The sequence below is a fragment of the Thalassophryne amazonica genome, chromosome 8 (assembly GCF_902500255.1).
Source record: "Thalassophryne amazonica chromosome 8, fThaAma1.1, whole genome shotgun sequence".
NCBI lineage: Eukaryota > Metazoa > Chordata > Actinopteri > Batrachoidiformes > Batrachoididae > Thalassophryne > Thalassophryne amazonica.
In genome coordinates, this window is record NC_047110.1 from 17,013,009 (window position 1) to 17,157,187 (window position 144,179).

The 144,179-nt window shown below is 43.4% G+C and overlaps 2 protein-coding genes across 2 annotated transcripts; one reads left to right on the plus strand and one right to left on the minus strand.

Moving 5' to 3' along the window:
- Positions 1 to 7,153: 7,153 nt before the first annotated feature.
- On the minus strand, positions 7,154 to 96,848 carry nox5 (NADPH oxidase, EF-hand calcium binding domain 5). Its single transcript, XM_034175785.1, has 17 exons — positions 96,723 to 96,848; positions 76,388 to 76,624; positions 76,122 to 76,272; positions 70,844 to 71,054; positions 70,429 to 70,666; positions 68,675 to 68,828; positions 57,735 to 57,907; positions 56,605 to 56,787; positions 50,636 to 50,768; positions 44,025 to 44,167; positions 43,717 to 43,917; positions 43,581 to 43,625; positions 35,753 to 35,877; positions 34,474 to 34,558; positions 34,233 to 34,332; positions 31,189 to 31,355; positions 7,154 to 8,145 (listed from the first exon to the last, which is right to left on the minus strand). Exons 2-17 carry the CDS (start codon positions 76,505 to 76,507, stop codon positions 8,014 to 8,016), a joined length of 2,361 nt encoding a protein of 786 aa, XP_034031676.1. The 5' UTR covers positions 76,508 to 76,624; positions 96,723 to 96,848; the 3' UTR covers positions 7,154 to 8,013.
- A 32,034-nt stretch (positions 96,849 to 128,882) lies between these two features.
- Positions 128,883 to 139,197, plus strand: isg20 (interferon stimulated exonuclease gene). Its single transcript, XM_034175786.1, has 4 exons — positions 128,883 to 129,000; positions 131,678 to 132,316; positions 136,300 to 136,500; positions 138,838 to 139,197. Exons 2-4 carry the CDS (start codon positions 131,702 to 131,704, stop codon positions 139,030 to 139,032), a joined length of 1,011 nt encoding a protein of 336 aa, XP_034031677.1. The 5' UTR covers positions 128,883 to 129,000; positions 131,678 to 131,701; the 3' UTR covers positions 139,033 to 139,197.
- The last annotated feature ends 4,982 nt before the right edge of the window (positions 139,198 to 144,179 follow it).

Here is a 144,179-nt window from a genome sequence, read left to right on the forward strand (position 1 = left end):
GCGCCGTCGTCAGCCTGTTTCAAGCTGAAAACCTCCACATTTCAGGCTCTATTGATCCAGGACGTCGTGAGAGAACAGAGAAGTTTCAGAAGAAGTCGGTTTCAGCATTTTATCCGGATATTCCACTGTTAAAGGAGATTTTTTTAATGAAAGACGTGCGGACGGGTCCACGCGTCGGTACGCAGCCGGCGTGGTGCGGTGGCACAGGAAAAACACCTCCGTGTTGATAACCATTTGTAAAATCCAGGCGGCTTTTGATGGCTTTCAGTGGAGTGAGTATCTGAGAAATTGTTTAACAGCTGGACATGTTCCAACTTGTCCTTAAGGCTTCCAACAGAGGTGTTTTTCCTGTGGCGGAGCGTCGCAGCAGCTGCGAGCCGACGCTGCAATCCATCCGCACGTCTTTCATTAAAAAAAATCTCCTTTAACAGTGGAATATCCGGATAAAATGCTGAAACCGACTTCTTCTGAAACTTCTCTGTTCTCTCACGACATCCTGGATCAATAGAGCCTGAAATGTGGAGGTTTTCAGCTTGAAACAGGCTGACGACGGCGCCTGGGAGCACTGCGCAGATCAATCGTTTCCATCTCACCCTGTCCTCTGTATATTCCTCTGTCACACCAACCACCTGCATGTCCTCTCTCAGCACATCCATGAACCTCTTCTTTGGCCTCCCTCTTCTCCTCCTGCCCGGTGGATCCATCCTCAGCATCCTTCTCCCTATATACCCAGGGTCCCTCCTCTGCACATGTCCAAACCATCTCAATCTCGCCTCTCTGACTTTGTCTCCAAACCGTCCCACTTGAGCTGTCCCTCTGATATGTTCATTCCTAATCTTGTCCATTCTTGTCACTCCCAAAGAGAATCTCAACATCTTCAGCTCTGCCACCTCCAGCTCTGCCTCCTGTCTTTTTGTTAGTGCTACCATCTCTAAACCATACAACATAGCTGGTCTCACTACTGTTTTGTAAACTTTCCCCTTCACTCTTGCTGATATTCTTCGGTCACAAATCACTCCTGCCACCTTTCTCCACCCACTCCACCCTGCCTGCACTCTCTTCTTCACCTCTCTACCACACTCTCCATTACTTTGAACAGTTGACCCCAAATATTTAAACTCATCTACTTTCACCACTTCTACTCCTTGTAACTGCACTATTCCACTGGGCTCCCTCTCGTTCACACACATGTACTCAGTCTTGCTTCTACTGACTTTCATTCCCCTTCTCTCCAGAGCATATCTCCACTTCTCCAGACTAGACTCAACTTGCTCTCTACTCTCACTACAGATCACAATGTCATCTGCAAACATCATAGTCCATGGGGACTCCTGTCTGATCTCATCCGTCAACCTGTCCATCACCACTGCAAACAAGAAAGGACTCAGAGCTGATCCTCCACCTTGAATGGGTCTGTCATTCCGACTGCGCATCTCACCGCTGTAACACTATTCTTGTACATGTCCTGCACTACCCTAACATACTTCTCTGCCTTTCCAGACTTCCTCATACAATACCACAACTCTTCTCTTGGCACCCTATCATAAGCTTTTTCTAAGTCCACAAACACACAATGTAACTCTTACTGTCCTTCTCTGTACGTTTCCAACAAGCACAAACTAAACTAATTTTTTCTATTGTATCAAATACTTATTTTATGCAAGAAAATGCAAATTACTTATTTAGAAACCATACAATGTGATTTTCTGAATTTTTTGTTTTGATTCTGTCTCTCACAGTTGAAGTGTACCTACGATAAAAATGACAGACTTCTCCATTCTTTGTAGGTGGGAAAACTTGCAAAATCGACAATGGATCAAATGCTTATTTGCCTCACTGTACAGCAGACACTCAGTGCAATATTCTATATTCTTTCATTCATTCTTTATTTGAAACAGACAAATGAAGTCCATGTAGAATTAAAAGAAAAAGACAACAAGTAAAACGTTAATTTAAACAGACATTTAAAACATTCATTTAAACAGTCTGCCCATCCAATGATTCCAATGATTCTATATACGAGGTCTATCAGAAAAGTATCCGACCTTATTATTTTTTTAAAAAAACCATATGGATTTGAATCACGTGTGATTACATCAACCAAGCTTGAACTCTCGTGGGCATGCAAGAGTTTTTTCACGCCTGTCGGTGACGTCATTCGCCTGTGAGCACACCTTGTGGGAGGAGTGGTCCAGCCCCCTCGTCGGAATTCCGTTGTCTGAGAAGTTGCAGAGAGACTGGTGCTGTGCTTCATCAAAATTTTTTCCAAAACTGTGAGGCACATCCGAGTGGACACCATTCGACAAATTAAGATGGTTTTCGGTGAAAATTTTAACGGCTAATGAGAGATTTTGGATTGTTTCTATCATTGTAAGGACTTCCCATGGAGCGGGACGTCGCGCAGCGCTCCGAGGCGACGTCGTCATCCTGTTTCAAGCTGAAAACCTCCAAATTTAAGCCTCTGTTGACCCAGGACATCGTGAGAGAACAGAGAACTTTCAGAAGAGGTCGGGATCAGCAGTTTATCCCGACATTCCACTGTTAAAGGAGATTTTTTGTTGTGAAAGTGACGTGACACGGACCCACAACAGGGGGCGTTAATGAACGGACAATGGATAAGCCAAAAGTAACAATTTAATGTTGTGAATCGCACAACGACGTACAGACAATAACAATATGGTGGACTGTCAATCATACACCAGGTGACGTGTGGGCAGGCTCGACGATAGAAGACGCCTGGCGAGAGAAGAGCTGGATCCCCACACAGCTTCCACCACCAACGGAGCTGAAGAACACCGGAGCCGCCAAGCCCTGCGCACCAGGTGGCCGCTGTCTTCAGCAGTCAGACCCGGTACTGCTGGCAGAAAACAGAGACAGTCCTGATGAGTGTGAGTTCGCACACTCAGTAATCCCACAGTCAGTGTTTAGTAAAGGAGGGAGAACCTCAACCTCCAATCACACACTCGTGCAGCTCCTGGTCAACCACTTATCTGGTTTGGAGTGTGAGGCGAAGCCGTCGCTGTCACACCAAACGCCAATTCCCCAGACAAGGCAACACTCCAGGAAAACGGCTGCAACAGAAGTTCAGGTTATCACACACAAAGTGTCAGTCAGCAGAGAAATTACCTGAATGGTAGCTGATTTCTCGGCGGGGAGGTGGAGTTGCAGTCCGGCCTTTATGGTGGTGGTGATGAGTAGTGGATGAGTGACAGCTGGTACGGATGATGAGTGACAGCTGTCACTCCTGGTTGCTCCGACGCCCTCTCGTGCTTGAAGCCTGCACTTCAAGCAGGGCCCCATCTCTTTAATGAAAGACATGCGGACGGATTGGTGCGTCGGCTTGCAGCCGGCGCAGCACACCCGCCACAGGAAAAACACCTCCGTTGGAAGCCTTAAGTTCAAGTTGGAACATGTCCAGCTGTTAAACAATTTCTCAGATACTCACTCAACTGAAAGCCATCAAAAGCCGCCTGGATTTTACAAATGGTTATCAACACGGAGGTGTTTTTCCTGTGGCGGGCACGCCGCGCCAGCTGCGAGCCGACGCACCAATCCGTCCGCACGTCTTTCATTAAAAAAATCTCCTTTAACAGTGGAATGTCCGGATAAACTGCTGATCCCGACCTCTTCTGAAAGTTCTCTGTTCTCTCACGACGTCCTGGGTCAACAGAGGCTTAAATTTGGAGGTTTTCAGCTTGAAACAGGATGACGACGTCGCCTCGGAGCGCTGCACGACGTCCTGCTCCGTGGGAAGTCCTTACAGCGATAGAAACAATCCAAAATCTCTCATCAGCCGTTAAAATTTTCACCGAAAACCAGCTTAATTTGTCGAATGGTGTCCACTCGGACGTGCCTCACAGTTTTGGAAAAAATTTTGATGAAGCACAGCGCCAGTCTCTCAGCAACGTCTCAGACAATGAAAATCCGACGAGGGGGCTGGACCACTCCTCCCACAAGGCGTGCTCACAGGCGAATGACGTCACCGACAGGCGTGGAAAAACTCACGCATGCGCGCACGAAGGTTCAAGCTTGGGTGACGTAAAAACATATGAATCAAATCCATATAGTTTTTAAAAAAAATAAAAAGGTAGGATACTTTTCTAATAGACCTCGTATATACTTATACTCACTATATTCTATTTTTCACATAATCTGTTCAACATCAGTATTTATGCACCTACCAGCAAACATCACAATATACTTTAGTCAGCTTTCTTTAATGTACAGTGAGGAAAATAAGTATTTGAACACCCTGCGATTTTGCAAGTTCTCCCACTTAGAAATCATGGAGGGGTCTGAAATTTTCATCTTAGGTGCATGTCCACTGTGAGAGACATAATCTAAAAAAAAAAAATCTGGAAATCACAATGTATGATTTTTTTTAATAATTTATTTGTATGTTACTGCTGCAAATATGTATTTCAACACCTGTGAAAATCAATGTTAATATTTGGTACAGTAGCCTTCGTTTGCAATTACAGAGGTCAAACATTTCCTGTAGTTTCTCACCAGGTTTGCACACACTGCAGCAGGGATTTTGGCCCATTCCTCCACACAGATCTTCTCTAGATCAGCCAGGTTACTGGGCTGTCGCTGAGAAATACGGAGTTTGAGCTCCCTCCAAAGATTTTCTATTGGGTTTAGGTCTGGAAACTGGCTAGGCCACTCCAGAACCTTGATATGCTTCTTACGGAGCCACTCCTTGGTTATCCTGGCTGTGTGCTTCGGGTCATTGTCATGTTGGAAGACCCATCCACGACCCATCTTCAATGCTCTAACTGAGGGAAGGAGGTTGTTCCCCAAATTTTCGCAATACATGGCCCGGTCATCCTCTCCTTAATACAGTGTCCTGTCCCATCCTGTCCCATGTGCAGAAAAACACCCCCAAAGCGTGATGCTTCCACCCCCATGCTTCACAGTAGGGACGGTGTTTTTGGGATGGTACTCGGCATTCTTCTTCCTCCAAACACGGCGATTGGACTTAAGACCAAAAAGTTCTATTTTGGTCTCTCCCATGACTCCTCTGGATCATCCAAATGGTCATGGGCAAACTTAAGACGGACCTGGACGTGTGCTGATTTAAGCAGGGGAACCTTCTGTGCCACGCATGATTTTAACCCATGATGTCTTAGTGTATTACCCACAGTAACCTTGGAAACAGTGGTGCCAGCTCTCTTCAGGTCATTGACCAGCTCCTCCCGTGCAGTTCTGGGCTGATTCCTCACCTTTATTAGGATCAATAATACGCCACGAGGTGGGATCTTGCATGGAGCCCCAGTCTGAGGGAGATTGACAGTCATGTTTAGCTTCTTCCATTTTCTAATAATTGCTCCAACAGTTGATCTTTTTTCACCAAGCTGCTTGGCAATTGCCCCGTAGCCCTTTCCAGCCATGTGGAGGTCTACAATTTTGTCTCTGATGTCTTTGGCCATGTTAGTAGTTGGAGTCTTCCTGATTGTGTGGGGTGGACACGTGTCTTTATGCAGCTAACAACCTCAAATAGGTGCTTCTAATTTGGAATAATAAGTGGAGTGGGGGTCTTTGAGGGCCAGATTTTTTGCTGATTGGCAGGTGTTCAAATACTTATTTGCAGCAGTAACATGCAAATAAATTATTAAAAAAATCATACATTGTGATTTCCGGATTTTTTTTTTTTTTTTGGATTATGTCTCTGACAGTGGACGTGCACCTAAGATGAAAATTTCTGACCCCTCCATGATTTCTAAGTGGGAGAACTTGCAAAATCGCAGGGTGTTCAAATACTTATTTTCCTCACTGTAAATACTTTTCTTTTTCTTTGCTACTGTACGACTCTTGCTGCTGCAACAACTGATTTTCCCTGCTGTGGGATCAATAAAGTTTATCTTATGTTATCTTATCGAAAAGCTTTGATAAAAGGAGAAGGATCTGTGCTACTGTAAGAACTATTGTCTGATTTTTCTTATTCCATTATATGCAAAAATTTTGTCCAAAGTACTTGCAAACAGACTGGAAAAGGTAGTGCACAAAGGTCAGGTGGGTTTCATTTGGGGATGCAGCTCTGCAGACAACAATAGATGTTTCATTAATATTACGTATGTGGGCAGTCCCAGATTCTGTTTCGCCAAGTGCTCTTGTATTGCTTGACGCTGAAAAGGCGTTTGATAGGGTCGAATAAGGATTTCTGTTCAGAACTTTAGAAATTTTTGGAGAAAGTTTTACAAACCTGTTGTATAGTGGGCCAGACGCAGCAGTACAGACTAATGGACACATCTCTTCACACTTTGGGTTGTGGAGAGGTACACACCAGGGTTCACCTCTTAGTCCTCTACTGTTTTGCTTGGTGATAGAGCCTCTGGCAGCTGCAATTAGGGGTGATGATCATTTTTCCTGTGTGATGGTGCCCCCCACCCCCTCCAATCAAAATATTAAAATAGCACTGGTGTTTGTTTGTGCTGGTTTGTGCTGTTAAAGCTTTTGAGTAATTCAAAAATACACTTTTTGACCAGAGGAAGCTGCAGCCTCACACAGGCTGACTTCACACATATAAAAATTAGGCCTAAGCTGTGGACAGGTGACACCATAAAAGCACAAATGTTTAACAGCACAAACCAGTACATGATAGAGACCAGATGGCAGAGGTGGGACGAAGTCACTGTCAAGTCATTCTCAACTCTCAAGTCATCAATCTGCAAGTCCCAAGTCAAGTCTCAAGTCAGCTTGCAAACATTTGGTGGTCATTATGACTTGGGACTTGCTGATTCATGATTTGGCCAATTTGATTTGCATGATTCTTATGTTGCTATACCTACACAAACTGTTACGGACAGTATGAACTGCTTGCAGTAGTAAAAGAATGTCTCACTCTGCTATTGACTGCGCTGCTGTGCACTTATGTACTGAATGTATGCCTGCACATGCTTGACAAATCGTGGAGTTCACCAGAAAATAGAATTCCCTTGAAAGTCATTGTGTAATTCTAACCCTGCTTCCAATTTATTGGCCCTGCAGATTATAGGAGCCGCTAAGGTCACAGTCCTCAACTTTGTGGAAATTCTCTCAGCATTATATTGATACTGTCATTCTATAACAATATAATGTCTAAGATAAAATGCGGTGCTTTGTAAAATATTAAAAACTATACTTGAAGCAGGAAAGGAGATTTGAGATAACTCTGTTTTACATAAAATAAATGAAGAATCAAATTTGTGTTTCCAACATTTATTCCATTACATCTTTTGTTTTCTAGCATAAACCTATTGGGTAACTATTAGATAGCATGGGTTGTGCAAATTTAAGGACATAAAGCACTGGATACCATAAAAATAAGCACTGCTGTAGCATAAAAATGATCTATGGATGGTCCCAAAGGATGATATAACAAATAGTATCAATATATCATTGAGCCTTCTTTTGGCACATGGTCACAAATTATTTATGTAAAACAATGTTTCCTGAATGATCAAACAAAGATGGATGAGGAAAAGAAGAGCAAACAACGTACAGTAGCTATTAAAAAAAACCTACATAAAATTGGTGAATATGAGACATACACTGATCAGCCATAACGCACTGTGACCGCTGAGAGGTGAACAGAACAACACTGATTATGGTGCTATAATGGAGCCTGTCAGTGGGCGTGAGCAAGTTAACATTTTGTCCACAAAGTTGATCTGTTGGAAGCAGGAAAAACAAGGATGATTAGATCAGTCGCTCTAAAGAATAGAGCGACTGTGACAAGGTCACAATGTTATGGCTGACCGGTGTATTATCGGAATCAAACAGTATACTGTATGTAGAATTATTAAGAAGCTTATTCATGCCACAAAACCACAACTGAACCACCACAAACTCCACACGGATGTGTGTGCATATCCACTTTAACAGGACATAACCCCCCACTGTCCAGAAAACCACGGCAGAAACAGACTGTTCTCCATAGAACAGCGAAGAGAGCAGCAACCATTTTTCAGTCATTTACATGCACAGCAGTGCAAGGTAGCAGAGCAAGGCAGCAGTGGGGTTTGAACCTCTTCAGAAGTTCTCCTTGTAGAAGTTGAAGCCATAGTGCTCACACTGGGCTTTGATGACTTTAGCGAGAGCAGCAGCGCCGCAGTAAAATACGTGGACCTTCCCTTTTTTCTCCTCAGACATCTTCTGGAACACCTGACACAGAAGATACTTTACTGTACAAACAGAATATCAGTATTCAATCATGCAACACAGTTTCACTTCATCAATTATGTCAACTCTGACTTCGTTGGTGAAACTTACAGTTGGACCAAAATACAACCCTAAATCAGAAAACGATGGAAAGGAATGTAAAATGCAAACCCTCAACTGTGATTTTCACATCTACGTTGAGGAGGTGATGGTCTAGTGGTTAAAATGGCAAAGGCCAGGAGATTGTTATGTGTCGGACGCAGCCCGGAGAACCGACCAGCGTTTGAAGGACCCAGTATAAAATAAGCAGAGCACGGTACAAAGGATAACAGAGTTTAATGAACATAACAGTGCTGTGAAAAATATAAAAGTGCGCGGTCTGGCGTGGTGGATTGCGGTGCGCTCCCAGCAGCGCTAACGGTCCGGAGCCAGAACTGGTTCGGACCCAAGGACCCCGCCGACACCCCCCAGGTGGCTGCGACAAACCGAGTCTGTGAAAGAAGGAATCATTATGTGAGTCCACACTCAACACACAGAGAGACCGCTCAAAGGTGCACAAACAGCAAACACTTCCTGGCTTAATTACTAATCAGCTTCCCACCCTGCAGGCATAGAACATCCAGTTCACAAACTCACTGCAGCGGAAGCTGATTTAAACGACCAACATACAGCTCAATATAATAAGGTGTGAGGGACACCACATTTACTGACTGTATAAATGTTAGTCACAAAATCTAACGTACCTCAGGAAGTGTGCTGACGAGCGTGAGACCTCACCCTCTCCTCTTTCACAGACCATGCATCAAACCTGGACGTTCTCTGCATCCACTGATGATGAGATGGCTCCCGAGACGACGATCTCACCCGTCTGGTCACAAGGTTGAGTCTCTGGCAAATACACACTGTGTACTCCAGTCTTAAATGCCACCATGTTCCAATCCATGTAGATGCACCACAGCTGTGAGTCCTGATGAGCCGCAGGTGATCAGCCTCAGGTGATCAGGGTGAGGTCCTGATAAACTCAGCTACACAGCCACTCAGTCCCAAATGCAAGCCACCTGGAAGGAAAAACAAAAGACAGAAACAAAAAGGCAGCCAAGCCCCCCAGCCATACAACAGAGATCTTCAGTTTGAATCTCTGTCAGACTGGAAAATCACTAATGGCCCCTTGGCCAAGGTCTTTAATCCCCCACCTTGCTGCAGGTGTGCAGTTGAGCATGTTGCACAGCAGCAAACTCACATCGGTGTGTGAATATGGAGCATCAGTGTAAAACACTTGGAGCTTCTGATTTTGATGGAAATGCAGTCTATTTACTAGGACCTCTATTTCAATGCAGACAGTATTTTCCCCAAGATATTTCATGTTTTGTGTGGTCAACTTTATTTAATTTGTTAATATACGTCATTCCTACATTTTATTAAAAACAGAAAAGAAAACAAAAGTTGGGATGGGGCAAGTGTGAGGAGGTGATGGTCAAGTGGTTATAGTGGTGGGCTTGTGGTTAGAGGGTCATCTGTTCAAATCACTCAGGGCTCTCGGGTAAAGTCCTTAATCAAGTCGCTCTCTGTGTATAGTAAACTGTTCTTCTGAACAATGTCTGGAACGACCCATTTTACACAGATTTTCAGAGTGAAATGACTACAACCAGCATCTACAACATTTGCTGCCTTCGTCCTTAAATAAGGGTCACACAAAGAAAAATGCAGACACTGCTATTTTTTTCTGAACAGCCTTATATTCCTTTTTCTTCACTTTCTGTGAAGTAATAACAAATTTGATAAATTTTTCTTCATGATTTGGAAGAGAATGTGCAGTGTTCTCAATATATTTGCATGTATCGAAATAAAAGCTATAATAAGGATTTTGAGATTTACTCACTTTTTGAAACACAGTGCTATTATTTTGAACACAACTGTACATGGAGATTGGGGTACAGGTGGTGTTGAACCAGGGTCCTTGTTGTTCAGAGTGACCGTAATGAATCTGTTAATTCTACCTGCTTCTTATTGTAATCCTGTCCCTTACAAAGTACAAAGTCAAACTATTCCTCAAATTGAATTAATTTAAAGTCACATTGAAAAGCAGGCCTGGGTGAGACCCCGAACAAAGACAAGTGGTTTTTATAAAAGACAATGTAGGCGGTACAGTGGGTGGGTTTTATTCCTACAACCCCTTGTTGTGAAAGTGTAGTGACACGGACCCACAACAGGGGGCGCAAATGAACGGTCAATAGATGAGCCAAAAGGTAACAATTTAATGTTGTGAAACGTGCACAACGAACATACAGACAATCTCAGAATATAATTACAGTCAAATTACAAAGGTGACGTGTGGGCAGGCTCGAGGATAGAAGACGTCTGTCCTGAGAAGAGCCGGAACCACACAATTTCCGCCCCCACAGAACCTGGTGAATACTGGAGCCGCCAAGTCCCGAATTCCCAGGTGATCACCGTCCCCGACTGTCGGATCTGGTACTGCTGGCGAAGAACAAAGACAGTCAAGTGTGGGTGTGTGTACACCCACTAACAACAGCGGTGGGAATGCCACCTCCACCTCTCACTCAATATGTTGCAGCGGTCTCAGATGAAAAGGAGCGCCATCTTGCACAGCCTCCGCAAAAACGACCGGTTCTCCTGCAAACACTCACAATAACAGATTTATAAATCTCACAAACGGCTGAGGATATTACCTCCAATGAAGTATGATATCTCGGCGATGAGGTGGAGATGACGTCTGGTCTTTATGGAGTGCGATGATGAAGAATGTGTGACAGCTGTCAGGAATTAATGAGTGACAGCTGTCACTCCTGGCTGTGTCCGTGGCGGCAGCGCCCTCTCGTGCCTGAAGCCCGCACTTCAGGCAGGGCGCCCTTTGGTGGTGGGCCAGCAGTACATCCTCTTCTGGCGGCCCACACAACAGGACCCCCCCCTCAACGGGCGCCTCCTGGCGCCCGACCAGGCTTGTCCGGGTGTCTGCGGTAGAAATCGGCCAGGAGGGCCGGGTCCAGGATGAAGCTCCTCTTCACCCAGGAGCGTTCTTCGGGTCCATACCCTTCCCAGTCCACCAAGTACTGGAACCCCCGGCCCATTCGACGGACGTCCAGGAGCCGGCGCACTGTCCAAGCAGGCTCCCCGTCAATGATCCGGGCAGGAGGCGGCGCCGGACCGGGAGCACAGAGGGGTGAGGTGTGGTGAGGCTTGAGTCTGGACACATGAAAAACCGCGTGGATCCGCAGTGAAGCTCCGACTCCCAGCTTCACTGCGGACTGAGGATTTTGAGGATCTTGAAAGGTCCAATGTACCGGTCCTTCAACTTGGGGGAGTCCACTTGGAGGGGGATGTCCTTCATGGACAGCCACACCTCCTGCCCGGGCTGGTAAGCAGGGGCCGGGGATCGCCGGCGGTCTGCATGGGTCTTCGCCCTCGTCCGGGCCTTCAACAAGGCAGAACGGGCGGAGCGCCACACCCAACGGCACTTCCGCAGGTGGGCCTGGACCGAGGGCACACCGACCTCTCCCTCCACCACGGGGAACAACGGGGGATGATACCCCAAACACACCTCAAATGGGGAGAGGCCAGTGGCGGACGACACCTGGCTGTTATGTGCATACTCGATCCAGGCCAGATGGTTACTCCAGGCCGTCGGGTGCGCGGACGTGACGCAGCGGAGGGTCTGTTCCAGTTCCTGGTTGGCCCGCTCTGCCTGTCCGTTCGTCTGTGGATGGTACCCGGACGAGAGGCTCACGGTGGCCCCCAGTTCCCTGCAGAAGCTCCTCCAGACGTGTGAGGAGAACTGGGGACCACGATCTGAGACGATGTCGGTGGGTATCCCATGCAGACGGACAACATGGTGGACCAGGAGGTCTGCTGTCTCCTGGGCTGTTGGGAGCTTCGGGAGGGCCACGAAGTGGGCCGCCTTGGAGAATCGGTCCACTATCGTGAAGATGGTGGTGTTGCCCTGGGACGGCGGGAGGCCCGTGACGAAATGCAGGCCGATGTGGGACCAGGGGCGATGAGGCACAGGAAGCGGTTGGAGTAGTCCTTGGGCCTTCCTGTGGTCAGCCTTGCCCCTGGCACAGGTGGTGCAGGCCTGGATATACTCCCGGACGTCGGCCTCCATAGACGCCCACCAGAAACGCTGCCGGACAACTGCCACGGTCCTTCGCACCCCTGGATGACAGGAGAGCTTGGAACCGTGACAGAAGTCCAAGACTGCAGCTCTGGCCTCTGGTGGGACGTATAAACGGTTCTTCGGACCTGTACCTGGGTCCGGGCTCCGTGCCAGGGCCTCCCGGACAATCTTCTCCACGTCCCAGGTGAGGGTGGCCACGATAGTGGACTCCGGCAGTATGGGCTCCGGTGGATCCGACAGTGCAGTTTTGACCTCCTCTTCGTGTACCCGGGACAAGGCATCCGACCTCTGGTTCTTGGTCCCGGGGCGATAGGTGATCCGGAAGTCAAAACGCCCGAAGAACAGTGACCAGCGGGCTTGCCTGGGGTTCAGCCGCTTGGCGGTCCTGATATACTCCAGGTTCCGATGGTCAGTGAAAACCGTGAACGGCACAGACGCTCCCTCCAACAGGTGTCTCCACTCCTCAAGAGCCTCTTTCACCGCAAGGAGTTCTCGATTGCAGACGTCATAGTTCCGTTCAGCCGGGGTCAACCTGCGTGAAAAGTAGGCACATGGGTGAAGAACCTTATCGGTCTCTCCGCTCTGAGACAGCACGGCTCCTATCCCTGAGTCAGAGGCGTCCACTTCAACCACGAACTGGCGGCTAGGGTCGGGCTGCACCAAAACTGGCGCAGTAGAGAACCGTCGTTTCAACTCCTTGAACGCGGCTTCGCACCGATCCGACCAGGTGAAGGGGACTTTTAGAGTGGTCAGGGCTGTCAGGGGGCTAACTACCTGACTGTAGCCCTTAATGAACCTCCTATAGAAATTAGCGAAGCCGAGGAACTGTTGCAGCTTCCTACGGCTTGTTGGTTGGGGCCAATCTCTCACCGCCGCAACCTTGGCCGGATCAGGGGCGACGGAGTTAGAGGAGATGATAAACCCCAGGAAGGACAAAGACGTGCGGTGAAACTCGCACTTCTCGCCCTTCACAAACAGTCGGTTCTCTAACAACCGCTGCAGGACCTGATGTACATGCTGGACATGGGTCTCAGGATCCAGAGAAAAGATGAGAATATCATCCAGATATACGAAGACGAATCGGTGCAGGAAGTCCCGCAAGACGTCGTTAACCAAGGCTTGGAATGTCGCGGGGGCGTTGGTGAGGCCGAACGGCATGACCAGGTACTCAAAGTGACCTAACGGGGTGTTAAATGCCGTCTTCCATTCGTCTCCCTTCCGGATCCGAACCAGGTGATACGCATTTCTAAGATCCAGCTTACTAAAGATTTTGGCTCCATGCAGGGGGGTGAACACGGAATCCAACAATGGCAACGGGTATCGATTGCGAACCGTAATCTCATTCAGCCCCCTGTAATCAATGCATGGACGGAGTCCGCCATCTTTCTTGCCCACAAAAAAGAAACCTGCCCCCATCGGGGAGGTGGAGTTCCGGATCAGCCCGGCAGCTAATGAGTCCCGGATGTAGGTCTCCATTGATTCGCGCTCAGGTCGTGAGAGGTTGTACAGCCTGCTGGATGGGAACTCAGCACCTGGAACCAAATCAATGGCACAATTGTATGGACGGTGCGGGGGAAGGGTGAGTGCCAGATCCTTGCTGAAGACGTCAGCAAGATCGTGGTACTCAACCGGCACTGCCGTCAGATTGGGAGGGACTTTGACCTCCTCCTTAGCCTGTAAACCGGGAGGAACCGAGGATCCTAAACACACCCGATGGCAGGTTTCGCTCCACTGAACCACCACCCCAGACGGCCAATCAATCCGGGGATTGTGCTTCAACATCCATGGGAAGCCCAAAATCACGCGGGAGGTAGAAGGAGTTACAAAAAACTCAATCTCCTCCCGATGGTTTCCAGACACCAACAGAGTTACTGGTTGTGTCTTGTGTGTGAGTAAAGGGAGGAGGGTGCCATCTAGTGCCCGAACCTGTAATGGCGAAGGAAGCGCCACCAGAGGGAGCCCTACCTCCCTTGCCCATCTGCTGTCTAGCAGATTCCCTTCTGACCCCGTGTCCACCAGTGCTGGGGCTTGAAGGGTTAAATCCCCGCTCAGGATTGTGATTTGGAGTCGTGTGGCAATCTGTGTGTGTCTCAATTGAATGTTTTGACCCCCCCTTAGCCCAGTCTCTAAGGGCGAGTGTTGTCGTTTTGGCCGTTTGGGGCAGTTTTTCTGTATGTGCTCCTTTGAGCTGCAGAGAAAACACTCCCCGCGGATCAGCCTCCTCATTTTGGCCCTGTGCGTTTCCCTAACAACGTCAGCAGGGGGAGCTGTTACCCCACGGAGCGCTGTGGTTGTGGAGCGTGGGGAGGGCGGTGCCTTTTCGAACCCAGAAGGGAGAGGGGCGGCGCGTATCCGGTCATGTCCTTCGCCTCGCTCCCGACGGCGTTCCTCCAACCGATTGTCTAACCGTATAACGAGATCGATAAGCCCATCTAAATCCCGCGGTTCCTCCTTAGCTACCAGCTGCTCCTTCAGAACCAACGACAGTCCGTTTATGAAGGCGGCGCGGAGCGCAACGTTATTCCAGCCGGACCTCGCAGCCGCGATGCGGAAGTTGACTGCATAAGCGGCTGCGCTCTCGCGTCCCTGTCTCATTGACAGCAGCACAGTTGAAGCGGTCTCTCCTCTGTTAGGGTGATCAAACACTGTTCTGAACTCCCCCACAAACCCAGTGTATGCTGATAACAACCGTGAGTTCTGTTCCCAGAGCGCCGTAGCCCAGGCGCGTGCTTTACCCCGAAGCAGAGCAATCACATAAGCTATTTTACTAGCATCTGACGCGTACATGACGGGACGTTGTGCGAAGACGAGCGAACATTGCATGAGAAAGTCCGCGCACGTCTCCACACAACCTCCGTACGGCTCAGGAGGGCTTATGTATGCTTCAGGGGATGGTGGGAGGGGTTGTTGAACCACCACTGGAACGTTTATATCCTGCACAGGGTCGGCAGGAGGACGAGCTGCAGCAGCGCCCTGAGCGCTCGCCGCCATCTGTGCGGAGAGAGCCTCCACCCTGTGGTTCAGGAGGATGTTTTGCTCAGTCATTTGGTCCAACCGAGCCGTAAAGGCGGTGAGAATGTGCTGCAGCTCACCAATCACGCCTCCTGCAGACGCCTGCGCTCCCTGCTCTCCCATTGGTCGTTCAACAGCCGGGTGACGCCCCTCGGAGTCCATGACGCTGGCCGAGATATCCTGTTGTGAAAGTGTAGTGACACGGACCCACAACAGGGGGCGCAAATGAACGGTCAATAGATGAGCCAAAAGGTAACAATTTAATGTTGTGAAACGTGCACAACGAACATACAGACAATCTCAGAATATAATTACAGTCAAATTACAAAGGTGACGTGTAGGCAGGCTCGAGGATAGAAGACGTCTGTCCTGAGAAGAGCCGGAAACACACGATTTCCGCCCCCACAGAACCTGGTGAATACTGGAGCCGCCAAGTCCCGAATTCCCAGGTGATCACCGTCCCCGACTGTCGGATCTGGTACTGCTGGCGAAGAACAAAGACAGTCAAGTGTGGGTGTGTGTACACCCAGTAACAACAGCGGTGGGAATGCCACCTCCACCTCTCACTCAATATGTTGCAGCGGTCTCAAATGAAAAGGAGCGCCGTCTTGCACAGCCTCCGCAAAAACGACTGGTTCTCCTGCAAACACTCACAATAACAGATTTATAAATCTCACAAAAAGGCTGAGAGTATTACCTCCAATGAAGTATGATATCTCGGCGATGAGGTGGAGATGACGTCTGGTCTTTATGGAGTGAGATGATGAAGAATGTGTGACAGCTGTCAGGAATTAATGAGTGACAGCTGTCACTCCCGGCTGTGTCCGTGGCGGCAGCGCCCTCTCGTGCCTGAAGCCCGCACTTCAGGCAGGGCGCCCTTTGGTGGTGGGCCAGCAGTACATCCTCTTCTGGCGGCCCACACAACAACCCCTAATCTTATTGGCTCGCGTAGACAGAGGGGAAACCCCACCCCTTGTCTTCAGCACACAGTTGTTCGGTACCTCGTGGAGCCTTTGTTTCTGATCAGATAAATCGAGTTCAGACAAGTTGACATGCATACTCAAACAGATACCTAAAAGTCACTAAAAAAATATTTTACCCGAGGTCATCAAATATGGCCATCCGGTATTGCGAAGACTTTGCGTCTTCTGTCTGTCTGTGCTAAGCATAAGTCCAGTCCTATTACTGCCAGAGTCTTCAAATTCACATTCTTGTGACAGATCTTGGACAAGTTCAGAGATGGCTAACCTTGACCTATTTTAAGAGGTTAAAAAGCCACATTCTGTTTCAATCTGTTCCATTTTTTATGAGTGGGGGGTGGGCCGGGGGGGGGAGCCAATCAGAGTAGAGCAGTACCGTGACGTCAGTGACTGATCTAGCTAGCTGCAAACTCTGTTTCGTTTGTGAAATATAACCTCTTCATCTGTCATATATTATGTAAAAGCTAGAGAGAACTAAAAACTTCTAAAACTGAAAATGCTGTTTTTGTAACCTGATAACACCTCTAGGGTGATTTACAAAACATTTCACAACTTCAGCATGCACACTGACTTCAGCTAACTCAAAGCTAACTTCCGCTCTTGTCAAAAGCTCATGGTATGCTCACATGCACGCCCTCCTGTAGATGCCGTTAAAACGTAAATATTGTTTATGATTGATTATTTATGATTGATTATGACTGTTTTATTGATTGATAGAGAGGCTTTATTGAACATGTACAAATTGCGCATACAGTAAATGAATTTTATATATATATATATATATATATATATATATATATATATATATATATATATATATATATATATATATATATATATATACACACACACACACATACAGAACACAATGCTCATGTGGCCGAGGGTATTTTAGCATTGCGTTATATTTCTCATTTAGTGTGCTATTTAAAAACAGCAAGCGGTTAGCAAGCTTGTCTCCCAAACAGAAGGTCCCATTGTAGATCAGCTGTGGTAACCCTGAGCAAAAACAGAAGCCAAAATAATATCAATGTAAGAAGAAAAGCACTGTGAGAGTAGGAGTTCATACAGAGACCTAGGAGGGCACAGAGAATGAACACACCTCATTAAGGAAAAGGAGCAGTGGTGGCCTCGGTGGCCACCAGACTCAGAATGTGGAAATAAAATAAACTGACAAACAAGCTCATCTCAAGCAAAATGTAAGTTCAACTCCACCGGCTCCTAATTTCCATTAGTGTGCAATGACAGGATTATTCCCTGCAAGAAGTCCAGACATGTCCAGTAAGTGGCAGACAAGCTACATGGAAGTTAAGCAACACCTTCTCTGACAGTAATATCCATCATTCTAGGATACATGCCTTGGCTTTTCCAAAGTAAAGAAGTTGTGCACTGTGATTACGTGTTACTGTATATTTTTATCATTGCCCCTGGAGCTTTTATTACTCCCGGTTCTTGTTTGTTTCTGTGGCTTTACTTCCTGTTATATTTTGACATTCCCTTTCAGTGCTGGTTTCTGTAGCTTGCTTCCTGTGTCTTTCTTCAGCTGTTCCTCTGTGTTCTTATTACTCTCCATCTTTGCTGTCTTTCCAGTATCAAATCAAATCAAATCAATTTCATTTATATAGCGTCAAATCACAACAAACAGTTGCCCCAAGGCGCTTCATACTCAATCAATCAATACATTTTATTTATATAGCACCAAATCACAACAAACAGTTGCCCCAAGGCGCTTTATATTGTAAGGCAAAGCCATACAATAATTACGTAAAAACCCCAATGGTCAAAACGACCCCCTGTGAGCAAGCACTTGGCGACAGTGGGAAGGAAAAACTCCCTTTTAACAGGAAGAAACCTCCAGCAGAACCAGGCTCAGGGAGGGGCAGTCTTCTGCTGGGACTGGTTGGGGCTGAGGGAGAGAACCAGGAAAAAGACATGCTGTGGAGGGGAGCAGAGATCAATCACTAATGATTAAATGCAGAGTGGTGCATACAGAGCAAAAAGAGAAAGAAACACTCAGTGCATCATGGGAACCCCCCAGCAGTCTAAGTCTATAGCAGCATAACTAAGGGATGGTTCAGGGTCACCTGATCCAGCCCTAACTATAAGCTTTAGCAAAAAGGAAAGTTTTAAGCCTAATCTTAAAAGTAGAGAGGGTGTCTGTCTCCCTGATCTGAATTGGGAGCTGGTTCCACAGGAGAGGAGCCTGAAAGCTGAAGGCTCTGCCTCCCATTCTACTCTTACAAACCCTAGGAACTACAAGTAAGCCTGCAGTCTGAGAGCGAAGCGCTCTATTGGGGTGATATGGTACTATGAGGTCCCTAAGATAAGATGGGACCTGATTATTCAAAACCTTATAAGTAAGAAGAAGAATTTTTAATTCTGTTCTAGAATTAACAGGAAGCCAATGAAGAGAGGCCAATATGGGTGAGATATGCTCTCTCCTTCTAGTCCCTGTCAGTACTCTCGCTGCAGCATTTTGAATTAACTGAAGACTTTTCAGGGAACTTTTAGGACAACCTGATACTAATGAATTACAATAGTCCAGCCTAGAGGAAATAAATGCATGAATTAGTTTTTCAGCATCACTCTGAGACAAGACCTTTCTAATTTTAGAGATATTGCGCAAATGCAAAAAAGCAGTCCTACATATTTGTTTAATATACGCATTGAATGACATATCCTGATGAAAAATGACTCCAAGATTTCTCACAGTATTACTAGAGGTCAGGGTAATGCCATCCAGAGTAAGGATCTGGTTAGACACCATGTTTCTAAGATTTGTGGGGCCAAGTACAATAACTTCAGTTTTATCTGAGTTTAAAAGCAGGAAATTAGAGGTCATCCATGTCTTTATGTCTGTAAGACAATCCTGCAGTTTAGCTAATTTGTGTGTGTCCTCTGGCTTCATGGATAGATAAAGCTGAGTATCATCTGCGTAACAATGAAAATTTAAGCAATGCTGTCTAATAATACTGCCTAAGGGAAGCATGTATAAAGTGAATAAAATTGGTCCTAGCACAGAACCTTGTGGAACTCCATAATTAACCTTAGTCTGTGAAGAAGATTCCCCATTTACATGAACAAATTGTAATCTATTAGATAAATATGATTCAAACCACTGCAGCGCAGTGCCTTTAATACCTATGGCATGCTCTAATCTCTGTAATAAAATTTTATGGTCAACAGTATCAAAAGCAGCACTGAGGTCAAACAGAACAAGCACAGAGATGAGTCCACTGTCTGAGGCCATAAGAAGATCATTTGTAATCTTCACTAATGCTGTTTCTGTACTATGATGAATTCTAAACCCTGACTGAAACTCTTCAAATAGATCATTCCTCTGCAGATGATCAGTTAGCTGTTTTACAACTACCCTTTCAAGAATTTTTGAGAGAAAAGGAAGGTTGGAGATTGGCCTATAATTAGCTAAGATAGCTGGGTCAAGTGATGGCTTTTTAAGTAATGGTTTAATTACTGCCACCTTAAAAGCCTGTGGTACATAGCCAACTAATAAAGACAGATTGATCCTATTTAAGATCGAAGCATTAATTAATGGTAGGGCTTCCTTGAGCAGCCTGGTAGGAATGGGGTCTAACAGACATGTTGATGGTTTGGAGGAAGTAACTAATGAAAATAACTCAGACAGAACAATCGGAGAGAAAGAGTCTAACCAAATACCGGCATCACTGAAAGCAGCCAAAGAGAACGATATGTCTTTGGGATGGTTATTGTTGTGTGGGCCGCTGAAGAGGAGGTACTGCTGGCCCACCACCACAAGATGGCGCCCTGCTTGAAGTGCGGGCTTCAAGCACGAGAGGGCGTCGGCTTTGCTGGAGGTGACAGCTGTCATTAATCAACACAAGCTGTCACCCATCACCACCACTACAAAGACCGGACTGCAACTCCACCTCCTCGCCGAGAAATCAACTACCATTCAGGTAATTTCTCTGCTGACTGACACTTTGTGTGTAATAACCTGAACTTCTGTTGCAGCCGTTTTCCTGGAGTGTGTCCTTATCTGAGGGATTGGCGTTTGGTGTGACAGCGACGGCTTCGCCTCACACCCCAACCCAGATAAGTGGTTGACCAGGAGCTGCACGAGTGTGTGTGATTGGAGGTGGAGGTTTTCCCTCCTTTACTTAATACAGACTGTGGGATTACTGAGTGTGCGAACTCACACTCATCTGGACTGTCTCTGTTCTCTGCCAGCAGTACTGGGTCTGACTGCTGAAGACAGCGGCCACCTGGGGCGCAGGGCTTGGCGGCTCCGGTGTTCTTCAGCTCCGTTGGTGTTGGAAGCTGTGTGGGGATCCAGCTCTTCTCTCTCCAGGCGTCTTCTATCGTCGAGCCTGCCCACACGTTACCTGGTGTATGATTGACAGTCCACCATATTGTTATTGTCTGTACGTTGTTGTGCGATTCACAACATTAAATTGTTACTTTTTGGCTTATCCATTGTCCGTTCATTAACGCCCCCTGTTGTGGGTCCGTGTCACGACACTTTCACCACAGTTATGAGTAATTTTTTCTCCAATAGTTAAAATTTTATTAGCAAAGAAAGTCATGAAGTCATTACTAGTTAAAGTTAAAGGAATACTTGGCTCAATAGAGCTCTGACTCTTTGTCAGCCTGGCTACAGTGCTGAAAAGAAACCTGGGGTTGTTCTTATTTTCTTCAATTAGTGATGAGTAGTAAGATGTCCTAGCTTTATGGAGGGCTTTTTTTTATAGAGCAACAGACTCTTTTTCCAGGCTAAGTGAAGATCTTCTAAATTAGTGAGACACCATTTCCTCTCCAACTTACGGGTTATCTGCTTTAAGCTGCGAGTTTGTGAGTTATACCACAGAGTCAGGCACTTCTGATTTAGGGCTCTCTTTTTCAGAGGAGCTACAGCATCCAAAGTTGTCCTCAATGAGGATATAAAACTATTGACGAGATAATCTATCTCACTCACAGAGTTTAGGTAGCTACTCTGCCCTGTGTTGGTATATGGCATTGGAGAACATAAAGAAGGAATCATATCCTTAAACCTAGTTACAGCGCTTTCTGAAAGACTTCTACTGTAATGAAACTTATTCCCCACTACTGGGTAGTCCATCAGAGTAAATGTAAATGTTATTAAGAAATGATCAGACAGAAGGGAGTTTTCAGGGAATACTGTTAAGTCTTCAATTTCCATACCATTAGTCAGAACAAGATCTAAGGTATGATTAAAGTGGTGGGTGGACTCATTTACATTTTGAGCAAAGCCAATCGAGTCTAACAATCGATTAAATGCAGTTGAGGCTGTCATTCTCAGCATCTGTGTGGATGTTAAAATCGCCCACTATAATTATCTTATCTGAGCTAAGCACTAAGTCAGATAAAAGGTCTGAAAATTCACAGAGAAACTCACAGTAACGACCAGGAGGACGATAGATAACTGTTGGGAAAGTGTAGTGACACGGACCCACAACAGGGGGCGTAAATGAACGGACAATGAAAGAGTCGAATATGAACACTTTACTGTTGTGAATGAGCACAACCACAATACAGAGGAATACAGAATTTTGCAAACAGTCAATCCACAACAGTGACGTGTGGGCAGGCTCGAGGATAGGAGACGTCCGTCCTGAGAAGAATTGGAACCACACGATTTCCTCCGCCACAGAACCTGGAGAATACTGGAGCCGCCAAGTCCCGAGTCCCCAGGTGGCCACCGTCTCCAAATGTCGGATCTGGTACTGCTGGCGAGGAGCAGAAACAATAAGAAGTGGGTGTGTGTACACCCAGTAACAACAATATTGGATATTCCACCTCCACCTCTCACACACACTCGTGCAGCTCCTGTCTCAACACTTATCTGGCTGGGGTGTGAAGCGAAGCCGTCGCTGATTACACCAACCTCACTGATAAGGCACTCCACAGGAAAGCAGCTGCAAAATGAATTCAGACTAAGACACAATTAGCTTCTGGCTGAGGATATTACCTTCACAGGTCGATGATATCTCGGCAACGAGGTGGAGATGATGTCCGGGTTTTATGGAGTAGTATGATGAAGTGTAGATGGGTGACAGCTGTCATGAGATAATGAGTGACAGCTGTCACCCCCGGCTGTGTCCGTGGCGGCAGCGCCCTCTCGTGCCTGAAGCCCGCACTTCAGGCAGGGCACCCTCTGGTGGTGGGCCAGCAGTACCTCCTTTTCTGGCGGCCCACACAACAGATAACAACAAATAAAACTGGTTTTTGGGACTTCCAATTTGGATGGACAAGACTAAGAGACAAGCTTTCAAATGAATTAAAGCTCTGTTTGGGTTTTTGATTAATTAATAAGCTGGAGTGGAAGATTGCTGCTAATCCTCCGCCTCGGCCGTGCTACGAGCATTCTGGCAGTTGGTGTGACTCGGGGGTGTTGACTCATTTAAACTAACATATTCATCCTGCTGTAACCAGGTTTCTGTAAGGCAGAATAAATCAATATGTTGATCCATTATTATATAATTTACTAACAGGGACTTAGAAAGAGATCTAATGTTTAATAGACCACATTTAACTGTTTTAGTCTGTGGTGCAGTTGAAGGTGCTATATTATTTTTTCTTTTTGAATTTTTATGCTTAAATAAATTTTTACTGGTTGTTGGTGGTCTGGGAGCAGGCACCGTCTCTACGGGGATGGGGTAATGAGGGGATGGCAGGGGGAGAGAAGCTGCAGAGAGGTGTGTAAGACTACAACTCTGCTTCCTGGTCCCAACCCTGGATAGTCACGGTTTGGAGGATTTAAGAAAATTGGCCAGATTTCTAGAAATGAGAGCTGCTCCATCCAAAGTGGGATGGATGCCGTCTCTCCTAACAAGACCAGGTTTTCCCCAGAAGCTTTGCCAATTATCTATGAAGCCCACCTCATTTTTTGGACACCACTCAGACAGCGAGCAATTCAAGGAGAACATGCGGCTAAACATGTCACTCCTGGTCCGATTGGGGAGGGGCCCAGAGAAAACTACAGAGTCCGACATTGTTTTTGCAAAATTACACACCGATTCAATGTTAATTTTAGTGACCTCCGATTGGCGTAACCGGGTGTCATTACTGCCGACGTGAATTACAATCTTACCAAATTTACGCTTAGCCTTAGCCAGCAGTTTCAAATTTCCTTCAATGTCGCCTGCTCTGGCCCCCGGAAGACAATTGACTATGGTTGCTGGTGTCGCTAACTTCACATTTCTCAAAACAGAGTCGCCAATAACCAGAGTTTGTTCCTCGGCGGGTGTGTCGCCGAGTGGGGAAAAATGGTTAGAGATGTGAATGGGTTGGCGGTGTACACGGGGCTTCTGTTTAGGACTACGCTTCCTCCTCACAGTCACCCAGTCGGCCTGCTTTCCCGGTTGCTCGGGATCTGCCGGGAGGGAACTAACGGCGGCTAAGCTACCTTGGTCCGCACCGAGTACAGGAGCCTGGCTAGCTGTAGGATTTTCCAAGGTGCGGAGCCGAGTCTCCAATTCGCCCAGCCTGGCCTCCAAAGCTACGAATAAGCTACACTTATTACAAGTACCATTAATGCTAAAGGAGGCTGAGGAATAACTAAATATTTCACACCCAGAGCAGAAAAGTGCAGGAGAGACAGGAGAAGCCGCCATGCTAAACCGGCTGTTGTGAAAGTGTAGGAACACGGACCCACAACAGGGGGCGAAAATGAACGGACAATGGAGGAATCAAATAACACTGTTTTTACTGTTGTGAAAAAAGGCACAACAAATACAACTGATAACAATAGGGAGATTGAGTCTAATTCAAAGGTGTCGTGTGGGCAGGCTCGACGATAGGAGACGTCTGTCCAAGTCGAACCGGAACCAACCCGATTTCCTCCGCCACCGGACCCCGGGGATACTGGAGCTGCCAAGTCCTGAATTCCCAGGTGGCCACTGCCTCCGCTCGCCGGATCCGATACTGCTGGCAGGAAACAGAAACAGTCAGGTGTGGATGCGGCTGCACCCAGCAACACGGAGGGTGGAGAGTCCACCTCCACCTCTCGTCAACAACAATCAAGAATGTGCAGAGTAAGCAGTTATCTCTCAGGGGGAAAAGGAGTGCAGTCCTAGCTCCCAGTCACCAGCTCCTGCTGTCTAGAGATTAAACAGGTACTCCTGCAAAAACACGTACAGAACAATACTTATGTATAAGCACACGAACGGCTGAGAGTCGTTACCTCTTTGGTATGGCGATATCTCGGCAAATGAGGTGGAGATGCCGTCCTGCTGATATACCTCCGTATTGATTGGGATCAGCTGTCTCCAGTGATGGATGACAGCTGTCGTCCTGGCTGCTCCTGTAAGACGGCAGCGCCCTCTGGTGCCTGGAGCCCGCACTCCAGGCAGGGCGCCCTCTAGTGGTGGTGGGCCAGCAGTACCTCCTCTTCAGCGGCCCACACAACAGGACCCCCCCCTCAACGGGCGCCTCCTGGCGCACGACCGGGTTTGTCAGGGTGGCGACGGTAGAAGTCGGCCAGGAGGGCCGGGTCCAGGATGAAGCCTTTCTTCACCCAGGAGTGTTCTTCGGGGCCGTACCCCTCCCAGTCCACCAAATACTGAAAACCCCGGCCCATTCGTCGAACGTCGAGGAGCCGGTGCACGGTCCAGGCCGGCTCTCCGTCGATGATCCGGGCAGGAGGTGGCGCCGGACCCGGAGTGCAGAGGGGTGAGGTGTGATGGGGTTTAATCCTGGAGACATGGAATACCGGATGAATCCGCAGTGAGGCCGGAAACTGGAGCCTCACTGCGGCGGGATTGATGACCTTGAGAATCTTGTAAGGGCCAATGTATCGTTCCTGCAGTTTCGGGGAGTCCACTTGAAGGGGAATGTCCTTGGTGGACAACCACACCTCCTGCCCAGGACGATACGTGGGAGCCGGGGCCCGCCGCCGGTCTGCATGGTTCTTCGCCCTCGTCCGGGCCTTCAACAAAGCAGAACGGGCGGCACGCCACACCCGACGGCACTTCCGTAGGTGGGCCTGGACCGAGGGCACACCGACCTCCCCCTCAACCACCGGAAACAGCGGGGGTTGATACCCCAAGCACACCTCAAAGGGGGAGAGGCCGGTGGCGGACGACACTTGACTGTTGTGGGCGTACTCGATCCAGGCCAGGTGGGTACTCCAGGCCGTCGGGTGCGCGGCTGTCACACAGCGTAGGGTCTGCTCCATCTCCTGGTTGGCCCGTTCTGCTTGTCCGTTGGTCTGGGGGTGATACCCGGACGAGAGACTGACCGTGGCCCCCAGTTCCCGGCAAAAGCTCCTCCAAACATGCGAGGAGAACTGGGGACCGCGATCGGAGACGATGTCTGATGGTATCCCATGCAGACGGACGACGTGGTGGACTAGGAGGTCCGCTGTCTCCTGGGCCGTTGGGAGCTTCGGGAGGGCCACGAAGTGGGCCGCCTTGGAGAATCGGTCCACTATCGTGAGGACGACGGTGTTTCCCTGGGACGGCGGGAGACCCGTGACAAAATCCAGGCCGATGTGAGACCAGGGGCGATGAGGCACGGGCAGCGGCTGTAGCAATCCCGGTGTCTTGCGGTGGTCTACCTTGCCCCTGGCACAGGTGGTACAGGCCTGGATGTAACCCCGGACGTCGGCCTCCAGGGACGCCCACCAGAAGCGCTGCCGGACGACTGCCACGGTTCTTCGCACCCCAGGGTGACAGGAGAGCTTAGAACCATGACAGAAGTCCAGAACTGCAGCCCTGGCTTCTGGTGGGACGTAGAGTTTGTTCTTCGGTCCGGTTCCGGGGTCCGGGTCTCGTGTCAGGGCCTCCCGGACGGTCTTCTCCACGTCCCAGGTGAGGGCGGCCACGATAGCGGACTCCGGGATGATGGGATCCGGGGGATCCGACGACTCCGTTTTGACCTCATCTTCATGTACCCGGGACAAAGCATCCGATCTTTGGTTTTTGGTCCCGGGACGGTAGGTGATCCGGAAGTCAAAACGGCCGAAGAACAGTGACCAGCGGGCTTGCCTGGGGTTCAGCCGCTTGGCGGTCCTGATATACTCCAGGTTCCGGTGGTCAGTGAAAACCGTGAATGGCACGGACGTTCCCTCCAACAGATGTCTCCACTCCTCAAGAGCCTCTTTCACCGCAAGGAGCTCTCGATTGCTGACGTCATAGTTCCGTTCGGCTGGGGTCAACCTGCGGGAAAAATAGGCACACGGGTGAAGGACCTTATCGGTCTTCCCGCTCTGGGAAAGCACAGCTCCTATCCCTGAGTCCGAGGCGTCCACTTCAACCACTAACTGGCGACTAGGATCGGGCTGCACCAGAACAGGTGCAGACGAGAAGCGCCGTTTCAACTCCTTGAATGCGGCATCGCACCGATCCGACCAGGTGAAGGGGACTTTTGGTGAGGTCAGGGCTGTCAGGGGGCTAACTACCTGACTGTAGCCCTTAATGAACCTCCTGTAGAAATTAGCAAAGCCTAGGAACTGTTGCAATTTCCTACGGCTTGTGGGTTGGGGCCAGTCTCTCACCGCCGCAACCTTGGCCGGATCAGGAGCGACGGAGTTGGAGGAGATGATGAACCCCAGGAAGGACAAAGAAGTGCGGTGGAACTCACACTTCTCGCCCTTCACAAACAGTCGGTTCTCCAACAACCGCTGCAGGACCTGACGTACATGCCTGACATGAGTCTCAGGATCCGGAGAAAAGATGAGTATATCGTCTAGATATACGAAGACGAACCGGTGCAGGAAGTCCCGCAAGACATCGTTAACCAAGGCTTGGAACGTCGCGGGGGCGTTTGTGAGGCCGAACGGCATGACCAGGTACTCAAAGTGACCTAAGGGGGTGTTAAATGCCGTTTTCCACTCGTCTCCCTTCCGGATCCGAACCAGATGATACGCATTTCTAAGATCAAGCTTGGGAAAAATTTTGGCTCCATGCAGGGGTGTGAACACCGAATCCAACAGGGGCAACGGGTATCGGTTGCGAACCGTGATCTCGTTCAGCCCCCTATAATCAATGCATGGACGAAGTCCGCCGTCTTTTTTACCCACAAAAAAGAAACCTGCGCCCATCGGGGAGGTGGAATTCCGGATCAACCCGGCAGCTAACGAGTCCCGGATGTAGGTCTCCATTGATTCACGCTCAGGCCGTGAGAGGTTGTACAGCCTACTGGACGGGAACTCACTGCCCGGAACCAAATCAATGGCACAATCGTACGGACGGTGGGGGGGAAGTGTGAGAGCCAGATCCTTGCTGAACACGTCGACAAGGTCGTGGTATTCCACCGGCACCGTCCCCAGATTGGGCGGGACTCTGACCTCCTCCTTAGCTTGGGAGCCGGGAGGAACCGAGGAACCTAGACACACCCGATGGCAGGTCTCGCTCCACTGAACCACTACCCCGGACGGCCAATCAATCCGGGGATTGTGCTTCAACATCCAGGGAAAACCTAAAACCACACGGGAAGTGGCCTGAGTCACAAAAAACTCGATCACCTCCCGGTGGTTTCCTGACACCACCAGCATTACAGGTGGTGTCTTATGCGTGATCGGAGGGAGTAGGGAGCCATCTAGTGCCTGAACCTGTACAGGCAAGGTAAGCACCACCAGAGGGAGCCCTATCTCCCTGGCCCATCTGCTGTCCAACAGATTCCCCTCAGAGCCCGTGTCCACCAGTGCTGGGGCCTTCAGGGTTGAGTCCTCGTAAAGGATCGTAACTGGGAGTCGTGTGGCAATGTGGGTGTGTCCCACGTGGATGTCTCGGCCCACCCCTAGCCCAGTTTCTAGGGGCGGGCGTTGGAGTTTAACCGCTCGGGGCAGTCTCTCACGTGGTGCTCTATTGCACCACAAACAAAACAAGCTCCATGGGCCCGTCTCCTCTGTGCATCTGGTGCCCTAAATGTTGCCCTACTCGTGTCCATAGCTTCGTCAGTAGGGGGAGCTGTGGCCCCACGGAGCGCAGGGGCCGTGGAGCGTGGGGAAGGCGGAGCGCGGTCGGAACTGGAAGGGAGAGGGACGGCGCGTGCCCGGCCACGCCCTTCGTCTCGTTCCCGCCGACGTTCTTCTAACCGGTTGTCTAACCGTATGACAAGATCGATGAGCCCATCTAAATCCCGCGGTTCGTCCTTAGCCACCAGGTGCTCCTTAAGAACCAAAGACAGTCCGTTTACAAAGGCGGCGCGGAGGGCAGCGCTATTCCAGCCGGATCTCGCAGCCGCAATGCGGAAGTCGACTGCATAGGCAGCTGCGCTCCGGCGCCCCTGTCTCATTGACAGTAGCACGGTTGAAGCGGTTTCGCCTCTATTAGGGTGATCGAACACGGTTCTGAGCTCCCTTACAAACCCATCGTATGTCAGAAGGAGCCGTGAATTCTGCTCCCAGAGCGCTGTAGCCCAAGCGCGTGCCTCACCGCGAAGCAGGTTTATTACATAAGCTACTTTACTAGCATTGGTCGCGTACATGACTGGACGCTGTGCGAAGACGAGCGAGCACTGCATAAGAAAATCTGCGCACGTCTCCACACAGCCTCCGTACGGCTCTGGGGGGCTTATGTATGCTTCCGGGGAAGGTGGGACAGGTCGTTGAACAACCAGTGGAATGTCAATGCTACGCACAGGGTCTACGGGAGGGAGAGCCACAGCGGCGCCCGGAGGGCGCGCTTCCACCTGCGCGGCGAGAGCCTCCACCCTGCGGTTCAGGAGGACATTCTGCTCGGTCATTAAATCTAACCGAGTCGTGAAAGCGGTGAGGATCCGCTGCAACTCACCGATTACCCCTCCTGCGGACGCCTGCGCGTCCTGTTCTTCCATTGGCCGTTCAACAGCCGGTTGACGCCCCTCGGGATCCATGACGCTGGCCGAGATATCCTGTTGTGAAAGTGTAGGAACACGGACCCACAACAGGGGGCGAAAATGAACGGACAATGGAGGAATCAAATAACACAACAAATACAACTGATAACAATAGGGAGATTGAGTCTAATTCAAAGGTGTCGTGTGGGCAGGCTCGACGATAGGAGACGTCTGTCTAAGTCGAACCGGAACCAACCCGATTTCCTCCGCCACCGGACCCCGGGGATACTGTAGCCGCCAAGTCCCAAATTCCCAGGTGGCCACTGCCTCTGCTCGCCGGATCCGATACTGCTGGCAGGAAACAGAAACAGTCAGGTGTGGATGCGGCTGCACCCAGCAACACGGAGGGTGGAGAGTCCACCTCCACCTCTCGTCAACAACAATCAAGAATGTGCAGAGTAAGCAGTTATCTCTCAGGGGGAAAAGGAGTGCAGTCCTAGCTCCCAGTCACCAGCTCCTGCTGTCTAGAGATTAAACAGGTACTCCTGCAAAAACACGTACAGAACAATACTTATGTATAAGCACACGAATGGCTGAGAGTCGTTACCTCTTTGGTATGGCGATATCTCGGCAAATGAGGTGGAGATGCCGTCCTGCTGATATACCTCCGTATTGATTGGGATCAGCTGTCTCCAGTGATGGATGACAGCTGTCGTCCTGGCTGCTCTTGTAAGGCGGCAGCGCCCTCTGGTGCCTGGAGCCCGCACTCCAGGCAGGTGGTGGTGGGCCAGCAGTACCTCCTCTTCAGCGGCCCACACAACACCGGCTAAGAGCTAGTAGCCGCGCTAAGCTAGCGGGTTCCTAAAAACACGCAAAGTGAATAATGTGTAAATAATTTAGAGGTGATTCAGCAGAGGGAGTGCTTTAGTTAAGGCACGTGAAGATTACACTGTGAAACAAATCGTTATCTAGTTAACTAGATCAATCTAACTGTGCAGATTAACAGATACAGCAAAACACCACTGTGCTCCGGAACAGCAAGTGATACAATACCGTAGTGAGAGCCAACCACCAGTAGAGGTTCAACCCACACATTGGGTTGAACCTCTGTGGGTTGAATCACAGTGTCAGGTGTAAGAGTGTTCCATGATGCATATCGTAAATTGGATGACGCACATTCAAAATGTCCTTGTAACTATCTGGTCTCTACCTAAACTGCTTTTCAAAATGCGTGATGTACAAAATGTCCTTGTATTTAGTATCTGATCTTTTTATACATGTCTAATTGATAAAACCAAAGTATTCACATCTATTTGAAAAAGAATCAGCATGATGGGAACAGTGATTTATTGCATGACACGCAGACACAGACTATAAGGTTTTTACATACCAGCCTTGAACACAACATGAACAGACGCCCACTAATACCCGCCTACTTCACCTCACTTTGCAGCCAATCACACAGACACTGATTCACGACAGGCCAAGGACTGCCCACATGGGGCCAGCTTAGGCACAGAAATAAAAGTTAGAGTAGAAAGGAGATCTGGGCTCTTTGTTCTAGGTGTTTGCATGTGATCTGGTTCAAAGATCATAGCGCTGTTAGATGACTCACTGTATCAGAGTTTGAACTTTTCAATACAACATCTAAACTTTGAAGTCCGTTTCCTGTCCAGTTCTTTTTTAGAACACTCACCACAATTAAAGAACCTATCACAGGGCATCTAGCTCCTATGCTTGTTTTCTCAGGTGCTTTTGCTGTGGTTGACCTCCTGCTGCGGATTATCTTCTCATGTTTCCTGAGTTTAGCCTGTCATCACTGGACACTGTTACTTAGTATGATTGCTAACTGTATTTTAAATCTTAGCCTAGCTCTCTTTCTCATTCCCACACAGACATGTTTGCTTTGCAGACTGCCTTCAGTGTGTTGCTGGACCTCCTGCATGGTTTACTCGCCTGTCTACATCCTCAAGAGTGTTGTGCCACATCAGAGCACTCGTTGACAGTTGTGTACTCCTCACCATTACTTAGCTTCATCCATTCAGATTTAAAAGTGCAAAACATGCTCTTAAGATGTAAATTAATACATTACAACATGTAAATTTGCATTCTCTGCATCAAATTACATAAATCAGGCTCATCCATCTGATTCAGATTCCTCACCTTGCCCCAATCAGGTCGTCCAGGTTGGGTTCTTGTCCTCAGCCCAGTGATGGAGTCTCTCTTCTCCTTCTTCGCCAAAATGTCCAGTGCCATCTGCAGTCCGATGGCCTTCATGTCATTCTTACTGAGCGCTGATGTCATGTACATGTGCATCTCTAGGAAACGGCCTGAAACACATCAGCCATAGTATATGCACTTTATTTCTGTATCAGATCCCTTCACTGCCTTTTGAGTTACATCTTTCTTCTTGCTGTTCTTCTTGTTTCACGTCCCTATGTGTGCAGTTGATTGGTGTCTCTTATTCATTTCCACGCACCCGTCTTCTGTTTGTAATCATGCACCTGTCTTCTGTTTGTAATCATTGTCAGCCTCCATAAATGTTCTGTCTTTGTCAGTCCATGTGTTTGTGTTTGGTGGAACTGTTTGTCAAGCCAACTCAGTCCTGAAGCAATGTCAAGTCTGTACACTACTTGTCTCATCTTGCGTAGTCAAATCTTAGTGCCACGCCACCTCATAGCACGTCAGGCCTTCATGCGTCCTCTGTGTCTTCGTCAAGACAGGACAGACCTGCTATGACAGACCTTCTTGACCAACACAAGTATTCACGTTCAGTTCAGGTAACCCTGTCCTATACACCCCCATGTCAAGTGTCCACACCACATGCACGTCTCCTCATTGCAGCAAGTTTCCCACGCCACTACGAGGGTAGGCTGAAAAGTTCTAAGGCTCACTATAATGCAGTTAATGCATTACTCCTTCATGGGGAGCCTTAGAACTTTTCAGCCTACCCTCGTATGTCCTGTCCCCAAAATAAAGTCCGTCACTGTGTACATTCCTGCATCTGGGTTCATTTCAGATTTTTTTTTAAATTAATTGTTAGAATTATTATGTCTGAAGCAATATGGGTAACTTGGTGTATTTTTCTAACATACCCATTCATGTCAACTCTGTCTTAGAAGTTAGCTGTAGTCAGTTTGCTTACCACTGATATGTAATATGGTAACAGTTTCTGTAGGAATGTGATAATATCACTAGTGATATCTGCTGTAAGTAAATACAGTGTGTCTCAACGCTTCTTCCACATTTTCTTAGGTTACAGCCTTATTCCAAAATGGAGTAAATTAATTTTTTTCCTCTAAATTCTACTCACAACACCCCATAATGACAATGTGAAAAAGGTTTTTCTGAAATTTGTGCAAATTTATAAAAAATAAAAAAACTAAGAAATCACATGTAAATTAGTATTCACACCCTTTGCTCAATACGTTGTTGATGCACCTTTGGCAGCAATTTCAGCCTTATGTCTTCTCGAATATGATGCCACAAGCTTGGCGCATCTGTCGTTGGATGGGGAGCGTCGGTGCACAGCCATTTTCAGATCTCTCCAGAGATGTTCAATATGATTCAGGTCTGGGCTCTGGCTGGGCCACTCAAGGACATTCACAGAGTTGTCCTGAAGCCACACCTTTGATATCTTGGCTGTGTGTTTCGGGTCATTGTCGTGCTGAAAGATAAACCATCACCCCAGTCTGAGGTCAAGAGTGCTCTGGAGCAGGTTTTCATCCAGGATTTCTCTGTGCATTGCTGCACTGATCTTGCCCTCAATCCTGACTAGTCTCCCAGTTCCTGCCACTGAAAAACATCCCCACAGCATGATGCTGACACCACCATGCTTTACTGCAGGGATGGTGCCAAGTTTCCTCCAAACACGATGCCTGACATTCACTCCAAAGAGTTCAATCTTTGTGTCATCTTTGTTTCTCATGGTCTGAGCGTCCTTCATGTGCCTTTTGGCAAACTCCAGCCTGCCATGTGCCTTTTAAGTGTTGTTAAGAGTGGCTTCTGTCTGGCCACTGTACCAGACAGGCCTAATTGGTGGATTGCTGCAGAGATGGTTGTCCTTCTGGAAGGTTCTCCTCTCTGCACAGAGGAATGCTGGACCTCTGACAGAGTGACCATCGGGTTCTTGTCACCTCCCTGACTTAGGTCCTTCTCCCCCGATCATTTAGTTTAGATGGGCGCCCACCTCTGGGAAGAGACCTGGTCGATCTAACTTCTTCCACTTATGATGGAGGTTACTGTGCTCATTGGGACCTTCAAAGCAGCAGAAATGTTTCTGTGCCCTTCCCCAGATCTCAAGACAATCCCATCTCAGAGGTCTACAGACAATTCCTTTGACTTCATGCTTGGTTTGTGCTCTGACATGCACTGTCAACTGTGGGACCTTATATGTAGACAGGTGTGTGTCTTTCCAAATCATGTCCAGTCAACTGAATTTGCCCCAGGTGAACTCCAATTAAGCTGTAGTAACATCTCGAGGATGATCAGTGGAAACAGGATGCACCTGAGCTTAAATTTGAGCTTCATGGAAAAGGCTGTGAATATTTATATATGTGTGATTTTATTTTTTTTAATTTTTAATGAACTAGTGCAGTGACCGTAGGAAGTATGTCTTCTTATAGAAAAGTTGGAGCTTTGTTGATGAGCTTTATCGAAACTCGTGCATGAGAATGTTCCTTCTTGTACCAATAATGATGAGGATTACTTTAAAATAAATGTTTTGAAAATTATTCACAAAAATTTTCACAATAAAGGATGCACATTACCGTGCAATGCGTAAGCCATATCCAAAAGCTGAGGCCAATCTGAAAGTCAGAGAGAGATGTGAGCCACATACACACAGAGACACATCTTGCTTTATAGATAAGATTTGCAAAAATCTCAAAAAACATGTCATTATGGGGTGTCGTGTGTAGAAGTTTGCGAAAAAAAAAGAATTTCATCTATTTTGGAATAAGGCTGTACTATAACAAAATAAGGAAAAATTGAAGTGCTGTTTGGGTTTCTGTGGAGCTCTGGTGCAAGTTCTTCAGTGATACCAATGTATTTCCAAAGGTGAGTAGAGGCTTCACCGCCAGCTATTATTTAAATGATAAAGGGTGTATTAACAAAAAACAATGTCCTTTAATCTCAGTGTTTTGTTCTTTTTTTTCTGTCAGACATTTCTCCCTATGTGTGAATCAATTTCCTCTTTCGTGTTTCACCTTCTGGCTCCTCGTCAGCCTGCTCCATCTCCAGCTTAGTCAATAAACTGACAAACCATTCAAATGACTTCTGGTCTCTGTTAATCCAGATAAAATCCACCTGCAAACACAGATGAATGTCCATTTCATTCCCATCCAGAACACCTTCTCAGACATAAACTCATGACAGGATGAAATCAGTCATTTCTCTTCTTGAACCTAATGAACTAATAACTGAGAAAAGTTTTTTTTTTTTTCTTACTTTCCGTAGCTTCATGTCGCTGTCTTTAATGTTTTCACACCAGGAGTAGTTACAGTTAGGACAGTGTTGCTTCCTCATCCGGTATCTAGACAAAATAAACACAAACTTTAATATGACTCTTTCAAAGAACTGGTGTGTTCTCATCTTTAAACTTCCCATTAAACAGTCGAGACACTATTTCTCCAACAGTCTCTTTCACCAAGTCCTCGCTGCTTGTTTTTTCAACATATCCAAAATTTGACCACGTCATGGAGAATACTTCATGCCCTTAACGGTTTGTACAGCATTTCTAATAAATTGTACCTGTTTTTACTGTGTCCTTTTCTTCTAGTCATTGTGGAAATGTAGCTGAGTGTGTCTGGGTAGAAGGAAGGCCTTAAAATAAAAATATACTTCAAAGAGACAATACAACAAAAATGGGCACAAACTAACTGGAGCCAGTAATTTGTAAAGTTGTGTGTGTGTGTGTGTGTTTGTGTGTGCGTGTTGGAGGAGCTTTCACTCTCTTTCTCATCCGGTTTGTCATAATGCGGTAGTGAAAAGGCAACCGCAGATGAAGAAGACATTAATTTGTCTTTTTAATTAGTTTTATCTCAGTTGCTTGTTAACGAGAGAAGCGTCACAGCACGTTGTCTAATTTTGAAGAAATTTGAAATCACAGTTGCACAGCAAGAAGTTGGAGTGTTGAAAATGAGGTGAAATAGCTGCAAAAAAAACGATTCAGTGACTGCATCTACTCTGTGATTCTGATGAGTCAGTAAGGGTTAGGGTTAGGGTGTGGCAGCAGCAGGACTGACGCTGGAATGTTTAATACAAAACACAGACCACAGAATAGATTGGAGAGCACAACCTTGATGCCAATCCTTCAAATGCCAGTAATTAACCCTGATATCTGGCTCTGTATCAGGACATTGCTCGTGTAAAAAGGTGTAGTCCACATTGAACAGATGTTCCTACTAGTTACTAGTACTGGCTAATGAAGGGGCGGGGGGGGATTTGTGTTGACAGCGAGAAGTTTGGTGTATGAACACTGCCAGAGCCACAAAGCTGTCAGTTACATGGGGTAAATGACTTCAAACAAATAATTTCTCTGCACAAATTGTTAGATATGATTTTATGAGTACTACTGTACGAGTGTGCCGTCTTTCTGGGCTGCTGGAACATGTAGGTTTTAATAGTCAATGTTGGTTGGTGATGGGCTTTGCCAGTGACCCCTGTCCTCTGACCCAGACATGGTCATGGAAGGATGATGGGATGGATGCATGGTTTGTTTACTTACCGGTACATGATGCTCTGGAGGATTGAAGCAAATGGTGTGATCCCAATGCCTGCACCAATCAAGACAGCATGCTCAACAGCAAAGATCTGTCTTGTCGGAGTCCCGTAGGGTCCATCTACATAGCACTGAGATAATATAGAGATGCTTACAGAAAAAGGCTTACAGTCTTCGTTGTGTTTTCTGTGAAACCAACCAGACCAACAAACCATCTCTTTTCCTTCACCTGCCTGATGGCTCCATCCTCAGAATCCATGGTTTCTTATGGGATTCAATAGTTTTTTTTGTTTGTTTGTTTTTTGTTTTTTATCACATTCAGAACTTGATGTCAAACTCTAATGTACAACAACAACAACAAAACAAACAAACAAATGAACCAGCCTTGCCATTCCAGTATGCTGGAAGGGTATGCACAAGCCCTCCAGAGAATTCTGGTCTAATCCTCCCAGGGGGATGTGGCCAAATAACCTCCAAAGTGAGGTTTCCAGTATTCATTCTTATTAGATGCCCAAACCACCTCAACTGGCTCACTTTAAAGTGAAGCAGCAGCAGCTCCACTCTGAGCTTCTGGATGTCCATAGCTAAAGTCTGGGATGTAAATCGATGAATAAAGTGAAAGCACCACCTTGAAACCCAGGTTATCTCTGCAAGAGAACAATCCACAGCAGTGGCACTACTGAAACTGTGGATCGAATGTTGTTTTTCCCTCAGTTGTAAACAAGAACCCAAGATACTTAAAACCCTTCACTCTGAGTAGTAACTCACTCCTCTGCAAGAATGAACAATCCAGTGTTTCCTCACAAAGTACCACAGCTTCAGGTGTTAAGGTGCTAATTCTCATCCTTGACCACTTCACAAATTCATCCTTGACCACTCACTCACTAAGGCTGTGAAAAAATAAAACAAAATAACATGGTAAATATATGAAATGGTAAATGGACTGCATTTATATACCATTTTCCATCTTCATCAGACGCTCAAAGCGCTTTACAAATAATGCCTCACTTTCACCCCGAGCACCCCTCACACACCAGGAGCAATAGGGGATTAAAGACATTGCCCAAGGGCCCTTAGTGATTTTCCAGTCAGGCTGGCATTTGAACAGAGGATCTTCTGGTCTCAAGCCCAACGCCTTAACCACTAGTGGTATATATATATACACTCAACAAAAATATAAACGCAACACTTTTGGTTTTGCTCCCATTTTGTATGAGATGAACTCAAAGATCTAAAACTTTTTCCACATACACAATATCACCATTTCTCTCAAATATTGTTCACAAACCAGTCTAAATCTGTGATAGTGAGCACTTCTCCTTTGCTGAGATAATCCATCCCACCTCACAGGTGTGCCATACCAAGATGCTGATTAGACACCATGATTAGTGCACAGGTGTGCCTTAGACTGCCCACAATAAAAGGCCACTCTGAAAGGTGCAGTTTTATCACACAGCACAATGCCACAGATGTCGCAAGATTTGAGGGAGCATGCAATTAGCATGCTGACAGCAGGAATGTCAACCAGAGCTATTGCTCGTGTATTGAATGTTCATGTCTCTACCATAAGCCGTCTCCAAAGTCGTTTCCGAGAATTTGGCAGTACATCCAACCAGCCTCACAACCGCAGACCACGTGTAACCACACCAGACCAGGACCTCCACATCCAGCATGTTCACCTCCAAGATTGTCTGAGACCAGCCACTCGGACAGCTGCTGGAACAATCGGTTTGCATAACCAAAGAATTTCTGCACAAACTGTCAGAAACCGTCTCTGGGAAGCTCATCTGCATGCTTGTCGTTCTCATCGGGGTCTTGACCTGACTCCAGTTCGTCGTTGTAACCAACTTGAGTGGGCAAATGCTCACATTCGCTGGCGTTTGGCACGTTGGAGAGGTGTTCTCTTCACGGATGATGCAAAGGAGATGTGTTGCACTGCATGAGGCAAATGGTGGTCACACCAGATACTGACTGGTATCCCCCCCCCCAATAAAACAAAACTGCACCTTTCAGAGTGGCCTTTTATTGTGGGCAGTCTAAGGCACACCTGTGCACTAATCATGGTGTCTAATCAGCATCTTGGTATGGCACACCTGTGAGGTGGGATGGATTATCTTAGCAAAGGAGAAGTGCTCACTATCACAGATTTAGACTGGTTTGTGAACAATATTTGAGGGAAATGGTGATATTGTGTATGTGGAAAAAGTTTTAGATCTTTGAGTTCATCTCATACAAAATGGGAGCAAAACCAAAAGTGTTGCGTTTATATTTTTGTTGAGTATATATAAAACCACTAGACCACAAAAGTCTAGTGGTTATATATCCATCCATCCATCCATCCATCCATCCATCCATCCATCCATCTTCTACCGCTTAGTCCAATTAAGGGTCGTGGGGGGCTGGAGCCTATCCCAGCAGTCATAGAGCGCGAGGCGGAGTACACCCAGGACAGGACGCTAGTCTGTCGCAGGGCCACAAATAGACAAACACAGACACACCCACATACATACCTACGGACAATTTTAAAGATTCCAATCCACCTAACCCGCATGTCTTTGGATGTGGGAGGAAACCGGAGCACCCGGAGGAAACCCACGCAAACACGGGGAGAACATGCAAACTCCACACACAAAGGCCATGAGAATTGAACCCACAACCTTCTCGCTGTGAGGCAACAGTGCTAACCACTAAGCCACCGTGCTGCCCGTGGTTATATATATATATATATATATATATATATATATATATATATATATATATATATATATATATATATATATATATATATATCACTTAGAAATCATGGAGGGGTCTGAAATTTTCATCTTAGGTGCATGTCCACTGTGTCATAATCTTAAAAAAAAACAAAAAATCCAGAAATCACAATGAATGATTTTTTTAATAATTTATTTGTATGTTACTGCTGCAAATATGTATTTCAACACCTGTGAAAATCAATGTTAATATTTGGTGCAGTAGCCTTTGTTTGCAGTTACAGAGGTCAAACATTTCCTGTAGTTTTTCACCAGGTTTGCACATACTGCAGCAGGGATTTTGGCCCATTCCTCCACACAGATCTTCTCTAGATCAGCCAGGTTACTGGGCTGTCGCTGAGAAATACGGAGTTTGAGCTCCCTCCAAAGATTCTCTATTGGGTTTAAGTCTGGAGACTGGCTAGGCCACTCCAGAACCTTGATATGCTTCTTACGGAGCCACTCCTTGGTTATCCTGGCTGTGTGCTTCGGGTCATTGTCATGTTGGAAGACCCATCCACGACCCATCTTCAATGCTCTAACTGAGGGAAGGAGGTTGTTCCCCAAAATCTCGCAATACATGGCCCGGTCATCCTCTCCTTAATACAGTGTCCTGTCCCATCCTGTCCCATGTGCAGAAAAACACCCCCAAAGCATGATGCTTCCACCCCCATGCTTCACAGTAGGGACAGTGTTTTTGAGATGGTACTCAGCATTCTTCTTCCTCCAAACACGGCGATTGGAATTAAGACCAAAAAGTTCTATTTTGGTCTCATCTGACCACATAACTTTCTCCCATGACTCCTCTGGATCATCCAAATGGTCATGGGCAAACTTAAGACGGACCTGGACGTGTGCTGATTTAAGCAGGGGAACCTTCTGTGCCACGCATGATTTTAACCCATGATGTCTTACTGTATTACCCACAGTAACCTTGGAAACAGTGGTGCCAGCTCTCTTCAGGTCATTGACCAGCTCCTCCGGTGCAGTTCTGGGCTGATTCCTCACCTTTATTAGGATCATTGATACGCCACGAGGTGGGATCTTGTATGGAGCCCCAGTCCAAGGGAGACTGACAGTCATGTTTAGCTTCTTCCATTTTCTAATAATTGCTCCAACAGTTGATTTTTTTTCACCAAGCTGCTTGGCAATTGCCCCGTAGCCCTTTCCAGCCTTGTGGAGGTCTACAATTTTGTCTCTGGTGTCTTTGGACAGCTCTTTGGTCTTAGCCATGTTAGTAGTTGGAGTCTTACTGACTGTGTGGGGTGGACAGGTGTATTTATGCAGCTAACGACCTCAAATAGGTGCTTCTAATTTGGAATAATAAGTGGAGTGGAGGTGGACTTTTTAGAGGCGGACAAACAGGTCTTTGAGGGCCAGAATTTTTGTTGTTTGGCAGGTGTTCAAATACTTATTTGCAGCAGTAACATGCAAATAAATTATAAAAAAAAAAATCATACATTGTGATTTCTGGATTTATTTATTTATTTATTTTTAGATTATGTCTCTCACAGTGGACGTGCACCTAAGATGAAAATTTCAGACCCCTCCATGATTTCTAAGTGGGAGAACTTGCAAAATCGCAGGGTGTTCAAATACTTATTTTCCTGATTGTACATATATATGTTGTGCTGTCTTGGTGTTTGCTCTGCTCCCCCTCCCTTCTTGTTTCTCCAGGCACTGCATCACGGAGCTGATTCATCATACCTGTCTGCAATCACCTACACCTGTACTGAAACCCCAGTCCTTCCACTCCACATTCACCAGAATCTCAGCTCAGCTTAGTGGTACCTGGCCTTAGTTGATCCTTTCTGGATTACTGTTCTCTGTTTACTTCTATGACTCTGTGTTTCCCAGTTTTTGACATTTCTCCTGCGCTCCCTATTTTCAGCGTTCCTGCCTCCTGTCAGGCCAAGTGGTTCTGGTTCTCAGTCCACACCACATTCTGGTCAAGCCTGTGTCTCCCTGCTCTGGTGCCTCCTCCTCGATCAACTGCAATATATTCATTTAGTCTGTGTTCAAATAAATTGTTACTTTGCTTTCACTGCTGCTCCCTGTATTTTGGGTCCAAATCATTCATTGGTTAGCCATAACTATATATATCTATATGTGGCTCTTTATGTCATATCTAATCATTACTTTGAAATTATTCCGAATATGTCATTTTCTTTGGTTGGTGTTATGGAATGTGTCACTGTGGAGATTGCATGTGAAAAATAAAAAAACATAATATTTAATAATTATAAGTTGGATTTACAGGGTTGAATATTGACATTTTTGTGGAAAAATTGACTGAGATGTACACTTCAATTAAAAACAACAAGCTTTTATTTGTTTGTGGAGACTTTAACATAGATTTTCTAATTCCTCATGGCCATATGTACATATAGTGGAATTCCTTGATTCTGTGTTCTGCATGGGATTATATCCAGCAATAACACACCCAACCAGGATTACTATGAACACATCGGCGCTCATTGACAATACAGTAGTGTTCAGAATAATAGTAGTACTATGTGACTAAAAAGATTAATCTAGGTTTTGGTATATTTCTTGTTGTTACATGGGAAACAAGGTACCAGTAGATTCAGTAGATTCTCACAAATCCAACAAGACCAAGCATTCATGATATGCACACTCTTAAGGTGATGAAATTGGGCCATTAGTAAAAACAAGTAGAAAAGGGGTGTTCACAATAATAGTAGCATCTGCTGTTGACGCTACAAACTCAAAACTGTTATGTTCAAACTGCTTTTTTAGCAATCCTGTGAATCACTAGACTAGTATTTAGTTGTATAACCACAGTTTTTCATGATTTCTTCCCATCTGCGAGGCATTAATTTTGTTGGTTTGGAACCAAGATTTTGCTCATTTTCTAGTGTGCTTGGAGTCATTGTCTCGTTGAAACACCCATTTCAAGGGCATGTCCTCTTCAGCATAAGGCAACATGACCTCTTCAAGTATTTTGACATATCCAAACTGATCCATGATACCTGGTATGCGATATATAGGCCCAACACCATAGTAGGAGAAACATGCCCATATCATGATGCTTGCACCACCATGTTTCACTGTCTTCACTGTGAACTGTGGCTTAAATTCAGAGTTTGGGGGTTGTCTCACAAACTGTCTGTGGCCCTTGGACCCAAAAAGAACAATTTTACTCTCATCAGTCCACAAATGATGGCCTGGTCAACAGCCTCCTCTGCTCCACTTGCGTCCTGTTCGCACTGGTGCCTTGGTGTTTCTTACAAACGGGTCAGTTGAGTCTCTTATCTCTAGCATGAGCCTGGCCTTCTCTTGTCTGTGCCTAGGTATATAGTGTATATATAGTACATATATAGTGTATATAGTGTACATATAGTATAATTTAGCCTGAAAATGTCATGAACTGCAAAATCTGTTTTATCCTATTGATATTTTATCCCACTCAATTCGAGACAGACATGATAAAAAGTATGTTAATGGCAATATGATATACTGTTCATTATATTTTCAGAGTAGTTTCAACTCTGTAACAGCACAGTGGTGCAAACAGTATGTGTGCTTACCTCCCAAACAAAATATCCCAGGTTCAAGGCTGCCCAAGGTCCATTCTTCCAACACAGTTAGAATTGTGTGTGGGAAAAACCAAATCAAAATGTGGATCATTTAAACCAACAAACTTTCACTGAATGAGAATCTATGTAGAACTAGAAGCACTCAGAGAGTGCAAACCTCCGCCAAGGCCATAGGGTCACTGACCCTAAAGAGATTCCCTCCTTGGCACAGTGATCTATTCAACAATTCAGTGTTACAACCAAAACTATGATACATACACATTTCTTTCCTGTATATTTGACATCCTTGACCATGAAAACATATCACTAGAACTTGGAATCACTTTTATGTCTTTATTAGTTGAAAAGTTATTGTATAAAAACAATTTTTCGGTAATGGCGGTTTTCTTCTGGATCTAGCTCCATAACATTTGAAGCTACATCAAATCTGATGACACCTTACTGAATCAGTACAGATTCAGCTACAATTTGGTGTTAGTTGTGCATCTCTAGCTTCATTTGTCACCTCACACTGACACATTTTCTATTTTCCCTATATTTTTGCATATTCTGGATCACCAGATCCGGAATCCAGATCCGATCATCACCAAACTGTTGTTTGATAGAACATTTGACTATGTTAGACCTTATTTTTTTTCAAGCCTTTCTGCCTTGTTTTTGTGGAGTTAGAAACTAGAATGTCAAAATTCCCCCTATCCCGCAATGGTGAAGAATCCTTTAAAACATTCCTGGATCCAGATTGTGATCCGGATCACCACTAAAATTTAATCACTTGTTAATCTTGTCATTGCCAACCACTCCACAAAATTTCATCAAAATCCGTTCAAAACTTTTTGAGTTATCCTGCTGACAAACAGACAAACAAACGCGACCGAAAACTGCATTTAAACTCTACTGAAATAATTTCTTTTAAAACAACATGATAATGGTAATGTAGCAAACAAAAAACTTGGGTTTACAGGTTTAAAAATATAGTTTTTGCAAATTACAACAGCTTTACACCATTAAATTTACACGTTGTTTTATAACGATATTTATGTATTTGTGGTTTTTCTCTTTTCCTTAAGAATTATGGATTTTTTTTTTTACAGTGCAATGTATACAAACAAAAGGCCTAAACAATGGACTTTAAAAACATGTCAAGGTGGAGGTTAAGGCTTTGCAATTTCAACCATTAAATTTGAAGCATTTGGACAAATGGAGACAAAATGTCATCTTACTAGATGTTTGTGAAGCTAGGACTATGGAGTATTCTTGAGTACTGAGTGGTTACTTAGTGAAACCCAAAAGAAGCATACTACATCCATTTTGAAGAAACTTCAATGTGACGGACTGACCACCCATGGATGACATGGATGGACTGCTGGTCTGCCTTGGTGGTCTGCAGTTGGGAGCCAGGACCCCAAGAAAGTGGATGCAGCAATACACAGCTTCAGTACAGGCTTCTTGGCCTGAACTGATGGTGCACATGTAAATACAGTAAATACAGTAAATGTTCAATTAAACACAGTATTTTCTTACCTTTATGTTGCAGAACCTGTGGTTTTCCCTAAATGTGGCTGACATCTGCAGTATAAGTATAAAAAAGTATAGCTAAAAACACAAAGTGGGTCCAAAACTGTAAGAAATCCTAAAATACTTACGACTCCAACCATACCTGTTGCAGTGGAGGAGCCTCTCCTCTTTCTGCTAGTCCTAGCTCATCCGGGAGGGCTTCCTTTGACCCTGGAGGTTCAGACAGTGATGTTGGACTTGGACTAGACTGAAATCCATTCTGCCGGTACATAGTCAGCTCAACAGCCTCATCCTCATTGGAGGCCACTGTTCCATTATAGTTTGTTGAGTTAAATAAACCTTCCTGCCAGAAAATTATGAATACATGAGATATTTGAAACATTTAAGTTTACCTGATGACACATGAAACATCACAGAGTTCAGTCATTTACAGACAAATACTTTTTCTACCTGCGTCTTCATCAGTTGTTTTCGGTTCCTGAGGCTAGTGGTCAGTCTCCTGGGGATGACTACCTGACTTTCCAGCTGTCTGAAATACTCATACAGCCGGTTGGTCCACTGGCCCATAGAGCGGATGTGTAGCCACAAGTTATCTAGGGGGCAAGGGTCACAACAGTAATGCATCCAAGAATATTCTGGAACTGGGTTACGTGCAGTAATTAATATGGTCCTATCAGGATCATCCAAGGTAATTTTTTTTTTAAAGCTGTGCACATGTGTATTTTAAACCACCACAGTAAATCACCAGGCTCTTTGAATTGCACACATCAAGTGAGCATCAACTAATTACCTGACCATAACACACTATCACATTAATATTACACCACTGCAGGGAACTAATGTGTTGGGATCAGACTGACTGACTGGAAGAGGTCAGCAGGGCAGTCAGACAGGCCCCCTCCATTTCTGCATTTAAATCTACACTAAAAACCCATCTGTATTCTCTGGCCTTTCTAGCCCCCTAATCTTTCATTTTTTGTACCATTCTGTTATTTTGTGTTTGTCCCTTGATGTTTTTTTTAATACTATTATGTGTCATGTCATGGCCAGCTGTTCTGATTCTGGACTTTTTTTTTTTCCTCTTTCATGTTCTGAGCCTTTCGTCTTTTAGTCATGTATAGGTTATGTCTGGTCTTGTTTCATGTTCATGTCAGGTTGTCATGCTTATGTTATCTTTGGTTTTGTTTCTATTTCATCCTCTTTGTATTTGTTCACACTTAGTCATTTTAAACTTAGTTTATTCTGCTTATCACATTTATTGTTTTATGTGTTAGTCACAGGTTTTTGTTATTATTTACCTTCAGTTATCTTGTTTTCTTTACTGCACTATTTTATAGTCACCGGTTGCGTTTATTCTCTGATTTTGCATTGCCACTTTGTTTCTTTGTTACTTTCACACTTTTGCAATTGTTCAGTTCTATTCTAGTTTTGTTCAGCCAGTTTGTGTTTTTAATCATTAGTTTTTCACTTGTTTATTTTGCTCATTTCATTTGTGAGTTCAGTTATGCTATAAGGTTGGGTTTTGTTTTCAGTTCTCATCTTCATGCTCTGTCCTGGTTACAGTTGCATTGTATTCTGTCCATGGTTTCTGTTACTGCCTCATCTTCTTTGATTGCCCCTGCACTTGCACTTGTGTCTTTGTCTCTCACTGACTCTTTCTGCTCTGTGTTTCCATCCATTTCCAATTTCCGATTTTCTTGCACCTGCTCACGTGTCTTTGTCTCTTTCATCACTCCACTCTGTTTTCTCGCCTTCACTCTTGCACTATGCATAATCTTTGTTCACTTGTCACGCCCCCTTCCAGAACTTTCACTGACACCTGTGTCTTGTTTCACTAATTACCCACCAGTTATTTAAGCCCTCACAGTCTCACAGCTCACTGCCAGATTGTTGAATGTATTTCACTTTCCAGCCCTCACGTCCTGTCTCTTTTTGCTTTTTGATCAGCCTGCCAGTATTTGACCTTGTTTTGCCTTCGACCATGTTTTTTGTCTCTGCCTCTGACTGCCACCATGCCGTGTATTTTGACCTCAACCTGTTTGTTCGACCAAGCCTCAGCCTTATGCCTGTCTGTGCCTTTGCTTCGCTGCTGGACTGCCTGTGTACCAAATCCCTGCTTGTTGATTCCATTAAACCCTATTCTAACTGCATTCCTTGTGAGAGTTTGTATTTGTGACCCAGTTTGTGCCACACCCTATTATGTTTATGATCCATTTTATGTTTTCAATTTTTTAAACTATTTTGTCTATTTTTTGTACAGCACTTTGGTAAGTGTAAGCTGTGTTTAAATGTGCTTTATAAATTAAATTTACTTACAGTGTTGGAGGGCAATTTTTGATGCTTTGGCCTTGGCCTTGCTATTGTTGTGTAATTTTTGCCAAAGATGAGCGATATGCAAACAACAATCATATTATGATGATATGCAAATGCCAGATGATTGTGCTGTGCATTGTTTATAACATTTAACAGATGTTTAGAAGGATACAATATACTCTTGCCACACAAACTAATTAATAGCACATCAGGTGTTTCGAAAAACACCTGATGTGCAGGGGTGGTTTCAGTGCAGAAGGTTCCCGGTTCAACCCCCACCCCTGCCACATCTCTCATTGCAATGTGGAGTGCGTCAGGCAGGGCATCCGGCGTAAAATGTCTGCCAATTCAACATGCAGATCCCCTCGGATCTGCTTAGGTGACCCTAAGCGAAAACAAGGGAGCGGCTGAAGGAACTTACTTACTAGATTAGAGAAACACATGTGATATGTTCAAATGTCATACTCAAAAACATATAGAGAAATATGTGCTTGTATTTTTTTTAAATGCTATAAGACACAGTCTGAAATTAAGGGTGAAAACCTATGTAAAGAACTTATTTTAAAAAGCTAAATGGAATTAAATCAAACATACCAGCTGAAGAGTTTGATGATGGGGGGGGGGGGTTGTTGTTGTTACTGTTTTTTTTTTAATTTGGATCAAAGAAAGCTGTGACAGAGTGCCAAAATAGGAAGAAAAATATTTCCATGGTGAATTTCCATGACCTAGAGTTGAACTCACAAGACCTGGGTGCTTTCCAGAAACATGATCTCATCCACAGAAGTTTTTATTGGTGGAAGACTTGCTATAGCCCACCCTTTTTGGGTGAAGAAATTGCCCTCTTAACAGTATATAAGATGAGCACAAACCAGTGTAAAATTGAAGCTTTTCCGGTGTTATTGATGACTGTGAATTTGCTTCCTTTGCCGGCAAAATAAAACTGATGCTTTGAAACTTTGATCTTTTTTCTGAATTTTCTGGACACCTTTAAGGAGAACTTTTTGAACAATTAAGCACAGCTAAAATGCTTAGACTCTCAACTTGTGATCAAGGACTCTGTCCGAAGTCTTCACGATACTGTGGAAGAATAAGTCAGGGCCGGTTCAAGGCTGCTCGTTTTTACCTATTTTTCTCATGGTTTACTTCCTTTCTTGTTTGCAATGGTGATGGACAGGTTGACAGATGAGATCAGACAGGAGGACTATGTTGTTTGCAGATGACACTGTGATCTGAATGAGAGTAGAGAGCTGGTTAAGTCTAGCCTGGAGAGGTGGAGATATGCTCTGGAGAGAAGGGTAATGAAAGTCAGCAGGAGCAAGACTGAGTACAGGTGTGTGAAAGAGAGGGAGCCCAATGGAATAGTGTGGTTACAAGGAGCAGAAGTGGTGAAAGTAGATGAGTTTAAATACTTGGGGTCAACTATCCAAAGTAATGGCAAGTGTGGTAGAGAGGTGAAGAAGAGAGTGCAGGCAGGGTGGAGTGGGTGGAGAAAGGTGGTAGGAGTAATTTGTGACCGAAGAATACCAGCAAGAGTGAAGGGGAAAGTCTACAAGACAGTAGTGAAACCAGCTATGTTGTACGGCTTAGAGACAGTGGCGCTAAGAAAAAAACAAGAGGCAGAGCTGGAGGTGGCAGAGGTGAAGATTCTCTTTGGTAGTGAAGAGAATGGACAACTTTATTGATCCCAAAAAAGGGCAATTACGTTTACACTCCAATTACCTCAGACAAGATACAGCAATTAATCCACAATTATTACTTGTTTACCGTAATAATGGCACACATCAAAATTAAAGACAACACATATACATTTGACATTGTTTATGTGTACTAAACTTGAAGCAGTCCGTCATCCGAATTGAGGTAAGTGGGTGAAGGCTGCTGCAACTGGAGTCGCGCCGCCGCTAGCTTGGGGGGAACGGGGACCTGCCACAGCTTAAAAACCACGCAGCCCCCGGAGGGGGGAGAGGTGGCGTGAGTGGTGGCCGGGATGGGGTAAAGTGATGGGGGAGCAGGAAAGGAGGTAAAGGGGAAAAAAATATGGAGCATGCTTCAGTCTTGTCCATGTGTAAGTCTGTCAGTTTATTGTCTTTGTTGGTTGAGATAAGAAGGAGCCGAATAATCTCACCAGAGCCTGAAGACATTCCTCTGGAGGTAAACATTGGGCAATTTGTCCTTGAGGCTAGATAAGCCTGGAGTGTTGTGGTTGAGCAGTGAAAAATTTTTAACAGTTCCACTTGAACAACCAAATCCCAATTATGAATTAAGAATATTCACCGGCCTCCAAAACCTTCAGCTTCAACTGCAAGACACGCATCAACTCCAAGGTGTCATCCAATTTGCGTCTGAGTTCAAGAGTCAACGCAGTCTGAGAATGCACTGCCTTGCCAACCTTGTTAATCATGACAGACAAGCGAGGGGCCGTGGTTCTTGATGCCGCCGTCTTGCCAATTTTCCGGTAGATCAGGGCAGCACATAAGCCAAAAAGTACCAGCCCTGCTACCATGAGACCAAAAATGAATAAATCCTCGATGTCCTCAACGGAGAAAGGCGCCGGGCATGCAACACGCCAAGACCCCCAGGAGTCGAGGACATAGCCCGCAGGATACGTTCCCTCTGGGCAGATAGGATCCCCCGGTCCTGACCTTCTTGTAGAAAAAATGGTGTCAATAGCGTTCAGAGACCAGCTGATCAATTCCATGGTTAATCCAATAGTAGTCCAATAGATCCAGAATCCAATATAATTTGAGGAATTCACAGTCTGGTGAAGTCAGGACTTGAAGGTTAAAGGCAGAGAACAGAGAGAACAGAGATAAGGGAGAGTGGAGGAGATGCGAGTGCCCTCGTCGGAGTCCCAAGCAGCACTGGGATTAGCAGGATTAGGAATGATGATATCAGAAGGACAGCTCAAGTGGGACGGTTTGGAGACAAAGTCAGAGAGGCGAGATTGAGATGGTTTGGACATGTGCAGAGGAGGGACGCAAGGTATATAGGGAGAAGGACACTGAGGATGGAGCCACCAGGCAGGAGGAGAAGAGGTAGGCCAAAGAGGATGTTTATGGATGTTTGTTTGGTTTGGATGGTTTGTGTGACAGAGGAAGGGTAAGATGTAAATGCATAGAGTGTTGTTAGAAGGAAAGGTGATGTAACACAGTGGTAAACATACCACTGTCCCAGCTTTTTTGAAACGTGTTGCAGGCATCCATTTCAAAATGAGCAAATATTTGCACAAAAACAATAAAGTTTATCAGTTTGAACATTAAATATCTTGTCTTTGTGGTGTATTCAATTGAATATAGGTTGAAGAGGATTTGCAAATCATTGTATTCTGTTTTTATTTACATTTTACACAACGTCCCATCTTCATTGGAATTGGGGTTGTAGCTTACATGTACACACATATACTTTCATGTAATTTACGCTTATTTAATATGCTCTTTAATTTATGGAAAAGTCTGCATATTTTCATGATTGTTTCTATTACTATGAGCACTTCTGGACAGCATGGTGGCTTAGTAATTAACACTGTTGCTTCACAGCAAGAAGGTCTTGGGGATGTTTCCCACCTTGTCCTTTCTGTGTGGAGTCTGTATGTTGACCCTGTGTTTGTGTGGGTGCCCTCTGGGTGATCTGGCTTCCTCCCACTTCCAAAGATGTGCAGGTTTGGTCAGCTGGAAACTTTTGGGAAGTAATCCCAGGATCATCTTGCTGTGAGGCAACAGTGCTAACCATGAAGCCGCTATGCTGTATGCTGCCCAATTCAATTTATTTACTGTATATAGCACCAAATCAGTCCCAAGAAGATTCACAAGGGTAAGGTCTAACCTTACCAATCCCACTAAGCAAGCATGTAGGCAACAGTAGTCAGGAAAAAAATCCCACTGCCATTTTTGAGGAAGATACCTCAAGCAGACCAGGCTCAGAGGGACGACCAACTTCTTTGGCCATGCTAACAATAACAAAGATCAAATAAATAAAAGTGCAACAAAGAATTGTCAAACATGCAGAACAGAGATGACCGAAGTAATCGTCCATTTAATAAAGGTCTGCAGGGCATTGTGTCCCACAGTTCATCACAAATTCGTTTTCCAGAGATTTCAGACACCACGTCCTTATACAGGTGGACAATCTTCAGCCATCAGTAATGACTTCATAGGCAGCACCTTAAACAACCATTTGCAATACCCACTTGCTCCAGTTAAGGGTCACTGGGGGAGGTGGACAGGATGCCAGTCTATCACAGGGTGACATATAGAGAGCCAGAAATCAATCAGCCGGAACAAAAAACTTACATCCTACTATTTCTCAACAACACAGTAACAGGCAGGATGCTGATGCGAGTGCGTTGCTTCACTAACAGTCCCAGAATTTACATATGATAAGATTGAGTCCAGCTCCACTATTAGTAAAATAATTTAAGATTGAGGGAAAGGTACTTCAGCACAACACTAATATATTCATCATACAAAAAGGGAGAACAGACGGGTCTTTAGTCTGGATTTGAATGACTCCACAGAATTAGACTGTTTCATCACAGCAGGCAGAGTGGTAACCAGAGAACTATGGTCTGACCATTATTTCTTCATCCTATTGAAAATAATAAGTCTCTGAGACGGGTAGATCACAGTAGGACCAATGGAAGTGGTAACAGACGAGACAGTTTCATGGAAACCTTTTTTTTTTTTATTCTTGTCCAAAGAAGACTTTCTGGCTTTATTTGTAGTTACTTGCTGTTGAGTTGTGTGACATACCGGGTTGTTCTGGGGCACTGCTGATGGTAAACGGATGCCACTCATACTTGGCGATGACTGGGATGTTGATGTAGACATAATCTCCTGGTTTAAAATGGAAGAATTGTGGACGTTTGATTACCAGATGAGTCACCTGCATACATACAAAAACAGAAAAATATCACAAAGACATATTAAACACATCAGATTAAATATTCACCTCAGACACGATAACATTTATATTAAGTTGAAGTGCTGGTATTTGAGTCTTCTTATCGCTATCAAATGTATCTTTCACTTAACTGTGATATTTTATTCACCAAAAATTGTTGATCTAAATGCATTTCTGCTTGCAACCCACATTTCCCTCTGGCAAGCAGAAAGCCATCCCAGAAGCTAATTTTAATAATTTAGTTCAAGACAAAGTGGTTGCATTAGAAGCATGGTTAAATGCATACAGCTCAAGTGCATTTGGGGTCTGTCCAACTTCACGTTACTATTTACACAGCGCATCAGGGTTGTATTTAGTCTCTGAATTGATTCTTGGGTGTTTTTTGATTGTCATATGTCATTCCCTTTAACAGCAGGGTGCACCGGAACCTGGTGCATTACTATTTACGTAGATGGTGGAGAAGTGTGAGGATTTCTGGCAAAGAAACAGATCTGCACACAAAATGTCAAAATGCATGAACGGTTACAGGAATAGCAGTCAGCCACTTCAGCTTCCTGAGGTTAAGCAGTTTAGCACCTCAATCCTGAAACACCTCCAATGGCTCCATATCCCATCAAACAGAACACCCCACCCCCCTCGGGCTTAGTCCCGTCATAGTGCTCCAACCAGTGGAGCCAGGGAGGATGAAAACCAGTTTAAATATACTGTACAGCACAAACCAGAGTTGTTAAAGGAATGTATTGAACTAGTGCACATTTTGGTGCCAACGGACCAACAGGCCCATCTATAATATAATAGTCAAATGACTTCTGTATGCATGCCATGCATGCGTGTGTATGGCTTCAATCACGCAGAAACCGAGAGCTGAGGTTTGGTAGGCTTATGTATTTTGGGTCAAGGAAGAACGCTCCGAAAATGAAAAGTTGATGGGACTAATATTTTTTGAGAAATTAACGATTTTAGCTAACCAGTAAGCAATGGTCGTTGTGCTGCAATGCACCATGGGAATTCAGGGTTTTGGTGTTTTAAATGTTGTCAGTGTAGTTCATGTCAGTTTAACAGTATTGTTAGTGTTTTTGATTTATTGTGGGTTTGTAGTTCAGTTGGTTTAGTGAGTTTAGTTAAGTGTCATGTTGCTGTTATCATGAGTGAAAAGAGTACTGCACTTGAAGTCTTCCTCCACTGTGTCTATTTGTGTCTAAAAATAGAAGCACCTGCTTGCGGCAGAATGCGGAAGAGACAAGAACTTCCCTGTGCGCGCCTGTGCATAACCACAGACAAACTGAGGACAGCTGACATTAGCTGTTTGATATGCTCATGTATTTTGGGTCAAGGATCAATGCTGCCAAAGCACAATGTTGATAGGACTAATAATTTTGGATAAACTACGGATAATAGCTAACATTGCTAATTACATGCTGGACTAACACGCCATTCTAGCAAGGAGTGGTAAATCATCTTTTTGTTAAAATTATGTGTGAGTGAGTGCGTGCGTGATTTTATTTAGTAAGTTCAATGTAAGTACATAATATTAACATAATTACCTCCGCCAAGGAGGTTATGTTTTCGGTCGAGTTTGTTTGTTTGCCTGTTTTTCAGCAGGATAACTCAAAAAGTTTTGAATGGATTTTGATAAAATTTTGTGGAGTTCTTGGAAATGACAAGAGGAACAAGCTGTTAAATTTTTAATAATCTAATGATTATTATATACAATTTTAGAGAAATCAATCAATCAATCAGTTTTATTTATATAGCGCCAAATCACAGCAAACAGTTTCCCCAAGGCGCTTTATATTGTAAGGCAAGGCCATACAATAATTACATAAAAACCCCAACGGTCAAAACGACCCCCTGTGAGCAAGCACTTGGCGACAGTGGGAAGGAAAAACTCCCTTTTAACAGGAAGAAACCTCCAGCAGAACCAGGCTCAGGGAGGGGCAGTCTTCTGCTGGGACTGGTTGGGGCTGAGGGAGAGAACCAGGAAAAAGACATGCTGTGGAGGGGAGCAGAGATCAATCACTAATGATTAAATGCAGAGTGGTGCATACAGAGCAAAAAGAGAAAGAAACACTCAGTGCATCATGGGAACCCCCCAGCAGTCTAAGTCTATAGCAGCATAACTAAGGGATGGTTCAGGGTCACCTGATCCAGCCCTAACTATAAGCTTTAGCAAAAAGGAAAGTTTTAAGCCTAATCTTAAAAGTAGAGAGGGTGTCTGTCTCCCTGATCTGAATTGGGAGCTGGTTCCACAGGAGAGGAGCCTGAAAGCTGAAGGCTCTGCCTCCCATTCTACTCTTACAAACCCTAGGAACTACAAGTAAGCCTGCAGTCTGAGAGCGAAGCGCTCTATTGGAAAGAGACAAAAAGAAATAGATCACTGTGCCAAGGAGGGAATCTCTTTAGGGTCAGTTTCATAAATGTTAAAAAATTCATATATTTGCAGTTTAGTTGAATAATAAATTGAATTTTGTCTCTTATTTGTTTTTGTCTATAAGCACATGCAATATCAATATCAGTGCTCAGATGACAGTAGCTTCTGGGAAAGGTGCAAGTTGCAATAAACTGTGATGCCAAGCGCTAAGGATACATGCTATCCAGTCACAGCAGATGAAACTTTTTTTACTACTGAGCAAACATCATTGTTAGACTTTTTTAGGTTCAATGATTCCACGGCGTGTAGATGTTATGGCGTCAGTGACCCCATGGTCTTGGCGGAGGTTTGCACTCTCTGAGTGCTTCTAATTGTAAATACATTAAAAATACATGGATGACACAAGAGAGTGAAAACACTTATTTCCATTGTGGTCCATTTAAAAATCAAATGACAAAACAGAAGTAAAAATAACGTATTTACTAACTGTTTAGATTCTTGTTGTCATATACACACTATTATTATATGGTATGGGATTTTGCCAACTTCTGATTGGCCCATTCGCCACTTTCTGAGCTGTACCACATGCCGAGTTGACTGCTGATGGATCTGAGTAGATCGCGGATGTGAAACGAGTACAGCTCGCGTGCAGCATAGCGCTAGCCAATCGAGCGACACCGTCTATCGATAACGACCAATCAGATAACACGATACATGCCTACTTTGGCTGTCAGTTTGTTGACAAGATGGCAGAAGACAGGTTTGCGTCTGTTAGCAACGCTGACTTAAAACTAATTTTACACGAAAAAGATGCGAAGAAAACCCGCAGAAATACACAGTCAGCAGCCAACCTGTTTCGCAAGTACGTCACTGAAAAGGGACATGCGCCCTACTTTGAAACTTATGACAGACGGATGCTTGACGGAGTACTCGGTCGATTTTACGCGGAAGCTAGACAGGCGAATGACGAACTTTATAAGAAAACAAGCCTGATGACTCTTCGTCACAGAGTTTACAGGCATCTCCAGTCGATCGATGGGATGTCAGTTGGTGCAGTATGACAGTAATAATAAAGAGTTGAAACTTGAGATTGATTTTTCAGTTTTAGTATGTTTGACAAACTCCCAATTTTCTTGTTTACCATATAATAAAGCAGTTATAGACTTTTGATTTCGGTGTACCTGTGATTATGCGGATCTGGCCTCAGTGAACCCCATCCTGACCAGGTCACACTGAAATCAAAAGTCTATAATTGTATATTATTATTATTATTATTATTATTTTAAGACAGTAAATTAACATAAAAAATTATGTAATTATCAAGAAAAAGGCTTGACTACTTCTTCTAAAAACTGCTGAGGTCTAAGATTCTAAAAACATTCTGGACTCACACGCCATTCCAACTCATTATAGAAACTGCAGTTTATTACCACCCTTGAAAAATGTCAGTGCTTCACTTTTCCACATTTTTTATGTTACAGCCTTATTCAAAAACGTATTACGTTCATTGTTTCCATCAAAATTCTATCCACAAATCCCATAATTACAATGTGAAAAAGTTTTTTTTGTTTTGTTTTGTTTTTTGCAAATTTATTAAAAAAAGAAGAAGAAGAAGAAGAAGAAGAAATCATGCGTACATAAGTATTCACAGCCTTTGGCATGAAGCTAAAAATTGAGCTCAGGTGCCTTCTGTTTCCACTTATCTTACTTGAGATGTTTCTACAGCTTAATTGGAGTCCACCTGGGATAAATTCAGTTGACTGGACATGTAATCCTCATCATTATTGGTACAAGGAGGAACATTCTCATGCACGAGTTTCGATAAAGCTCATCAACAAAGCTCCAACTTTTGTAAAGAAGACATACTTCCTACGGGCACTGCACTAGCTTACTGAAATTGAAAAAAAACTAAAATCACACATATTTAAATATTCACAGCCTTTTCCATGAAGCTCACATTTAAGCTCAGGTGCATCCTGTTTCCAATAATCATCCTCGAGATGTTTCTACAGCTTAACTGGAGTTCACCTGGGGCAAATTCAGTTGACTGGACATGATTTGGAAAGACACACATCTGTCTACATATAAGGTCCCACAGTTGACACTGGATGTCAGAGCACAAACCAAGCATGAAGTCAAAGGAATTGTCTGTAGACCTCGATGCACACATCTAGGGAAGGAAAAAGAAACATTTCTACTTCTTTGAATGTTGTTCAGATTCACCAGGACTCTTCCTAGAGCTGGCTGCCCGTCTAAACTGAGCAATCGGGGAAGAGGGCCTTAGTCAGGGAGGTGACAAAGAACCCGATGGTCACTCTGTCAGAGCTCCAGCATTCCTCTGTGGAGAGAGTAAAACCTTCCAGATGGACAACCATCTCTGCAGCAATTCACCAATCAGGCCTGTAATGGTAGAGTGGCCAGACAGAAGCCACTCCTTAGTAAAAGGCACATGGCAGAACACTTGGAGTTTGCCAAAAGGCACCTGAAGAACTCTCAGACCATGACAAACAAAATTCTCTGGTCTGATGAGACAAAGATTGAACTCTTTGGTATGAATGTCAGGTGTCATGTTTGCAGGCACCATCCCTACAGTGAAGGATGGTGGTGGCAGCATCATACTGTGGTGATGTTTGTCAGCAGCAGGAACTGGGAGACTAGTCAGGATTGAGAGAAAGAGGAATGCAGCAATGTACAGAGACATCCTGGATGAAAACCTGCTCCAGAGCGCTCTTGACTTCAGACTGGGGCGACGGATCATCTTTCAGTAGGACAATGACGCTAAGCACACAGCCAAGATATCAAAGGAGTGGACAACTCTGTGAATGTCCTTGAGTGGCCCAGCCAGAGTCTAGACCTGAATCTGACTGAACATCTCTGGAGAGATCTGAAAATGGCTGTGCACCAACACTCCCCATCCAACCTGATGGAGCTTGAGAGGTGTTGCAAAGAGGAATCAGCAAATCTGCCCAAAGATACGTGCACCAAGCTTGTGGCATCATATTCAAGAACACCTGAGGCTGAAATTGCTGCCAAAAGTGCATCAACAAAGTACTGATCAAAGGGTATATATATATATATATATATATATATATATATATATATATATATATATATATATATATATATATATATATATATATATATATATATATATATATATATATGAATTTGCAAAAATAAAAAAGTTTTTATATCATTATGGGGTGTCAGTCGAATTTCAAGGGAAAAAAAATGAATTTACTCCATTTTGGAATAAGACTGTAACATTACGAAATGTGGAAAAAATTAAGTGCTGTGAATACTTTCTGGATGCACTGAATTAGCTTTGGTATGTTATATTTCTGACACACAGGAATCGTCTGGGACAGTGACTGTACTTGTGATGTGTTCTGAATGTTCTTGATATGCGCTCGACCTTAAGCTGTCAGCAGGGTTTGCTCTGGGCACCTTAGATGGTAGCAGGTTGACTTCCACGATGTAAAGTCCTCCCATACGAGAGACTGCACTTCCCACAATCTTCTCCACCAGGAAGACCACTCCAGGAACCACAAACCACTTCCAGAAGTTGGCACAGTGCACGATGAGAAGAGCCCACACCCACACATAGGACAGGTGAGACCAATAGAAGATCTGAGAGGAAACATGACACCCACAATCAAAGGAAGACCAGAAACCTGAACTGTTAGCCTTTACCTTTACTTTTATTGTATCTTTAACAATATAACTAAACACATCCTGTACAGTCTTTAGAGTAATTTTGAATTTGTCCATTTGTGAATTTCTCCCAATTGTTTCCACAGAATCCTGAAAAAAGTGACTGAGAGACTTTGCTTGATTTCACATGGAACCATACTCCAAAAATAATGCACTGCTCAAGTTTTTTTTTTTTTTTTTTAATTACGTTAACAATTTGTGTGAATCTGTTTTGAGTAATTCCAACTCATTCATTGCTGAGTAAATGTCATGAGACTTTTATCACCAGACTAACTTAAGTTGAACAAAGCATTCAGTGAAGTGGTTTAGTTACTTAATTTGCTTTGTTCTGTAGAAAGTTAATTAATCTGCTCAAACTTTATTAAAAGGTTTTGATGTTATTAGGAAGCCAAAAGATTTCATTTAACTTATTTTTAATTCTTTATTTTACCCCTCATTCTACTCAGAAATCTCCATGCAAATTATTAAGTCAGAATAAATTACATGCTGCAGTTTCATGATCAAACTCTATTTTACAACCATTGTCAGCCCATATCCAACTGTTTCTTTTTTTAACTGTGACAATTTTGTACTAACATCTTGTAAGTTAACTTACTAAAATGTGAACATGCAAAAACTTTTTTTTTTCATTTTCAAGACACTTAACAATTTAGGTTATACAAACCTGGAGCACTTTTTAGAATTAACCTTATTGTAGATTCTGTGGAACACTGTGACTATTTTTTACGCCTTATTTTTATGGTGTTAGTAGTTGTAAAATAGAGCGACAGATGGTATAATTTGTGTCACTCGGCTCTGTGACTCATACAGCTGCTAACATACATGAACAGTGTGTGTTAACACCGCAGACTGTGTTCTCTTACTTCAAAGTGTCCACTGCGACGCACAAACGTGCTTGAGCAGAGCACCATGAGACAGATAATGACCTGCAGGACCACCCCAGTCACAGAAGCAGTGCCTTTGACCCAACCGATGCCGGGCTGCGTTGTCAGCAGGTACTCCCACAGACTGAACTGGCTGCTGTGTGTCAGCCGGACTGTAGGAGGCAGACGGTGATTAGCTCACACACCATTCATTCAAAGTAACACACACATCCAGGAGAAAGTACTGCAACACTGATTCATTTTCTATACCCACTTATTCCAATTAAAAGGTCACAGGGGACCTGGAGCTTATCCCAGCAGTCATTGAGCGGAGAGGTGGGGTACAAATTGGACAGGCCACTGGTCGATCACGGGGCCACATATAGACAGACAAACGCGTTCACAATTCAGAGTTTCCAATCCACCTAACCTGCATGTCTTTGGATGTGGGAAGAAGCCAAGAGGGAACCCACACAAACACGATGAAAACATAAAAACTCCACACAGAAAGGACCAAGCAGGAAAATGATCCCAGAACCTTCATTCTGTGAGACAAAAGTGCTAACCACTGAGCCACCGTGCCACCCAAGTACGGAAACAGGATCCTGTATTTATACATAAGTGTTACAATGACAAAATAAAGAAGAAACAGTTGAAAGACATTAAAAAAAAACCCAGATGGACACCCAGAGTGCAAACCTCAGCAAAGATACATAATGCTCCAATTTCTTTCTTTTTTGGGGGGGATAATAAACGAATAATAATATAATAATCCAGTTGATTTTTACTTTGTTTACCAGGTGGTGTGATGAATGGATGGATGGATGGATGGATGGATAAATGGGGCTGAGAGGTAAAAACGTCTGTGCCCTTTTCCTGTGCTGCTAACATCACAGGGCTTGGACAGCAAAAATGCAGACAGGTACGCTCCATCCCATTCGGCTTACACACATCCCAGTGCAGACAATGCACACAAACAAAGCACGTGTTACACCTCTGTCACACCTTAACAATTTAGCCAGCGCATACCGACCATATTAAAAACGCTGGCATACGTCTAATAAGTTACTGGTAAGTTTTGTATAAGTCAAGAGCACATTGAAGCACACTGATATACGTCATAATACACTGAGTACCTCGAAAAATTTTGGGCATGCATAATATTTGAATACTCAGCTGGAAATCAGAATGTCACGTCCACCACGTGAGTTATGGACCATATGAAGCGGTGTCCTTCGGCGCACCGCTGATGTGTCATTATGAGCACACGGCTTCATTCACAGGCCTGTATTTTCCGCTTTTCATAACAGGAATTAATTATTAGAGACTGTGGTGTTTTCTCTTTTTTTCATATACAGTGACAACGGATTCATGACACTAACATGACTGTGTTACATTTAAACACTATAATTCATTTTTCCTCTAATGTTCTGAATCTGTGCTTTGCATTATTGTGCTTCCATAAATTTGCTGATTTATGTCCAGCATCTAATTGCTCCGCTGCTGTGGCAACGCAATGCCACACGATCCACGTGCTCGCACTGTGTTCGCACGCGTGCACGAAACCGTCGCAGTGGTATCGTTCACACCTGTCCGACCGTGTGTCCCTCCCGACATTAGGTGGAATGTTTCTTTCCCATTTTGTTTTTTGTTTGCGTTTTTTTGGTCGGTTTCTGCTTCTTTCGCCCAACTTTGTGTTATGTGTGAAGGGGTCCTTGATGTTGTCCATTGATTGGCTGGAAACTGCAGTCATCATGCAAACAGACTATTTCAAATATTAAAACCACTCACACATGGAGTAAATATAAAGTCTTAATCTTAACCTGTTACGTTGTTTCAGTCGGATTCATCATCACAGCTTGACAAAAACTTATCCACATAAACAGTGTCCTGATTTTTGAAAAAAGCGTCTGAAAATACAGTTCCTTGTCGTGGCTGAAGAAATGTAGCATTTTAAAAGAAGTCCCTCTGTGGTTTTTCTGTTACCGGTGCATTTATCAGCCTGAACCAGGCAGGGGGACCGATCAGATGGGGACGGGAGACCGACCAGCGCTTTGTGCCACAACAAGACAATTAACTTATTTTAAAAGTTGAAAGAGTCACAGCAATTCAGTCATTCACATCAGCATTTACCACAGACGTCAGTCTATTCTTCAACTCTGATTGGTGCTCGATGGCGTGTTCATCAATATTTATGTATTCCACCTGTCAAACAAAAGTGTTCTGCAGGCGGCGGAAATGCAAACCAAGCCAGACTGTCTGTTCAGACTATCTAGTCTGCCCTGGGATTAAACAGCTCTAAGTAAGTCTTGGTATGTTGTTTTCCACTTGAATTTTGTAATACCAGCATCTAAAGATTGAAACCACACAAGTATTGGTTGATGTGGAATCCTGGAGACAGAACTTATTTCAGGTAGTACTGTAATTTTGATAGTTGGTATTTGTCCCATGACAGACAATATGTTGTGAAAGTGTTGGAACACGGACCCACAACAGGGGGCGCAATGAACGGACAATGGAGAAAGTAAATAACAAGATTTACTACTGAACAAGCAAGAGTAATACAACAAACACAATTTAGGGTCGAATCCGCTGGTGTCGTGTGGGCAGGCTCGAAGGTAGGAGACGTCCGTCTCAGTCGAACCGGAACCACCCAGATCTCCTCTGCCACCGAACCCTGGAAATACTGGAACCGCCAAGTCCCGACCTCCCAGGTGGCCACTGCCTCCGCTCGTCGGATCCGGTACTGCTGGCAGGAGAGAGCAACAACACACAGGAGTGGATGAACGCACCCAGTTACAGAGAGGGGAGAAGCCGCCTCCACCTCTTGACAAAGTTCAGCAGGAAGGTGAGTACTTATCCAAGGAATAAGGTTCTTAGTAGTCACCAGTCCTGAAAAACGGTTTTGACAGTCTTAATTAATAATGCAAAGTATACCTGCAGAGAATACTACCTTGGTCTTAGGTGATATCTCGGCACTGAGGTGGAGACGCCGTCCTCCTGATATACCTCGGTGCTGAGTGGAAACAGCTGTGTTTGGTGATGGGTGACAGCTGTCACCCAGATTACTCCCATGATGCGGCAGCGCCCTCTGGTGCCTGGAGCCCGCACTCCAGGCAGGGCGCCCTCTGGTGGTGGTGGGCCAGCAGTACCTCCTCTTCAGCGGCCCACACAACAGGACCCCCCCCTCAACGGGCGCCTCCTGGCGCACGGCCGGGCTTGTTCGGATGGCGACGGTAGAAGTCGGCCAGGAGGGCCGGGTCCAGGATGAAGCCCTTCTTCACCCAGGAGCGCTCCTCGGGGCCGTACCCCTCCCAGTCCACCAGATACTGAAAACCCCGGCCCATCCGACGGACGTCAAGGAGCCGGCGGACAGTCCAAGCCGGTGCTCCGTCGATGATCCGGGCAGGAGGCGGTGCCGGACCCGGGGTGCAGAGGGGTGAGGTGCGAAGAGGCTTGATCCGGGAAACATGGAAAACTGGATGGATCCGCAGTGAGGCCGGAAGCTGGAGCCTCACTGCGGCGGGGTTGATGACTTTGAGGATTTTATATGGTCCGATGTATCGTTCTTGCAGTTTAGGAGAGGTAACCTGTAGGGGAATGTCCTTGGTGGATAACCAGACCTCCTGCCCAGGACGATACTTGGGAGCCGGGGCCCGTCGCCGGTCTGCATGTTTCTTCGCCCTCGTCTGGGCCTGCAACAAAGCAGAGCGGGCGGCCCGCCACACCCGACGGCACTTCCGTAGGTGGGCCTGGACCGAGGGCACACCGACCTCTCCCTCAACCACCGGAAACAAGGGGGGCTGATACCCCAAGCACGCCTCAAACGGGGAGAGGCCGGTGGCTGATGACACTTGGCTGTTGTGGGCGTACTCGATCCAGGCCAGATGGGTACTCCAGGCCGTCGGGTGCGCGGCTGTCACACAGCGAAGTGTCTGCTCCAGTTCTTGATTCGCCCGCTCTGCCTGCCCGTTGGTCTGGGGGTGGTACCCAGACGAGAGGCTGACCGTGGCCCCCAGTTCCCGGCAGAAACTCCTCCAGACATGTGAGGTGAACTGGGGACCGCGATCGGAGACGATGTCTGATGGTATGCCATGCAGACGGACGACGTGGTGGACCAGGAGGTCCGCTGTCTCCTGGGCCGTAGGGAGCTTCGGGAGGGCCACGAAGTGGGCCGCCTTGGAGAAACGGTCCACTATCGTGAAGATGACAGTGTTTCCCTGGGACGGCGGGAGACCCGTGACGAAATCCAGGCCGATGTGGGACCAGGGGCGATGAGGCACGGGCAATGGCTGTAGTTGCCCTGAGGTTTTTCTATGATCTGCCTTGCCCCTGGCACAGGTGGTACAGGCCTGGATGTAGTCCCGGACGTCGGTCTCCAGGGATGCCCACCAGAAGCGTTGCCGGACGACTGCCACGGTCCTTCGCACCCCTGGGTGACAGGAGAGCTTAGAACCGTGACAGAAGTCCAGGACTGCAGCCCTAGCTTCTGGTGGGACGTATAGTCTGTTTTTTGGTCCGTTTCCGGGGTCCGGGACACGGGTCAGGGCCTCCCGGACGGTCTTCTCCACGTCCCAGGTGAGGGCGGCCACGATAGCGGACTCCGGGATGATGGGATCCGGGGGATCCGACGGTTCCGTTTTGACCTCATCTTCGTGCACCCGGGACAATGCATCCGATCTCTGATTCTTGGTCCCGGGGCGGTAGGTGATCCGGAAGTCAAAACGGCCAAAGAACAGTGACCAGCGGGCTTGCCTGGGGTTCAGACGCTTGGCGGTTCTGATGTACTCCAGGTTCCGATGGTCAGTGAAAACCGTGAATGGCACGGCTGTTCCCTCCAACAGATGTCTCCACTCTTCGAGGGCCTCTTTCACAGCAAGGAGTTCCCGATTGCCGACGTCATAATTCCGCTCAGCGGGGGTCAACCTGCGAGAAAAATAGGCACACGGGTGAAGGACCTTATCGGTCTTCCCGCTCTGGGAGAGCACCGCTCCTATCCCTGAGTCCGAGGCATCCACTTCAACCACCAACTGGCGGCTAGGATCGGGCTGCACCAGAACTGGTGCAGACGACAAGCGCCATTTCAACTCCTTGAACGCGGCCTCGCACCGGTCCGACCAGGTGAAGGGAACCTTTGGAGAGGTCAGGGCTGTCAGGGGGCTAACTACCTGACTGTAGCCCTTAATGAACCTCCTGTAGAAATTTGCAAAGCCGAGGAACTGTTGCAGCTTCCTACGGCTTGTAGGTTGGGGCCAATCTCTCACCGCCGCAACCTTGGCCGGGTCCGGGGCGACGGAGTTAGAGGAGATGATAAACCCCAGGAAGGACAAAGAAGTGCGGTGGAACTCACACTTCTCGCCCTTCACAAACAGCCGGTTCTCCAACAACCGCTGTAGGACCTGACGGACATGCCGGACATGAGTCTCAGGATCCGGGGAAAAGATGAGTATATCGTCTAGATATACGAAGACGAACCGGTGCAGGAAGTCCCGCAAGACATCGTTTACCAATGCTTGGAAAGTCGCGGGAGCGTTAGTGAGACCGAACGGCATGACCAGGTACTCAAAATGACCTAAGGGGGTGTTAAATGCCGTCTTCCATTCGTCTCCCTTCCGAATCCGAACCAAATGATACGCATTTCTAAGATCCAGCTTGGTGAAGATTTTGGCTCCATGCAAGGGAGTGAACACTGAATCCAACAAGGGCAACGGGTATCGGTTGCGAACCGTGATCTCGTTCAACCCCCTGTAATCAATGCATGGACGAAGCCCGCCATCTTTTTTACCCACAAAAAAGAAACCTGCGCCCATCGGTGAGGTGGAATTCCGGATCAATCCGGCAGCTAATGAGTCCCGGATGTAGGTCTCCATTGATTCGCGTTCCGGCCGTGAGAGGTTGTACAGCCTACTGGACGGGAACTCACTGCCTGGAACCAAATCGATGGCACAATCATACGGGCGGTGGGGAGGAAGCGTGAGAGCCAGATCCTTGCTGAACACGTCAGCGAGGTCATGGTACTCCGCTGGCACCGCCTTCAGATTGGGCGGGACTCGGACCTCCTCTTTAGCCTGGGAGCCGGGAGGAACCGAGGAACCGAGACACTCCCGATGGCAGGTTTCGCTCCACTGAACCACTACCCCGGACGGCCAATCAATCCGGGGATTGTGTTTAAGCATCCATGGAAACCCTAAAACCACACGGGAGGTGGCCTTAGTCACGAAGAACTCGATCACCTCCCGGTGGTTACCTGACACCACCAGAGTTACTGGAGGTGTCTTGTGCGTAATTGGTGGGAGTAGGGAGCCATCCAGTGCCCGAACCTGCACAGGCGAGGTAAGAGCCACCAGAGGGAGCCCTATCTCCCTGGCCCATCTACTGTCAAGCAGATTCCCCTCAGAGCCCGTGTCCACCAGTGCTGGGGCCTTCAGGGTTGAATCCTCAAACAGGATCGTGACTGGGAGTCGTGTAGCAATGTGGGTGTGTCCCACGTGAATGTTTTGACCCACCCCTGGCCCAGTCTCTAGGGGCGGGCATTTGGCGTTTGACCGCTCGGGGCAGTCTCTCACATGGTGCTCTATTGAACCACAAACCAGACACGCTCCGTGGGTCCATTTCCTCTGTGCATCTGGTGCCCTAAATGTTGCCCTACTCGTGTCCCTAGCTTCGTCAGTAGGGGGAGCTGTGACCCCACGGAGTGCAGGGGCTGTGGAGCGTGGGGAAGGCGGTGCTCGATCGGAACCGGAAGGGAGAGGGACGACGCGTGCCTGGCCACGCCCTTCGCCTCGTTCCCGACGGCGTTCTTCTAACCGGTTGTCGAGTCGTATGACTAGATCGATGAGCCCGTCTAAGTCCCGCGGTTCGTCCTTCGCCACCAGATGCTCTTTTAGGACCAGTGACAGTCCGTTTACAAAGGCGGCGCGGAGGGCAGTGCTATTCCAGCCGGATCTCGCCGCCGCGATGCGGAAGGCGACTGCATAGGCAGCTGCGCTCCGACGCCCCTGTCTCATTGACAGTAGCGCGGTTGAAGCGGACTCTCCTCTGTTGGGATGGTCGAACACCGTTCTGAGCTCCCGTACAAACCCAACGTACGTATGAAGGAGCCGTGAGTTCTGCTCCCAGAGCGCTGTAGCCCAAGCGCGTGCCTCCCCGCGAAGCAGATTTATTACATAAGCTACCTTGCTAGCGTCAGTCACGTACATCACGGGACGCTGTGCGAAGACGAGCGAACACTGCATCAGGAAATCCGCGCACGTCTCCACACAGCCTCCGTACGGTTCTGGAGGGCTTATGTATGCTTCTGGGGACGGAGGAAGGGACCGTTGAACGACCAGTGGAACGTCACTTTTACGCGCAGGGTCCTCGGGAGGGAGAGCCGCAGCGGCGCCCGAAGGGCGCGCCTCCACGTGTGCGGCGAGAGCCTCCACCCTGCGGTTTAGGAGAACGTATTGCTCGGTCATTGAATCGATCCGAGAGGTGAAAGCGGTGAGGATCCGCTGCAACTCGCCGATTACCCCTCCCGAAGCCTCCGCCGCGTCTTGGTCTTCCATTGGCCGTTCAACAGCCGGTTGACGCCCCTCGGGGTCCATGACGCTGGCCGAGATATCCTGTTGTGAAAGTGTTGGAACACGGACCCACAACAGGGGGCGCAATGAACGGACAATGGAGAAAGTAAATAACAAGATTTACTACTGAACAAGCAAGAGTAATACAACAAACACAATTTAGGGTCGAATCCGCTGGTGTCGTGTGGGCAGGCTCGAAGGTAGGAGACGTCCGTCTCAGTCGAACCGGAACCACCCAGATCTCCTCTGCCACCGAACCCTGGAAATACTGGAACCGCCAAGTCCCGACCTCCCAGGTGGCCACTGCCTCCGCTCGTCGGATCCGGTACTGCTGGCAGGAGAGAGCAACAACACACAGGAGTGGATGAACGCACCCAGTTACAGAGAGGGGAGAAGCCGCCTCCACCTCTTGACAAAGTTCAGCAGGAAGGTGAGTACTTATCCAAGGAATAAGGTTCTTAGTAGTCACCAGTCCTGAAAAACGGTTTTGACAGTCTTAATTAATAATGCAAAGTATACCTGCAGAGAATACTACCTTGGTCTTAGGTGATATCTCGGCACTGAGGTGGAGACGCCGTCCTCCTGATATACCTCGGTGCTGAGTGGAAACAGCTGTGTTTGGTGATGGGTGACAGCTGTCACCCAGATTACTCCCATGATGCGGCAGCGCCCTCTGGTGCCTGGAGCCCGCACTCCAGGCAGGGCGCCCTCTGGTGGTGGTGGGCCAGCAGTACCTCCTCTTCAGCGGCCCACACAACACAATATATTTCTCCAGAGTGATAAGTCATGAGTGACTGAATTGGGTATTGGGACTGAGTGATTCAAATGACTGTGCAAAGGTGTTAGCCTACAAATATATATTTCTGGTGTATAAATGAGTAAAGTGTTAGCTGATATGTCCCATCCACGTGTAGATAATGGGAACATACTGGATTTTAATGAGTTAATGTTGTAATTCATATCATGGAATGCTCCACCAAGCTTCATGATGAACACAATAAGGTTCATGGAAAGCATTAATATATCATCAGCATAAAGGCTTATTTTATAATAACTGGGTGAATTTACTCATTTACTACTGTCATGTATGGCTGTGGTGGAATGGTGACTTAGTGGTTAGGACTATTGTCTCACAGCAGCAAGGTCCTGGGATCACTTCCCCTGGACCTTTCTGTGCAGATGCATGTTCTACCCGTGGTTGTGTGGATTCACTCTGGTTGCTCCAGTTTCTTCCCACTTCCAATGACATGCAGGTTATATGAAATTGAAACTTTAAATTGACCAGAGGTGAATGTATTTGTCTATATGTGACCCCACAATGGACTGGTGGCCTTTTCAGGCTGCACCCCTCTTTCGTCCAGTGACCCCTGTGATAAGCTTCAGCTCCCGCATAACTCTTAATTGGAATAAACGTGTATAGAAAATGAATGTATGATGGCAGAAATCCACTGCAGATGTATAGTTCTGGATGATATTTATAGTGCACCCAGAAAGTATTCAAGGCGGTTAACATTTTTTGCAATTTCATATGCTGCAGCCTTTATCAAAAATGGATAAAATTCATTAATTTAATCTAAATTTCCCTAAAATTCCACACACAATAGGCCATAGTCTTTTTGAGATTTTTGTGCAAATTTATATATATATATATAAACTAAGAAATCACATGTACATAAGTAGTCACAGCCTTTGCCATGAAGCTCAAAATTGAGCTCAGGTGCATCCTGTTTCCACCTGAGATGTTTCTACAGCTTAACTGGAGTCCACCTGGGGTAAATTCAGTTGATTGGACCTGTCTACATATAAGGTCCCACAGTTGACAGTGCATGTCATAGCACAAACCAAGCATGAAGTCAAAGGAATTATCTGTAGACCTCTGAGAAAGGATTGTCTCAAGGCACAAATCTGGGGAAGGGAACAGAAACATTTCTGCTGCTTTGAAGGACCACAGTGGCCTCTATCATCCTTAAATGGAAGACATTTAGATTCAAAAGGAGTCTTCTTAGAGCTGGTCCCCCATCTAAACTGAGCAATCGGGAAGAGGGGTCTTAGTCAGGGAGGTGACCAAGAATCTGATGGTCACATTGTCAGAGCTGCAGCATTCCTCTGTGGAGAGAGAAGAACCATCCACCAGTCATGGTAGAGTGGCCAGACAGAAGCCGCACCTTAGTAAGAGGCACATGGCAGCCCACCTGGAGTTTGCCAAAAGGCACCTGAAGGACTCTCAGACCATGAAAAACAAAAATTCACTGGTCTGATGAGAAAAAGATTGTAGTCTTTGCTGTGAATGCCAGGCGTCATATATAGGAAACCAGGCACCATCCCTACAGTGAAGCATGGTGGTGGCAGCATCATGCTGTGGGGATGTTTTTCAGCAGCACAAACTGGGAAACTAATCAGGATTGAGAGAATGCAGCAATGTACAGAGACATCCTGGATGAAAACCTGCTCCAGAGCGCTCTTGACCTCAGACTGGGGGACGGTTCACCTTTCAACAGGACAATGACCCTAAACACACAGCAAAGATATCAAAGGAGTGGCTTTAGGACAACTCTGTGAATGTCCTTGAGTGGCCCAGCCAGAACCCAGACCTGAATCGGATTGAACATCTCTGGAGAGATCTGAAAATGGCTGCGCACCAATGCTCCCCATCCAACAGCTTGAGAAGTGCTGCAAAGAGGAATGGACAAAACTACCTAAATATAGGTGAGCCAAGCTTGTGGTATCATATTCAAGAAGACTTGAGGCTGAAATTACTGCCAAAGGTGCATCAACAACATATTGATTAAAGGGTGTGAATACTTATGTGAGTTTTTTTTTTTTTATTTTAATAAATTTGCAAAAATTAAAAAAAAAAACATTTTGGGGTCATTATGGGGTATTGTGAGTACACTTTTGAGGGGGAAAAAGTAATTTACTCCATTTTGGAAAAAAGCTGTAACATAAAATGTGTAAGATGCACTTATGTCCCCTCGGCTGCTCACCTGCTTTCACTTGGGGTCACCACAGCAGATACAAGGTGGACCTGGATATTTGATTTGACACAACTCCACTTTACATGGAGAAATGTGCCAGGGGTGGGGTTTGAACCGGAAAATAAATGTGACTTGGACACACAAAATGCAGCAAGTATGCATGCAGTATTAATTTAAAGTAAAATAAATAAAAAAGACAAACATATCTGGATAACAATGGAGTAAAAGGAGGTACGGTCAGGAGGTTATAAGCAATTTATACATGTTTGAGAGACCAAGTAGGGATGGGTCAATATGACTGAAGGACCTGTGGTACCACAGTGGAGGTGTGCACCCTACATATGTTTTACAGGAATACTAAGCTCCAACTATTTTTGTGTATGATCTCTTTGTGTATTTGTACCAAAGTTGAAAACGTGAGCAGTAGAGTGCACCAGCGTGAAGACGAGAATGGCATAGCCCACAATCTGGTGCAGCAAGATGTTCTGGTCCAAAGGTAAGACTCTCACAACCCACGTTGCCCTCAGCCAAGTTAAACAGCGACGCAGCATCAGAACCTGTACATGCACACAGACAGTCTTAAATACATTCAGTAAAGAGTCAAACCCAAAATACAGCAACATCCTGATTAAAAATCACATCTCCATGTCAACATGAAGCAGAACATCATGATTTCATTTTTCTTTGCATCTCTGGGTTTGGGATTCCAGTCCATCCATTGGAAAATTTAAAAAGAAAACTATGACAAGGACTGGTACTGGGAGGGGCTTTGCAAGAAAAATCAACATTAATATGAACCATCTAAATCTGGATTGCAAAATACAGAAATCCTTTAATCAGCACCTTCTGGCTCAGCAAACACTCTCGTGGGCTCAGATTCAATTTTGGTTTGCGTTTTTGGTCTTTTTTTGGGCCATTTATTCCTAATTACTAATATGGTCGTAATTTTACAACAGATAAATTAGAATTTGTGTTTTACTGTTTTTCACTTTTGCAAATTATAAATCTCAGCATAAAATGAGCAATTAAAAAAAATCATTAATAGTCAATCAACAAACTGTAAATGAAACGGGAGACCTATGGAAGATTAAAAGTGTAAAAATTAAATAAATAAATATGCCATTAAATAATTACTTAAATGTGTCATTAATTAATTTAAATTGGAGAATAAATCTGTCCACTGACAGCCAATTTTGACAAATAAAATTAATTCATGATGCACTGCAACATGACCATGAAATAATTAATTAAAAAGTGAAATAATTATATATGTTTTGATCATGAAATAATTAACTAGTGCAATAATTATTTATGTATTTAATTCCAATTTTAATTAATGGAACATTTAAGTAATTAATGACCCATTTAAGTAATTATTTAATTATGTATTTATTTATTTATTTACTCTTTCACTTTTACTCCTCCAATTTAAATTAATTAATGACCCATTTAAGTAATTATTTAATGATGTATTTATTTATTTATTTACTTTCACTTTTACTCCTCCAATTTAAATTAATTAATGACACATTTAAGTAATTATTCTCCAATTTAAATGAATTAATTACACATTCAGTGAATTAATTTTGACACATTTGAGTCATTATTTAATGACGTATTTATTTATTTATATATTTATTTCCTCCGTAGAGGACAAAACTGATTTTTTTATTATTATTATTTAATATCATCCTTATTTGCTTCATCTGATCACACACAGCTTATTACCCTGAGCCCATAAAGAAAAGGCTTTTCTGTTTTCGATTTTGATAAAGCCCTATTGGAGCAACGTATTTAAAGCAGAAGAAATAATAAGTCCCATGAAGGCCACGAGGCCCATTTGTGTTTGTGCTTATCCCTGAATATCATAGTGTTAGAATCTATGACTCCCCCTAGAGAAAGCACCAGACCAATGCAGGTGACTTCTCTGGCCAAATCTGGATGGACTGGGACAGTGGAGATAAAGTCAGGTAACCTGACTGGAATTCCAACACAGGTTTACAAATTAGGTGCTCAGCTCCTATCCCACTGAGCTTCATGTTCAACATGCATTCATGGACATAACATAATATAAAAATGATTTCTGTTGATCCCTGTTTACAGTACTGTGCACTCTATTAGTCACCCTGGTTCCTGAAACTTTGACTTGGTTCATACCATGACAAAGGTGCAGTTGAAGTTGAGGCATTGGCCACAGCCCTTGGCGACCATGAACCACGGTCCCCCAAAGCTGTGCTGCATCATGGCTACAATGAACAGCAGCAGATTGAGGCAGGTGTAGGCGCAGAGGAACAGTAGTTTACGGCTGTTGTTGTGCCAGTAGGTCCGGGTGAGGTAACGGGGAGTGTGCCTTTTCTTCTGATCCAGCTCAGGAGGCTTCAACCAGTTTGCAGCACTGAGAAGGTCAGCGTGGGTAAGGAAGACAGAGAATGGGTAATAGTGGGAAATCAAACAGATTCATCATTTCTCTTCGTATTGAAGTTTTAAAAAAAATCTAAATATTATTTTTGAAAATCACAGTGTATTTTACAGGAACGCAAGAGTCCAGGATAGAATGGTCAAAATGCTGGACCTGATGGTGAGGTTTTCCATCACTTCTGGGAAATTTTCAAGCTCAGCCTTGAGCTCTTCAAATGTGATGGAGCCACTGTTGTCTTGATCAGCTGACTCAAACAATGCCAGCGTCAAATCATCCAGCTTCTCCTCTGGCAGAGAGATAGCGCTCTCACGCAAACAGGACTTGAGCACAGTTTTCAACTCATCTGGATCAATAGAACCACTGCCTGCAAGAAAAAATACAGATATATCTATTAAAGTCACCAATAAAGGATGAATAATAACTTGCATTTTCCATATAATACTGTGCCACAGTCAAAAAGAACAAGACCATGTGCCAGTGCTGCTTACAGCTGCATCCACCACAGTATATAACCACGTTCAATCCCAAATGGAAGCCACCCAGTTAGTCCAACAGTGCATATCTATTGCCTGAGAGTAGCCATCTATCAGCTCGAGTTAAGTGATATGTGGTCTTCCTGTTGAACTCCTCAGCACTGAGACACCTGCATGCCGGATCTTCTTTTTCTTCTTAATTCTCTTGGGCATGGTGTGTAGCACTAACCAGGTTCACCAGCATCTTCTATTTTGCTCTATCCTGTGTTCAACATTATGTTTCATGTCATGAGGTCTTGAGCGATGACCTCCACCCAGTGGCTAGTGTCATGTGGCCAGGTCAACATAAAAGTTCAGCTCAATACTTTGCAACATAATCTTTGTTGGCAATGACAGAGGTCAAATGTTTCCCGTAACTCTTCACCAGGTTTGCACACACTGTAGCTGGTATTCTGGCCCATTCCTCCATGCAGATCTCCTCTAGAGCTGTGATGTTTTGGGGCTGTCGCTGGTCAACACGGACTTTCAACTCCCTCCGCAAATTTTTGATGGGGTTGAGGTCTGGAGACTGGCTAGGCTGCTCCAGGATCTTGAAATGCTTTTTACGGAGCCACTCCTTCCTTGCCTAAGCGGTGTGTTTGGGATCATTGTCATGCTGGAAGACCCAGCCACGTTGCATCTTCAGTGCTCTCACTGATGGAAGGAGGTTTTGGCTTAAAATCTCACGATACTTGGCCACGTTCATTCTTCTCTTAACACCGATCAGTCGTCCTGTTCCCGTTGCAGAAAAACAGTCCCAAAAGCATGATGTTTCCATCCCCATGCTTCACATTAGGTATGGTGTTCTTGGGATGCAACTCAGCATTCTTCTTCCTCCAAACACAATGAGTTGAGCTTTTACCAAAATATTCTATTTTGGTTTCATCTGACCACATGATATTCTCCCAATCCTCTTCTGGATCATCCATATGCTCTCTGGCAAACTTCAGATGGGCCTGGACACGTACTGGCTTAAGCAGGGGGACACGCCTGGCACTGCAGGATTTGAGTCTCTCTTGGCGTAGTGTGTAGCCTTTGTTACTTTGGTCCCAGCTCTCTGCAGGTCATTCATCAGGTCCCTCCATGTAGTTCTGGGTTTTTGTTCACCATTCTCATGATTATTTTGACCCCACCTGATGACATCTTGTGTGGATCCCCAGATCTAGGGAGATTATCAATGGTCTTGTATGTCTTCCATTTTCTTTCAATTGCTCCCACAGATGGTTTATTCACACCAAACTGCTTGACTATTGTGGATTCACTCTTCCCAGCGTGGTGCAGGTCTACAATTTTCTTCCTGGTGTCCTTCGACAGCTGTTTGGTCTTGGCCATGGTTGAGTTTGAAGTCTGACTGTTTGAGGCTGTGGATAGGTATCTTTTATACAGATAACAAGTTCAAACAGGTGCCATTAATACAGGTAACAGGTGAAGAACAGAAGAGCTTCTTAAAGAAGACGTTACAGGTCTGTGAGAACCAGAAATCTTGCTTGTTTGTGGGTGACCAAATACTTATTTTCCACTATGGTTTATAAATAAATTATTTAAAAATCCTACAATGTGATTTTCTGGATTTTTTTTTTCTCATTTTGTCTCTCATAGTTGAAGCATACATATGTTGAAAATTACAGACCTCTCTCATCTTCCTAAGTAGGAGAACTTGCACAATCAGGGACTGAATAAATACTTTTTTACCCCACTGTACATGTGTGGCGGAGAGCCAGAAAAAGACTCAATTTGAATTAAAGCGTTTCCCTTTTATTGGAGCTTTTATTTTGGTAGGACGAAAAACCGGAGGTGAAGGGTGCGTTTCGTTTCTTTTTTTTGTTTTTTTTTTTGGTTCAAGAGTAGTCTCCCATGGACGGTGTGAGTGACAGGTGTGGTGAGACGGAGCGTGCAAAGAAAAAAAAGAAAGTTCTAGACACGAGCTGCAGGGCTCGTCGCAGGAAAAAGAAGGATTTTTCTGCCGCCAGTCACCGTTTACGGACACTGTGGGCTCGTTAGTGCTGAGAGACTACCATAAAGCTGCTGCTGTGTGGTGCTAAGCGTCGTGCTAATGCTAATGCTAGCGTCGTTCTGCCATTCACGTGTGTGCGGCTCGTCTGCAGCAAGCTGAAGGAAGGCGCCTATACGTCGAGTCAGGAAGAGCACCGCTGCCTGCCCACGCTGGGTGAGTGAGGATGTGAGGGACCCACACCACCTGTCAAGAGGGAGAGCGAGCGGGGTCTGCAGTTAACCCACGCCAGCCAAGGAGGGAGAGGACGGAAGCGCGTGAGGAAGAGAGGGCCTGATTCGCCAGCAAAGAGGGAGAGAGGGCGGGGTCCGTGGTGTCGCTGTGCCGGTCCGGAGGGGAGAAGCGAGACCCACTTTGGTGCCACGTCATCCTTCACTGGAGCATCGGAGGGAGGTGGTCGCATCCACATTGTGACTTAACATTTAGAGTCTGTTTGAACGGGAAACTGTGTTGCGGATGCTGTGAACGTCCGAGGAAGTCTGACATGTGGTCCATTGTCTATCGGTAGGAAGTGAAGCCATTATCCCTGCCAACCAGTGACTCCTTTTCATCAGCAGGTCCCTGTTCAACGCAGTATCCACGGATTTACAGTACCCATTCTGTTTCCTTATATTTGAACTAACTTTGTGTGTAGATTGCGGACATTGAGGACATTTTCTTGTGCAGTGTTTCCCAGTCACTGCACAAGGTCACGGTGTGTTGAGAAGTGAATCATTTATTATTCCTCCAAGTGAGATTTGCCTCTGAAGAGATTTTATTTTCTTTTTATTTTAGGATGTATCTAAAGTTTTCTTTTTGCAACAAGCCAGTTATTTTCCTTATTATTTTTCGTTATTTTGTAAATAAATCGTACTGCTAATTGTTTCTTTTTTTATATATACTTGTTTTTTATTGGTTTTCACAAATTCTACAAAATACACAGAACAATTGGTCAGTTGTCATCAATATACATTGTCCATTTTTCCCAAAAGTCTTCGTGTTTAGCTTCTTGCAACCTTAAAATAAAAGTAAGTCTTTCCATACTGTGAATTTCTTCAACAATGACCATCCAGTTTTTAACTGTGGGGGTTCTTGTTTGTACCATTTGCGTGTGATGGCTTTTTTTCCTGCTGCCAACAAAATTTTAAATAAGTATACATCTTTTTTTCTGAATCCCTGCTCCCATTACATACCCAAAATATAATGTCAGTATTGTTCTTGGTATACTGTACCCAAATACCTTTTCAGTTTCACTACCAACATCTTCCCAAAATTGGGACAAGTTTTGACACTGCCAGAAGATGTGTGCATGTCCCACATCCTGCTCTCCACACTTTCTCCAGCAGGGTTGGTGCAAGGATATTGATGCCTTTTTTTTTATCTTTGGTGTAATAAAATATCTAAATTTTTCCAACAGTAAATTTTCCAATTTCTTGAGCTAGTTGTAGTTTCTTGAGATTTGCAAATATTATAACACGTCATTACTTATGTCCTCCTGCAACTCCTTTACCCATTTATCTCTAATATACAGTGTTGATGTTCTCCTATTAACTATCAATCTTTTATACAACTTTGATATGACTTTACTACTTTTGTTTTTATATGCATTATTTAATATTTGTGTAATTGCATTCATTTCACATGGGAGGTTTGGCTTTACTTCTTTTAAATAATAGTCCCGTACCTGAAGGTACATATAGAAATCTCGAGATGCTAAATCAAATTCTTTCTGTAGTGTTTGAAACCTTTCAATTTGGCCTTTTTTAAAGAAATTTATTTAGAATGTTTAATCCTTTAATTACCCATTCCTTGAATTTAGAATTCATACTGCCTGGTTTAAAGTCAAAAGCTATCCAGCTAAATACTTTAATTTCTTCCTCTATTTTACATCTCTTTACTAATTTAAACCAAACCTCCAAGGTGAATCTAGTAATAGAGTCCAACTTATTTTCTCTTTCCTTAAACATCATCTTATTTGCTATCATAGCTTGTACATGGTCTACATTGCCCATTTCTATTTGTTTCCACTTTCTGCTAATTGTTTCAAAGGATTTGTTCCAGTGAAATTATTGAGTTCTTTGTTGTTTCAATCAGTTTTCTACTCTGGAGTGGGGGACTTCCCCTTTACTGCTGTAGGGTTGCATCAGTCGGGGCAGATAAGGTAGGTCGCAGAACCTCACCCATACACGTCACACCCCCCAGGTAGCCACCATGATTCACATTAAATCCTGGGCCCAACTCATGCCACCTGTTAGGCTGACACGGGGTATTTGGGGAAGCTAATCGAGTCGGGGACAGGGGCTAAGACCTATCTGCATTCTCGGCCATCCTGAGTAGTGTAATTATTCGCCCCGCTACACAGATCCAGCTGGTCCGTTACACATGCGCGTTTGTGAAGTCATGTTCACCGGAAAATAGGGCTCCCCTGAACGCTACTATGTAATTCGAGTACTGGATGCTGCTTTAATATTGTGAATTGTGGTCACAGGCAAGGTACCTGTCCCACTATTGTGATGACATGCATCTTTACAATGTCTCTCTTTCACAGTTTTGTCTTAATTGATGGCTCTTTAGTCTCCGAATTAGATTTTTTAGCCATGACCTGAGGTTCATTCATCTCCAATTACTTTTTCTGTTCTTTACAAACCAAATCCTTCACTACATTTCCATTTCTGGTCTACAAGACCCAAAGCCAAAGATGGGACTTCTTGTGATTCTGATTAAACTGTTTTTGTGAGAAATAACGTCATGGCTTTTTCTTTTTAAATCATGACTGACATTGCTTCACTTTGCAACCTCACATCAGAGATGCTGATGTCAAATGTGCACATGAGTGAGTTGCAACAGGAGGAGTTGACATATATTCAGACTAACATGGTATTTGTGAGTTTTAAGACAAAAATATTCACGTGTGGGTGTTTGCACTTACCATCTACGTCATAAACCTGGAACAGGAACTTGAGCTTGTCTGTCTCACTGCCATGGATGAGCAGATCCAGAGCCTTCAGCAGCTCATCCAGAGTGATGGTGCCGCTGCCGTCAGAGTCGAACAGTGCAAAGAAGCGCTCAGCAAAGAATGACTGCACAGCACACAAATGTACATTATGGTGCATATCATGACAGAGTGAGGCCTTACAGCCAAGGGCAGTGTGTCAGAAAGTCTGAGATCATTTCAAACTGCCAGTTAAAACTCACCTCCTTGACCTTCAGGGCTGTTTTAAACTCATCCAGGTCAATCTCTTTATCTTCTCCTGCGATGTTCTCAAACTGCTTGGTCACCCAAACCAACCATCGTGTGTCTTCATCCATGCTCATGGTGAGCACCAGCAACAGGCCACGCGAGAACTTGGGTTTTCAGCCTTCAGAGATTCCTAATCCAAAGAGCTGCCTCCGAGTTGCACAAACTGTCTTCAGAAGAGAGAGTAACCCATCCTAAAGGGCGATAAGGAGAACCTTGAACATGCATCACATGACCAACATTTAAATATAGTTAAAAAAAAAACTCCCTGAGGTTTGGGTTTTTACCCGAGGCCAAAATATGGCCACTGGGTACTGCAAAGGCCTTGCATCTGTCCATTTTTCCGTCCGTCTGTGCTCAGCATAAGTCCAGTCCTATTACTGCCAGGGTCTTTAAATTCACAGTGAACATTCTTGGGACACAGACCTTGGACAAGATTAAAGATGGCAAACCTTAACCTATTTTAAGAGGTCAAAAACTCACATTCTGTTTCCTATTTTTATACTCATACGGCCAACAGCATGAATCATGCAAATCCGCTTTTTTTTCAGGAGGAGATGGGGGAGGAGGGTAGGCGGGTCTGGATTCTGGGAAGGAAACGGTGACAGTCAGAGTAGAGAGGCACCATGACATCACTAACTGGTTTCGCTCTGGCTACTAATCCAACATGGTGCAATCTACTCTGAAACCGCTTTGTTTATGTGTAAATATAACATGTTTCTCATATATTATGTAAAAGCTAGTGAGAAATAAACACTTCTGAAACTGAAAACGCTGTTTTTTTTTTCAACCTGATAACACCTCTGGAGTGATTTGCAAGACATCTACGACATCAGGGTGTACACACATCACACAAAGTCAAAGGTAACGTCTGCTCTTGTGTAAAATGTAAATAAAATGTGGTTTATGATTAATTGATTGATAGGAGTTTTGTCATGATGTGGGCTTGTGGGATTTGTTAGCTTTATTTTGTAGTAAATTGTGTGGGTTTTTTCTGTGTAGTTTTGGTTGGTGTTTTTTGTTGGCACTCTCTTGTCCTTCTGTGTGTTTTTGTGTGGTTGTGTCTGGTTCCTTTTTGCCTGGCCAAGCCTTCTTCCTGTTCATTCTCTCTCACCTGCGTCTGATTATCTCTGATTACTCCCGTTTTTAAGCCTCTCATTTCCTGCACGTCTGATCGTTTGTGCTTTATGCCTGAATTTCCAGCTGGCATATCCCAGTGTCCTTGTCACTAGTTTTTGTCAAGCCGTCTACCGACCTCACTTACAGTGGTGGGCACAGTTCTGCTAAGCCGGTAACCGCTAATTAGCAAAGCTAACTTTCTGTTAGTGGATTAGCTTTTCAGATAACTTCATAAACCATCAGTGGACCAGTTAGCTTCCAACAGATTTAGTTCCGATAAGTTTTAGGCCGCTTTTTTTTTTTTCAAACAACCCCAATTCCAGTAAAGTTGGGACATTGTGTGAAATGTAAATAAAAACAGAATACAATGATTTGCAAAGCCTCTTCAATCTATATTCATTTGAATACACCACAAAGACAAGTTATTTAATGTTCAAACTGATAGACTTTTTTGTTTTTGTGCAAATATTTTCTCATTTTGAAATTGATGCCTGCAACACATTTCAAAAAAGCTGGGACAGGGGCAACAAAAGACTGGGAAAGTTGATGAATGCTCAAAGAACACCTGTTTGGAACATTCCACAGGTGAACAGGTTAATTGGAAACAGGTGAGTGTCATGATTGGGTATAAAAGGAGCATCCCCAAAAGGCTCAGCCATTCACAAGCAAAGATGGGGCCAAGATCACCACTTTGTGAACAAGTGTGTTGGGAAGGTGCTGTGACACGGACCCACAACAGGGGGCGCTAAGGAACGGACAATGGATAAGCCAACGAGTAACAATGTGGAAACACACAACGGAATACAGACAGAAATATGGATTGCCAATTATACACCAGGTGACGTGTGGGCAGGCTCGAAGATAGAAGACCTCTGGCGAGAGAAGAGCTGATTCCCATACAGCTTCCACCACCAACGGGCCTGAAGAACACCGGAGCCGCTAAGTCCCGAGTCCCCAGGTGGCCTCTGCCTTCGGCTGTCGACCCTGGTACTGCTGGCAGAGAACAGAGAAAATCCAGGTGAGTGTGAGTCCGCACACTCAGTAGTCCACTCACAGATAATGTTCTTTAAGGAGGGAGCACCTCCACCTCCAATCACACACTCGTGCAGCTCCTGTGTAACCACTTATCTGTTATGGAGCGTGATGCGAAGTCGTCGCGGTCACACCCTTACTCCAGCTCCGATAAGGACACCACAGGGCAAACGGCTGCAAAGAAGAGTTCAGTTCAGCAGAGAAATCACAATAGAGACGGTTACCTCTTGGTTGCTGGTTTCTCGGCGGGGAGGTGGAGTTGTAGTCCGGCTTTTATGGTGATGTGGAAGATGAGTGACAGCTGGTGCAGATGATGAGTGACAGCTGTCACTCTCCGTTGCTCCGACGCCCTCTCGTGCTTGAAGCCCGCACTCCAAGCAGGGCGCCATCTGGTGGTGGTGGGCCAGCAGTACCTCGTCTTCAGTGACCCACACAACAAACTGCATGAAAAAAATAGTCCAACAGTTTAAGAACAGTATTTCTCAATGTTCAATTGCAAGGAATTTAAGGATTCCATCATCTACAGTCCATAATATAATCAGAAGACTCAGAGAATTTGGAGAACTTTCTACACATAAGCGGCAAGGCTGAAAACCAACACTGAATGCCCGTGACCTTCGACCCCTCAGGTGGTACTGCATTAAAAACCAACATCATTGTGTAAAGGGTCTTACCACATGGGCTCAGGAACACTTCAGAAAAACCACTGTCAGTTAACACAGTTCGTCGCTACATCTACAAGTGCAAGTTAAAACTCTACCATGCAAAGCGAAAGCCAAACATCAACAACATCCAGAAACACCGCCGCGTTCTCTGGGCCTGAGCTCATTTGAAATGGACAGATGCAAAGTGGAAAAGTGTGCTGTGGTCTGATGAGTCCACATTTCAAATTGTTTTTGGAAATCATAGACATCGTGTCCTCCGGACAAAAGAGGAAAAAGACCATCCAGATTGTTACGAGAGCAAAGTTCAAAAGCCAGCATCTGGGGCGTGTTCGTGCCCATGGTATGGGGAACTTACACATCTGTGATGGCACGATCAATGCTGAAAGGTACATCCAGGTTTTGGAGCAACACATACTGCCATCCAAGCACCGTCTTTTTCAGGGACGTCCCTGCTTATTTCAGCAAGACAATGCCAAGCCACATTCTGCACGTGTTACAACAGCGTGGCCTCGTAGTAAAAGAGTGCAAGTACTAGACTGGCCTGTCTGCAGTCCACACCTGTCGCCCATTGAAAATGCGTGGCGAAATATGAAGCATAAAGTACAACAACAGAGACCCCGGACTGTTGAACAATTGAAGTTGTACATCAAGCAAGAATGGGAAAGAATTCCCCATACAAAGCTTCAACAATTAGTGTCCTCAGTTCCCAAACGCTTATTGAGTGTTGTTAGAAGGAAAGGTGATGTAACACAGTGGTAAATATACCACTGTCCCAGCTTTTTTGAAAAGTGCTGCAGGCATCCATTTCAAAATGAGCAAATATTTGCACAAAAACAATAAAGTTTATCAGTTTGAACATTAAATATCTTGTCTTTGTGGTGTATTCAATTGAATATAGGGTGAAAAGGATTTGCAAATCATTCTATTCTGTTTTTAATTCACATTTTACACAATGTCTCAACTTCATTGGAATTGGGGTTGTAGTTAGTAACGGTGAAAAACATTTTTAAACTCTGTTGGCTCCTGTCTGCTATGTATTTGGCAGCAGTAAGGCAGCTGAGAGGAGCTGAACTCAATTCTACCCCAGCAGAAGGGGCCTGGCCACCAGCCTGCCACAAATAAATAAATAAATGTGCTTTTGTAAAATATGTAATTTTTTTCATATGTAAAAAAAAAAAAAGAAGGCATTTGTAAAACCGAAAAGTCTGTTTAACTTGTGATTCAAGTCGAGAACCGTGTGCCATACCCGACTCAGTATATTGGTCAAAATGCATAGAACACTGCCATCTACTGGCGCCCGGTTATATCACACGGTTGTCAAATCACAACTTAAAGCTATGGTAGGTAACTCGGTTCAGCAACACTTTTTGTTATATTGGGTGAAATGGTCTGTCTATCCTAACAGTCGTCAACACATTATATATTCAGAAAAAGGAAGGAAAAAAAAATCAGACATCTGCAGCAGCAGTAGGATCGATAAAACTCTGACCAATATAAGCCCCGTGGTCCGCTCTCAAAAAACCAATCACATGCCTTCATGTCTAGTTCTTCCTGCACGCATCACCAGGCTCAGTGCCCCCCTCTGTCCCTCCCTCCTCCGCATGTGCACACTCATCTCGTTTCACCAAAGAAGTTCACTTCGGTACAATGGCAAAGGGAATACAGCCAAAACTACCACTTCCACCAGATTGTGCAATGTCGCATTAATCATTTTCTCTGCAAATTGGCTGTTGAAAACGGCTGTAATCACCTCCTGAATCACACAGGACCGCTCCAGCTTCAGCTGTTTGCTGCAGAAAGCATTTTGAGCCATCTAAAAAGGTAGTTATTTGTCATGTTTACAGTGTCATGGCTTGGTAAAACAGTTGTGTGTTCTTTCCTTCTTGTGTGCAGCTGTTAAATATGTTTATAACAGATTTAATTTCTTGTTATAATGTTCAAACAAGCTGCGCTCTGGTGCAATCTGCTGACGTCACCATTCGCTCTGTTCAATTCTCCTTTACTCCACTTGATGAGCTGAAATGTTCAAAAAATCTTTCACGCATAAATGTCGTGCTATGTGGTGCGATCTAATCGCCAACATGATGTGCAGCTCATCAAGTAATTGAGTGGCTCCGTAAGAAGTATTTGAAGGTCCTGGAGTGGCCTCACCAGTCTCCAGACCTGAACTCAATAGAAAATCTTTGGAGGGCGCTGAAACTCAAAACCTGAAAAATCTGGAGAGAATCTGTATGGAGGAGTGGACCAAAATCCCTGCTGCAGTGTGCAAACTTGGTCAAGAACAGGAAAGGTCTGACCTCTGTAATTGCAAACAAAGGTTTCTGTACCAAATATTAAGGTCTGCTTTTCTATTGTATCACATACTTATTGTCATGTGCAAAACACTTGTAGTGCAGTCCAGGTGGGACACCCATCGAGCGGCAGTCAGTGTGCAGTCTCAGTGCTATCCTACTGCAATCTACATATTCGTCCAGCATCATAAAAGCATTTGGAACAATCTGTTTATGGTCAGGGGAACCCCGAAACCACATCAAATCCTGCCAGCTGTCAAGGCACAAGGGTGTGTGGCAAAGAAAGTGGGAGGACACAATATGCAGACTCACAGACAAAGCGTTGGAGGTAAGAAAAAGACTATCGTATAAACAGGCTGAAGTTCGGTTCACAGGAAGCCAGGCAGTGTAGCAGAGGTACAGGTAAGTATGAGGCAAAGGCGTGGTCAAAAAAACAGGCTGGGTTCAATGGCATGGAGAGACACTGTACATGGGCTGAAGCAAAAAGCAAGGTCTGTAAAACAAAGTCAAAACACAGCGTGGCAAAACAAGACTAGGAGATAAGGCTGGAATGAGTATATAGAGATCAACGAGCTGGCATGGGAGTGTAGAAAGTGAGGGGCTTAAATAAGAGCTGACGTAATTAGGGAAACAGTACGCAGGTGTCAGGGAATGTTCAGGAAGGGAGGCGTGGTCAGGTGAATCCAAGAGGCAGGAAGAGGGACAAGAGAGATTGTGAGTGAATGTGGGAGACAGAGACAAAGATGAAACAGGCAGATGCAAGAGAGAAAGTGAATGAAATACTAACAGTGAGATCAACACATAATACACTCAGTAACAACTAAAACATGACAAAAATAAGAGCAAGAACCATAAACTACAAAAATAACATTCCTAAACATACGTAGAAGCAATGCAACCTATAGACTACACAGAGAATAACCAACGAACAGAAAACAAAACCCGAGACAACAGTAGAATACACAGAAAAAAGGATGATACAACCAATGACTACACAAAGATAAGCAGAAAATAAAACGAGGAACAAAAGCATAACAATGGAAAAAACAAAGACTGGGCTGAAACTAGACACATGACTAAAGTAAGATAACCAGTGAATAAAAGATAAACTGAAAACAAACCTAATAACTACAATATAACACAGTGAAAAGGAGAAAAATGTTAACTGAGACCATAATGGGGCTGAAACCTGACACCAGCATGTCCTGCTTGTGCCACGTACATGCACCTCTACTGGATCCCGTTCAGGGAGTGCAAAGGAAATGTTGGTCTTCAACATATATGTGGCATACATTCATCATGTGAAGTGGACGTGAGGTGTACCATCGAACTCTGTCGGAGGAATGATGGTAGAACTGTTTCGCCAGCCCATGACACCATAAATAAACATGTAAACTCGCCTCTGGTACAGCCCCGAGTGTGTGTCACAGTGCAGGGTGGACACCAGCCAGACGCTGCAGCCTATGGTGAAGTCCCTCGCACCCCTGCGCCGTGTACTGACAACATTGGCTCACAAATGCCTCCTCCACCACAGCATAAATATATCCTATGTCAGGTGACGACCCGCGGTGTGCCACGCGCCGATGATTTGACCAGACAGCGCGATGCACAGCCGCTCTGTGTGCTAAACACATCACCCTCACTGTGCTGTGTCTGTGAACACAGTTCAGACAGTCATGTGTGGGAGATGCATGTCCATCCTGCTGCCGCAATGTCCTGGTCAAAGGGCAGTGCGCTTGAGGGAGCAAGTGGATGAGCAAATCGGTGTATGAGTGAGTGAGTTTCAGCACTCGAGCGCATCCGTCCGCCAGTCTGGGCGCTATATTTATGTTCCTGGTGCAGTCTGACAGCAGTCTGTGTCTCTGGACTGTTGTCTGACAATGTTTGTGTTGTGCTTGTGTGGGTGTGCACAACTCATTCTGCACTGGATCCGCCCACATTCCACGTGGACGTCCGGCAGTCCTACACGGCTGTCTGACTGTCTGTCCCTCCTGACTGTGCCTCGAGGTTTGGGCTTTTTCCCATTCTGGCTGATTCTGCTTGATTCCTGCACATTCTTGCTATGTGTGATGGGGGTCTAAGACAAATGTAAAGGTATGAAAAGACAAAATGCACATAGCTCATCTGAACGGGCGACCGTATCCCCTCGAGATGAGCTCCACCGCGCAACTTTGCATGCGCAAGTTACTCGTCGAATTGAGCTCACCCACCGGAGAAAAGTAGAAAAACCCATGTAAGTTGTGTCTTTACATACAAATACGAGTACTGTTAGAAAAGTGTCCGACCTTTTTATTTTTTTCAAAAACCTGATGGATTTGAATCACGTGTGCTTGCATGAGCCAACCTTGAACCTTCATGCGCATGCATGATTTTTTTCATGCCTGTCGGTTGCGTCATTTGCTTGTAAGCAGCCTTTGTGTGAGGATAGGTGTAGTCTCTCGTCGTTTTGTCTTTGCAAGGAAAATAGCGGAACGACTGGAGCAGTGCGACTGCATCAAATGTGGAAACCATTCGGATTATTCAGATGGCTTTCGGTGACGATCCTCTGGGCATCACACAGATTAAGGAGCGGTACAACCGGTTTAAAGACGTCTGCACAACGGTGGAGGGCGCGCCGGCTCCGATTGGCATCAACACGCTGAAACGACCGGATCATTTACAAAGCGAACGCTGTGGTGATGTGGGACCGTCGTGTGATTATCCGAGAAATTGCGGAAGAGGTGGACATCAGCACTTTTTCGGCACATTCCACTGTGAAAGAAGATTTGGCCATGAAAAGAGTTGCAGCGAAATTCATCAGCATGAAGCTGCTGGCGCACAGGACATGTTGTAACATGCCCAGCTCGTCAACCATTCGGAAGATTCAGACGGCTTTCGGTGGCTTTTCAGTCCTGTGACTATCTGAGAAATTGTGGACAAGCTGGACATGTCAGGACATGTCCTGTGAGGCTTCATCACGGAGGCGCTGTTGCTGCGCCATCAGCTTCGTGCCAATGAATTTCACCGCCTCTCTTTTCATGGCAAAATCTTCTTTCACAGTGGAATGTGCCGAAAAAGTGCTGATGTCCACCTCTTCCGCAATTTCTCGGATAATCACACGACGGTCCCACATCACCACAGCGTTTACTTTGGAAATGATCTGGTTGTTTCAGCATGCTGATGCCTCCCGGAGTGCGGTGCGCTCTCCACCGTTGTGCAGACGTCTTTAAACCGGTTGTACTGCTCCTTAATCTGTGTGATGCCCAGAGGATCGTCACCGAAAGCCGTTTGAATAATCCGAATGGTTTCCACCTGGCTATTGCCCAGTTTGTGGCAAAATTTGATGCAGTCGCGCTGCTCCAGTCGTTCCGCCATTTCCTTGCAAAGAAAAAACGACGAGAGACTCCACCCATCCTCACACAAAGGCTGCTTACAAGCAAATGACGCAACTGACAGGCTTAAAAAAAATCACGCATGCGCGCAAAGGTTCAAGGTTGGCTCATGCAAGCACATGTGATTCAAATCCATCAGGTTTTTGAAAAAATAAAAAGGTCGGATACTTTTCTAACAGACCTCGTACAGTAATGTCTTTTCAATTTTAAAAAGTAAAGACTTGCATGTACACACAATGTCTTTAAAGCAAAATATTATCGTTAGATGATGGGGAGATCATTTCGACAGGGATGCATGCACAGTTGCACGGTAAAGAGAGGTAGATATACTCGAAAGGGAAGAGGTGTTAAAGTCCGGGTAGAGAGAACTGTGCATAGGCAACTCTTGACGGGTCATCTTGTCGGGACACAGGCACAGTGTGAGAAATCGGCTTCAAAAAAACACTTCTAAACAAGGATGCTATCCCTTCAATTTGTGTGGCCAGCAAAAGTCTAACAATGTGTGTTGCCTCTCCCAAAAGCGTGGAATGGGACGTGTTTTTTGCACTGTCACAGAAATTAATTGTCTCTCCCACGCTCCGCCGGAGCCGGTGAGTCATCAAGAAAAAACAATTTTATTTGTGTGTTCATAAGGGTGGCCACAAAGACTGAGAGGAAGTGATGAGGGGCGACGGCTGTTGCAATCATAACGGGTGAGCCATGACGTGGACATCGGACCAGCCCCCAGCTGTTTAACGGTATTACCTGCTTACCAGATCAATGACTTTGTTTACATACAGAGCCATGTGGAACCGGAGCAGGAACGATATTCTACATGGATCTGTGTGCAAACACAGGAGAAACGCTGTGGGATGCATCTGTCAGGATATGTACATCCCCAATTCCAATGAAGTTGGGACATTGTGTGAAATGTAAATTTAAAACAGAATACAATGATTTGCAAATCCTCTTCAACCTATATTCAATTAAATACACCAAAAAGACAAGATATTTAACGTTCAAACTGATAAACTTTATTGTTTTTGTGCAAATATTTGCTCATTTTTAAATGGATGCCTGCAACACTTTTCAAAAAAGCTGGGACAGAAGCAACAAAAGACTGGGAAAGTTGATGAATGCTCAAAGCACACCTGTTTGGAACATTCCAGAGGTGAACAGGTTAATTGGAAACAGGTGAGTGTCATGATTGGGCATAGGATTGGTCTGTTGAGTCCACGTTTCAAATTGTTTTTGGAAATCATGGACGTCGTGTCCTCCAGACAAAAAAGGAAAAAGACCATCCAGATTTTTACCAGCGCAAAGTTCAAAAGCCAGCATCTGTGATGGTATGGGGGTGCACAAAAAAATCATGTTTATTAGTTTGAACATTAAATGTCTTGTCTTTGTGGTGTATTCAATTGAATATAGGTTGAAGAGGATTTGCAAGTCATTGTATTCTGTTTTTATTTACATTTTACACAACGTCCCAACTTCATTGGAATTGGGGTTGTATTTATTAATACTTTGTGCTTATTCAATTTTATTTAGACGCACTTGATGTTTGTTTGTTTTTCTGAATACACTGTGGGTTACAAAAGAGGCGGAGAGAGAAAGACGTAAATATGTTGATCAGCAAAATACAAGAATTTGACTTGAAAACCAAATTAACGTCATACAAAGAGCAACCCGAATTGACGTACTGGTGTAAGGCCGAGCATGAAGTGGACTGCAACTGGCCTCTGGCTGCGCTTTGGGCAGGGAAAACTCAGTCCCCAAGGTGACGTAATGATTCTGGATGAAAAAAATCTCTGGATTTGCCTTGTAGTTTTGAATGAAAACTGTTTATTTCGAACATTTGATACAACAACAAATACAAGATAGATCAGTGAAAACAACAAACTTTTCTGTTTTATCTGAATTTTCTGATGCACTCTGGCTTATTTCCACTCTCGTCAGCTACAGTATATCAGGGCCTGCACAAGTTAAAGACTTGGAAGGAATGATTTATAATCTGGTATATAACCTTTTGAAGGATAGTGTTGACTGAAATGAGATACACACCTTGAACTGTTGGTTGAAGGTGATGATCTTCATATGCGCATTCCCACAATGATGTGCATTTCACTCTGGTGTGAATCTTCTCTTAACTTTCACATCATGGCAGAGGACGTGCTAAAGCATTTGTGCATGTTGTTGTAGGTGGCTGCTTCTGTTGAAAGGGCTGCTGTCCACAGTCCGGACCCTAAATTGTGGTACTAACTGCTATTCGGCCTTCATGAGTGGTTCTGTAATGGGGCTGTGCTGTACAGACACACACAGGACCTTCTAGTTATAGCTCTATTACATAGAAAGACATCATAAATGTCACATTTAATTTTATTTAGACTATGGAAGTTTTGTTTGGTTAAAAAATAGGCCACAATGAATTAATGTTTAATCATTGAGTTAAAGAAATGCATAAATGTCTCCATAGATGACAAGTGGACCAGACATACCCAGACAGCACATGGGGAATAACTTTGAATCAGATTTACACGTCTGTATTGACTGCACAACACTGGCTAAGATAGCACCAAATTTTCAGCCTCTGAATGTCCTTCAAGCCTTGATAAATCATGTTTGCACACGCCTCATCTACTTACATGTTCAACTCCCACAGTTTTGCACAATACACACTAAAATACATATTCATGAAGGCAAACATGTTAAATGTTAAATATTTTTGGAGAAATTACTGATATTAGCTAACAGTGAACAATGGACATTGTGCTGCAATGCACCATGGGAGTTTGGGGGTTTAAATGTTGTTATTGTTGTTCATGTCAGTTTAACATTGTTGTTAGTGTTATTGATTTAATGTGTTTTGTAGTTCAATTAGTTTAGTCAGTTTAGTGAAGTGTCATGTTGCCTTTACCATGAGTGAAAAGTGTAGTACTTTTGATGTCTTCTGCCACTTTCTCTGCTTGTGGGTGTGTAAAATTAAAAGCACTTGCTTGCAGCCGAATGCAGAAAAGACAAAAAGCTGTGCGTGCCTGCGTATAACTTTGATCATGGACAAAGTGGGGAGGCTAGTATGCTTATGTATTTTGGGTCAAGGGAGAACAGCAACAACACGGAAGGTTGATATGACTAATTTTTTTTTGGGAGAAACTAAAGATATTAGCTAACAACACTGAACAATGTTAAAATTACATTCTGGACTCACATGCCATTCTAGCAGGGGGCAGTAAATCATAAATTAAATCAAAATCAAATCAATTTTATTTATATAGTGCCAAATCACAACAAACAGTTGCCCCAAGGCACTTTATATTGTAAGGCAAAAGCCATACAATGATTACAGAAAAACACCAACGGTCAAAACGACCCCCTATGAGCAAGCACTTGGCAACAGCGGGAAGGAAACTCCCTTTTAACAGGAAGAAACCTCCAGCAGAACCAGGCTCAGGGAGGGGCAGTCTTCTGTTGGGACTGGTTGGGGCTGAGGGGAGAGAATCAGGAAAAAGACATGCTGTGGAAGAGAGCAGAGATCAGTCACTAATGATTAAATGCAGAGTGGTGCATACAGAACAAAAAGAGAAAGAAACACTCACACTCAGTGCATCATGGGAACCCCCCAGCAGTCTAAGTCTATAGCAGCATAACTAAGGGATGGTTCAGGGTCAACTGATCCAGACCTAACTATAAGCTTTAGCAAAAAGGAAAGTTTTAAGCCTAATCTTAAAAGCAGAGAGGGTGTCTGTTTCCCTGATCCGAATTGGGAGCTGGTTCCACAAGAGAGGAGCCTGAAAGCTGAAGGCTCTGCCTCCCATTCTACTCTTACAAACCCTAGGAACTACAAGTAAGCCTGCAGTCTGAGAGCGAAGCGCTCTATTGGGGTGATATGGTACTATGAGGTCCCTAAGATAAGATGGGACCTGATTATTCAAAACGTTATGAGTAAGAAGAAGAATTTTAAATTCTATTCTGGAATTAACAGGGAGCCAATGAAGAGAAGCCAATATGGGTGAAATATGCTCTCTCCTTCTAGTCCCTGTCAGTACTCTAGCTGCAGCATTTTGAATTAACTGAAGGCTTTTCAGGGAACTTTCAGGACAACCTGATAATAATGAATTACAGTAGTCCAGCCTAGAAGAAATAAATGCATGAATTAGCTTTTCAGCATCACTCTGAGACAAGACCTTTCTAATTTTAGAGATATTGCGCAAATGCAAAAAAGCAGTCCTACATATTTGCTTAATATGCGCATTGAAGGACAGATCCTGATCAAAAATGACTCCACGGTTTCTCACAGTATTACTGTGATCTGGTTAGACACCATGTTTCTAAGATTTGTGGGGCCAAGTACAATAACTTCAGTTTTATCTGAATTTAAAAGCAGGAAATTAGAGGTCATCCATGTCTTTATGTCTGAAAGACATTCCTGCAGTTTAACTAATTGGTGTGTGTCCTCTGGCTTCATGGATAGATAAAGCTGGGTATCATCTGCGTAACAATAAAAATTTAAGCAATGCTTTCTAATAATGCTGCCTAAGGAAAGCATGTATAAAGTGAATAAAATCGGTCCTAGCACAGAACCTTGTGGAACTCCATAATTAACCTTAGTCCATGAAGAAGACTCCCCATTTACATGAACAAATTGTAATCTATTAGATAAATATGATTCAAACCACTGCAGCGCAGTACCTTTATACCTATGGCATGCTCTAATCTCTGTAATAACATTCTATGGTCAACAGTATCAAAAGCTGCACTGACGTCTAACAGGACGAGCACAGAGATGAGTCCACTGTCTGAGGCCATAAGAAGATCATTTGTAACCTTCACTAATGCTGTTTCTGTACTATGATGAATTCTGAAACCTGACTGAAACTCTTCAAATAGACCATTCCTCTGCAGATGATCAGTTAGCTGTTTTCCAACTACCCTTTCAAGAATTTTGGGGGAAAAAAAAAGGTTGGAGATTGGCCTATAATTAGCTAAGATAGCTGGATCAAGTGATGGGTGTTTAAGTAATGGTTTAATTACTGCCACCTTAAAAGCCTGTGGTACATAGCCAACTAATAAAGGTAGGTTGATCATATTTAAGATCGAAGCATTAATTAATGGTAGGGCTTCCTTGAGCAGCCTATTAGGAATGGGGTCTAATAGACATGTTGATGGTTTGGAGGAAGTGACTAATGAAGATAACTCAGACAGAACAATCGTAGAGAAAGATTCTAACCAAATACCAGCATTACTGAAAGTAGCCGAACATAAAGATATGTCTTTGGGATGGTTATGAATCATTTTTTTCTCTAATAGTTAAAATTTTATTTGCAAAGAAAGTCATGAAGTCATTACTAGTTAAAGTTGAAGGAATACTCGGCTCAATAGAGCTCTGACTCTTTGTCAGCCTGGCTACAGTGCTGAAAAGAAACCTGGGGTTGTTCTTATTTTCTTCAATTAGTGATGAATAGTAAGATGTCCTAGCTTTACGGAGGGCTTTTTTATAGAGCAACAGACTCTCTTTCCAGGCTAAATGAAGATCTTCTAAATTAGTGAGATGCCATTTCCTTTCCAGCTTATGGGTTATCTGCTTTAAGCTGCGAGTTTGTGGGTTATACCACAGAGTCAGGCACTTCTGATTTAAGGCTCTCTTTTTCAGAGGAGCTACAGCATCCAAATTTGTGCTCAATGAGGATGTAAAGCTATTGACGAGATAATCTATCTCACTCCCAGAGTTTAGGTAGCTACTCTGCACTGTGTTGGTATATGGCATTGAAGAACATAACAAAGAAGGAATCATATCCTTAAACCTAGTTACAGCGCTTTCATAAAGACTTCTACTGTAATGAAACTTATTCCCCACTGCTGGGTAGTCCATTAAAGTAAATATAAATGTTATTAAGAAATGATGAGACAAAAAGGGGTTTTCAGGGAATACTGTTAAGTCTTCAATTTCTATGCCATATGTCAGAACAAGATCTAAATGTTGGGAAAGTGTAGGAACACGGACCCACAACAGGGGGCGCAAATGAACGGACAATGGAGGAAGTCAAATAACAATGCTTTACTGTTGTGAAACACGCACAACAAACACAACCGATTACAATGTCAAAGAATAAGCCGAATTCCAACGGTGTCGTGTGGGCAGGCTCGAAGATAGGAGACGTCTGTCCAAGTCGAACCGGAACCACCCGATTTCCTCCACCACCGAACCCCGGGAATACTGGAGCCGCCAAGTCCCGAACTCCCAGGTGGCCACTGCCTCCGCTCGTCGGATCCGGTACTGCTGGCGAGGAACAGAAACAGTCAGATGTGGGTGCGTCTGCACCTAGCAACACGTAGGGTGGAAACACCACCTCCACCTCTCGTCAGAAAAATACTGTAGTGTAGGAATGTGAGTACTTATCCAATAAAGTCCAATACAGTCTCCAGCTGTCCTACACACAAGCAACAAAGTATTATTGTCAAGACGATAACACAATTGGCTGAGTACGTTACCTCCTTGGTAGAGCGATATCTCAGCAAAGAGGTGGAGATGACGTCTTGCTGATATACTGATGCTGATCAGATGAGTGGTGACAGCTGTCATAGGTGATGAGTGTCAGCTGTCACCCCGGCTACTCCTGTTAGGCGGCAGCGCCCTCTGGTGCCTGGAGCCCGCACTCCAGGCAGGGTGCCCTCTGGTGGTGGTGGGCCAGCAGTACCTCCTCTTCTGGCGGCCCACACAACACTAAAGTGTGGTTAAAGTGGTGGGTGGGCTCATTTACATTTTGAGCGAAGCCAACTGAGTCTAATAATAGATTAAATGCAGTGTTGAGGCTGTCATTCTCAGCATCTATGTGTATGTTAAAATCACCCACTATAATTATCTTATCTGAGCTAAGCACTAAGTCAGACCAAAGGTCTGAAAAATCACAAAGAAACTCACAGTATCGACCAGGTGGACGATAGATAATAACAAATAAAACTGGTTTTTGAGACTTCCAATTTGGATGGACAAGACTAAGAGACAAGCTTTCAAATAAATTAAAGCTCTGTCTGGGTCTTTGATTAATTAATAAGCTGGTGTGGAAGATTGCTGCTAATCCTCCCCCTCAGCCCGTGCTTCGAGCATTCTGACAGTTAGTGTGACTCGGGGGTGTTGACTCATTTAAACTAACATATTCATCCTGCTGTAACCAGGTTTCTGTAAGGCAGAATAAATCAATATGTTGATCAATTATTATATCATTTACTAACAGGGATTTAGAAGAGAGAGACCTAATGTTTAATAGTGTTGTGTGGGCTGCCAGAAGAGGAGGTACTGCTGGCCCACCACCAGAGGGCGCCCTGCCTGAAGTGCGGGCTTCAGGCACGAGAGGGCGCTGCCGCCACGGACACAGCCGGGAGTGACAGCTGTTACTCATTACTTCCTGACAGCTGTCACTCATTCTTCATCACCTCACTCCATAAAACCCAGACATCATCTCCACCTCATCGCCGAGATATCGTACTTCATTGAAGGTAATATCCTCAGCCGTTTTGTGTTACAATATATCCGTATATTGTGAGTGTTTGCAGGAGTACCGGTTCCTCTATCTGTGGAAGCTGGGTGAGTGCAGGACGGCACTCTTTTCCCCTGAGGAATCACTGCGGTACTCATCACATATTGAGTGAGAGGTGGAGGTGGCATTCCCACCATTGTTGTTACTGGGTGTACACACACCCACACTTGACTGTCTTTGTTCTCGCCAGCAGTACCAGATCCGACAGTCGGAGACGGTGATCACCTGGGAATTCGGGACTTGGCGGCTCCAGTATTCACCAGGTTCGGTGGAGGCAGAAATCGTGTGGTTCCGGCCCTTCTCAGGACAGACGTCTTCTATCCTCGAGCCTGCCCACACGTCACCTTTGTAATTTGACTGTAATCATATTCTGAGATTGTCTGTATATTCGTTGTGCACATTTCACAACATTAAATTGTTACTTTTTGGCTCATCTATTGACCGTTCATTTGCGCCCCCCGTTGTGGGTCCGTGTCACTACACTTTCACAACAAATAGACCACATTTAACTGTTTTAGTCTGTGGTGCAGTTGAAGGTGCTATATTATTTTTTCTTTTTGAATTTTTATGCTTAAATAGATTTTTACTGGTTATTGGTGGTCTAGGAGCAGGCACCATCTGTACAGGGATGGGGTATTGGGGGGATGGCAGGGGGAGAGAAGCTGCAGAGAGGTGTGTAAGACTACAACTCTGCTTCCTGGTCCCAACCCTGGGTAGTCATGATTTGGAGGGTTTAATAAAATTGGCCAGATTTCTAGAGATGAGAGCTGCTCCATCCAAAGTGGGATGGATGCCGTCTCTCCTAACAAGACCAGGTTTTCCCCAGAAGCTTTGCCAATTACCTATGAAGCCCACCTCTTTTTTTGGACACCACTCAGACAGCCAGCAATCCAAGGAGAACATGTGGCTAAACATGTCACTCCTGGTCCAATTGGGGAGGGGCCCAGAGAAAACTACAGAGTCCGAAATCATCTATATAGTAAAAGCGTGTGTGCGTGATTTTATTCATTAAGCTCAATGTAAGTATATAATATAATTGTAAATATGTTAAAAATACATGGATGACACAAGAAAGTGAAAACACTTATTTCCATTGTGGTCCATTTAAAAATCAAATGACAAAATAGAAGTTGTTGTTGTCCTTTCGCCTGCTCCCGTTCGTTCAGGGTCGCTGCAATGGATATAGCAAGATCCACCATTGGTAAATCAAAATCAAATCAATTTCATTTATATAGCGCCAAATCACAACAAACAGTTGCCCCAAGGCGCTTCATATTGCAACGCAAAGCCATACAATAATTACAGAAAAACCCCAACTGTCAAAACGACCCCCTGTGAGCAAGCACTTGTTGACAGTGGGAAGGAAAAACTCCCTGGTACTTAACACAAGTTTTATGTCAGATGCCCTTCCTGACGCAAATCCAGTTGTACCTGGAGAAACACCCACAGCCCCTGGTGTTGCAAAGTCCAAGTACTAACCAGGCTCCACACTGCTTAGCTTCTGAGATCTGACAGGATCAGACTAACACAGAGCAGACCAGCTGCTCAAAATTGAAGTAGTAATATAATCAAATAATAATAATGGTAGTAGTAGTAATAATAATAATAATAATAATAATAATAATAATAATAATAGTGTGTATATGATAACAAGAACCTAACCAATTTATAAATACATTAAGACAGCAAAATAACATTTAAAAATTACATAATTAATAGGGGAAAAAAAGGGTTGAGGTCTAAGGTTCTAAAAATATTCTGGACTCACACCATTACAACTCATTATAGAAACTTTACACTTGATAGACTGCTGTTCCAGCAGCACAAAAGCCACTGGCTTCTCCTACACAGAATTAAAAAAAAAATATCACTAATTCTAAACATCGGACATATTTAAACATTTTAACAGTTACTCCATATTTATTTCTCTATGCATGTGGTGCATCCAGAAAGTATTCCTAGCGCTTATTCCAAAATGGATGAAATTCATTTTTCCCCTCAAAATTATTCTCACAATACCCCATAATGACAACATCAAAAAAGATTTTTTTTTTAAATTTTTGCAAATTTATTAAAAATAAAAATACTAAAATCACATGTGCATATGTATTCACAGTCTTTGCCATAAAGCTCAAAATTGAGCTCTAGTGCATCCTGTTTCCACTGATCATAACTGAGAGGTTTCTACAGCTTAACTGGAGTCCACCTGGGGTAAAATCAGTTGACTGGACATGATTTGATAAGACACACATCTGTCTACATATAAGGTCCCACAGTTGTCAGTGCATGTCAGAGCGCAAACATGAAGTCAAAGGAATTGTCTGTAGACCTCTGAGACACAAATCTGGGGAAGGGTACAGAAACATTTCTGCTGCTTTGAAGGTCCCAGTGAGCACAGTGGCCTCCATCATCTGTAAATGGAGACATCCTGGATGCAAACCTGCTCCAGAGCGCTCTTGATCTCAGACTGGGGTGGCGGTTCATCTTTTAGCAGGACAATGACCCTAAGCACACAGCCAAGATATCAACTGAGTGGCTTCAAGACAACTCTGTGAATGTACTTGAGTGGCCCAGCCAGAGCCCAAACATGAATTTGATCGAACACCCCTGGAGAGATATGAAAATGGCTGTGTACCAACGCTCTCCACCCAACCTGATGGAGCTTGAGAGGAACTACAAAGAGGAATGTGCAAAACTGCACAAAGATAGGTGCACCAAGCTTCTGACATCATATTCAAGAAGACTTGAGCCTATAATTGATGCCAAAGGTGTATCAACAAAGTATTGAGCAAAGGGTGTGAATATTTATGTACAGGTTACTTCTTTGTTTTTTTTATTTTAATAAAATTGCAAAAAAAAAAAAAAAAAAAAAAAATTACAAAAAAAGTGTTGTCATTATGAGGTGTTGTGAGTAGAATTTTGAGGAAAAAAATAAATATACTTCATTTTGGAATAAGGCTGTAACATAACCAAATGTGCAAAAAGTGAAGTGGTGTGAATACTTTCTGGATGCACTGTGAACGACTCCATATGTGACAAGTGGACCAGAGTAAATTGTGAGGCAACGCATGATCATTTTAGTCACTGAGACACACTGTGTCACACACACACACACACACACACACACACACAAAAAGCCACGCACATGCACATCTTGGAGTCTGTGTGCGATGATGTGCACACATCTGTGCACACACAAAAAAAAAAATGCCCATGCACATCTTGGAGTCTGTGTGCGATAATGTGCACACATCTGTGTGTGCTGCGTATGACAGACAACTGTGTGTACAGAGCACAGATACGTAGATGTGCATTCCACCGCTGTGCACAAGAGACAACTGTGCATCATTCATCCTACACAGTCTGAACTGTGTGCGTAGCACACACAACACTACACATCACGGTGTGTGCTCAGTCGTCTGCCCCATGCAGCACACACACACACACAGATGCATGCATCATCCCACACAGACAACTGCGGTCTGTGTGCACAGTTGTCTGTGTGCAGAATCCAGCAGGTTGCTTACATACCGTGGATGGAATAATAAATAAATTTCTGAACTAAGAGATTGTTTCTTTTCTAAAATTGCCAGTGTGTGAATGTGCTCAGTTATGTGTCAGAATTTGTGCGTAATGAAGTGCAAGGTGCATACTGCATGTGAATGTATCCTGATCTACCACGAACAGAACACAACAGAAGGAGTCACAGAAAGAAATTCTTAAAAGAAAGTCATATATGGACTTGAGGAAGTTTTCGTTTATGAGAGTGGTGGATACATGGGACAGCTGCCAGAGGACGTAACCACACAGAGTGTGGTCAGCTTTAAAAATAAATTAGACAAAATGGAGAAATGATATAGATACCATTAGATAAATCCATAAGACATGCTGCTAGTGGAGTACTGAGTTATCTTCCATGTATATCAGCTCTGCATAAAGAGGTGGCTTGTACCTGCGTCCAGTAACTTAAGTGGCTGATTTACCTTCATTTTGTGCTTACAGACACTATAACATGCAAAATCCTGACTGACATTCTGGTGTCTACATCACATTACTGTCCACTACCAATTAAGTGCAAAATTGCATGTGGTTATTCCATCCCTTTGTTATTGGAGACCATTACACTTACTATTACAGCAGCACATGATCCAACGCCAGACTATAGCATGTTGTTGTGACCGTATTAGCCTCGAGCCTTAATGCAAATTTTATTACTGGGTCAAATTTCAGAAATAAGTCTGAGCGCAAATCAAACTGCAGAATTTAAGCACTATGATGTAACTAGAGGGGAAAAGCCTTTTACCTGTGAAGTGAAAGCTGGTTGATCTTGTTCCTGTGTGCACGATGCTGACCACCGTTCAGTCCTTTTCTCTGTCTGTACTTCAGAGGTTCTGCCTGTCAGCTGGAGCTGACAACCTGATGCACAGCTTCACCCACCCCACAAAGGGTTCAGGAGAGACATTTAAATATCTCTGTGGGGGCATGTGAACACTGAAACAACAAATACTATCTTGTGGTGAAAAACGAAATAGTACAATAAGCATGTAGTATATAAAGTATTACAAAGAGCATGAACAGACTGTGCACCTTGATGTGTTTAGGCAACAAGTATTTTAATTAAAAAGAAGCAAAATCCTGGAGTATTAGAAAACACATCACAGTCAACATTATCTCAGACTTAACTAAATACCCTTTGCAGCAGGACAGCTAAACAGGATATAAACAGATTTAATTTGATCCTTATCCTGCCTTTGATCTTTGATTGTGACCCCAGTTTCAATTACAGATATGATGAGTACAGGAACAAATACGTAAATTACAATCAGACAAATATAACCAACTTGTTAAGGTAAAAAAAAAGTTCACGATCATAGATGAGTGATCAGATTCAAAGATCAAGACAAAAGTTCAGAATCAACTGGCTGATCCAGGAAACGAGGAATTGATGAGAGAAACTGGACTCAATCATCAGAGATGATTCCAGTCATCAACAAACTGAAAGCCTGCTTCTCTCAAATATTGTTCACAAATCTGTCTAAATCTGTGTTAGTGAGCACTTCTCCTTTGCTGAGATAATCCATCCCATCTCACAGGTGGGGAATATCACGATGCTGATTAGACAGCATGATTATTGCACAGGTGTGTCTTAGGCTGACCACAATAAAAGGCCACTCTGAATTGTTCAGTTTTATCACACAGCACAATGCCACAGATGTCTCAAGTTCTGAGGGAGCATGCAATTGGCATGCTGACTGCAGAAATGTCCACCAGAGAATGTTCATTTGTCTACCATAAGCCGTCTCCAAAGTCATTTCAGAGAATTTGATAGGACATCCAACCGGCCACACAGCTGCAGACCACATGTAACAACACCAGCCCAGGACCTCCACATCCAGCATGTTCACCTCCTAGATGGTCTGAGAGCAGCCACCCGGACAGCTGCTGCAACAATCGGTTTGTAGACCCAAAGAATTTCTACACCAACTGTCAGAAACCGTCTCAGGGAAGCTCATCTCCATGCTCGTCATCCTCATCGGGGTCTCGACCTGACTGCAGTTCGTCATTGTAACTTACTTGAGTGGACAAATGCTCACATTCGATGGCATCTGGAACGTTGAAAAGGTGTTCTCTTCACAGAAGAATCCTGGTTTTCACTGTTTAGGCCAGATGGCAGACAGCGTGTGTGGCTTCATGTGGGTGAGCGCTTTGCTGATGTCAACGTTGTGGATCGAGTGGCTCGTGGTAGTGGTGGGGTTATGGTATGGGCACATTGGGCAGGCGCATGCGATAGACAATGAACACAGGTGCATTATATTAATGGCATTTTGAATGCACAGAGATACCGTGACGAGCTCCTGAGGCCCTGCTGTGCCATTCATCCACGACCATCACCTCATGTTGCAGCATGATCATGCACGGCCACCATGCTGCAAGGATCTGTATATAATTCCTGGAAACTAAAAAGGTCCCAGTTCTTGCACGGCCAGCATATTCACCGGACATTAAGCATGTTAAGGATGCTCTGGATCGGCGTCTACGACACTGCATTTCTGTTCCTGCTAATATCCAGCACCTTCACACAGCCATTGAAGAGTGAACCAACATTCCAAAGGCCACAATCAACAACCTGGTCAACTCCATGCATAGGCGATGTGTTGCACTCTGTGAGGCAAATGGTGGTCACACCAGATACTGATGGGTTTCTGACCCCCCCCCCCCCCCCACGCCCCACACACACACACACACACACACACACAATAAAGCAAAACTGCACATTTTAGAGTGGCCTATTACTCTGGCCAGCCTAAGGCACACCTGTGCAAAAATCACGCTGTCTAATCAGCATCTTGTGGACCACACCTGTGAGGTGGGATGGATTATCTCGCCAAAGGCAAACAGATTTAGACAGATTTATGAACAATATTTGAGAGAAATGGGCTTTTTGTGTATACAGAAAATGCTTAGATCTTTGAGTACAGCCAAGGGAGTAACTTTGATTTTGATATTGGTGGGGACACAAAAGTGCTCCAAGACAAAGAGGGTTTTTTTTGCATTACCAATCATAAGTTCATGTCATGCAGATGTTATAGGTTAACGAGCCATCCCAATGGTTAGGGAGTTGGTCTTTCAATCACAGGGTTGCAGGCTCAAATCCCAACCTTACCTCTCTTTACACCTCCATCCATGACTGGAGTGACCTTGAGCAAAGCAACTAACCCAACATTGCTCCAGGGTTGCAGGCTCAAATCCCAACCTTACCTCTCTTTACACCTCCATCCATGACTGGAGTGACCTTGAGCAAAGCAACTAACCCAACATTGCTCCAGCTATACATTTAAATTGAATTCATCGAGGATGGATATTTAACATGAAGTATTGCAATGACCCTATCTGCTAGTGTTGTGACGTTCATGAATAGGGATGGGTATTGATAAGATTTTATCGATATCGATGCCATTATTGATTCTGCTTATAGATCCAATTCCTTATCGATACCTCGTGAATTTTGTACTAAAAGTAGGCTTTACAGGTTTTCTATGTATTTCATTGAGTCTTAAAGTAAATAAATATGAAATTGATCACTGTATCCTTGATCTCTGGACATAAATAAAAATAAACAAAACGGTGTTTCGCTTTGAAGTTATTAATTCCGACTGGACTCTATCGTTCTAACTTGACTTGGCAGAGAGCCGCGCAGCGTTTGGAGCTGTGTGAACAGAACGGAGGACAATTCTTGTTTCTTTCTCGCAACAAGACAGGAGTCCCAGTTAGTAACTTTAATCCGCACAAAAGTGACTCACAATTGACATATTCAGGGATGAAAGTGACAAAAAACAAAAAAAAGCTGAAACCCAAAATTACCCCCCAACACCACCTGCACGAAAATGAATTCTAGAAGCTGTAAAATGCAATCTGGGACTATTCCAGACAATAAACTGCAGTGAGTGCAGCATCCATTTAGTGAGAAAAAAACTTTTCCTTATTCAAATTCATTCCAGTAGTATTCTGCTCTTACTAGGATGCAGCAGTTTTCTAGTTTGGCAGATAGTTCTGGAGGAAATCACTGAAGAAATTAACAAACTGAAAATATGGTTTGACCGAAACAAATTGTCATTAAACTTAAATAAGACAGGGATGAAATGGAGGTGTAAGAGTCGCTAGGTGTTCACAGGAAACACTTATTTCTGTATGTATTTATTTATTTATGTATGTTCATTGTTAGTTGGTTTTATATTTTGTTGAGTTTCTATTCAGGTTCTTTTAGTCTCTTTCTCTAAAACTGTATATAATAAGTATATATTGTATATAATAATCATTAGATTATAATATATAAACAAAAATAAATTTAAAAAATATTACAATTTGAAAACAAATGCACCCGAACGTGATGACAGCTGCAACTGCTATAATGCTAACTTTTAACATTGAAAATACCATAGACATGCTAATGCATTAGCATCGCTCCCGTTTTTAACTATCAACTGTTTCAGAAGACCATAACAGGTCGGTTTAACATAAAAAAGGTAAATAATACTCACAGACGTATATTCTTTAGGATTTTAGCGGGGGAAAATTAAGCGAAAGAAAGAAAGAAAGAATAAACGAAGCAATCGAAGCGCTGTTTCAGTCTGCGAACCACTGCTTCGATTAGTTCAAGGTTCAAAGCAAAGCCGCGCTGCAGAAAAGTTGATTACGGACCCGCTGCTGCAGGGTCTGTAATCAATGTAGAGAAATTATCATTTTCCTGACAAACACCCCCCCAAAACAACGGCCACTCTGAAGGACCGATAACAGAATCGTTAAGCACAAAGCTTATTGATGACGGTGGATCGAATCATTTCTTAACGATACCCGGAAGGAACCGGTTCTCGATACCCATCCCTAGTCTGCACTAATTTGTGCATGTTAGTCATTAATGCATAGAAGGAAGAAAGAAGAAAGCCATTAATGCATAGAAGGAATCGCGATGACGTCACGCAAGACTCGTTAGCAGACTTTTAATGAGCCTTTCATTGGATTCAGGTGTGTTGGAGCAGGGAGACAACTAAGAGTATCAGGAAGGTGGCTCTCGAGGACCGAACTTGGCCACCCCTGCATTAATGGATGTATTTCTTGTAGCGGGAGACTACTGTTCCCACAATGCTGTTCGGCGGATGTTGTATGAACTTCCGGGTATTGAATAAAGACGGCTGGGGTTTCACAAGGCAGAGGAGACTCGGGTGTCCTGTTTGTACATGGTGTCAGAGAGTGCGAACTGCCTCCACCGTATTTTTGAGTGCAGTACAGTGTAATTAACTTGCAAAAGTTTTCGTGCAGTCGCAACCCGAAAATGACCGACAGGCAGGCGAAACACGGCCACGACGGACACCCGCGCTAGCTACGAGGTGGGTGCGCTCTGTTAAGCACGGGCCTACATGTCGGTGGAGGGAGACGTAGTCGGCTTCCCGGACAGTTCAGATTCTGGACACGAAGCAGCCAGAGATCCACTCATTACGATGGCGACCACGGTACAAATAACTCCCCCAGAGACATTTGACTTTTCTCATCCGGCTGAATGGCCAAAGTGGATCAGAAGGTTTGGAAGGTTTTGTATTGCATCCGCTCTCGACAATAAGCCTGATGAATATCAGGTCAACTCACTTCTGTACGCGATGGGAGACGCTGCTGACGATATTTTGGCTGTCTTACCACTGAATGATGCAGAGAAAAAGAAATATGCAACTGTTAAAGAGGCATTTGAGAAGCATTATGTTGGAAAACATAATGTCATTTTCGAAAGAGCACAGTTTAATTCCAGACGGCAACAAGAGGGTGAGAGTGCAGAATCATTCATCACAGCTCTACATAAACTTGCAGAAAACTGTGGATTCGGAGTGCTCAAAGATGAACTTATACGGGACAGAGTTGTAGTTGGCATAAGAGACAAAAGACTGTCCGAGCAGCTACAAATGGACTCAGAGTTAACCCTTGCTAAAGCCATTCAGAAAGTTAGGCAGAGCGAATCTGTAAAGAAACAACAATTAATACTTCACAGCAGCTCTGCAGAAGGGAAAACACTGAACATGGATACTATAAGGTCAAGCATGAAAAGAGGGAGAACAGAGACACGGCAGAAGAAAGAACAAAGGCCACCCAAGCAAAGTGATAGGGAATGTGGCCGCAAGAGCAAGCACTCATGGAAGGATTGCCCAGTTAGAGAAGTACAGTGCCGAAAATGTTTGAGGAAAGGACATTTTGCTGTAGTTTGTCGCAGTAGTGACGCTGCAAGGGTACGAGAAGTGACGGAAAGTCTAAAAGATACGGACAGTGAGGATTGTGTGTTCCTGGGAGAAGTGGGAACAGTGAGGTCACAGCCCTGGATGCAAAAGGTCAAGCTAAATGGGGAAAACATAGACTTTAAACTTGACACAGAGGCAGATGTTATGTCTATTCCTGAGGGACTATACAGCCCAGATATGAATGGTAAGCTGCAGAAACCTAAAAAGACACTACTGGGGCCAGGCAGTTACCCACTCAATGTTAAAGGCTGCTTTGGGGCACAACTGGCAGTGAAAGGACACAGTGTATCACAGGAGGTCTACCTTGTGTCAGGTCTAGTTCAGCCACTGTTAAGCAGACCTGCATGTGAGGCTTTAGGCCTCGTGTATAGGGTCAATATGGTCACTGAATTGGAGATAGATTTCAGGGCGGCTTACCCAGATGTGTTTAAGGGTTTAGGAATGTTGAAGGAGCCATATCACATTGAGCTAGAGCAGGGAGCCATACCGGTAGCCCTATCCGCCCCGCGACAGGTACCGTTTCCCCTCAGAGATGCAGTGAGAACAGAGCTGCACAGGATGGAGGAGATGGGAGTTATCTCCAAAGTCACTGAGCCTACGGAGTGGTGTTCGGGCATTGTTGTGATCCCCAGACCAGTAAAAAAGCCTCCCAGAATATGTGTGGACCTCACACCCCTGAATGCAGCAGTAAAAAGGGAACGTCATATTCTCCCAGCAGTGGATCAAACACTAGCAATGATGAAGGATGCTAGAGTGTTCACAAAGCTCGATGCCCGTTCTGGATTTTGGCAAATTCCTCTGACACCCGAGTCAAGGCCGCTCACAACCTTCATCACGCCTTTTGGAAGGTTTCAGTTCAACCGCCTTCCTTTTGGCATAGCGTCGGCACCGGAACATTTCCAAAGGAGAATGTCGCAGATGCTGGAAGATTTTGAAGGTGTGATTTGTCATGCCGACGATGTGCTTGTGTATGGCAGAGACAGGCAGGAGCATGACCATAGTTTGCATTGTGTGCTCCAAAAGTTTCAGAGGGAAGGTCTCACTCTGAACGAGAAGTGTGAGTTTGCTAAAAGCAAAATTATCTTTGTGGGACACAAAGTTTCAGCAAAAGGCATTGAGGCTGATCCCAACAAGGTAAAAGCAATTCAACAGCTGCCACAGCCTCAGAATGTGGAAGATGTGCGCCGTCTCTTGGGAATGGCCAACTATCTCGCTAAGTTCATGCCACAATTACCCACAATCACCACACCGCTAAAAGACCTACAAAAAGAGAGAAACGACTGGATGTGGGCGGAGCCACAGGAGACAGCGTTTCAGAGACTAAAAGCGATTCTAAGCTCGCCCGAAGTGCTCGCTCAGTACTCTAACTCAGCCGATACAAGAGTTGCGGCTGATGCGTCGCCATACGGTATTGGAGCTGTTCTTACTCAGAAACAGTCCGACGGCTCATGGCGACCAGTGACATATATCTCAAGAGGACTCACAGACACAGAGAGACGTTATGCGCAGATAGAAAAGGAGGCGCTTGCTGCGACATGGGCATGTGAGAGACTCTCATCTTATCTCAGGGGATTGCAGTTCACCCTGATCACGGATCACAAACCCCTGGTTCCTCTCCTGAGCACAAGAGGCCTGGATGACCTACCTCCACGCATTCTGAGATTCCGCCTCAGACTGCTGCGTTTTTCTTTTAACATTGTTCATGTTCCGGGGAAGAACCTCGTCACCGCTGATGCCCTGTCCCGGGCACAGCTGGAGGGCCCGCCCTCTCCAGGAGACCTTCAGCTGGAAAAGGAAGTGGATGTCTTTGTGGACTTTGTTGTATCCCAGCTTCCAGCCACAGACAAAAGGCTGGAGGACATTAAACTAGCACAAGGTAATGATGAACTGTGCAAAAAGGTGGTAAATCACTGTTTGTTAGGATGGCCAGAAAAGTGTAAACTAGATCCAGAGTTAAGGGATTACTGGCAATACAGAATGGACTTAAATGTGGCACAGGATCTTCTCATGAAAGGAGAAAGACTGGTGATACCACCTCCTCTGCGAGCAGAGGTTTTGGCATGTCTCCATGAAGGCCACCAGGGCATTTCAAAGTGCAGGGCTAGAGCTAAAGAAGCTGTGTGGTGGCCGGGCATCTCAACTCAAATACAACAGATGGTAGACAGGTGTGAAATATGTCAAAAGCACAGGGTACAGAATCGTGAACCCATGTTGCCAACTCCTGTTCCCGACCGCCCGTGGCAGAAAGTTGGCATGGATCTTTTTGAGTGGTCACAGAAACAATATTTGTTGATTATTGACTTCTTTTCTCGGTACATTGAGATAGCTGAACTGAAGCACACAACGGCAGAGGTCACTATTAATGTTATGTGTCGACGCGGGTTGAGGAGCGGACCTGCGTCAGACGGAACCCAGCGCCAAAAATAAACAGAAAAGCGGTTCCAATAACAAAAACAATGTGTTTATTTCACCCGCTGGTGCATAACAAAGTGTAAAAACAGAAATAGCGTCCTTCTGGTGGAGTGAAGGCTGGCACGCTCTCCAGCGCCCAAAAGGATCGAGCCCGGCGCTCCTGGACCCACTACCACCGCCAAACACCCCCCAGGTGGACACGACAAACCGACTCTCTGCGAAGCATAGAAGAGGTGAGGTAAGTCAGCAGTTATAACTAATATCCTTCAAAAGACACACACTATCAGCAACACATTCAGGTCTGTATTTTAAACTTTATGCAAATGAGCAGCTTCTCACAACAGGTGGAGGATCACTCGTCCGCACGCCACAGCAGTGAGAAGCAAGCTGCACAATTCTCATATCAAATTCAAGTATACTGCGTAATAAAATATCAAGTTATTAAGGCAGTGAAAGAGGCCTTTGCAAGACACGGAGTTGCAGAGACTGTGGTGTCAGATAACGGGCCACAGTTTTCTTCAGACCAGTTCAGACAGTTTGCTAAGGAGTACCAGTTCACACATGTTACGAGCAGCCCTAGATACCCCCAAGCTAATGGGGAGGCAGAGCGCGCTGTTCGTACCATCAAAGATCTGTGGAGAAAGGACTGTGATTCAGCAGGGCGCTGCTTGTCTACAGATCCACCCCACTGGAACACGGGTTCTCACCGGCGCAGTTGCTCATGGGGAGACACCTGCGCAGCTCCCTTCCACAGTCCGCAGCCAAGTTGATGCCCAAGTGGCCCGACCTGCAGGCTTTTCAGACGAAGGATGAGGAGGGGAGGGGTGCGCAGGCATGGCAATATAACCGGAGACATCGTGCCAGACTGCTCCCAGAATTGGAGACAGGACAGAAAGTGTGGATAACTATGGAAGGAATCACTGGAGCAGTAGTTAGACCTGCCAATGCTCCCAGATCTTATGAGGTAGAAACTGACAGGGGTTTTCTGAGGAGGAATAGGAGCCACCTCAGACCAACTGGGACGGTTACCAGATCTGGAAGAGTTGTGAGACCTCCACAAAGGTTGGATATGTAAATCTGCTAATGGTATGCATACAGGCTTATAGAAATGTTCGTTAGGCTGTAAAAGAGAACGTTTACCAGAAATGCAGTTGTGTTCTATGTTACAAGTAGCTGTACGGAAAAAAAAAAGTATTTAAAATGTTTACAATGAAAGATGCTCCTCAGTTATGTTTTGGCGAGCCATTTTGAGATGTTTTCTTAGAGATGTCTTTAGCTAAAAGGAGGAGGTGTAGCGGGAGACTACTCTTCCCACAATGCTGTTCGTCGGATGTTGTATGAACTTCCGGGTATTGAATAAAGACGGCTGGGGTTCCACGAGGCAGAGGAGACTCGGGTGTCCTGTTTGTACATTTCTGTTCAGAGCAAACTAACTCCCCAGCAAATGGCAAGGAGACTCGAATTTGCTAGGTGGTTTTCTGGAAAACTGGAGACGGATGATTGGTTTCTTAGGAAACTTCAGGCAAAGAGGCTACATTGATCATGTGGTGTAAAAGATAAAGGGTTAAAATATCACAAAGGAAAGACTGAAATAAAAACTGTGCATTGGGAAGAAAAATTACATGCTTCGGTCACATGGTCATGCAGAAAATGTCTGATAATATTGATTGGTTTTTCTGTGCTGTCAGAATACTTTTGACAGCACAAAACAGTCCTCCTTTACTAATAAAAATAATAATAGAAGGGAAACTGTGTTTGATTCTTCTCCTCTCTATGTCCATGATCCTTCCTTTTCCCAAAATATTTCAGTAAGGGCCCTGTCCCACTGGCGTTTAGGAGGCTTTGCGTATGGATTGCGCACAAAATTGGCTCATATTCACTTAACATCCGCAATACGCGTGAAACATGCTTGTATGAGTCGGCCGACACCCGCACGCATCTGCAATTATCTGCAGAGGCACATTTTTCCGTTTCCAGGATTTTTGAGCTGCACAAAATTTTGGATGCAGATGACATCTGCCTTACATACTCCATACATACTTAATACATACACAATACATACTCAATCTATGCACTGTATATTTGCCGTCATCTGCTGATATGCACAACTGACAGGGATTTGTAGCTTGGCAGCGGACTGGGACAGTGTGTAAAACGGATATTTTGCGTGCCCAACATGTCCACATCACAAACTAAAATACTGCATACAGACTGCATACAGTGCATACAGACTGGCCACAAATAAAGCCTCTTTATTGCGTCTGCTTTGCATCTGATTTGCGGCGGATGCAAATCAGATGCGCTGTGTTCACAGCTGGACGCCATTCTTTATTCTACCGGCTGCCACGCGCTCTGCGCTGGATGCTTCGTATATAAAATAATTATTTTGTGGCGGATTAATAATTTTATTCTGCAGATTGTCTGTTGAAAACGGCTCTAATCACTTCCTGAATCACAGAGGAAGCTGAAAGCAGAAAGCATTTTGAGCTGTCTAAAAAGGTAATTATTTGACTTGTTTACATTGTCAGGCTTGATAAAACAGTTGCATGTTTTTTTCTTCGTCTGCAGCTGTTACAGTATTTATTCCTGTTTATAACAGATTTAACTTCTTGTTATAATCGTTCAGACGAGCTGCGCTCTGATGCGTTCCACTGACGTCATCACTCGCCCTGTTCACTGCTTCTTTACTCCAATCAACTTGTCCAAGTCCAGGAAATGCTCCAGAGGCTGTATTGTTGGTGTGAATAGGGACGCCGATGGCCTGAGTGTGCTTCATTTATGACCACAATGCAGATGCCGTGCACATGCAACACATGAGCAATGCATTCATAATACACCCGCAATACTGTCGTTATAATCGCAATGCGTCTGATCCGTTTCCTCACTACATACGTTATACAACCGTGATTGTTCATCATATATTCGCTATATATTATTAATATATACGTAATTCATACTGGGACATTTGTCATTTTTGGCCATTTTTGTTGCGGACAACAATGAACGCCCGTACTTTGTATACTCAATTCATGTACAATTAATCCTCTCCCCAGTGGGACAGGGCCCTAAACTCATCCACCGGCATGTAAGAGGCAAATAATGAAAAATGCTTAAAGTGGCTGGGGGTGAAGAGGGCCCTGGTTGGGGGGTCTGGGGGACAAAGCTGAAGGGTTTTAGCCATGCCAATGCTCCCCAGAACCATTTTCTGCAGTGAATTTGCAAGGAGAGTTAGGGAGGATGGAGGCAGCGGTTTATCCAACTTTTTACAAGCTGGACAAAATCTATCTTCATATGCCAGCAGCTTGTGTTCCCGTGTGAGTCTTCTCCAAAACTGGAGAGAAGAGGAACAGACACTGCTGAAATGATCTTGTTTTTAATTAAAAACCTTTGAAGCCCCCAAATCCCCTTAATTTTGTTCAACTATGGCCATAACAGTCCATAGTTGAACAAACATTTCACAATTTATATCTCTATTACATACAGCATTTTATGATGGCACAATCACATTATAACAAGTATATTATTAATGTCTTTTAATAAGTGAATGTTTCATCCTAGGGAATGACAATGCTGGTTAGAATAAAATATGAGTAAATCCTGTGTAAAGTATATTGGTCTGGACTTAGATCAGACCTTATCTGTGGATCTTGTAGCTGACAAAGTGATCAGCAAATCAAATGCAAAATTAAAGTTCTTATACAGACAGGCCAAAGATTTGGATTTGCATATGAGAAAACTTCTTCCATCAGCCTTGATAGCTCTGTGAAGCTGACCCCCCCATCCACGTAAAAAATCCAAGCAAACATACTGAGTGGTTAGTGCTTTGTTGGTGCAGATTTGTGTCGTTAAAATTTTCGTTTGTGCTGCTTTCGTTTCAGGGATATTAAAGATTATTTTTAAGGTCATTCAGATGTCATCATCCCCCCAGCTTGCTCCAAAATTAACCAGACTGGTCTATTTTTTAGCGCTTCGTTTGTGCTGGTTTATGCCGTTAAAATTTTCGTTTGTGCTGCTTTCGTTTCTGAGATATTAAAGATTATTTTTAAGGTCATTCAGAGGTCACCATCCCTCCCAGCTTGCTCCAGTGTTAACCAGACTGGTCTATTTTTTTTTTAGTGCTTCATTTTGGCAGATTTGTGCCGTTAAAATTTTCGTTTGTGCTGCTTTCATTTCTGAGATATTAAAGATTTTTTTTAGGTCATTCAGAGGTCATCATCCCCCCCAGCTTGCTCCAAAGTTAGCCAGACTGGTCTATTTTTTTAGTGCTTCATTTGGGCAGATTTGTGCCATTAAAATTTTCATTTCTGCTGCTTTCATTTCAGAGATATTAAATATTTTTTTAGGTCATTCAGAGGTCACCGTCCCCCCAGCTTGCTCTAAAATGAACCAGACTGGTCTATTTTTTAGTGCTCCATTGGATTATCATGGTGGAACAGCACTTCACATGGGATTTATTTATAAAAGAAGTGAATTATGCATTTGTCATCTGATCGATGTTACCAGCACACAGTGCAGCCGGGTGAAAGAGACTTGACCAGCTGTCTGCGCTGCGCTGTGTAACGCAAAGTACCAGAGGTGAGTTACATGTTTATTTATGTCATCATGTGCTGGGCAAACATTTCCACATCATACCTGCTACAGACTTAGGAGGTGAAGATTCAAGATTCAAGATTAGTTTATTTGCCATTTGTATTTAAAAAACCACATAGGAAATGATTGTGTAAAAAGCTCAGTGCATCACACAAAAAGAAAATAACATTAGACAGACATGGAACAAATAATCACATAAAGACACAATGACACTGTGAAATACAAAGTACAGAGATCAAGTTAAAAGTTAACATCAGATAAATAAGATAAGGTACTGTAGTCAGGCTTAAAGTGCACCGTTCAGACTGATCACAACTTATGGGAAGAAGCTCCTTGCATAACGAGAGGTCTTACACCTAATAGAGCGGTACCTTCTTCCAGAGGGAAGAAGCTCGAACGTGTCTCTTCCAGGGTGGCCAGAAGGATCATTTATGATCTGAAAAGCTCGGTTTAAGAGTCTACTTTTGTACAGAGCCTCCAGCACAGGCAGGTCACAGTTCACAGTTTTTTTGGGTGAGCGGACCACCTTATATATCGCTCTCTTGTCTTTGGCAGTAATATTTCCAAATCAGACAGTGATGGAGCAAACAAGAAGACTTTCAACAGTGCACCGATAAAAATTCACAAGGATTTTGGAGTTCATGGTGAATTCTCTAAGTTTCTGCAAGAAGAAGAGACGCTGACGAGCCTTTTTAACAATATTTGTGGTGTTTTTGTTCCAACTGAGATCATTAGACAACGTCAGCCCAAGAAATTTACATTCTTCCACAATTTCAACTTTAGAGTCCTCAATAACATGAGGTGAATGGCTGTTATTTCGACCGAAGTCAACAAGTTCACAAGTTTTAGAAGTGTTCAGGAGCAGATTATTTTCTTTGCTCCAAACCACAACTTTCTGTACCTCTGCTCTGTAGCAAGAATCATCATTTGCACTGATCAACCCAATGATAGTTGTGTCATCAGCGTATTTAACTATGTGATTACTGTCATGGGAAGCCACACAGTCGTGAGTGTTCAGTGTAAAAAGGATGGGACTAAGGATACATCCTTGAGGGGAACCAGTGCTCACAAACATTTCATCAGAAAGACGGCCATTAATTTTCACTCTCTGAGATCTGTTGGTTAAAAAACTAAAAATCCATTTATACTCAACAAAAATATAAACGCAACACTTTTGGTTTTGCTCCCATTTTGTATGAGATGAACTCAAAGATCTAAAACTTTTTCCACATACACAATATCACCATTTCCCTCAAATATTGTTCACAAACCAGTCTAAATCTGTGATAGTGAGCACTTCTCCTTTGCTGAGATAATCCATCCCACCTCACAGGTGTGCCATATCAAGATGCTGATTAGACACCATGATTAGTGCACAGGTGTGCCTTAGACTGCCCACAATCAAAGGCCACTCTGAAAGGTGCAGTTTTATCACACAGCACAATGCCACAGATGTCGCAAGATTTGAGGGAGCGTGTAATTGGCATGCTGACAGCAGGAATGTTAACCAGAGCTGTTGCTCATTTATTGAATGTTCATTTCTCTACCATAAGCCGTCTCCAAAGGCGTTTCAGAGAATTTGGCAGTACATCCAACCAGCCTCACAACCGCAGACCACGTGTAACCACACCAGCCCAGGACCTCCACATCCAGCATGTTCACCTCCAAGATCGTCTGAGACCAGCCACTCGGACAGCTGCTGAAACAATCGGGTTGCATAACCAAAGAATTTCTGCACAAACTGTCAGAAACCGTCTCAGGGAAGCTCATCTGCATGCTCGTCATCCTCATCGGGGTCTCGACCTGACTCCAGTTCGAGTGGGCAAATGCTTACATTCGCTGGTGTTTGGCATGTTGGAGAGGTGTTCTCTTCACGGATGAATCCCGGTTCACACTGTTCAGGGCAGATGGCAGACAGCGTGTGTGGCGTCGTGTGGGTGAGCGGTTTTCTGATGTCAATGTTGTGGATCGAGTGGCCCATGGTGGCGGTGGGGTTATGGTATGGGCAGGCGTCTGTTATGGACGAAGAAGACAGGTGCATTTTATTGATGGCATTTTGAATGCACAGAGATACCGTGATGAGATCCTGAGGCCAATTGTTGTGCCATACTGTACATCCAAGAACATCACCTCATGTTGCAGCAGGATAATGCACGGCCCCATGTTGCAAGGATCTGTACACAATTCTTGGAAGCTGACAATGTCCCAGTTCTTGCATGGCCGGCATACTCACCGGACATGTCACCCATTGAGCATGTTTGGGATGCTCTGGACCGGCGTATACGACAGCGTGTACCAGTTCCTGCCAATATCCAGCAACTTCGCACAGCCATTGAAGAGGAGTGGACCAACATTCCACAGGCCACAATTGACAACCTGATCAACTCTATGCAAAGGAGATGTTTTGCACTGCATGAGGCAAATGGTGGTCACACCAGATACTGACATAAAACTGCACCTTTCAGAGTGGCCTTTTATTGTGGACAGTCTAAGGCACACCTGTGCACTAATCATGGTGTCTAATCAGCATCTTGATATGGCACACCTGTGAGGTGGGATGGATTATCTCAGCAAAGGAGCAGTGCTCACTATCACAGATTTAGACTGGTTTGTGAACAATATTTGAGGGAAATGGTGATATTGTGTATGTGGAAAAAGTTTTAGATCTTTGAGCTCATCTCATACACACACACACATACATATATATACACATATACATACACAAATGAATGTTACTGATTTCACAATTACAACTGACAACACAAAACTCACCGTACGTCATTAGATTCATATCTTGAAAACATCATTTTTTTATATTGATTTTTAAACTGATTGATATTTGGACATCGTTTGAGGTCATCCGTCAGGTTATTCTATAATCTAGGGCCACACATGGAGACACAGAAACCTTTCCTGGTCGTCCGAGCGCCAGCAATTTTAAAATGATACAAGCCCCGAAAATTATATTTTCCTTCTCTCTCAGTAAAATATTCTTGAATTCTAAATGGTACTTGTTTATTTTTCACTTTGTGCATTAATTGAACAGTCTTGAACGAAATCATATTATCATCACATTAAGTTTTAGTATTTGAGATTTAAGGAACAGTGGGTTGGTGTGGTCTCGATGACCTGCATTATGAATTGTCCTTAATGCTCTTTTTTGAAGAATGAATAATGGTTGCAATGTAGTTTTGTAATTGTTGCCCCAAACTTCAGCGCAATAAGTCAAGTAGGGTGCAACCAAAGAACAATAGAGAGTATGTAGTGCTCTGCAATCAAGAACATGCTTTACTTTATTTAATACTGCAATACTTTTTGATACCTTTGTTTGAATATACTGAATATGAGCTTTCCAGTTAATTTTTTCATCAATAATGTCACCTAAAAACTTATTCTCTTTGACACGTTCTATGTTTACCCCATGTATATTTAACTGAATTTGTATGTCTTTTTTATCATTTCCAAATAACATCAATTTAGTTTTAGACAAATTGAATGATAATTTGTTAATATCAAACCATCTCTTTAACTTTATCATTTCTGTTCCTAAATCAGATAATAGTTGTTGCAGATTTTCCCCTGAGCAAAACAGGTTTGTGTCATCTGCAAAGAGCACAGTTTTAATCATATCTGAGACTTTGCATAAATCATTAATGAATAAAATAAATAATTTTGTGCCCAACACAGAACCTTGTGGTAGCCCACAAACGATGTCCAGATATGAAGAACAGTATTCCCCGAGTTTAACAAACTGCTTTCGGTTTTGTAAATAGCTTTTAATCCAACTCAGAGCAACTCCTCTGATCCCAACAGTTCCAGCTTTTGAAATAGTATATTGTGATCAATTGTATCAAAAGCCTTTCTTAAGTCAATAAATAAACCTGCAACTATTACCCTTTGGTCCACATGTTTATTGATCTCTTCTATGGAATCTAGCAATGCCAGTGTCGTGGACCTTTTTGCTCTGAAACCATATTGACTTTCATCAAGCAAGTTGTGTCGATCTATAAATTTATCCAGTCTGCTATTATAAAGTTTTTCCAGTATCTTTGAAAATTGTGACAGTAGAGACACAGGCCTGTAGTTAGTAAAAAGATGCTTGCTGCCAGATTTGAACAAAGGTATCACTTTTGCCACTTTCATACTGTTAGGAACAATCCCAGTTTGAAATGATTTGTTAAAAATATATGATAATGGTTTTGCAATTTCAGTAATTATTTGCTAAGTGTTGCGTTTATATTTTTGTTGAAACCAAAAGAGTCTTAAGTTTTTGAACAAGTCTGATTGGAACAAGAGAGTTAAAAGCCGAACTGTAATCAATGAACAACATTCTAGCATAAGTATTACTAGAGTCCAGGTGGCTATAAATACAGTTCAAGGCAAAGGAGATTGCGTCCTCAACGCTCCTGTGCTGTCTGTATGCAAACTGGAGCGGATCCACAGACACTGGGATCTGGCCTTTAATAAAATCCAGCACCAGACGTTCAAAGCATTTCATTAAAACAGAAGTGAGTGCCACCGGTCTATAATCATTCAATCATGTCACAGGTGTTTTCTTTGCCACTGGAATGATGATAGATTTCTTAAAACTTTCTGGGACAGTACAGTTCCTGAGTGACATATTAAAAAGATCCGTAAGAACAGGAGTCAATTGCTCCAAGCATAGTTTGAGGACATGGGGAGGGACATTAATCAGGGCCAGGGGCCTTACGAACCTTGGTCCTAGATAGGACACGCTGCACATCCTCCTGCCTCACAGTCAAACTGCTGTAATCCAAGCTTTCAGGGAAAACAACAGGCTCAAGATCAGCAAACTCGAAACAACAATAAAAATGATTCAGATCATTAGGCAAGGCCTGATCAGTAGATACTGTGTTTCCTGCTTTAGGTTTCCATGAAGTGATGGAATTGAGTCCTTTCCACATCAGCCGGGGGTTATCCTCTTTAAAGTAGTCTTCCATCCTTTCTCCATATGACCGTTTGGCCACTTTAATTGACCGCTCAAGAGAATATCTGGATTGTCTGTAAGCAGTAATGTCCCCAGATTTAAATGCTGAATTTCATTCCTTCATCTTCATTCTAACATCTGAATTGAACCACGGGTTCTGACTGTTGTATACTTTAATGACCTTCTTTGGGATACAACAGTCAATGCAAAAGTTTATGTAATCAGTCACCGACTCACAGTATTCATTCAGATTATCAGACTGAAAAACAGACCAGTCTGTAGCGTCAAAGCAGCCCTGTAGTTTTTATACTGCCCTCTTGTGACCAGCACTGTACAGTGCATGCTGTAGGTTTGCACTGTATGCTCCTTTGAGTGTAAGAGGGGAGCAAGAGGACTGAAGAGTGGTCTGATTTCCCAAAAGCAGGTCTAAGACTTGATTTATATGCTGCCTTTAAGATACTGTAGCAGTGGTCAAGAGTTTGAGCTCCCCTTGTGTGCTGTTTTACATACTGGTGGTGAATGTGTAATAATATGTGCGTTACAGCGGTGACATCCCATTCAGCTGTGTTGCAGCGTTGCACTGAGTCTCTGATGCGCGCACAGTGCCACATACATGTTATTACATAACATTTCCTTTGCCCTCCCTGGCCGGGGTCCAGTAGAGGTGGACAAATGTGACACAACTTGTCGGCAGGCTTTGCTGTGACCGATCGATCTCAGAGCTCAATCAACTGCGATTCTGATGCCGTCAGAATATGTAAATTGCGATCAGATGGTCGTCAGATTACACATGGACCGCCGTCGGATAGGCGTCCCATCTCAACGGCACCCGGAGAGTTTTGAACATGTGCATCACACTCGGGGCCGCCGGCTGATTTTGACCAAGTGTGTCGACTTACACAGATGGCTGTCAGATCATTTTGGAACCGAAATCTGACACTTTTTGGATGTGCACCAATTCATAGGTCTGACGCCACTCTGAGTGATTCCGGCTGTGTGTGACAGGGGAATGAATAATAACTTGATTAGACAAAACATCCTGTCGACATTAAAAATACAAATTTAAACAGTCTAACATTTGCTGTGGTGGTTTTATATTAATCCAGTATTGGTAGTTGATGCATAGGCAACGTATATTTGCTTACAAATATGGGGACTTTGTGTATGACTGCAGAATGCCTTCATATTTCTAATCACTTGTCTTTTTCTACTTGTGCAGATGGAGTCATGAAATTTGATGAGACAGCCTCAGAGGGCTTCATAAGGGTGTGTGCTTCAGAACATTTGAAGCATGTTCCACAAAGACGTGGAGGTGGAGGACACACAGCCGTCTCTCAGGACTGAGAATCTTTTCACTGTCTTTTGGTATTCTGTGTGTGTGTATATATATGTACACACACACACATATATCACCATAAATCTTGATCCTGGCAAATGGCGAGTTATATGAAGACCTTAAGCACCCAATAATTTGCCTATTAAAGCCAATTCTCTATGAAGATAAATCCAACAAACTGTGTCAAACGTCTTTTCGACATAGAAACTGACAGCTGTGTGCTCTGTGTTTTTCCTTTAGTTTACAAGATGAAGAGCCTCCTCACATTGTCATGGGTTTGTCTATTTTGGACAAAGCCCGATTTATATCACTCAATTCTGGAATTAGAATTTCAAACCTTTTACTTAACATTGTTGCAGATATTCTGTATTTGATGATTAAAAGTGATACTGGTCTGTAGGAACCACACTCTGTTTTATCTTATCTGTTTTATTTTTTTCTACACACAATACAACATAATGACAAGGTGAAAAAAGTTTTTTTTTAGATTTTTTTTTTTTTTTTTAGATTTTTGCAAATTTTTTTAAAAGAAAAAAAAAACATGTCCATTATTCAGCCTTTGCCATGAAGTTAAAAGTTTTTGATCCTGTTTCCACTGATCGTCCTCGGAGGAATCCGTCCCTGGAGTGAAGCGTGCACGGTGACTGAAGAGTGTGAATGTGTCTCTTCTGTCCTCAGTCAAGTCGGATGTGCTGTGCTGCTCTCTGCCTTTTCAAACTTTGGTGTCTGGGCAGAACTCCAGAGCTCACAGTCTGAGGTGCTGCAACATGAACAGACGTGTCAATCAATCAGCTTGATTTGATCATTCGACTTCATGTTGGGTTAGCTGCATGTGGCCACAGGACACCTTAGCGCCACACTGACTAATGCGGTTTCAAACTGTGTGAATGTCTTCAGAATTGGAGAGTCATAAACAAAACATGCTTCATTTGATCAAATCCATGCAGTCTCAGGAACAACATGTAAACTCAGTACAGGAACCACGTTTTACCATCACAGTGCTGTCAACAGTTAAATATAAGCTCAAGAAAAACTGACTTTATTTTTTATAAAACAAGTGTTTATGTTCATTGAAGTCAAGAAAAGGTGACTATAAAGTGAGTCCTGGTAAAACGGGTTATCATTTTCATGTCGAGTTGGCAGCTGCTGAAAGTAACTAATGAAGTAACTAGTAATCTGACTTAGTTACTTTTATAACTGAGTAATCAGTAAAGTAACTTAAGTTAGTTTTTCAAGGAGTAATCATTAATTGGTTACTTTTTCAAAGGCAAACCTGCCGGTGTCCCCTCCCATTCCAATACAGAAACTGAAGGGTTTTAGTTAAAAAGTCTGAAGGACCTAAATGACATGATGAGGAGCTTCACTCATTAATGTCAGCAACATAAACATAATATTTACTGTTGTAAATTAAACTGATCATTGAATAAAGCTATCGAAGTTTCTGTTCTTGATATTCTATTGAGCAATGATATTTTAATGAGCACCTTTAATAAACCCACACGTTTGTACCATTAAAGCCTACAATAGTTTATCATTAACAAATAGTGTCAGTCTGTTTAAAGTACCTTCATCTCAAGACCTTCATACACCCAAACAATTTTGAACTATGCTGTCACATGCAATCGACACAATATATTTACATCAGCCTATGTTGATGTTTGGTCCAACGCTTTGCCTTCGTTATATTACAAACTATGGCAGCAGTAAGAATTACAAAAACATCTGTTCTTAAAAAAAATAAAAAAAACATACTGGTATCAGGCTCTATCTGATCACAGCTGACAGTCAAATCTGTTGGATCCACTTGGCTTTTCCTACTGACCACCAAAATCCAGCAGTAATAAAATGAAATGTGCCCCAGTTCAACAAAATAAAATCTGGACCTGACCCGATTCAGATCTGGGTCCAGATGTTGGTTACTTGGGTAGTGGATTTGTGAAGGCCTGAGCTCAGAAGTCTTTTACAAAGTTTGGGTTCACTCAGACAACACAACAGGTTTTTCAAATGCATTATCATGTTTTTTCTCCCCTTGCTGACCCTGATAATATGTTAAATTTTACATAAAAATGTTTTGTCATTGACAATAAAACTCACTCACCTTTGATCTTAGTGGAAGATCTGTGCATGATGCTGTTCCAGACTGTGTGTGTGCGCCTCTGCCTCTTTGCAACCTGCACCAAAAAACAAACACATTACAATTTCTGTGTGGTGTCAGCAAAGAAATTTTTTTCCTTCAATTCTGTTGTATAAATATTAGTATGTAACGTGTGAGTTGAATACTCACGTGATCGTCTTTGAATGAGTCGGTTGAATATAACTTTGAGTGGAGACATTTCAGTTGGTTTTCCTCCTCCTGATATTTGGCTTTTTCCGCCGCTGACATTTTTTTCCACTGTGGACAAATAACACACTGTCTGTTAGTATGAACACACACACACACATGCACATGTATGTACACTGAGCAGCAGGAATGAGTTCTGTACATTGTGTAACACTGAGTGTGTCGCTGCTGTACACTTACTTTCTCTGGCAGAATCTTCAGCACCGCAGCACGAGACATCTTCTGCTCGTTCATGATGATTTCTGTCTGCTCCGTCACAAACAGCATGAACGCAGATTGTGGTTTCTTCACGTACGGCTTTTCTTTAGTCTGGGGTTTGTGTTTTCTACACAGGAAGAAACACAGAATACATTTTACAATTGTGCAACATGATGACAAAAAAGGGAGTGTTGCAGAAATAAACAAATACACTAAATAATCTAAGACATTTATCCTCACAAAATGAGTCACTATTTATTTATTTATGAAACTGTAACTGATTTTATTAATCTAATCCTTTAGATACAAAACTTTGATTCCACCTGAATATATATTCATATTCTTCATGCTGTTATAAAATTTTGTCTATTATTTATTTTGTATGCATATGTATATTGTGGCTACTGTGTACTGGAGAGTAAAAGCAAGAGAGCTTTAATACTACAAACTGCTCTTTGGTTTTTCTGTCTGCTTTTTAAAAACAGAAGTTATTATAATGTGAAATGACGAGCTGTCAGGACAGAAGTCTGACTGAACCTTTAGAATGAACACGTGGAGGCGACAAACCAAGAATACAAACCAATCCTATAAAAATAAAAGTATGGATTTGTCAGAGTTGGCGGTAGTTGACATACGGTGTCACTGTTGGTCTGATTGGTGCCTGCAGGTGGGTCGTCTTGGTGGGCTGCTCCGCTGGCACATCACAAACCTGGAAAAACACACATACAGTAAATGATTACCAGCTGCCACGGTGCTGCTTATCAACCAGGTGACATTAATCCCCCTCACTTAGTCAGAATAACTTTCAGAAAGTCATGTTTGTCATAAAGCTGGGAGGATGGACTTGTGCGTGGATGCATGTCTTTGTAGTCGTCTTCCGGCGGCAGCCTACACCGGTCTGGAACATGGTGTTGTGGGTTGGCCGAGTCCAGTCTGGAACACAGGCTCTGGTTCCACTGTGACGTCGTGTCCAGTGGATCGTCAGTATCACGTTTCACTTTTTCCACAAAGAACATTTTTGAGAAAACATCTGAAAAATCCTTAAAGTGGAAAAGTTTTCTGGTTTTGTACCAAATTTCAATGATTGATATTTTGTCCTTCACAGATTCTTACCAAAATTAACACGCGCATGTAGAACATGGATGTTACTGATTATTTAGGCTTGACAAAGTTCATCTTAATATTCCTTTTTTTGGTTTAAAATAGTCCATTTTATTATTACTTTTATTATTTCATATCTTTTGGGAAAAGAGTTGGAGATGGTAAATATACTGACAGTCATGATCTCTGCCCCTTTGAATGCTGACAGTCTCCAGTCAGGTATAGTGCACCGCAGTCTCATTTGAACCCTGTGTGATATCGCGGGATTTGACCACTTACGTGGAGCGCCGGCCCCGTTGTGCAATATATACACAGCAGAACTTCACATGGTGCTGTTTTGTTTTTGGCTGCAATCACAGAAGCAGTCACGAAAAGTTTCTTTTTTTTCGGCTCCCAGTGGAGGAAGAGAAGATGAGGCGAATGGGACGCGTCGTGTCAGTAAGTGTTAGCCTACACAGCTAATCAGAGTAGCTACGTACTCTCGCCTGCAAAACCGTCAACACGTTTGTGCTCCGGGTCATAAACAAACCTCAGCACGTCTACTTTGCATTTTCACTTTGTTTGCATGTAATTTGCTCAAAAACTCAGAGACAACGCCGTGGGTTTTTTCCCCGGAGAGAAATTACATCATATACGTCATATTTTACTCCTTTAGCGCCCCCCGTCAAACGAGACTGCGCTGCCCAATTGAACCAAGCTCCGTGAATAACTATTAAAATAAATAAATAAAATAGTATTGTCACATTTTGTGACCCTCAGTCGGTCTTCATTTAGTCTTCCTACTGTTTGGTCAACTGAAGTTGCTTGCTGTGTGTTCTCGTTGTGTCACTCTCAGCTGCGATGGCTCATTGTGTTCCTGTTGTGTGTTGGGGCAGGAGTTGTGTGTTTCACCACCAACAGTCTGAGGTGCAACGTATTAATTAGTAACATGTTGCTGTAATCACATTACATTTGTCTGTAACGTGTTACTGCTCTAAATTCAGTCATAACACTACAGATAGACGGCTATTTTCAAGCTGTGGGAATGAACCGGTTGTCTGCACAGGTGGTTGCCATCCAGGACCTAAGATGGCACATGCTCCCAGACCTGACTAGACTTGATTGTTATAGTTAGTGACTGTAGCTGAGATGATATTAGTAAGTTTTATGTGTTCGATGTGGGCAGTAAAGTCTCAGTGATACCAGTGTGTGTCCTCTACGTGCAAACAGACTAACCTGGTCCAGATGGTACACATCATCAAGGTCTGGAAGCAGGGACAGAAATTCCTTCTCCGCCTGTGTCAGTAAAGAAACATTCATCAATCAAACTGGTGTTTTACATTGAACACAGTGTGATTATCAACATTCAAGAAATTACAATTGCAGCCGATAAGTTGAAGTGGCTGAAAGTCGTCTTAAATGCAGGTTTAAACATCGTCACATTTCACTTTTTCCACAAAGTCTCAGTGATACCAGTGTGTGTCCTCTACGTGCAAACAGACTAACCTGGCTCAGATGGTACACATCATCAAGGTCTGGAAGCAGGGACAGAAATTCCTTCTCCGCCTGTGTCAATAAAGAAACATTCATCAATCAAACTGGTGTTTTACATTTAACACAGTGTGATTATCAACATTCAGGAAATTACAGTTGCATTTCTGAGAAAAACTGAAAAATTCTCTAAAGTGGAAATGTTTTCTGGCTTCGTACCAAATTCCAATGATTGATATTTTGTCATTTACAGGTTCTTACCAAAATTAACACGTCACAAGTTTTATGTGTTCAATGTGGGCAGTAAAGACTCAGTGATACCAGTGTGTGTCCTCGACTTGCAAACAGACTAACCTGGCTCAGGTGGTACACATCATCAAGGTTTGGAAGCAGTAATAGAAATTCCTCCTCCCTCTGTGTCAAGGCTTGTTTTGGGTCAAGTTTGGAAGATATCTGCAGCGTGAAGTCGTCCTGCTGATGAGTGGGAAATAAAGAAACATTCATCTATCAAACTAGTGTTTTACATTGAACACAGTGTGATTATCAACATTCAAGAAATTACAGTTGTAGCTGATAAGTTTAAGTGGCTGAACGTCGTCTCAAATGCAGGTTTAAATATTGGTCGTCCATCTCCTCCTGAATACCACTTTATAACTATTCTATGGTTGATCATGGTCTTCTGATGGGTGTCTTCTCTACATTCTATCATAGTTTTCGTCCCTGTCTGTACCTGTGCCTGTGTTGGAGGAGGTTCTTTCTACACCAACGAACTCCTCTGTTAAATATCATTTACCCGCATGAATGAGACTCTTCACTGACGTTTTGATCAAAGACACTTGAAGTATTAATTTTGTGAGGATGCTAGAAAACATTTGCAAATACAACAATGTATTTTTATGATGTATTGATATTGTTGCTTGTCATTGTTATCATTAGTTACACTGACTAGCTGATATATTGACAAACTACACTGAACAAAAATATAAATGTAACACTTTTGTTTTTGCTCCCATTTTTTCATGAGCTGAATGTTATATGGCTGGGGGGGCCTGGCTGCCGGTTTGTTTCTGTCTTTTGGTTTTCCTCCCAGGTGGCGTGCGTTTGGGACTGAGTGGCTGTGTTGCTGAGGCTGTCAGGACCTCACCCTGATCACCTGCGACTCGTCAGGACTCACAGCTGTGGTGCATCTGGATGGATTGGAACATGTTGGCATTTAAGACTGGAGTGTACAGTGTGTATTTGCCAGAGACTCGACCTTGTGACCAGACGGGTGAGATCGTCGTCTCGGGAGCCATCTCATCAGCAGCGGATGCTGAGAACGTCCAGGTTTGATGCACAGTCTGTGAAAGAGGAGGGGGTGAGGTCTCACGCTCGTCAGCACACTTCCTGAGGTACGTTAGATTTTGTGACTAACAGTTATACAGTCAGTAAATGTGGTGTCCCTCACACCTTATTATATTGAGCTGTTTGTTAGTCATGTATCAGCTTTCACTGCAGTGGAGTTTTGTGAACTGGATGTTCCATGCCTGCAGGTTGGGAAGCTGATCAGTAATCAAGCCAGGAAGTGTTTGCTGTTTGTACACCTTTAAGTGTTCTCTCTGTGTGTAGAGTGTGGACTCACATAATGGTTCCTTCTTTCACAGACTCGGTTGTTGCGGCCACCTGGGGGGTGTCGGCGGGGTCCTTGGGTCCGAAACAGCTTCTGGCTCCGGACCGTTAGCGCTGCTGGGAGCGCACCACGCCAGGCCGCACCTTTTGTTATTATATTATCACTGTTATGTATTAAATTCAGTTAGCCTTTGAACCGTGCTCTGCTTATTTCATACTGGGTCCTTCAAACGCTGGTCGGTTCTCCGAGCTGCGTCCGACACATAACACTGAACTCAAAGATCTAAAACATTTTCTACATACACAAAAGTGCTATTTCTTTCAAATATTGTCTATTCATGTCTCATGTCTACTTGGAACTGTGGTTGGGTGATAAATAATGTTCATTAATCAGATTAGCTTCATGCTTCATCTCATGTACCTGTGCAGTCTGTTCACGTACATTCAGTAAATTACAGTTTCAGCCACTAAGGTTCATCTGAAAACAAATTTAAATGTTCATCTGTTACAAATCCATCTCCTCCTGATCACAGTGTCCAACCCTGCCTGGACCTCTGCGTGTGTTGGAGGATGTAGATGTGTTCGTGTGCTCACCTCCAGGAGGCTCAGATTTGACATGTCATAAAAACAGTCAGAACTCTGGTCGTTGTCCATTGTGGAGGTTCTCCCAATTACATCCTCGAGGTGTGAAAGTTTGGACAGGAAACTGCCGGTGCTGGTCATCATTTTTGCAAGATGATCTCCTGTGAAAATTGAGAACAATTGAACAGTGGAGAACAGTACAGTTAGATATCTGACATTGGTTTCATCGACACCATTCAGGAAACATTTTCAACCCTGTTAAATGTTTTTTTTAATTAAATAAAAACTGCAGACCTCTAGAATGAGTCTGATTTTTTTTAAACTTTAACACTGTGTGTTCTGGTTTTTTAAAACATTTTTATCAAATTCTCAAAAACCTCTTAAGCATTTTTAACATTAAATGCAACATGACAAATCTGCACTTTGATCAAAGTGACCCCCCCCCACCACCACCACACACACACACACACACACACACACACACACACACACACAGATGTTACACAATACATGTAATTGTCAAAACTATGAACCTTTGATCTACAAACTGGACTATCGGAGGTAAAGAAATCACAAATCTCTATGAGATCCCACACCCGCGTACCCTGATAGTAATCAATAACCACCATCAGGGTAAATACTGTTGATCTATTGGATCACAACATCATTACCACGGCAGTATAGAAGAGCTGTGTAGAGCATATAGCATCTCAGTATTCCATAAAATAGAAGATTTTTAAATTTGTCTTGGAAACATCACAGCACTTGAAATCAATTTATCTGTTAATTTTGTTCTGGAATGACTGATTTATGGGGCAATTCACTTTGTCGAGGCTCTGAAGGATTATTTCAAAACTACTTCACTGTGCAAAATTCAGATGTTATAAGATTAAACACCCTCAGATCCACCTGATAAGTAAAATCTCTAAAAACAACTAGGTGAACGTCTTTTACTGTGAAAGTCACAGTGTCATTCAGTGAGACTGAGTCTAACTTGACAACAATGAAAGAAACATTAGCTAAAATCAGTTCTTTTTCTAAAAATTACTAACAGAAACAATTCACAATTTGCATCAAGTTTCATTAAGTAGTTCAGCTGAATAAAATCTTATCTTTGCTGTGGGTGAAACATTGAAATAAGTTGTGTTTGGGGTCAGATCCACGGGGGGACTGAATGTTTACTTTTTCAAATATTCTAAATCTCTTCTAAATCTAAATCTATTCTCACACAAAATACACTCTGATATTACCAGTAATATTTTATTTTATTTGAACACATTGTTAAATGTAAAGTCTCACCTCTGTGTTGTGTTAACAGTTTAGTATTTCTGCTCTTGTGTTTACGACTTCTCTCTTCAGTTCCTGTAGCAGAAATGGCCCAGAATTAAGGAGAGCGTCAGTTAAAAAAGACGTTAACGCCGTGACGTAAGAGCCGTAAGCCCCGCCCCCTACCGACTGGAGTCCTGTCGGTGTACCCCGCTCCCCCACCCGTTGCAGCGCAGTCTCGTTTGAACACTGCGTGATATCGCGAGATTTGGCCAATACTTTTGAAGCAAATCGGCCGCCATATTACCACTCCCATGTACCGCTCTGAACGAGCTTTTCTACCGAACTTTAACCAGGTGGACGCAACCGTGATTTTGCCTAAAAATACCTTCATGTGCAGCTTATAAACTGCACAAATCACCAGTTCAAAGGCTGAGGACGAACATTTTACCTGTGAGTATGACTGAAATGGAAAATAATGAACAATAATTTCATGAGTTCTATCCGTAATATTTTTATTACTATTATTATTATTATTATGTCTACTTGTGCATAGTTTTGGAGCTTTATTGCTAATGTGAGGCTGAAGCTCATGGAGCTAATGTGTAATAAATGTTGTCATTGCAGAGAAACTAACTCTCCTGTAGCTTGTTATTTTTATTATAGAGTGCCATACTGTTTGTATTTCTTCATAACTGATGTCCAAGACATATTCAGTGTCAGCTTTACCATCAGAGTAAATAAAGAGTCTCGTCTTCCACAAAGACTCCAAACTGTCACTGATGTTAAATGGAACAAAATACACAGTATGAAGGACTGGGGAATGTAAACTGATTCTGATCAGGGTCATTTGGCTAGTTTCTGTTGTCATTATGATTTAAAAAAAGTAAACAGTTATTTGACAATAAATGGCTTCACACAACCACAAAAAATGAGTGAAAAAAAGTTTTTGTGTTATTATTCCTATTCTCTGAAAAATGGCCATAAAATGTAAAATTCTGCCAGGGTATGTAAACCTTTGATCACAACTGTACATAAATCCTTTATCCTTAATATGTTTACAAACCAGCAGACAAACATAAACAAAACAGCGTTTTCTTTCCGTGTATTTTTGGTGATACATGAATGACTGTGATGTATTTGTGGCATTCATGGCTTCCCATACACACTTTTGCGTTTTCCCTCCTCACACGTCATATTTTAATAGTTTTCAATCATGGAACAAATACGATTGGCAGAAAAAAGTCCATAAATCATCACAACACCGAGTTGGAAAAAGATGAGCAGACAAACAAACATCTAAGTAAATAAACCAACAGACTGAGCAACAGAGTCTTATTGAATGATTTCGACAAGACTGAAAATGAATCCTAGTGTACAGTGGGGTAAAAAAGTATTTAGTCAGTCCCTTATTGTGCAAGTTCTCCTACTTAGAAAGATGAGAGAGGTCTGTGGGAGCCAGAAATCTTGCTTGTTTGTGGGTGACCAAATACTTATTTTCCACCATAATTTACAAAGAAATTCTTTAAAAATCCTACAGTGTGATTTTCTGGATTTTTTTTTTTCCTCATTTTGTCTCTCATAGTTGAAGTGTACCTATGTTGAAAATTACAGACCTCTCTCATCTTTCTAATTCGGAGAACTTGCACAATCAGAGGCTGACTAATTACTTTTTTACCCCACTGTAGCTCCACAGTGGGGCATGGAACTGAAACAAAACTGTGGATAGTGAACTCTCCGAATAGCAGAATGATGTCCCTGCTGGATGGACTGTCGTCCCCCCAGCAGCTCATGCATGTGGTTCAACCCTCCCACAGTTCTCTCACGTTAGGGGTTCCAGCGAGTAGGTTTAGGGGGGTCACAAGACACCAGTAATGGTTCTGGGAGCATACTGGGAGTACCCTTGTCACCTTGCCAACTTTGGACAGTGCAAAATCCAAGTGCGACGCCCTGCGACTGAAGTGAGAGAAGACCACCAACCAGCAAACATTGTACAAAATCAAGCAATTTCCCTCGTAATTGCTATTTGCATGCTGTCGCAGCCCAGTGAGATTGGAACCTTATGTTTGCTGTGTGTAAAACATTCTGCATAGTTCCTATTTCAGATGATGTAAATATTTTAGTTATTGACTGTCTATTTTAGATAGAGTGGCTCCAGTTGAAAACCAGACACACCCCTTTGAATAACTCCTCCCCTGGATGAATGACAGCATTCGTAGTTTGTGGAAAGCTCCAGGTCCACCTACTTCACTGAAATGAGGTTTTAATTTCTTTTAATAATATGATGAAAGATGCGAGAGCTGTTTATTTTTCAAAATTAATCTTTAACAGTCAAAATCTCTGACTTCTTCTTAGTGACTTCTGGTGTTCCTCAGGGATGTGTTCTGGGTCCTACACTGTTCAGTACTCATATTGACTAGGCGTTTGGTAGTGTTGTGAACAATGGCACCTTAGGTGTCTTTGTCATCCAGAAAAGGTTTACTGACATCGACTTTCTGGAATAAACACCCAGCTGTGTTTGTGATTTTCTTGAGTCAAGATCCAAGCTTTCAGTGACAACCTGGTTTTGACCACCATGTACGCCATGAAAGTGTTGAACTTGTCGAGACATTCACTTATCTTGTCAATGACATTCATGTCTCTGGTCCTTGGACTTTCAGATTGAGGGACACATGGAAGGAGTTTATGGAGTCATGAGGTTGTTGGACAACGGTGTTTGGGGATGTTGATACCTTTGCAGTGGAATGATGGTCTACTCTTTGGTGGTCTGACTGTATGGCTGGGAGACGTGGATGGTAACCGATGGCGTAAGGCAACGGCTGGATGTCCTTTAGTGCAAGGTCTGTTCAGATGAGGTTTTGCTGCTGCTGGAATGATTTTGCGTATTAAAGAAACGGTTACGTAGGAAGCTCAGATCAGAACGATCACTTGTATTTTGAGGGAAAGCTGTAAATGTTTGGCTATGTGCCGCATTTCTCTGGGTGTGATCCAACACACAAGTGCCTCTGTGTTGAAGACTCCAGCAACTAAAAAAGGTGAAGGGAACGCCCACATTTCACCTGTGTGTTGCTGGTAGATGGTTACTCTTGAAAGGTAGGGATGGACCAGTTTTATGCCTGATTGGTTGCCATCAAGGAACCAAGACAGTTCTGTAGTGTTGTGGATGTGTAGATTTCTGGCAAATGTGCAAAGATTGATCGGGATCTGATCCGGATTGTGTATTTTGTGGACATTTGAATAAGCCTTAAACGCTTCCCATCTGACACTTGCAGATGTTTCAGTAGTATTAATTGTGAAAACGTATTAAATCTGGGTACTGTAGCTATTCTTGTTGAAATTTCCATTTGGTGGGATCCCGCAACAGACCCGGGTCTACATACATCAGACTGTACGTGGCATGGTCCAAGATCAAAATGCTGTCATAGTTACAGTCTTTAACTTTACTTACGTATTAAGGTTGCAGGAACTAGAAAGTAATCGATTCGGGAGTACAAATTATGGGATTTTGAGAACCAGGAATATTTTGTCACAACAGCACAAATGATTCCTTTTGTTTGCTTGCTTGGTGCCCTGTTCAGAAGAAGAAAAAAGTATTAATGTGGATACATTTTAGTCTTGGGAATAAATATTTTGTTTGCTAGTTCTGACGTCTTTTTGTCGTTGGTGGCTGTAATCCACTTGCACACTAAAGGATCACATTCGACACAGATGCGGTCTGTGACTTGGCTACAACAAGAAATGCGTTTGTGAGTGTGTGACAAATCAACTGACAGATGCTGCTGCTGTGAGTCCAAAGGCCCCAAAGGGGTAAACGTAACGGCAACCAGTTAACTTGAGGAACCACAGAGATTAAATCTTTACTTGTCATTTTTAAATAACTGATATTTGTATATTATATAGTTTACTATTTTACTGAATGAATGTCTACGTTACCATTTCATATGATGAATTCTTAATTTTTTTTCTGGACTTCTATGGATCCACGATAATAATATGAAACACTATTGTGACACTGTGTGAGGAACCTTGGGGTGATTTTTGACAGCCATTTTAAATTTGATAAGCAGATCAGTGCTGTTGTTAGAACAAGTTTCTTCCAACTCTGTCTCTTTGCCAAGTCCAAGCCATATTTCTCTAGGATTGATCTTGAGAAGGTTATCCATGTCTTCGTCACAAGTAGACTAGATTATTGTAACTCTCTGTACATTGGCTTGGATCAGGCCTCTCTAAACCGCCTTCAGCTTATTCAGAACGCTGCTGCTCGTCTTCTTTTGGGAAAGAAAAAGTATGACCACATTACTCCAGTTTTGGCCTCTTTTCACTAACTTCCGGTCTGTTACTGTGTTGATTTTAAAATTCTTTTAATTGTTTTTAAAGCCCTTAACTACCTTTTACTCTATATTGCAATTTTATTGTTATTTATTTTGTTATATATTTTTTTAATTTACGATGGGAGTAACTTGGTGCCCATTTTTTTATTTTTAATTACGTACAGCACTTTGGTCAACTGCTGTCGTTTTAAACATGTTTTATTAGAAATAAGGGTTGAGTTGAGAGAAGTGTAAAAGGACCGGAGCTTGTATGTTGTTGCTTTATACTCTCATATTTTGACACCTCTTTATGCAAAGAAATGGGAAAAAATTCTCAATATTAATTTCCTGCAGATTTATTTCTTCAAACTGTGATGAATGCCGTCCACACTGAATAAATTTTGATCAATAACTTTGATCTGTATTCGAATTTGTCATTGATGTGCCGCTACCGCCCCATAGGGGGCGACGTCGTGCGTATTTGGGTTGTGAAACAGCCAACGAGTTAAGAAAGAGCCAATCAGGACGCAGAATACTGGAGGACTAGTTCAGGCATGTTCACCGCCGCACGTGGAGAAAATCACAGATTTACTCGGTCGTTTAATGATTTGAAGCTGCTGTTCTGTCTGCGTTTGTCCAGGTAACACTCTTCCTGTGCTAAGTTTTAGTTGGACGGCTTATCTGCAATGTGTTGTAGTTTTTATGGGTTTTCTTCAGCTGTAATTTGATATTTGTAAATATGTGCGCTAACTTCATGAACACACAAGATGGTTTGTGATTAAAGTGAAATGTTCTTAAACGGATATGTTAATATTAATTACATTTTCAGTAGTCTGAGGCGTCTAGTTTTACTGAAACGTTTTTTTAAATATATATTGAACGGTGAAAGTAAGTGTAGTCATAGTTTGAGGTGAAATTTATGTTTTTGTGGTGTTTGACGCAGCGTAAGTCTACAAATAATTCACCTTGTGATCTGTTGAGCAAAAATAATTTTTTATTCCATCTTCTCGTGTGTGGGTTTTACGCTTTTGGTTTTGGACTGTTGGTCAGATTAACCTACCAAATCGAAGGCTTCATTTTGGGAAACTACAAGGAATTGCTAAATAATATTTGTAGGCCAATTAATAGACTTTTGGTGGCAGCTCTGAAGAAAAACATTGGTTAAACTTAGTTATGGATTGGGTTTCATGTAACAAATCTCCAGTGCCTCACAATCCAACAAATGTTAAATGTAGAAATTGGTCTGCTTGAGTCAGATTTTCATCCTGAAACAGCTGGTAGTAGAATTCTAGGGAAACAGTCATCTGAGAAATGAATGGAAAAACCAACTTAACAAAAATAAGAGTACGTTCAGTGCTCCTTGGCATTCATTCTACAAGTCTGTGGAACTCGACTAGAGGGAAGGAGTATATTCTGATTTGGTGTTTTTTCTGAGTGATTTGTCAATGAAGCAGATGAGGCTTTCAACTCATTGTATGGCCTAAAGTAACCTGACAACTGGTCCTGAATTGGGTCAAATACTGGCCCCTCTCTCTCCTAGCCTGTGATTGGTCGGCGGCTGAGACACTGATGTCACCCTCGCTTTGATGTGGCATGAGCGCTGCTCTCCTATTGGTCGTTTAGGAGTGGGAATTCCCACTCCAAAATGGAGGCCAGTATTTGGCTCAATTCAGGGCTGGTTGTCGGGTTAGGCCTAAAGTGTTTCTAAGTTTGACATGAACAAATTGTCATTAAATTGGTCTAAAACTAAAATGATATTTGGAAATTATAAACAGGATGTACAAACACAGTTAAATGTACTTGGAGTAAATATAGATTGTCAAGGAGAATAAGTTGTTTGGTGTGATTGTTGATGATAGAATTAGCTGGAAAGCGAATATTCAACATATCCAAAAAGTTTCTAAAAGTATTGCAGTATTAAATAAGGCAAAGTACATTTGAGATGGTAAACCACTACATACTTTGTATTGTGCATTGACTGCACCTTACGTGACTTATTGTACTGAAGTTTGGGGTAATAACTATAAAACTACATTGCAATCATTATTCATCCTTCAAAAAGCATTAAGAATAATTCACAATTCATGGTTTCGGGATCATACCAATCCGTTGTGTATTAAATCAAAGATATTAAAACTTTATATGATTTCATTTAAGACTGTTCAGTTGATGCGTAAAGTGAAAAATAAACAATTACCTTTAAGAATTCAAGAATATTTTAGAGAGAAGGAATGTATAATTTAAGGGGTTTGTATTATTTTTAAATTGCTGGCAATAGGACAACTAGGAGGTGCTTCTGTGTCTACTTGTGACCCAAAAAAAATGGAATAATTTACCAGAGAACCTTAAGCGATGTCCAGATATTAACCCGTTCAAATATTTATACAAAGAAATGGTATTTTCTAGATATGTATTAGATGAATATGGTTGAGTTGTTATATGTAGATGCTGTTATGCTGAAACCTTTGTTTTCTTTTTTGGAGCTGTCTGGAGAAATATTTGACTTTTATCTCTAGTTATGTGCTGTAGTTGTCAGATTGTGTTGGATATAAATGTCTATGAATAGGCATATCCCTGGTTTGATTTGAATTTATACAGCGGCGTAGGTGTTAAGCGTTGCTTCTGTGTACGCCTTTAGGCACTGTGTATTTTATTTTCTTATTTCTTTTCACCTTTGACTTTTCTGTTATGAGTTTGGTTGTTTGTATACAAGTAAATTTCTGTTATGCATGGGTGTCTAATCAATTCAAGCATAAACAGTGACATCTGGTGGAAGGCAAAAATTATAGCAGGCCTGCATTCCAGTGTATGTGCACACAGTAAATGCGTATTACATTTTTTTTGTGATAAATTAATGATTAAATATAAAAAAAAAAGTGTTTTGTCAACTAAAATATAGGTTGGAAAACACATGGTGCCGTAGTTTGTCTTAAAGTTTATTTTTGTTGAAATGTGTATCACTGGAAAGCCGTGACAAATTACCAAAGTGAAATTGTGTGTGGGCAGAATGGTAAATATGATAATTCTGGGGGAAAAAATGCTGAATATCGGCACAGATGATTGATGACTAATTTTTAGAGTGCGTGTGTACCCAATTATCAGTTGTACAAAGTTGAGTATGTAGCAATAATTTTAAAGAGAGAAAACAAGTCTGTAGAATAATGTCAACTATACTATAAATTCAAGTCCAGAATCACTTTTAGAGAATGACAGGAAACTTACAGAAGTATAAACTGGATACAATGGCTTCCTTAATAATATAACCCCCCCCCCTCTCTCTCTTTTTGCCCCCCCCCCCCCCCCCCCCAAAAAAAAAGTGTGGCTATCTGCATGGGTTGACAATGGCCATGTCCTCCAAAAGGTCTGAGTCCTCCTCACGGGGACTCCTCAATAACTATCGGTATCTGTGCAAGAAAACCATGAGGCTTCAAGGGGTAGAGAACCATAAAACCAGAAGGAAATTCGAGTTGAAGACCACAGTCTCCAGAGTGAATTGGAAAAGAACTGATCAGCATAGCCAACCACTGGATACAAATCGATCAGAATGTGGCACAAAGCAGCAAACCGAAGCTGGTCAGCAGCACCGGCGTGTTTCCCACAGCTCTGCATTTCTCCCCAAAGCTGACAGTCAAAGCCTGGTTTCAGCTCTGAGAGACACTTGGGATGTGGATAGCGGCTTCTCCGAGACGAGCCCTCCGGTCAGTGGGCGGAGCTCACCATGTCTCAGCTTTTGCCCCACCAAGGTGGTGGCAATGGACTGTGAGATGGTGGGCACAGGGCCCAGCGGGCGCTGTAGTGAGCTGGCCCGCTGCAGCATCCTGGACTATCATGGCAACATCCTCTATGATAAATATGTCCTTCCATGTCAGCCTGTGACAGATTACAGGACTCGATGGAGCGGCATCCAACAGCATCATCTCTACAATGCCACGCCTTATGCCCAGGCCAGGGAAGAGGTAAGGTTCTGTATGTCCTGTTTCAGTCAGTGTGTCTTATAATATTTGGGCAGGGTGAAGGTTGTAAAACTGTGACTTTAGGAATCCTGTTTTCAGATGCAAGCAATAGCAACTTTGTTTCAATAAGCTGTAAGAAGTAACACGCAAAGTCCCTGCTGTGAGTTGAAGGGTTTCTGCTCAAAGATGGCTTCAGTGAGGAGACGTGTCATTCTGCCTCATCTTTTGATAGTTCTAAACCAGCACATTGCATTATCTGTTTAAAAAAAAAAAAAAAAAAAAAATTGGAACGCAGTGGTGACTCTTCTCCACGAGCAGTCTTCAGTCACACAGCAGTCACTCTCAGAACAAGCTTATTATAAAAGACCCACAGCTGCTGAATCATCTGCTCTGACTGGTGTAATAGGATATCTTCTAATATACTATTACCCCGGTCCTAGGATATCTTACCCCACCCCTGACAGGCAACATTCCTACAGGGCAGCACTGATTAACCCAAACCTTGATAAGGCCCAGTCAGGATAGAGCAACCTTTAAACTCTATATTTCATGGATGTTTTATGGTCCCAGTTGAAGCAGTTTGATTGATGGTGAATGATATTGATATTCTTTCTGTATGTATCTATAGCTATCTACAATAGTAATATTTCCTATTCTGAAGTGTGTGTATGTATGTTTATTATATATATAATAAACATACATATATATAACATATATAACAATAAATATATACATACATATATGTATATATATGTACGTACGTACGTACATGTGTGTATGTATGTATATATATGTATATATGTGTATGTATGTATATATATGTGTATGTATGTGTATATATATGTGTATGTATGTATATATATGTGTATGTATGTGTATATATATGTGTATGTATGTGTATATATATGTGTATGTATGTGTATATATATGTGTATGTATGTGTATGTATATGTGTATGTATGTGTATGTATATGTGTATGTATGTGTATATATATGTGTATGTATGTGTATATATATAGTATGTATATATATATGGACCTCATTGACAACCTGAAATATGTGATGTGATGGAAAATACTCCAATTTAGTTTTGCATAAAATATCCACAGTATATGTGTAGAATTCACAGTACCATACCATCTTTATTTATGAAGCACTTTACTACAACCAAAGCTGACCCAATGTATTGTACACTAAAACATTAAGACATATATTTAAACAAGTTAGTAAATAAATATAGTGCAGACACAATAGTATGCAAAGAAACATATGTTTAAGAAACATAATAAAAATGAGGGGCCTATGTCTGTCACCTTTTTTCAAATCTCTTGTTGAAACTAGGTCATAAATATAAAGAGTAACAGATGGGAATTAACAGATTAATATAAATGTAGCATGAAATTGACAAATATGATTATTTGAAACAGCGTGATTCTCACTGGATGAGCAGCTCGGGAGGGGAAAGAATTAATAAAGATGTGTTCAAATCATTTTATCCACTAAATATTACAGCAAAAGTGGTTTCAAGTTGTTTTTGTTTTGTTTTTTTTCCTTGCACCTCTCCGTGGCACGGAGCCCAACAACTAAGCATGTAGTCACAAAGTTCTTCTGCTGTGGATTTTAAGGTGTGTGTGCGTGGATGCTTATTTGCCGTCTTTGAACAGATGTCCGTCTTTTTGCAAAATCTCACCGTCTAAAAGAACTAGCAAAACATTTTTTATTTCCTCAAATCCATACATGTCAACCTATACGGATTGTCCGTAAATTATACGGGTTTTTCCGAGTTTGAGTCACACGGCCGTACGAATAAAGTCTTACGGATATTCAGAGTTTGGTCTGCTGCGGCTCTGTAATCAATCGTTTCTGCAGCGTACTCTACTTTGATTTGATTTGCAATGCTTCAAACCACTGGCTCGTGGTTCTTTGATTCGCTGCTCTTCAGATGCGGTAAGTCCGCTTCTTAACTCCTCTCAAAGCCATTAAAATATCGTGAGTCGCTTTTGTGTGGATTAAAGTCGCTGACTGGGACTCTTGTCATGTTGTAGTCAAGAAACGAGAATCGTCCCACAAAATTGCCGCTTTAAATAAAATGACACCTCTTTCCAAACGCTGTTGTACAGAAAATAAACTACAATCGACAAACATTTTCCCCGAAATGAGACGTCCTGTGTTCTTTATGAATTAAACTGATGCTGACATACAGCACAGCCAGCTGTAAGAGCTCAGCTCAGATATATGGAAAGACATTCATGTCAAAATATAGAATGACTGATTAGATGCCATGTCAGTGTTCAGAGCAGACAAATAGGCTGACTGTATATGTATTTACTATAATAGTATGTGTACATGGTAATGTCATCTGTGATGGCATACAAAAGTGAATTGATTCTAAGCAGAATCTCATCAGTATTATGTTATGTATCTTTAGTCTGAAAGCAATTATCTAGTCTCTAGTCTGAAAGCATTATGAAGTTAACTAGTTCTTTGAATGTTGAGATTTTAATTGCCTCGTCTTTGAGCCCAATCAAAAACAAACTAAATCAATGGTTTTTTGCATGAGTTAGCTATATTTGTAAACTATTGTTGTCATATTCTGTATATACTCCTACAGGACGGTACAACATGCCATACTGCATGAGATCACAAGAGAAATTTAACAGCTGTTTCAAGTCCAAATTTAATCCAAATAATGCACCAAAATGTACCACAGGGCACTTAAATTTTTTAAATTTCCTGGAGGGGGGGGCCCAGGCGGTCGGATTTCGCGGCAAAGCCGCGAAGAGTTGCTGTCTTTAATTTACCAAGACGTTGGATTGCTGTGGTTTTTTGTTTTTTTCCTAAGCATCTGTGTGTGGAGAGAATTTCGCCTCATTCACAACATGACAGAATGTAACTATGCGCTGTTATGAGGAACAGCGCGGAACATTATTCTTGACCGTGCGTAATGGTTCCTGATGATAATTCTCCAGCAACACGTGCCATTCATCATAATGCGTGGGAACAGGTTGCAGTAGTTCCTGAGGACTCCTGACGCCTCTGCCTGAAATCATCACATTCTTGATCAGTGGCCAAGAATGTATACTTCATGGCATTCATGACTTGTGTAAACGCAGCATAAGGGGCGCCGGTGACCTCCCCCTTTGTGCCCCCAGTCATCATACCAAGTTTGGCTTTACTGTGGCAGTTCACCCCAAACTAAAACCGTGCCACATACATACATAGATTGCTATTTATATATATATATATAGATTTGAACTGAGCTTTGATTTCAAATGGTAATTTTGCACAAAATACACTGTAGCATTAAAATTTATTTTTGTCCGGGCACACTCCACCTTTGGCCTTTTCATATGAAAGGATTTGGACTCCCCTGGACTCACATAAGCAACAGGGAAGCTAAAATACTGAACAAAATAATGTTCCAATATTTTGAGCAGTTTTTTTTTTTTTGGTGGGGGGGGGCTGGAAACAATCTGTTTGTGGCAACACAAGTGTGGTTTCTTCATCCTTCAGTCATTACACTCTTCAAACTGTCAGCTTTATCAAGTTATATATTGTGATGTGGGTCGACTATTGAACTTGAAATTTCCCAGCTCTTCCCTTCTGCCTGTTGATTGCTATCACCACTGCATTAACACTGTTGTCTGCGCTCAGCCCCACCTCTGCCCCAGGAATACTTTGGATATCTTGTCATCACTGCAAGTTTAATCTGTGGACAGTGATGAGGTCGGAGCCTCGATGACAAACTCTGTTGTTGCAAAAAGATTCTTTTTGACTTGTCCAACTAAAATGGCAGAATCAGTTAATTTGTCGCGGCTCCCAGCCCTATGGTTAATCTATAGTTTAGCAGTGTTTTAGAATTCATGCTTTCTCTTTTCTGTTCCTTCAATTCTGTTCCTTCATTTGATGGGATTATTTCTGTGGCGTAACAAGAAAACTTCATGATGTTTTTTTATTGCGTGTATAATGCGAATTCTCTGCTGTAGATCCTCAGTGTACTAAACGGCAGAGTGGTTGTGGGACACTCCATCTTCAATGACTTCAGAGTGTTGGAGATGGATCATCCTGCTCACATGATTCGGGACACCAGTACAACACGTCTTTTGAGTTGCTTGGCTGGATTCCCCGGCCGACGCTGCTCCTCCCTCAAGAAACTGGCCAGTAAGCTGCTCAACAGGAAGATTCAGGTCAGGTTGAGCATGTTTTTATTTATTTATTTTTACATGCCTTACAGGGCACCACACCTGAACCAAATGTGAATAATGTTCATCATAAGGCCGTTTTCACGGTATCGTAGAGCACTGGGGTTGCACCGAAATTGGCCTTATATTTCCAGTATCTAAACATATTAGGTAAAATGTCATATATGGGTAAGTACATGATAGAATGAAGTACCTGTAAATAAAAAAAATATAGCAAACCAAAACTATCTTGAAAATATAGCAAACAGTTGAATTTTGGACAGAAATGACTTTCCCATTTGAAAAATTCACACTTTTCCAAGTTGAATAATTTCCAAGACAGAATATTCACCACAAAAATATTCACTGGTAAAATACATTAGAATATGTACTTTTACTAAATGATGCAATAGTGGCTATATCCAGGATTTTTTTCCACACAGGGTAGAATTGAAGCCGCATGAGTAAGTTTCCGTCCAAAATGTCCACTCCGACTTTTCCATCTGTTGCTCTAACAAGGAATACATCTTTGTGAATCAGATACACTTTTAATAAAGTGCATCTATGTTTGTCACCTTAGGGCAAAATATATCTGAACTATCTTCTGAAACTTGGTATTGAGAAGCATGTGAACATCATTCCGTCCAAAAGTGTCCACTCCGAAATACAGGTTTAAGTCCTCGGTATGTTAACACTGTAAATATTTCTGCTAAGGCAAGGAAATAAAAATATCCACTCACTTCATAATATACATATTATGCACTTGGGAAATTATTGGCTGTTAATTTTGAATAAGACCCACAAGGAATGTCTAAAATATTTTGTCCACTTCGAAACCATTTGTTACAAATCTTAAAGTATCCTGTATCAATCTTTCCTGATTTTATTGATTTATTTCTCTAATATAGCAAGACACTTGTGACATTATATACTTTTGAGCTATTTCTGACGGTCTTGACATTGTTTTAATTTTTTGCAGCCTATTGACTTAATATAATTATCCGAACTCCAACAAAAGATGCACAAATTGCTGGAATGCAGTACAAGAGTTATCACTTTGGGCCATGTATTAATATTTTCTTGAAACTATGGATTAATACTTATAAAAAAAAACATAATTTATTGTTATTCATACAAAAGAATATTTAGCTCTCATATTTGTCCCTTATGGGTAGAAAAGTTTGGCACCAGGGAAAAATATTTCACCAAGATTCAAATTTTTAGTGAATATTTCAGCTTCTACATCAACATTAGTCATCCAGTAAATGATATAAATAATCTAGGTAAGTTTTACTAAGAAACTTGAACTTATTTTAACTTGGAAATACGGCTATTACTGACAGTGGTAATTTGAGAGAAAATAAAGTTACAGCCAAAATTTAAAACGTTTCTGCAACCATAAAGGTTAGAGATATAAACTAATTACTAAAAACAGCAAATTGAAAACATCAATTTTTGACCTCTTTGGGACTGAATGCTCTACGATATTGTGAAAATGCCCATAAGGGAGTTTTTCCCAACCAAATAACAGGCGCTGCACTTCGTTTTCTCTTTTACCAAAACACTGATTTTTAATGACCAAAGTCAACTGAAAAGTGCTGTGAACGGGTGAATGTGTTGCTACAGTTCGTAAAGTTAAACAGTATCTCAGCTGATTCATGTTGCTAAGTGTGTTTCACAATAATGGCCCATGGGGGGGGGGGGGGAATTTATCATCCTTGACATCAGACAATGTGATGAGGGAGGGTGGTTTTTATTTTTCCTTAGAAACAGGACAAACTCTACAGTAAAACTTCTGAAGTTGGGAAATGAAATTTTTCCTTGTAATATGAATTAACATGTTTACGGCACTCAGTTTAGTTCTTTCCCGGACGAGGAAGCGGACAAGGAAAAACCTGTCTTGTACCTATGGTACTTAGTGTCCAAGCTACCTCCATTGTCCAGCGTACCACATGCATACTGGCTGTAAATGTCGCTCACGGTCACCTCAGGGGGAACGCTCACCCCGTACCGTGGCTTCAGCTTCTTGGCCTTATCAGCAGTCGTCCTTGTGTGGTTGTCAGTGACATGCGGCAAGTTCCAGGCCCGGCTCTGTAAACTTCATCCGTCTTCAGCCAAAGCATACGTGCCACCTAGCAGATGTACCGTTCTTGCAACAGCTGTACCATTGTCAATGAAATTTGTCAAAAAATTAATGTGGGTTGATTTCAGCATGAGGGCAGGAATAATGAGCTCTTTTTATGGGGCTTAAATTTTAATTTCTTTATTTTTGATTGGTTACACATCAGTGGCATGATGTTCATGTTTAAAATGCGTCCTGCTGATGATGTCTTGCTTTCGCAGGTGGGGAAGAAGGGTCATTGTTCGGTGGAGGACGCACAGGCATCCCTGGACCTGTACAAGCTGGTGGAGGGCGAGTGGGAGCAGGAGCTGCACAACATGTTGAGTGATGATGCACCGCAGCCCAGCTTCACCTCCTCCAGTCACTACATGCAGGACGAGTACTGGCCTGATGACATCATCGCTGATAGCCCATGAGATGGCGGCGTGACCCCGCGTAGGATGTGCAGCTGTGGAACGCACTGTGCTGTCTTGAGTAATGCTATGTCACCATCAGTGCAGTTTATTACATCAGGATCAAAGTGCTAAATGAGCGACGTGTTGAACAGACGGATGTGTTAAAGGGTTGTTGATTCTACAGTCTGATTTTTTTTTTTTTTTTTTTTTTTTTTTTTTTTTTTTTTTTTTCTCTGCGCAGAGATAGCGAGAAGTTATCACCCTGTTACAGGACTTGTGTTGGAAGCTTTGGTGCACTTCAAGGTTGCACATATTAGAGTGGCATAATGGAGTTTTTAGCACCATCTAGTGTTTCAAATAACTGAACCTTGCTTCTCCCATAAGAGCCTGTGTGATTATAAAATAAGAGCCTTTGTCATTGTACAGGCACACAATAAAATTTGTCCTCTGCATTTAACCATCGTAATTACAGTTAGACACAATCCATGTCTGGGTTTGTTTGTATGCATTGAAACTCTGTGATGGACTGGTGGCCTTTTCGGGCTGGACACCACCTCTCACCCAGTGAATCTAGCCCCCTGGTGACCCTTAATTAGAATAAGCGGGTGTAGAGAATGGATGGGTTACACTCTGAAATGTTACCACTAGATGGCGCCAGACTCCACCATGCTGCTTTACCTGGACGTCAGATCCTTAAAGCCACCTTGACACTTGGCATGAATTTGATCTCTGCACTACCGCAAAATTCGTCAGGTCAGTGCATCCCGTTTTGCACCATGCTATATAAAATCATAGCAGATGATGTTTGCTGTCAGAACTTGGATGATGAAGCCATTCTCCTCATGGCTCCCAGAATCAGAATTTATTTGCAACTGCAGGTTGTCTGGTGCTTGTTGTGTGGTGAACACAGCTGCACAGCTTACATGTTTGCTAATTGGCACGCCAGATTGTGTTCCAATGCAGGGATCAAATTCATGCAAGTGTCAAGGTGCCTTAACACTAACTGCTCTTACTTGAGAATTTGAATGTGACCGTTGATCTGTGGCTACAGATGCTGCTGTTTTTGGGAGGAAAAAATGTAAACAAATCTTTTCTGTTTAATCTGGCATGTGAACCGACATTGGCTTTCGTCTATGTTCAGTAAATTACTTCTGCATTTTCGTAGCCTTCATGTTTCAAATAATGATTGACCTCAAGGCCTGTTTCAGTGGCCTCTTTGGTAACTTTAACATTTTAATATTCACGTGTAGATAATGTTAACAGGTTGTGATCTGCTTTCCTGTACGTGCTGATGTGTGTTTCTGGCTGTTTATTGCATTGCTATAAACAGAGTTTAGGGTCTTTGGAACACTGAAATGTACAAGATTTAACATTTACGAGTACATTACTAGTTGACATGAAGCTCTAAATATAATCAATTATTTAAATAAAGCATCCACAGTTAATTGTATTTTTTTTTTTTTTTTTTTTTTTTAAAGGTGAATGTGAACAGATCAGCTCAGCTTTTTAAGATTTCAGTACACCCCAAACAACAGGTTTAGGGGTTGTATAGGAACAACATGACCCTCCATGAGGCTGTGCAGGGAACAGGGAGGGACATCAGAGATCTGACCCTCAGCACTGTCCTCACTTCTAAACATCACAATATTAAAAAGAAAGTAGTAGGCGGCCATCAGTGATTAGACAAAGAATTGAAGAATGTTAAAAATGATTGGCACATTTCAAAATGACCTCACTGCACATTTACGTTTCTTAACTTTTTAAAAGGGTGTAGTGTCTCTGAGCCACTGAGTGCTGGAAGAGCGTTTAGTGCACTTTCAGTGGAGGAGGAGATGGTGTCTTGCTAGCAAGTGACGAGCGTAGATCTGTGACAAACACGCTTTGGAAAAATCTTGAACAGTGCCTTCAATTCTGTAAGTGTGAGATGTGTGAATTTTGAGAAATGTTCCACCACGTCTCTTAAGGTCAACCCCAGTCCATGCTCTCTGTCAGCTTTGACTTTGACAGCTGGTGAACTGTCAGTTACTTTCAGTTTGCTAACTTCTTTTTTTTGCGCTGGTAAAGTGAGTAAAGTTTAATGGTCAAAAAACATTTGTAAACCCTAAAATCATATGTTAGTTCCTGTATGTTGTGTGTCTACAACAGTCAGGCCGGTGTTCTGTCGAGATGAGCTCTTGCAGTGTAAATCGACAGTGTGTCGAGTGTCGCTCCCCCGTCCTGATGGGTTTCCTGTGGTCTGGTGATGGTGTTCGGCTTTAAAGACAGCGTGTAAATGCAGATCTTTACTTTTTTAAAGTGAAAAGACACTTATTGGTGTATTTTTATGTAAAGACAAAACTTACATGGGTTTTCTTCGGTGGGGAAGCTCAACGCGCCGGGTGAAGTGTAGATTTTACCTCACCCATTGTATTGAACACAACACGGGTGAGCCGTTCCTGTAACAGTTTATACATTTCATAGAGATAGTGTGACTTCTAATACTGCGATTTACTGCCTTTAATAAAAATGAGTGTTTCAGGTTTTATTTGTTTTTCGTTCATTCGTTTTGTGTTTATGATCTTGGGAATGTGTGGGTTATGTGACTTGACCTTTGAATTTATCCAGCAGCCCTTGTGGCACTTAAACTTGAAACTGATTTTTCAGTAGCTAACGGTGTAATCCGATGTGGTTAGTGGTATCTGCCGCTAAATTTTTTAGCAGTTTGTCGGTTTAGCGTTATAAAAGTTAACAGATTAATGGTCATCGAAGCTAACTTTTTGGTTAGCTGTGCCCACCACTGGACATATGCCACATTTTTCTGCTTACACAACCTTTGTACATGAGGCCCCAGGTCACTCTTACGTGAGATCAAGGCTCTACCAGATCTGTCGTGCTGCTTCTTTTCCAGTACCTACCAAACTCCAAGCCGCCTACGTGAGCGCAGCCAGTGTGAGGCTGCGGCACTTTGTGGTCACTCCTTTATCCCAGGTTCCCCTCACCTCCCAAACACTGTCCCAAAGTTCTTCAACTTACTTCAGCACAACGTGCAGACAAAAAAAATAACCCAAACGTTGGTGGGGTTTTTGTTTCCGCCAAGAACAGCAGCACTTTCAGGGGCGGCCCAAGCCATTAAATTTGGCAACGCACGCAATTGAGTGATCACCCAAGAAGAGAAATGATACGTTCTGTTGGTGTAAATGCACTGTTGAATGAGTCAGTTGGTGGAAATGTTTTAATAATTCAGATTGCATGTAGGCGCATATTAGTAAGTAAAACTGACACTGATAATACTTTTTAAAAATGTATATTTTTTAATTTTTCTTCTCCGCATCTGGGAGGGCAGTGCCTGAGCGCCCCCTATGGGCCAGCTCCCACTGTTCTTAAGACCCTCTTGGAGGCCCAAAAGGTCACCTAAATTAGTCTAAAGGACAATATGACAGCATGTAGACAGATAAAGGCATCACTTTTTAATGGCCGTGGGTATTTTCCTTAGCTGTCATTGCAAATGAATCCCATCACATGACAAACAGATTTCTAAAACAGCCATGTGCTTCCAGATGAGCATGAGAATGATGCACAAACAGTGCGCTGCAGTTAAATCTGCACGCTGTGTTTGCACCACAGCAATAAGTAGCTTTGAACTTTCTTTGTCCTTCGAATACCCAAACAGACATTGTGTAACGGCAGAACAGTTCAGGGAGGACAGAGTTTCATTGTTGAAACAATCCAGCTAACATTGTTTAAATCATTCTGTTGAGCAGATCAGGCGTGTTTTAGCTGATTATTTGTTGGCTGCCTTCACTGTCACAAGGAAAATGTGTTTGTGATGTCACACAGGGTCACAAGGAGGAAAATAACTGCTATACAATAGGTCAAAGATCATACAGTTAAACGAAAATACACAAAGGAGAAGCAAATTAGAAGAAGCAGACATTCAGGACATGTTACAGCTTCAGAAGTCATGATAACAGGGTTTAGTGTGGAGAGGTAAGGGAGTTAGAGTATCTCGTCAATAGTTTTACATCCTCATTGAAGACAACTTTGGATGCTGTAGCTCCTCTGAAAAAGAGAGCTTTAAATCAGAAGTGTCTGACTCCGTGGTATAACTCACAAACTCGTAGCTTAAAGCAGATAACCCGTAAGTTGGAGAGGAAATGGCGTCTCACTAATTTAGAAGATCTTCACTTAGCCTGGAAAAAGAGTTTGTTGCTCTATAAAAAAGCCCTCCGTAAAGCTAGGACATCTTTCTACTCATCACTAATTGAAGAAAATAAGAACAACCCCAGGTTTCTTTTCAGCACTGTAGCCAGGCTGACAAAGAGTCAGAGCTCTATTGAGCTGAGTATTCCATTAACTAGTAATGACTTCATGACTTTCTTTGCTAACAAAATTTTGACTATTAGAGAAAAAATTACTCATAACCATCCCAAAGATGTATCGTTATCTTTGGCTGCTTTCAGTGATGCCGGTATTTGGTTAGACTCTTTCTCTCCGATTGTTCTGTCTGAGTTATTTTCATTAGTTACTTCATCCAAACCATCAACATGTTTATTAGACCCCATTCCTGCCAGGCTGCTCAAGGAAGTCCTACCATTATTTAATGCTTCAATCTTAAATATGATCAATCTATCTTTGTTAGTTGGTTATGTACCACAGGCCTTTAAGGTGGCAGTAATTAAACCATTACTTAAAAAGCCATCCCTTGACCCAGCTATCTTAGCTAATTATAGGCCAATCTCCAACCTTCCTTTTCTCTCAAAGATTCTTGAGAGGGTAGTTGTAAAACAGCTAACTGATCACCTGCAGAGGAATGGTCTATTTGAAGAGTTTTAGAATTCATCATAGTACAGAAACAGCGTTAGTGAAGGTTACAAATGATCTTCTTATGGCTTCGGACAGTGGACTTATCTCTGTGCTTGTTCTGTTGGACCTCAGTGCTGCTTTTGATACTGTTGACCATAAAATTTTAGTACAGAGATTAGAGCATGTCATAGGTATTAAAGGCACTGCGCTGCGGTGGTTTGAATCATATTTGTCTAATAGATTACAGTTTGTTCATGTAAATGGGGAATCTTCTTCACAGACTAAAGTTAATTATGGAGTTCCACAAGGTTCTGTGCTAGGACCAATTTTATTCACTTTATACATGCTTCCCTTAGGCAGTATTATTAGACGGTATTGCTTAAATT

Bases quoted from the DNA above. Each gene is read 5' to 3' on its own strand.
- nox5 (XM_034175785.1), bottom strand. From the start codon at position 76,507: ATGAGCATGGATGAAGACACACGATGGTTGGTTTGGGTGACCAAGCAG. The intron at 57,908-68,674 runs GTACAAATACAC...TGCCTCCTACAG, and splicing joins TGCTCACGTTTTCAACTTTG to TCCGGCTGACACACAGCAGC. The intron at 34,333-34,473 runs GTAAGAAAAAAA...CTGTGTTTGCAG, and splicing joins GCGACATGAAGCTACGGAAA to GTGGATTTTATCTGGATTAA.
- isg20 (XM_034175786.1), top strand. From the start codon at position 131,702: ATGGCCATGTCCTCCAAAAGGTCTGAGTCCTCCTCACGGGGACTCCTC. The intron at 132,317-136,299 runs GTAAGGTTCTGT...TCTCTGCTGTAG, and splicing joins ATGCCCAGGCCAGGGAAGAG to ATCCTCAGTGTACTAAACGG. The intron at 136,501-138,837 runs GTCAGGTTGAGC...TTGCTTTCGCAG, and splicing joins TGCTCAACAGGAAGATTCAG to GTGGGGAAGAAGGGTCATTG.